Here is a 144,179-nt window from a genome sequence, read left to right on the forward strand (position 1 = left end):
AGGACCTTACTAACTCAGAAAAAGTGCCTTTACTTCAGTTTAAATGCTTCTATGTCAAAGTCTAAAGTGAATTAAGAGTGCAAACTATGCCTCTATATATAAACACGTTTGTTTGTGCATTGGGAATGAAATCAGTCTAGTCCCCTTAATAGTCTCTAATCAGGGACTAAGGAATGCATTCATTATGGAACAGAAAGACTTTGGAATTAACTGAGTCTCTGCTGTGCTTACGAGTCCTAATGAAATAAGTCTTCCAGCGAACCTCTTATAACTAACAGAGATTACGGAATTACACTGTGTTGGAATGAGATTTTGTTTTGTGCAGCTCATTCTAAAATGAAACATGGAAGAGAGCTCTAATGGTGAACCACATGCCCCTGAGTTTTTCTTCCATTTCTTGGTTATCTGAAATGCAACTACCACCAAAACAGAACTGCACGGTTTTTTAGAGCATTTGTTCTCATACGCTGAATCTTTGCTGAAATGTCTTAACAGCAACTTCCTTTTTAAATTACATAATATTTCTAATATAGCAAAAAGACACCTAACTCAGTAGTAACCAAGAAAACAATTCCACTCTGACAAGGTGCAATCAAGAGGAAATTTTATATAACACTGCAAGTAATAAATAAATTATGCATAGCAAGACTAAATTCAGAATTAGTATACTGTGAAACAAAATACATAAGAATAATTGAAGAAAGAATTAATTACAGAGTTAGGATATAAACAGTAATGCATCTCAGGCAGAAGCAAACAACAAAACTGAAGGAAAGATAACTGTGGGCTGAGTTTGTTCAAGAGAGACAACATTTACAGGTGGGAAAATGCATCTGATCTCAGAGGATGACAATTTAATTACTTGCAGAGAACCAGCACAAGCTTTATGCACATTAAATCCCACCAAAAAGTAGGGCATTAGAGATACTGTTAATATGTATGGCTTGAGGTCTGGACAGAAGTGCATTTTACTGAGTGAACAAGCTCCCTCTGTATCTTCCTTATACCCTAATGGCAATTCCACAGCCACTCAAGCAACGGATGCTTTCACAAACAGCAAAACTAGGATAATTTCCTGAAATCTTCAAGTGGCAGAAATTTGTAAGTGCATAAGCCTGTAGCTATGTGGAAATTTCCTAAGTAAGGCTATTAACAAAACTACGCTAGGGAGGCATTACCCAGTCTTGGAGTAAGTAAACAGCACATCTGGTAAAGAAAACCTATGTATTAATACATACTTTATATTAATCTTGGCATCACGACACCTACTTTAATTACTGTTGTGAACATTTCAGCTCTTCAGCACCACACCACATTCCCTTGCACTTCCAATACGTAACCAAACACGACACGTAACCAATTAACTTACCATTCTGACTAAAAACTCAACCATAACTACATTAACATTCTCTATAAACACATTTAGATACAATCTGTTATTCTGCATACAGGACACTATGAAGCAGGAATGATATTTAAATATGTGATTTCAAATAAAAATGAAAAAATGTGGGTGTCTCTTCTGGTTATACTTAAAAGTGCAAAGGAGATGGCTGTGGAACCAGAGAGTGAATACATTTGGGTAATTTGGTATTAAGAAGGTCCTTGAAGCTTTAAGCGTGTGGATGAAGTCATGCTTCATATTAACTGACACTTTAGTTCTGATTTGCAGCTTCATCCAAATAACACATCTCATCAAGAACGAAGTTGTCACACAGGTGGATGAGATTTTGCAAGGCATTACGGTAGATATACGAAGTTATGTTTAGGTGGAAGTCTACATGATTGCTAGTGACACCCTTATGGCTCTTCATATTATTTAATGAAACCTAGATGAGAGAAGACAGTTTGGGATGCATCTAATAACAAGAGATTTAGATGATCTTGTAAGAGTCCACCTAAACATTTTCCAGATCATCCCTACTAGTAGTACTGTCTTCATTTGGGAAGGGATATGTTATCTTCCTCTTCAAGCCTCTTCCTGAAAAAAAACTAGTCAAAATAAATATTTTAACTGGAAGGATTTACTGCATTGAAGTTAATATTGCAAATTTAAAAATTGTCACCCAGAAGTTTACATATGGTCAAAAAATTTCTTCCTTGGGTATTTTTGATGACAAAATATTTCTTTCCCACCAGCACAAACTATTGACTGACGTAATACTTCTGGAGCTAGTTATGAGAATTTCCAGGATAAAGGACTGACCTGAATATAATGTATTTAAATGCAAAGCACCAGGGGCCATTAGGTAGCAGTTTGGAGAGAACAATAGTTAAGAGTAAAAAACCCTCAACTTTAACTGGCTTTTGCCATCTCAAAAAGGGTGAAGAACAGGTCTGAAACATGGCATATTGGCTTAAAATTGCCTGTAATGGCTTGATCCAAACCAGTGACCACCCATAAAGGAAACTATCCCAACCTCCTCCTACCAGCCCTAGCTGTTTCTTTTCTGCTGGCTCAGGTGACACTTATCCAGCTCTGCATTGACTGAGCAAATTCAGCATACTAAATGCAGCACTAATCCTACTCTTCCCATCAGTTCTGTTAGGTAAGAGGCGAGCTGGCCCACTGCCGGGTCAGAGGAGTGCCAGGTTTCAAAACCAGGAGCATGGATGGGACAAGAAAACTTCTTTCGATGGTGCATGCTGTTGATTCTAGAAAGAATATGGATCTTTATCCTTAAGAAGACTGAAGAAGCTATTACGCTGCTATCTTCTTGGCAATCTCAATTTACGTTAAGGGGGATGGGAGGAGGGACAGTTAGGAAGTACTTCAAAGCAACCATTAAAGAATTCAGCTGTCAAGATTATCAGAAGTTTTGCAGTTTCACGGTCTACTGGTATACTTTCAAAATAAAACCTCATGACTTTGTGGACAAGATGCTCTCTCCCGCGCATCTTATGCAATTTACTGTGATTCTGTGATAACTGGGGAAGATACAAAAGTGCACCCCTGGGACAATATGGCTGAGTGTCTCTGAAATTGCCCCTCTGCTTCTCCCCTCCCTTTACCCAAGACACAGCAACTAACTTCCCAAAGCCATCAAAGATACTAGTCTATGTTGAAGAACACTGTTGCTAACTGAAGTTTATAGCATAAACTATACTTGTATTCTGCAGCCAAATCCTGCTTGAAACAATATTCCAATTTTACCAGGAAATCCTGGCAAAGCTTACCATTTTTAAGCTGTCATCTCTGACAGACTTTTGAGAACTACCTTTAAGGGGAAAACATTCTGACAGAGAACTGCACGTGAAAAATAGAAATACATTAGTCCCCCTTCAAAGTTTGCAATACTTAGTCAGAAGAGCTTTCACAGAAAATGAGCAATAACTTTAACTGGCACACTGCAAGAAACTAAAATGAATGTACATTTTAAAAACTGAACTAAGTAGAATTTGTGGGGAGGTCACGCTTCTGCATTTTGCGTCAAGAGGACAAAGCCTGTAAGTCAGTCTCAGATGAGCTTTATATTTTCAGTCTAAACTGATTTTTAAGTACAAGTTTGGTTGTTCTGGATATGGTAAGTTAATTCAAGGATAAGCAAAGTTGTGAGTGCAAGTCACAGAAGTTCCACAAAAATCTGTATTAAGAAAGGCAGTGCATCCCAGAAGACCAGTAAAATAAGTCTTGGTTTCCTCAGCTCCTTGATTTTCTTTGTTTTGCCTTGACATAAAAAAATGTCCTCTTACCTGCTGTGGCAGCTTCATAAAAATAAAACCAAGGAAGAAGAGCAAATCTTTAGCAGCATAAATCAAATCTGACTATCATGAATCTAGATATCAATTAGCAAAACCCAAGACCAAATATACTTATTACAGCCTTTTTTTTTTTTTTAGTTTTGTATTTCTGGGATCTGTTTTTATAGTTAAGTTATATTTATATATAACTTTGTATCCCCATCACTAACATAAACCAAACATCATGGATGTCCTTAAATATTCTAAAAGGCTCTTAGTGGATACTAAGTATTTTAGATACAGAATCAGAGAAATCTAGATCTGGAAGAATTTCAAAAGATCACCTAAGTCCATCTCTGCACCCAGGCAATACGAAATATACTACAGTCCATCCCTATGAGATGTTTCATAAACCTCTTCTTAAAACTTCTATAATGGAAATTTAACAACTCCCATGGGAAGCATATTTTAGCGTATTACTACCTTTATAGTTGGAAAGTTTCTCTCATCTGTCTTTCCTACAAATATAGGTTAGTTATGATGATATTAAGAGAAACTGCCCAATTATAATGATCATGAAGTACCTCCAAGACTATGTAGAGAAGCCACTACAATTTTCAAAGACATTCTGGTGTTTGATATGCATACAATTATTTATTGTTTCACCTCATCCGATTCCCTTGGTTATAAAAACTGAAATCAGGATTTATTTAATTGAGATTGACTTTCTTTTAAATTCTTAAACTGACAGGACACAGATGTAAAGCCGGTGTTAAACAACCATCCTGGATTATGTGGTGTATCTTCATGTTAGTAGTTAAAAGCCCAGCACAAAAAAAGCACATCATCATTTATAAGAAAAGTGGTCTTGCATTTTAAACTTAAAGGCAATGTTCTGTGTTCTACTCCACTAGAAGTCCTGACTTTGAACACATGACATAATATCTGTCTCTAATCTTTAAAAGGACACTAATATTCATATTAAAAGTTTTGTGAATATACTATATGTAAAATATTTCAAATGTTAACATGAGAAGTGCTCCTTGTTAACAGATTCACCAGATGGTATAGAAACATGGCATGTCTCTAAGCAAATCTGACAGGAAGCGAAAAAACAAAAGAGCAAATAAAACACCATTTCTGCCAAACAGGTATTTGTGATATTGGCTTTTAACTTTATCTAAATTGACTTCTGCATGCTGATAGTATCTCAATTCTGTTCATAAACAGTGCATGTCTTATGATGAATTCAAGGTTAAAATGGATTAATTTCAATATCAGATGAAGTACAAAAGCCACAGATGTGATACAGTCTGCAACTGTGTTAAAGCTACCATAAAGGTAAATTGCTCTGCTTCAGGGCCTCCTGAAATCAGGGCACTTTGAACTCTGAATATCAATTATTTAGAATGCTAACTTTAGAATAGTCCAGTTGAGATACAACAAACTAACATACTGTTTCATGGTTTGGTCAATCATGCACAGAATGCTTTATGGTCTGTTCCCTCATGTTTCTACTTTAAACCAACCCTCATCTAATTTCAGACTGTATTTATATTTTTAAAGCACAAATCTTTTTTCAGCATTGTTTTAGCACAAACCACATTCACACCAAAAACGCTTGAGGCAGCAAATGTCCTGGTTTGTGTATAAAATTGTTTTTCTACTATGGTAACAAATTTCTTGCTGCCATGGGATTCTTGTGATATTTTCCTCTTCATAAGTTTTAAAAAATAAACTTAGAAAATGCTTGAAGATTTCAAATAGAATTAAAATGTCATCTTATAGTCACTATTTCACATTCTACGTTATTTCTCCCAATTAAAAAAATCTTTTGTTTTACAAATATTATTTTTATACATACAGTATTGTTTCAGGCTTGCAGTCATGAAAACAATTATACTGCTTGGCTACTGGAAATACCCTGCCTTTAGCCTTGTTATGCACCTGAGATGTGTGAAACTGCCTCAATTACAAATATATTACAGAAGACCTAGGGCCTGATCCTGCAATGGTCTAAGCACCCTACAACAGCCATTTGTCAGTGATAAGGAAGAACAAATATTGGAGGTGCAAGATTCTGCTGGATCAGGCCTTAAGTGTAAGTGCTTTATACAACACATTATATGGTGACACCTCAAAATAAAATACTGTATTTTTATGTAATGCAGAAGTAACACACACAATTTACATATAGTAATAATTTATTCTGAAATGTTCATTTTAGTCTCTGTTGAGACATCACCCATGTCTCGTTAAGAAAAGAGCAGCCATCTCACCTCAAATACCAGAATATACAACAAGTTACAGCATAGCAAAAAAATTCTACCTACTTTAAGATAAAATCTAATTCAGGTAGAATAATTTTGTTCAAGGTTTTACAGTTACACAGTTTTCCTTTTTTTTTTTTTTTTTTGCAGAGCACAAAGAAAGTGTAAATTGTTACACCATAACTATCTATGCACATTGTGACCACAGAAATGTTAATCATTACTTCAGAAAATGAACCATCAGTTCCATTCATGCAGAAAAGCAGGCTGGGAAGGCTTGTTCAGCAGAAACCATATTACTGTGAATTTCACAGCCACATGATTAATTATTGGGTTAGATGGACTCACAAATACTAAAACTGAGTATACTTTTTTGCATAAATAATACCAATTCTTCCCTGATGTAGTTTAGTCAGTCTGTAATCTAGAAATGATTGGTAAAGCAATATGATTGTATCACCTCTATCCGCAATGTTCCATGATTTCAACGACAAGCAATATTTAAAGGATTATGGGATGGGATGCTAATTAAATACATGTTAAACATACTGTACAAATATACTTGCGCTAGCAATTTTATTCCAAACTGTCAATCAGGTATTCCTCCAAAATATTACCAGTGAAGACAAAGTATACTATCAAATATGGCTTCCAGAACAAGGACCCTCTAACAAGAATCAAACCTATTTACAGTAAGTAAAGACAACAAAAAAAATCAATCCCCAATCGTTTTAGTTTCATTTGAAACAAAATTTCTGAATAGCTGCTGTATATAATACATCAGTTTCATTTATATTTTTGTTGCACTTAAACAGAAGTTACCAGGTAAGAGCCAGAGTGACGTTTAGGACTTTGAGTTCCACCGGAGTCTGGATTTTCAGACTTGGAGTCACGTTTCTTCGTGCTGTTATTTACTGGTGTTGGTATTTGTGATGGCCGAGCAGAACTATTGTCCACGCTACTCTTCCTGCGGCTTGGATTGTAGTTGAAAGGAGTAACTCTTGCTGCAACAGCACCAATGGGGGAGCTATGTTTGCTTGAGCTACTGGAACTGAATGGTGTACGCTCACTTACAGTACTTTCATTATTTTCTGGTGCAGGAACAGGATTATTCTGCAGAGGCTTTGTTTCAGTGCCTTTCTTGTCTGGACTGTCTATCTGAAAGAAAGAGTTCAGACGGTTTTCTAAACCAACGGTACGAATGGGAACACCTCCGTTCCCCGGGATTTGTTTTTCCTGGATCTCTTTAGAATCTTTACCATTCACACCCCCTTTCTCTGAAACACTATCAATAACAGGGGGAGTATTTCCAGTTGGAGACCTTCCAGACCGAGGATTGTTAATTGGGCAGTCCTCTATCCTCACCCACACATCCTCTGTCTTAGAGACGGCTGGTGCCATCTGATAGATGAGGGTTTTGGAATCAGAGCCATTTGTGGCACCTGAGGAAGAATGCTGAGGATCATTCATTATCTGAGGAATTTCATTTTCTTTTATTTTTCTCCAAGTACCTTTTGTTGGTGCTTGGGTTTCTTTACTTTGCTTGTGTCCAGAAAGAGAACTTCCATGTTGCTTTTCATCTTCGCTTTTTGCCTTTTCACTGGATTCTGAAGAAGCTGACAGAATTGATGAGGAACTTCCAGTTCTTCGCCAAGTACTTACACGAGGGAGTGATGAGGAATGCTTACTATGCTCACGCTTCCATGTTCCTGATCTATTGATTGGCAATCTAGATGGACTCTCAGAATGAGAACGAGCTATATCATGGCGTTTTGCTGGTCTCCCATCATAGTCAACAGAAGGATTAAGATTAGGGGGTAATTTTCGCCAACCACTAGCCTGGGCAGTTGAATGAGTGGATAAAGACATATCAGGAAGAGATGGACTTAAAACTGGGGTCTGTAGTTGGGACCTTGTGGGAGAATCTGGCCTGGAAGGAGACAGAGATTCAAATGAAGCTGACTCTTCTAATTTCCGTCTTAGAGTTGGGCTCGGAGCTTCTTTAATAAAAGTTGACTGACGCACGAGAACAGGTCTCTCAGATCTGTCAGATTCACTTCCACTAGATTTTGTGGATGACATTCTGGATAATTCAGTCTTTTTGTTTGATCCACCACTGCTGAGAGCCTGGTTTAACCCTTTTGAAGCAGACTCACTTCGTGGAATGCTACTGGTACTCTTCGGTAAGGCAGTTTGCTTTGTAAGGTTTTGCTGGCTCATCTGCCTGCCTGGTGATGTATACGACATTCTACCTGAACTTGAAGATTTAGTTGAAGCTGTGCTAGGAGATGATGTCCTTGGCAACTGAGACAGTTTGTTGGGAGGACTTATACCATTTCTTCCTGGGGAAATTGAGTTTCGGCCGGGAGATTGCAGAGGCCTACTTAATGGCTGCTGTTGAGGTCTAGAAGGAGTCGAGTCTCTAGATCCTGATCTAGAAGGTCCTTTACTTGATCCACTTTGGTTCAACCCTGATGGTTGCCTAGTTACAGGAGCTGGCTCAGGTTTCACTGATGACTTGAATCCTCTTGGAGAACTAGTCAAACTTTGGCCTTCATTGGGGCTCTTGGAGTTTGTGCTTTTGAGTGGGAGCCCTTTTTTGGAAACAGGACTAGTACTTGAAGAGCTATTTCGAACTCCTGGGATATGGATCATTGTCCTACCACGTGAAATTGAAGGCACACTTGTCTGTTGTGGTTGCTTCAACTGGCTTGAAACTTCTGAATTGGAGCGAGCTTTCCCTGTAATTATACTTTTATACACTTTCTTCCCTCCTTTGATTCCTCTACTTTCAGATTCTACTTTTTTAGACTCCAGTGTACTCTTCTCTCCTGGCTTAAGAATTCTTGGACCTTTATTACTAGTGAAAGGTTTTTCTTCTTGGTCTGGGGTAAGATGAAATGGTGACCCTAGAGAAATACCAGATTTTAATGAAAGGATAGAGTCAGAGTCTGATGAAGCTTGCCTAGACAGCGATGCAGCAGCTGCAGCTTGATGCAAGCTACTAACTATAGAATTTGCACCTTCTTGTATAGCTTTCCAATCAAAGTTTTCTGAATCAGGTGAGAAACCATGTTCTGAATCTGGCTTCTGTATCTCTCTCAAATCCAGTGTTAAATCTTCTGTCAGTATACCACCTGTATTTCTGGAATTATTTTTTTCACTTTCACTTTTCATTCTTGAGGGTTTTTTCTTTTTAGGCATAGCAGAACTAATGCATTCCTGCAAAAGATCGTCTTCTGAGTCAATACTAAGAGAACTCAGAGAGCTGTTTCTAGAGAAACATACAGGAGTGTCTTCAACATGAAATGATTTAGGTGCATAACCAGAAGTCTGTGGTCTGTTTGATTCCATCTGTGAATCAGGAGCCTCAGTATGTTTTGCAGGCTCCCCTTCTTTATTGTTATTGTTTTCTTGATCAATATCACTGAGAGAACTAAGCGATGAATTGCGAGAAAAACATACAGGTGTGTTCTCAATAGCAAAATTCTGCATTTTCTCATCTGTAGCTGCTCCTCTGTCTGGCATATCTTTAGTTGACTGAGGGAAAGTTTTGGGCTGGCTTCTGTCTGTTAGGTGTTTTTGACAGACTTGTGTCCTGTTACTTGGTTGCTGATTTGAAGACTGTTCTGGATTATTAGTGCAGTCTTTAGTTTCTGTTTCCTTTGCTTCTTTTCCTTTTCTTAATTCTGCCTTCTCCCTTGAAAGGTCAACATCATCATCATCAAAATCTAAAGAACTTAGGGAATCATTCCGTGAAAAACAATAAGGAGTTCCCTCAATAGGTGTGTAATGATGAGGGGAATCAAAAGCAAAGCTTCCTCTTACACGGTCTTCATTATTTGGCAATTTGTCATTAAAATCTCTTGAATTATTTTTAAGATTCTGTTTCTTTGCGTCTCTGTTCTCTGGATAGCTTCTTTCATTAATATTGCTTTTAGGATCTGTGGTTTTTCTTATACGTGCTCTGTATTCATTATTTTGGGGAACAGGCTTTACTGGTGATGTTGGCTTCTTTTTCTCACCTTCTGGTTGGTTTTTATTACTTAGAGATGAAGATGCTTGTTGAATTTGATCCATTATCTTTTTCACTCGGAAAGGTTTGTGACTTTTTCCTTTTGGCATAGCTGAGTTAATGCACTCAGCCAGAATATCACCCTCTTCTGTTTTGTCATCATCCAGGCCTGGGGGAGTCACAGTTGAGCTTTTTGCTCTCTGAGAGTCATCGGTACTTCTACCTTCAGTAGGAATGGTGTCTCGCTTTTCAAATTCCCCTAATTCTGCTCCCGTACCCACGCTGTCTACATTGGCTAACTCACTTGGAGGCGATTCTATTGTGAGATCACTCAGAGATGTGGCTGTTGAAAAATTTATTGGTGTACCCTCAACACAATATACCCGTGGCATATCATCTCCTGGTGTAAAACTCACGTGCTTTTGGGATTGCAATCTGCTTTGTGAAGGCAAAAGTTTGTAAACTGGTAACTGGCTGGGCTTTCTGGCTACAGGAGGAGGTATTTTTGGAGCAGATGTTTGAGAAGGTTTTTTGGCTTTACGTGAAGACTTTGTTGGCATTGCAGAAATAATACATGCTTCCAGTATTTCGATATCATCATCATCATCAGAATCATCCAGAATGTCTTTTTCTGCTTCAGTAGGCTTCTCTGCTTTCTTCTCTTGGTTTTCCTTTGGATCATCTGACTGTTCAGGTTCTGCTTCATTTCCATGTTCATTTTCATGAACCGGAGGCATTATTCTTAACTCTACATCTTTCTGTATAAACGGCTCATCAAGACTCAGAGCACTCAGGCTAGAAGAGCAAGAAAACCCATCTGGTGTGCTTTCTGTGGCAAAATGTAATAGTGTATCAGCATCTGGCAGTACCTGAACTCTTTGAACAGCTGCATTTACAGCTGCCTGTCTAGGACCAGGCTCTCTCTTTTCTGCACTAGGTACTTTACCTTTAGCTACATCTCTTTTTACTTGAACTCCTTGAGCAGGGGGTGGTGTTTTACTTCTGCTTGGAGGCATTGTTTGTCCTGGGCTGTCTGGAAGGTCACTGGGACTTATAATACCACTTACCATTCCACTGCAAGGCTCACTTTGAACTGAACTAGCAATTGAACGGCTTTCAAAACTATCCAGGGAACTCACAGAAGTACATCTGCTGAACATGAGTGGCGTTTCCTGCACATAATGTTCTGGTGGGCTTTTAGGAGTCTGTGCACCACTCTTTGAGGGAGATTTGGCACCTGAAGAAAATTCAACAGCTTTATGTCTAGAGGAATCAGAAGGAGACAAACTAGAAGTCTGAAGTCTACTGGATTTTGTTCTGATGTGTTGAGATGTTGAGGTGATTTCACTTACTGCACCCTCTGTAGATAGAGCCCCACTGTTTTCCTTTAGTTCTGCTATCTGTAGTGTGTTATTAGCAACTGTCGCACGTGTGGACTGATCACGTCCTATTTCATCTTCAGCTGATGACAAAGATGACAAAGAGCTACACCTTGAAAAACATATTGGGGTATCTTCCACACAGTAAGTTTGTATAGTTTCCTGATTAATAGAGGGAGTTTTACAGGAGGCAGTCTTTTGCGCATGACCAGCTCTACTCTGTGCAGAATTTGGGTGAAGCTGATTCTGTCTCTTTGAACCAGCTGAGGGGGCTGATGTGTTCCCACTGCTTGAGGAAATATGGTCAGTTTTAGTGCTTTGCACTGAAGAAGTCTTTGAAAAAGTAAAAGATGGCTTCTGAGAAGGAGGAACCTCTGTTGAGTATTTTAAACTATAATCAATAGGCTGATCAACATGATGTTCCTCTTCATTGTACTTTATGCTATAATTAGTTGGTCTGTCTTCCTCTTGTTGTTCCTCCTCAGAATAACGTTCGCTATAGTTGGTTGGCTTATCATCATCATAATCATCAACCTGGCACAATGACTGGTTTACTTTCTGATTCATTCCAAGAGTTGAGCCTACTCTGTTCTGATCTGAACCATTGGATCCTCTTGATCTAAAGGAAGAAACGCACTCTTGCTGTCCAAAAGGTGACTGATATTTCATGTGTTTATCATCTCCGCTTTCAGTGTACACGGGGTAGGTTGCACTTTGGCTCCTTGACTGCCTTTGTTCACTTTGTTTCATTTCATCATCTATTATATGCTTAGGCCTTGCCCATCTTTCATTCTGAGAGGGACTCTGCCTTCCAGAATTTAACTGTTCATCTGAGTATTTAAGACTGTAATTAATAGGAGTGTCTAGCTCTCCATCATTGTCATCCATATGATTTGCACTATGAATCTTATGAGCCAAGTCAGCTGGATATTGACCATAACTACAAAATTTACTTTCATCATCTTCAGAGTAAGATTCAATGGAAGGTTTCATTTGACCTCTTTTACCATAGCCATCACTGCTGCTCACGCTATTCAAACTGTCATTTGAAGCTCTCTTGTACTCCATTTTTGTATAAGGCACCGGACATGCCCTGTTTGAATTCTCAGATTTAGGAAAGTATGTATTTGAGTGAGTATGGGTAGTAGCTGATCTTCTCGGGGCATTTCTGTCTTCTGTCAAACAGTGCATTTCAGAAGTGGAACTAGAACTTCTGTCTTCTTGTGGAATATGCATGCTTGTTACTTCTTCCATAACTTTGGCGATCTGAGCTGCAGCAGTAGAAATCTGCATTCCTATTCTCTTAGAGGAGTTCCCAGTATTCTCTGCAGCTGGATGATAGGTATTTAAACCTACTGATCGATCCCTATCAAGACTCCTGTCTTTCTCAGATCGAGAATTGTCTGTATTTCCTCTACTGGAAGAGGAGGAGCCAGGCAATACTGTAGTATTTAAATATGGTGAAAGTACGGTCATATTACCAGCATTAAAACTCTCTGATCTGCATATACCATCATCATGCCGACTGGAGTCCAGGACATACTCACTGTATATATTTTGCTTATGTCTCTGCTTATTACGGTGAGATGCTTTTGGGCTTAAATTATCAATGTTGTCAAATGTCTCTGATAAATGCTGAGCATCTAATTCTGCTTCCAGTGCCTTTTGTTTTCTGACATGAAGAGATGGCAAGCTTGATCCTGGAGACATAATGTTGGCATCCTTATATTTTGCTGGCCTGTTTGCCATGAGGTTTCTTAGAGCTGCAGCACTACCCATGGCTATCATTTTGTGTTTTGAGTGAATGAGATTTTTCAGCATGCTGACCGCTCCCATGTCCCACAGCGCTTCCTGATCCTTCGCATTTCGTGCAGAAAGATTCCACAGGGTCCCACATGCATTGCTGACTATTGTCAAGCTGTGTGACTTCAAGTGTTGTAACAAGGTTTGTAAGCAGCTGTTCTCTCGCAAGATTTGCCTGGTGTTGAGTAATTGAAAACAAACATCAGTAAGTGGCATTTGAAAAGGATAAGAGACAAAGCAAAACAAAAACCTATTATGCTAGAGGCAAGTTTTGCCCTTAGAAAGGATAATCATGAATTCTCCAGAGCAAATTTATCTCCTATTTCCTCTAGCTTTCATCTGAATGCACATCAAATCCTATTACAAATATGAATAGTTAGCTTTTAATACAGTGCATCATTAACAAGCAGCAGGTATTAATCTGTTTGCGTCTTCCTGTTATGTAAATGAAGTACTTGCCTTATTAAATGTGTTAAAAATTAACTTTACTTGATTACTATACTTAATACATGCATTCATATTAAGACTCAGTCATAGAAACTGTCTACTGCTGAAGATTTTCAGAAAAAGTATACCCACCTATGGTCCTCATTAGTAGCAATTAAGCTGGAAACATTTCTTAATATTCCTCCTCCACTTTCTATGATGGCTAAAGTGTTTGTTTGGCTCCGGTATGTCAGTGTGCCGACTAGAAATGCAAGAGCACCATCAACAGCACATATATCTGCTTTATTCTCAGTACAGTGTGCTGACAAATTCCATAAGGCACTCAGAACACTTTTTAGGGTAGATTCCTAGGAAAATAACAAAATAACAAAATTAGAGAGGTTTTTGATCACAAGCTCTCAGAAATACAAAAGTTAGCTTCAGGGAGTTATGTGTGTTCCAATTTCTGCTTTCTGGGCTGAAAAGCTAGATGTAGGCAGCGGTGCACACAAATACTTTTGTTCACTTCTTCCTTCAGCTATGGATTTGGCATTGCTTGCCCCAGAGTTTTCAGAAATATGTGCCACAGTACTTGGCAACTGCCGTAATGGTAAAAATCGCTTGAAGACCAACTGGCAGGGGAATCTGCGATGGAATATAACCTTGTCTGGATACAAAAAATAGATCTAGAAAGTTACAGAAGTGGTAGCTATCAATTAACTCAAAAGAGTTTTTATTAAATTGCAAAATTATCAGAAAGGCTATTGCAACAGCACAGCTCATTAAACTGAAGAGCAAAAGCTGTGAATGCTCATAAATAAAATTGCAGAAATACTAGTAGTTTTGAGATGTCATTGATACATTGTGGGCTGCTGCCATGTTAACTAAAAGCAATTCTCTTTCTCAAAGTAAGTTACCAAAACCACCCAAATATTTGACCAACTGCTTTTATTAAAAAGGACAGTATTTCTGCTTTGTGTAAAATAAATGCTATCTCTCAAAAATGTATGTCAATCATTTATACAGCATACCTTCTTAACTTCTAAAGCACATTCCATCAATGCTTTCACACTTCCAACTTCTCTTAGAGTCTTTTTACTGTTTACATCTGCTCGCCAGGATAAGTTCCTCAACACACTTGCAATGACCTGCAAAATGTAAAAGAAAAATAATGTATCTCAATATAGCTACTTCTTTAGCAGGTTATCAGACTTTTCTCCTGGATTTCTGGAATGCTACAGGTTAATTAACAGTGGCCATGTTCAGCTACTGCACTAGCCCTTTGCTAAAATCTGCTTTTTGTTGTGTTGCCTTTCTAGAGCCTTCTAACATTTCAGTATGAAGTCTGATCAAAGGTACTGGCTTTTGTGTGTGGGTACTGAAAACAAAGATTTGAAAAAAGGTTCCCTGCTTTCCACACTGGTTGAAAAACTGGCCCCAAAATTCAGATTTGTGCTCTACTCTGATGTCAGCACTAGACTTAAATAATCTCAGCAGAGCTTTGTATCATCTTTTTCTCAGCTCTTCTGCTTGTAAAATAGAACAATAACGCTTGCTGTTTCTCAGATGATATGACTACTTTGATTAATGTTTATAGAGCTCTTTAAAGTCTATTAAAAATACACTGTGTCTTTTACCATCAGAATAGTATAGAAGAGGATTAAGCCATTCAGGCTATGTTGTTACCAGCAGCTAGACTCAGACAGACTGGCACTATATGGTACAGTCATTACATATTAAACTCCATCCATTTACAGGCTGCAGTAAGCATGTATATCCCTCATGAAAGGTATTTGATAGAAAACTTTTATCTATGGATGCTCTCATTGTCACAAAAGTGCATAAGCTTGTTAGAGTACATGACGAATGCTCCCCTGCTCCGCATGAGGGAGCTCAGGGAAGCAGTGGCAGATGGAAGAGCCAGTAATGCCCTGCCCTGGCTGCTCCCAGGCCCACCCCAGGAGCCATCAGCCCCTCACAGGCCCATCTCAATGTGCCCAGAGAAGCACAGGAGCCCAAAGGCAGGGAGGAACCCAAACGAAGGGCTCAGAGGAGGGGGCACCCTGTCTGGGCTCTTCCAGAGCTCTCCCAGGAGACCCTCAGCCCCAGGTGTGGCACCCATTCAGGGAAGCCAATGGGAGCTGCTCTCTGCACCATTTGGGCTGACGCAGGTCAGCTCAGCCCAGGAGCCCTGGCCTAGGGAAGCGGGACACTTTATGGGATCCAGGGGAAGAACATTCTGGGACCACAGAAGACTTCTTATGGGATGGGAAGACCCAAAGGTTCCAAAGGCAGGAAAAAGGATGGATCTAGGTGAATCAGGTAGGTACAAGCATGGGAAAACACACGGATAAGGGGACAGAAAGGCACAGCTGCATCTAAACAGTCAGCTGGCTGATATGCTTGTCTGGTCATGCCCTTTGCCTGATAAGCACAGTCTGTCCCATATTCTTACTAAATCCGATTTGTAACTTCTCCTGTGTGTGGAACTTTCTGCTCTGTGCATATGTGCAGTCTATGTGCCAGTGCCTGGAGACACATCATGCGTCAGAGGGCCCATGTGTCCATGACTTGCTTTTCAAGTATACTATACACTTACTATTGCCCTAATACCAAATCAGAGCATTTACTCAATAACCTCTGTTATAATTCTAATTACTTTCTCAATCATAACTAGCTAGCTTCTCCTTTAGTTGAGAAAATATTTTGGGAACAGTGTTTTAAGAGATAAAGTCAATTTTACCTAAAATTGTTCCAGATTATTTTGATTTGATGATTCACTTGAATGCAAGAAAAACAGTGTTTTCCCTTCCAAAAGCTGTTCCAGTGTGTTTAAAGTATATTTCATTAAAATGGATTATAATTTAATATTTAATAATTTTAAACAAGTTCCATACCAATAGAAAAACTGTTCTGTGCCCTCAACTCTCAGGATCACCCTAAGCACTTCCTAAAGACTTTATTTTCTAGCTGTTTTCTTTATACAGCAGAAGCCACTGGAAGAGGTACACTCAGGTGTCACACTGAACACTGCTCATATTTAGAAAGCTTCTTTGGGAGGTTCTTGTGTCAAGAGTAGCTATGTATGACTTGTCAAGTCAAATGCAGATTCTCTTGAAATACAGCTTCCTCTGCTATTATTCCCCTATTTACTTCCTGCAGCTGTAGGAGGAGCCACAATATTGTATTAACACTCTGGGTAATCCCAGTCGATTAGCATTATCACTAGTAAACTAAATTAAAGAATCTAAGATCACTCAAACTTATCTTTAAAACTGCACTTCCACTAACAGATCAGGGTCATAAAAGTGAGTTTTATACGCCCATGTGTTATATGTGCTTTGGTAAAAAAAGCAGACTATGACCCACAGCTAGTATTTTTACAAGAAGAAAGTTGTATGTCATGATTTGTGGAATGAGTACAGGTACAAACTTTGCATCAAAGTTCAGGCAGACTTAGAACAACAATTACCAAAAAAAAAAAAAAAAAAAAAAATCGGGCTGGGATGAATGAAGCGTATTTCAAAGAGAGTGCCTGATTTTAAAAAAGAAAAGGCTGGCTATGGACAGCACACTATACACTTTATGAAGATGACAGAATTCAAGTATAAAAATAACAGGTGGTGAGGAAGAATGAGTATAAGAAAGGTAAATATTAGGAAAGGAGAGCAGAAATACAGTATTTTAATGTAATGCGTTAAAATTCATGGGATGCAAAGTGATGGAAATGTCCAAACTAGAGAAATATTTCTTCTCAAAAGGACGTTACCTGCTGCAAGTCTTCACTTTCAGATTTCAGTTGGGCTACAAGAGCTCTCATGCAGCCCTTCATAGAACACAACGTAGCCTGTTAGGAATCAGAATTAAAAAAGAAAGTGAAGAGTATTAAATGACAGGTTAGGTGGCTTGCTTCTGAACAACATTTTGATATTTTAAGCTAATCTTATCTGAAGTTCAATAAAAGCTTAGTAAAATACGTTGCCAACACTAAATATTTGGTTTACAACTACTAAAAAGTTAAGCATAACTATCAGTTTCTATTTTGGACAATATGTAAGTGGTAAAATTGTGCTAAATGTCATATTTTTTACAACAGATCTAGGACTTGATCTGGAACTGTACTACCTCAGAAGCCTTCGTTACTATGTGCCAGATAAAAGTCACCTGTGAGCTGGCAACGTGTTGTTACCTACTGTCTATTGAGTCCCATGATCGTATTTTTTTCCCTTCAAATAAGCATAGTATGAAAAATAATCTGAATATTTAAAACTGACACAAATATAACCATATTTCTGACATTTGAAGAAAAACTTTTCAAGAATCAATAGCATTCGAAAAACTGTAAGGCTTACATTGGAAATTGTGACAAAGCATAATTAACAATTATTAAGAAACAAGGTATTTTTTAGAACTGTACTACTCATCACCTGGACAGCATGCACATTTACATCTCTGAGTAGTTTAGTGTATGCTATAAACCCAGTAACTGCAACCCTGCAGAAGTTACTGAGCGGATGGTGTAAAGAGCCAATATTTTGGGAAGCAAGTAATTTGCAGCAAAGATTTATGCTTTACTCTTGTCTAAAACTTGAAACAAAGAGTCAGTTATATGAAGCCTGTTATTTCCATTCACTCCTGAAATGTCTTCTCCAAGAGTAGAAAAATAAAAGTCTTCTCAGTATGAAGTTATTTTAAGATCCATAGCTTGGCAAACGCTGGGGCAAAAAATTATTGAACCTTGCCATCTTTTGAAAGCAAGGCCAGAAATTAGGGAAGCTATTTTCTTTTACAATTATTTGATGTAGTGACCATTACGAGCCAGATACGCTCCAAATATTTAAAAGCAAGTTCCAGCCTGAGGAGGCTTGCAAAATTTCATCAGGCAGTAATAGTACTGTAGATAACTGACAGCTTTACAAAATTTGACTCAATTAGCAGCTTTAGTTCAACATCCTCAGAAAAATCTGTCACTATCCGTAATTATTGGCCCATAATCATTATGTGCTATACTAATATAATGCTCAAAAAAAAATTAAGCCAGTAGATAAAATCCTTGCTTTCAGTGACCAACTAACAGTGATTAATTTCATATGATACTATACTTGCATGATGTAACATTCAGTTTGTGGTGCGCTCTGTCAGAAACAAGACGGAATGACAGAGGTATTTTGAACTTCTGTCTTGAGGTCAAACTCAATAGCCTATCCTGGAGATTTTCATCACCTGTCTTGAGAACTACAATTCAAACATAGCTGTAAACTGAAATTACTGTATGTTTAAAACTCTACTCTTACCTTGTTTGCCACATCTCCGAAAGTCAAGTTTGTCAGAGCCATTCCAGCGTACCTCCTTAAAGTAACACTATAGTGATCATTCGTAAGTCCATACATTTCACAATCCACTTGCAACAGTTCAGCAATGGCCTGCAAACCTCCTTTAAAAACATATAAGAAAATATATAATATCTGTACTCTAATATCACAAGTATGGTACATATATACCAAGGAGTGAATTGCATTTATATGTACAGAAAAAATCTCAAACACCTGAAAACCAGAAGGCTTAGGAAGGTAATTAAGTTTTTAAATACTGACTCTGGATCTTGAATCCTGTGCTTAGTAGCAGCTGAAAGGTATGATAGCATGACATGAGATTTCAGGAGAAAATGGGAACAGGAGGAATTATGAGCAAGTAAGAAGCACACTCATCTTTTAATTCCACCCAGCCAAAATCATGTTCGACCGATGAACCCACACCAGTTACATAAAAGGTTATTTAGCAAATAGTCTCCCACCCTGGAAAGTAGTCTCCATTCTAACTCCAATACTTCCAAAATTGCAAGTATTTCCAAAATAATCATACTGTTCCAAAATTCACAATTCATGCCAGAAAAAAAGTGTAACGGACCTAATTATTTATCCACTGGGAAATGGTCTGGTTAATTTAAATTGCATTCACCACTAAGAGGGCAACAACTGGCACAGAGGGATAATCCGTTTAAACCAGTAGTAAAAAAACCCCATATATCCAGTGAGGTACACAAAGAGTGTCAGCGTTTCCAGCAAGCTTCTCAGAAGAAGTCAGTGAAATACATTTGGTCTTACCAAGCTCATTCATTGCATGCCTGTGTTCTTCATCAAATGAAAGTTTCATCAGAACACACACTGCGGGACAGATTTGATGATCCACTGGAGCAGGCACTGATTCATAAACAGGTAACAATTAGTATTCCCTAGATGATCTTTGTCTAGATTATAAATTTTCCAAAGTAAATCTAACCTTAAAATAAATCAACTGCGGTTTTGTTAGGGTTTGTATCTTCCCAGTAATCCATGATCAATTAGTTAAGAATGTTACTAACAGATGTGTGTACTAGAAATATATTTGATGCTGAAAAATAAATCGGAGAGAATCCTGAACATATGTATTAAGAAAGAAATATGACTCCCAGTACAAAAAAATTATCTTGTTGTTTTTGAAAATTATTAATCTTAGTCAACCAAATCAATAAGATTAAATATTCTGGTGGCATTAAATAATACACCACCTAATGTGAAGCTGTTTCTTTGGTTCTTATGTCTTTATGAATGGCTAATTAAACCCTTTGTTTCATAAACAAGAAGTTTTTAAGTTCATAAGTTTGTGAGCTAGATTCTGGCTAATGCACACATGATACTGGTACATCTTGTTCAGAGCTCCATTCCTGCTAAATGGTTCTTGTGGCAAACTCCAACACCCATGACGGAGCCCAGCGACATCAGTAGTGCTTCTGTCATAGACGCCTACAGCCTGTACTTACAAAATACCCTCAACTCAGAAAAGCAGCTAAGCAATCCAGAAGGTTAAATCATGTTTCTATCTGTTCCCTGAGAAAACTGTTATTCACTTACATTGTCCATTCTCTTGTATTTTCATACTGAAATATTTCTTACATACAACATTATAATCGTAGAATCATAGAATCGTTAAGGTTGGAAAATACCTTTAAGATTGAGTCCAACCGCTAACCTATCACTGCCAAGTCCACCACTAAACCATATCCTCAAGCACCACATCTACCTTTCTTTTAAATACCTCCAGGGACGGAGACTCAACCACCTCCCTGGGCAGCCTGTTCCAGTGTTTGACAACCCTTTCGGTGAAGAACTTTTTTCTAATGTCCAACCTAAACTTCCCCTGGCACACGTGAGGCCATTTCCTCTTTTCCTCTCATCCTCTTGCTTGTTACTAGGGAGAAGAGTGCAACCCCCGCCTCGCTACAACCTCCTTTCAGAGCGATAAGGTCTCCCCTCAGCCTCCTCTTCTCCAGGCTAAGCAACCCCAGCTCCCTCAGCCACTCCTCATAAGACCTGCTCTCCAGACCCTTCACCAACTTTGTTGCCCTTCCCTGGACACACGCTCCAGCACCTCGATGTCCTTCTTGTACTGAGGGGCCCAAAACTGAACACAGGACTTGAGGTGCGGCCTCACCAGTGCTGAGTTCACATGATATTGAATAGAATGAGATTATTTAATTTGTTCTTTCTGACCATCTCCTAAGCAAAATGTGCAATCTCCTGAATACATCTGCATTAAAGCAATTTGGGATTATTTATGTAAATATGTGTCACTATCCATTAAAATGTAAAATATGAGTACATATTCAATATTAATTTACAGATGACAAATACAAAACACTAGAATTCTTACCTGGAAAGCACACCAAGTCTGTGATTTAAATAACAAGTTTATAAATAGGTCATCATATCTGTAACAGATACTATTTCCTAACACTACCTCAAGGTAAAAAAAAAAAGACACACATACACATACGACAATTCACATACATTCAATAAATCATCAGATTAAAGTTGTACTTTCTGTAAATTCACTGTTTGCAATATATCCTTGAAATGTTTTTATATGGCTTGCAGAACCTACTTGGGTTTTTGTCTTGATCCATGCCTTGTTCATGTGCTTCCTGCCATTCCCAGCACGTTTCACAGTAAGCACGGATCTGCTCCAAAAGATGGAGCACGCGGATTTCCCGTCTGCCTCGCTTATCATCAGGCTGGGAGTGAATGATGTTATGCAGCGCTGCGCTGGCTCTGGCACGGGCCTCTTTACTACCACGAGAGTTTCCTAACAAGACAGAGTCTTTATCGTTGCCATGTAAAAGCTGGATGAGGAGAGGAAGACATCCAGACTGACGCATGGCTATGCAGCTGTCTTGGGAGCTAGACATTGCTAGCAATGTTCTTGACATGTCATCTTTATCATGAGTACCAAGCATTGATAATAATGAATACACCATTTCCACCTGCAGGTCAAATGATTTTAAAAATACAGTTACATTTTAAAAATACATGTTAAATTAAATTAAAATGAAATTTAAATGGTACGCATGAGCAAAAAAATTACCTAATCATGCAAAACATCATGCTATTTATAAATAACTACGTACTATTAATAATTCAGCATTCATAATCCTAAAAAATTTCACTTACTGGTTAAATGGCTAGAATTGGGTGGTAGCTGTATATAACTGTATTAATCTACAAGACTAATGGCAGAGACTTCTAAATTTCCATTGTACAAAAAGATTAAATAAACATACTACTGAAAGTGTTTGATAAGTCTAAAATGTATTTAAAATTCTGCCTCAAAAAATATGCTCTGTATGAATCACACTTTCATGTAAAGATGCTCCTCAATGAAAAACTATTTGCTATGTGGCATTAAATACAATTATTCTAGACAAAGGATAAGAATGATTACATGAAATTTTAATTTACATTGTGGTAAAAAAACCCTTCCATCCATCTATTTTAAAGTTTTTCTTTAAAACTATTTCAAATTAACTGATTATTTTTTGCTATGATGACTGACTTGCATATGCACCAAAGTATTTACAGCAAATGCAAAACTGAAGAGAGAAATTAACACTTTTTCAGGTTTACAGGGACAAAACCAGTAAAGCAAACAAAATCTCTTTTAATATGTATAAAATACTGAGCGTTTGTCAAATTGAATCAAGCCATGAAAACCCAGCATTACACATTTAACTTGGAGTAACCAAATTTCTCATTTTAAAAATAGCAATTTTTGAGTAATTCCCTTGGCTGTCGTGTAATACAGTGGTCAATGCACTATTTGGTTTGTCTTTCCCATTCTATTTTCTTCAATAATAGCTTTAGATAAAGAAATGCATTGGGTTCTTCTAGTGAACTTTTAGTAGAATAACAGGATGTAGAGGATGATTTTAGATACTATCTAGAAACTCCCATACTCCTGAAGCCAAGATAAACAGGAACATTCAAAATCAAAGCACAACGTAAAGAAACTATCAAAGGGAATTGTGAAGTAGCAGCGTGTGTGTTTCTTTAGAACTTATCAATTAAGGAAGAAATTAGACTTCAGACTGTTAGACAAAGTTTTCTACTAATAACTAGATTTTTGCACAAGTTACCAGACCAATTAATGATTTTATTTGGTTTCTTCAGACACAACTCTAATGTGCCTGAAGATGAGTACAAATACTGAGTTATAAAAAAATCGGTTAGCAGTGGGTAGACTAAGCAGCAAGTCTGATAACGTGTAGTTTTCTAAATACTATAGGATTGCTAAAGCAATAGAAATCTTAGAATCTGTGAAACTGTATGATCACATGCAAAATCCACTGAAATAGTCCTGCAGCCAATTTTATGACAGCCTAGCATCCTGGTTTGGAGTTCCTGTCTTCTTGGTCTGGGAAAAATCAAATATAGTATTAAAACAAACTATGTGTATCCTTACAGGAGAGTGAATTTAATCTGCTTTTTTGCATGACTCCTGCCAAATATTTCAAGTGGGAGCTCTAATCCAGTGTTATTTAGATTTGGAAGGTGAAGTTTTTGTCAGCAAATAAAGCTGAAGAAGCCACCAGAATCCAGTCTCCACGCTATGGCAAATAGAGTATAGGAAAAACAACAAAAAAAATTTGTCTCTCTGTATACACACACTGCCCACAGATATATCCGTTTCTGCATCTGTAAGTGCATTCCTCTATTTAGAATCTCTACCACTTTCCCTTCTCATGCGTTAATGCTAAGCTTTTCCTACCCCACAGCACACCTAGTTCAACCTGCTTCTTCGTCTGTACCTGTCCACGCTCAGTCTCTTTCCCTGCCTTCAAGGGCTCTCCTGTGGTCTGCTGCTTTTGGGAATTGTACAGTTTGCAATGGAAACTCGCAGAGACAGACTAGCTGATGTCACCCCCATCTGAATCATGCATACAGTGTAGGACCAAAGTTACAACATTATACCGTTGTTTTAAGGCCCAAAGTTATTCATACTATGTCAAGCTTCCCAGAAGACTGCGCTCAGCACAACACCAATAGTATCTATACTGTCTATACCGCTGGTGATTCCAGAGTCAGTATAAACTCCAGTGGTTCATTAAATCAATTCTGTGTTACAGATTTGCACTTTTCTTCCCCTCTCCTCTCATGCTGAACATAGACTTTGAGCACAGTCTTCTGTGAACAGACATTTACCATTGTGAAGGGCTTACATTCCACACTCCCCCCCTAATTTCTATCAACTGTTTTGTGGATTTGGACTGCAAAAGTATTCAAGGAACTGTTCTTAAAAGGGCTAGTTTTTGTCGTAGACTATAAATCAACATCACAAGCTTTTTAGATATCTAGTAATTTCTAGCAATAATTTTTTCCTTATTGTAACAACTCTCACTTAACCAACGAGTTTTAAAAAAAAAGATTTCTGTGCATGTATTTTAAAAGATGAAAAAATATTCTGAAATTTCAACTCCATAAAATTACTATGAGTGGATAGATAGTTCAGCTAATATTAGTACTATTGGCAGAAACAATGAGTTTATTGTATTAGTAAAAATGTAGCATTAGCGACCTGTGGTTTGTAATCTTCGGTTACCTTGGTACCCAGATGACTTGTCAGTCTGCGAGGAACAGAATAGTTATTACTAGAGCTCATAACACTGGCTGTCTCGTGGTCCATTCGAGCAGCAGAACCCTACAAATTTAAAAAACAATTCAGTATAAAACGAAGTCTGAGTGAAAAAACAACCACTGTCTAATTCGGTTTCAGAACTGGATCATGAAATCGTATTGATAGTAGTGAACTGTCAACTTACTTCTGTTGTTAGGTTCTCTCTGCCCTGACACAACTTAGACATCACAGTTAAACTGGGTTTTATTAACCGCTTTTCCTGAAATTAAGTCTCAATAGAGCTGTATTTTCAATGGAATTATTTTATAATTATTATTTTCAAAAACAAGGAGGATAAGGGGACTTTGCAACGAATCAAATTATAATTTTTACAGAGAGAAAAAAAAAAAGCCTCAACTTTTATGTCTGATTTGTAGTGCACAGGAATAAGTGTCTACATCTTCAGAAGACAACCAGGTATGCAAGAACTGACAAGTGGAAGAGATTCATCCGGACAAGGAGTAACCCTACTTGAATTTGTCCATATCAAAAGCAAATAATGAGTAGATGAATCTATTTCAGTTTTTAATGAAAAGCTCTAAAACTGTCACTATTTCCTGTACTTTTCCTAGAAACTGTTGTAAATGGCATGCTCCTACCTGGACTAGCAAGATCCAGTTATTAGCATCTTTTAACCGATTCTATAGATTATATTTTAATCTATAATAATAAGAGTATAATCTAGTCTATAATATATTAATCCATTTTGTATATTTTCATTTTTTACCATCTTTTATCCATTCACTCTGCCTTTGGCTTTTTTTTTTTTACTTCTGTTGTTTCTCGCTTTCTTTTTCTCTGCTTCCTACCTGTGAAGTTTCCCTTATTAGGCCCCTCCCTTCCCATTCACTTTGAGGAACTTAAAAATACATTTGCAATGTGAACAGTTTTAGAAGCAGAACACTATTGTACTGAGGTAGTTGCCAGTATTTTGCTAATCCGCTACAAAACCTAAAAACATGCAATTATTAGCTTAATTTGCAAAACAACTTTTTCAAGCTATCTGGATCAATGAGTATTAATTTTCTTCAACAAAAATGTAACACACTGAAGAAAACTGTATGAAGGACACTGAAATAATGTCTATGTTTTTTTCTAGGTGCACCATATAGAAAGATGAAAAATATTCTTCAAGTATTTGCTGTTCATACTGTTCAAATCTTAAATTTAAAGCTGAAAGAGACTACTAGTAAAAGGTAGGAATAAGTTAGTCTAGACAGAAAAGAATTCTAGTTATACTAGAATATTTAAACAGACATTACTATACACATTTCACTCTCCCATTTGAATCCAGAACATTTAATGCATTTTCCAGAATAAGTATTATTCTAAAAGAGTATAACTAGAATGATTTAAATCACAAATTTATTCTAATATGTATTTCCTATCTAAACAAGCCCTTATTTTCTCTGTTGAGTATAGGAAAAAAATAAAAATCTTAAAGCTTGAATGAAAGAATGAAAATTATATTGGATCTTCTCAATTATTCACTCAAATTATCTCTGTGGTGCTAGGAATATGGGAATGAATTCCCAGATTTTTACATTGAGCAATTCCTTCATATCATGTTTACCTCAAAGTACCTTCAGAGGATTGCGTGTTCAGCATAATGTACGTGCCAGAATTCTCCGTTATTAGGTTCAGTACAATCATTTTACGCAAGGAGGTAAAAGAGAGGTAAGTTTGGAGCACTGTCTATTAAAAGTGGCCATGATGCAGAGAGAAATAGCAAAATTTGCCTATCATTTCCCCCAACTGTATCACCTTTGATTCAGACAACTATCTCCTCAGCCATCATGTGGCCTTGCTGCTTTGAGGATGCCGGGATGCCCAAATAAAGTGTAACTACATTTTCTTACTGTCTCCTAAAGATGTGAAAGAACTAGTGCAAGGTGTGTAGCCATTCATCTGAGAAAATAGGAAATCAGGAGACTTTACGTGCACCCTTCTGGTGTAGAACCTTCTCTTTCAAAACCTACCTGCCTACTTCATCTCATTTTCTCCTTTATACTTTACTGTCTTTCACTCATTGTTTTACTACACTTGCTATTGACTCCATCAGTTAGGGAATTTTCCCTATATTGTGGCACATTTTCTAACAAAATAGACAATCTCACTGAATACCTTTAAAAAACTTGCAAAACAAAGGTATGAAAAAAAATTTTACTTCAGCAGCAGGATAGTGAGCGTAATGGAAAAGAGAAGACAGCTGAAAGATGGTGTAGAAAAGCACATAAATGAGTCCTAAAAAACCGGGATTCAGTTGGCAGTGTTTCAGTTAACATTGATTATATGACTACAAAACCAATTAGAACCAAATGATTTAGTTAAAACTCCCTTTGCGCTCACTTGAATAGTGACTGCTCAAAGTATATTGAGCTGGTTTATCAGAAATGTTATGCCCCATCCATTAAACGTTCTCTGTCTGGACTTGCACTGAAAGTAAATAATCCCCAGATGTCTGTCTCAACACAGATTCCGCTCCCTAGAGATCTATCCTCCTTCAGGAGGAAGGAATATGCATGCTTTATACATTTTTTTATATGGCAAAGTCCAAAATTGTAGAAATCCTCAACGTAAGATCTCGAACGAAGTATGAAGGAATCTCTCACTTGCATAAGTCTGCCAAGATACAACAATCCCTTCTTCCTTCCTTCCCTGAAGAATATCTGTTGTCCAGAATAACTCCTGATTCATACACTGAAGATGGATGATACAGCCACAATGCATCAATTATTTAAATACATTACGCTTTCAGCCCCAAAGCAGCACTGAACTATTTTCTTCCCAAACAATAAAGCTGTCATAATGATTTGAGTCAGAGCCTCGAGCAATTGCTCAGATATGGCTGACAGAACTTAATTCCAAATGGTGATCAAACATATTTCAAAAGCAAAGTTATGGGTTCTACTTAATGTTTAATCAAGTGAAATATTCTAGTCAAACCACAATTCTTTCTCATATATCTTCTTGTACAAGACACTTGCAAAAGGATTTCAATAACTCTCCTTCCCTGGAGTAGCAAAAATATTTTGCATATGAATCCAACTATTAGATTTGTAGTGTGAAGTTTTAAGAACCCAAATTACTAGTGGGAATGTCTCAGCTACAGTTGGAAATCATGAAGGGAATGATCATTAGCACATGGTAAATAAATCAAAGTATTTTTAGCCAAAGAGAGAAGTAATAAATTTTGATAAATATTTAAGACAAGTAAAGAATTTATTCTACCCCTCAAAATTTTCCACTAACATATTTCATTAGTAAAAGGAACAGCAATGAAAGTTTATTTAGAAGCATTTAAATAACTCTTCAGCCCACTTCCAGGAGATAACATCATTGATAATACTGTTTCAAAGCTTTATCTATACAGTATTAAAGAAATATTAATGATAAAACTGCCATTTGGTCCTCCTCTTTTTTAAAAGTCACTGATATTCAGTGGTAATTTCCAAAGTGAAAATTTGACATTTTCCATAATTAAATCATACTACTAATATTACAGTTCACCAACAATAAAATATGTTTTCTGTAGTCATTCTTACTATCTCTTCGATAGCATTAGGCTCATTAATCATTTAAACAAAAGAAAAATGTTCCCCGCATCAATGAATATATATACTTCATCTTATTAAAACATTTCCTTCCTATAAATACAAGCAATTTCTCACATATAGATGGAAAGAAGAAAGACGTATCTTTTTACAATGAGCAGGCATACAAACACTATAAGGTACATACCAATATATAAGCATTGTACATTTTGAGTATTTAATTATACTAACAAATAAAATAATTTACCTGACCAGTACTGCTAGTTGCCATGCTGATTTCTGCTGCTCCTTGACTTTCATTCTGCCTCTCTGTATCATGGGAACCTGCATCATGCTTACTTTGAGGTGCTCTCTGTTAATGTAAGATTTTATGAAATTACATACAGAAATGAAGTACACTAGCATTCAAAGCTATCTAGCCTGTGAATGCATCCATGCTGCATCCTTACAAAGCCACTGAACATTACTTTGTATTTCATAACCCTTAGCCTCAATAATTAACAGCTGAGACTGTCTTTGAAAAACTGCAAGATGAAAGTGAAGCATGTCCTCTGAGGATTATAGCCCTGCAAGACAAAGGATTTGCTGTGAGACACAGAAACACCATTTTCCACCAGCTGTGCTCGCATCGGTATCAGAAATGTCAGAGAACTGGGGCAAGCAACTGTCTTTTCTGCACTGTCCCGTCATCCGTGCATTTACTGGAGACTATGACTAGCACAGTTCAGTTAAGCTTCGCATTAAAAGATGAATAATCTCTGCATGAACAGAAGGATATCTGTACTGTAAGAATCCTTCTAAATTTTAAGGACAAACAGTACAGGAATAACCACTTTGATGTAAATAAAATTTACATAACCTGATACCGATCCACTTAATCATGTTTTATCAAAATAAATTCAACTGATCTGGCAAGCTGGTACAGGTATGTTTCAGTTCCTTCAGGAGATCAAATTTTCTATACAACTACATGAAAATCAAACTGGTGTCCCTGCCACTCAAAGGGATCAATGAGATCAACATTAAAAACATGCCTTTAAATATAGTTTCTTAAAAAAGTAAATAGAAGAACTGAGCAGTTATGAAGTGTGTGAAGTATCCAACATTATCTACTGAAGTGTTTAAAATGTTTCAGGTTTTCAGAAAGACATAAATAATCCTGTCCTTGGAAATGGCTTGAAGTCTGGTGTTGAAAAGGTATCACCTTACTTCCGAAGCACAATTGTTCTCATAGTATCAGTTTTGATGCCAAATCTCAATTTTCATACTCAAAGGCTACTACCTTAACAGACAACACTCTTGCAACCCTCTCAATTAATTTGTTTAACTACACTTAGTATAGTAAACTCAGTTACTATGCAGCTCTGCAATGTTCTTGAGCAGTATAGCCTATGCTAGCATAGTCTGCCTCATCTTGCTTTATGGAAATTTCTCTTTAACTTTCAGCAGAAACATACTTCTCTTCAATGGACGTACACTGACACTTCTTTAGTTACCTGGTGATCAAACTCTTACAGTATCACTGGCATACTAGCTCTACTTTGTTCATATAAAGACATTAGTCTCAAACCCAGAAAACATCTAACATTGAACAGAATTTAAAAAATCAGTAACTATTTAAATACATGCAAAGTTATAATTTAGGGATAAACTTAAAATATTAACTCTACACAGTCTAACTAAAGGAGTAAGATACATCAAAGAACACAGTAGTACTTAGATGAAGTAATAACATGAGAAAATTGAAAACAATGAAAGGTAACATTTTTCTTAACTTTATATATTTAGTTACAGAAAATGAGTAACTCACAAAGGAAAACTCACAAAATATTGCAGGAGAGACAGTGTTACTATTCTTTTAAATCTGATCTGTAATTTTAAAAGTCACCATCTCTGTGTATGAAATGACATTGTTACTGATGCTCATACAATGACTAAAGAAATTTTGGTTCCCAGAACAAGACTGGGGACCCAGTCAAGATCAGCCCTTGCTGTAGTACATGCTAACTACAGTATACTGTATTATATGCTGAATCCCAGTCTTACAGTACTTCCAATCTTGAATAAAGTGTAATAATGAGTTGGACAAAATCTAGATCTAAACCTCCGGTGTAACTCAGGACAGAGCTTTCCAGTCATTATGTGAAAGTAATTTTCAATCCCATGAAGAAAATAGTATTGTATTCAGTGTACCTAGAGGTGAAAAGCTGCACTGTTCACTAGCCAGGCTCTGACCCACTGGGTCACTGAGTGGGAATAATGCTACTCTTCCAAGAACGCTTCCGGGTCTGGGGCTATCTTTTTGGGGTGGTGATGATGGTGTATCTACTAAGTAGTTTTGATGCATCTAGAGCACAAACATGGAGATATTTCATTCTCTGACAAGAAAAGTTTCAGCTCTCTTCAACACTCTCTATCCTCCTCCCATTATCATATATATTGTTTGCTACATGCTATTTATGAAAGATGTGGCTTCCTGTTCCCCTCAAACACTCTCAAAAATATGCCACTAGCAAAAGTAGTCAACATAACACCCAAATTAATTTATAAGGCAAATTTTAACAGTTACTAGCAGGGCTTTTCTAACTTTAAATGCAGTATGCACTCACAACATGCACAAAGAGCTGCACACATTACTGTCACATAAGTCATCAGCTGGGCTTGAGTATCAAATCTGCAAGTTCACAGTGAAGAGTTTTCACCACTTCAGCTACTGAAGTAATTTGAAATGAGAACCTGTTCTCTTCAATGCAGACTGGCTCACAGGAGTTAACAATAACACAGGCAGCAGACAGCAGGTATTTACTGAAAACTGATTCTTTATGTAAACATAAATAGGTATTTATTATAAATATATTAATACATATAATATAAATACTGATGCATTTTCCTCATAAATATATTATATAAAATATAAAACCAGTATGTAGCCACACACATGGATTATTAAAAGCTATTTTTGTATGGAGATAGCATTACAAATAAATTAATATTCATCTGTCAGACTCTGGATTAGTGGTTATAAAGCCAGTATAACCACTGCAAGTATGCCCACTCTCTGCACTACCTTTAACACTGAACTTAGGACCTGTGGATGAAAAAATCTATGAACTGCCAACCACATCAGCAAAGAACCAGAGCACATAAACAGCAGCAGACTCTGTAACCTCTACGTGAGTTCCAGCAGCTAGAGAAGGGCACACAAGTCCCCTGGGTTAAACAGCACTACCTATTTTGAAGTATGATTTTTGAAGAGGCATAAGCTGGGTTTATAGCCCTCTGCCATTTCTGAATTCTGGCATCACACTACAAAAGTCACTTTAACAGAGTATGCTTATTTACTCTTGCAGCATAATGGTGGAAGACAGCACGTGCCTATTACAGGAAGGTAGAGCCACTCCCTCCATCTTGTTTGCACTGTTTTGTAAGTGCTTCTGAAGTCAACAATAACTACCACTTATCAATTACTAATTTCCTGGTATTTACTAGTAGAAGAATGATAAATCTCTAGCTATTTTATGACATTTGCAAGCATAGTAGGCCTTGTTAATTTTTGCTAAGACAACCAATTACAAATAATTTTACCTAATACTTTGTCAACACGAGCTGCCAAAGCAGCCCCTTCTGTATTTATTAGGACAGAAGACTTTTCTATGCATAAACTACTGGTTTTTCCTCAATATTCAACTACCCTATATTTTCTGTGTATGGAAAACTACAGATACACAATTTTCTAGACACCATTACTTCATATGAAACACAATACACACACAAATATAAGAAAGAAGGTAAGACAAAGAACAATGCAACAAACAAAAACAAGAAACCGTAAGATTGAAACAATTTTGCTATAGTTGAGTCAAAGAGAAAACAGTGTAGTGAGTCAAATCCATGGGACAACTCCTGTCCGTCACAGTTTAAAAAGGTTAGAGTGCTTGCTGAGCATAATTTCTGTATGGAATAAATCCTTTACATTTTATCTACAGCAACATTGCCCAATGGAAATACTTCACATATTTCAAATGGCAGATATTAAGAAAGAGAGGCCTGTACCACTATAACAATTTGAAAACCCCATATTAAACACTTGCCAAGAATTTACTTTTTCTTTTAAATAATTTCAGGTTTCTACCTGAGAGCCAAAAATTCTCTTTGGAGGAGTCTAACTCTACAGTGGATTCAAGCCTTATTATGAAAATCTTGCAAAACACCTAACAGAAGTTTTAAAAAATTTGACGGTACCATCACTTCAACTGTGCCATCACAAGTTGAAGTAAATTACTTCAACTTTTTATAGTAACACTTATAAGACTTAGTAATTTGCTGAACCTTAAAAATGTCCTAAAATGTGAGCCAAAATTTTCTCTGCTCGTTGATTTACAAAAGCTATTTTTATTGTGCGGTATTATATTTGGTCTTATTCTACAAGATATATTGAACTTGGATTCCACATTGATTAGTATCACCACAGGGGCCACTACATCAATAGATAAGCTCTGGTATTTATTATTGTTGCTACAAAATCTTTATAAACATAAGGAGCACATTCAACTTCAGTATCGTTGTAGCAGGCACAGAATAAAAATATAATAAATGCCTCATGTTTACATTTTTCAGTTACAAAGACTCTGCAGTTTTACTCTGCTACCTTCCTCCTTGCAACCAGGCAAATTCAGAACTAGATCCAGCTGTTTTCCAGAGGAGATAGCCATCCTTTGGAAATTATTAAAACACACTCTAAAGTATTAACAAGCATGCAGTGACCGCCTCCCTTACCACCCTGGTAACTCTGTCCTAAAATGTGTAGCTATACAACCAGCCACCCAGACACTTTACGGATAAAAGACACAACAAAATTTTGATGTATTAGAATTTCTGTGTATCCAGAAGCCAAATAATTTGGTGAAAGGAGTGAAGAACTAAGACAAAAACTTCTGTAATTCTGTAGTTGCGTCTCAGTGCTGTTTGAGTCCTTGAGCTTAAATCAGTCCAAAATACAGTGGTTTTTTTTAAACGAAGTAAGATATAAACACTCTGGGGACAGGATCTATCTGACTAAATGGGACAACAGTATCTGTTGAGAGGCTGGCCAACCAGGTAGGGAGAGCTTTAAACTAGAAATGACGGGGGACAGAGTGATTCCTCAACAAACATCTAAGGAAGTTAGGGACAGGACAGGCAAGGCAAGAGCCCTGGCTAATGGGAACACAAGGGAAATCCACACAAATGAGATGAAGACAAGCTGACAATGTATGGGTTAGATAAGTGGACAGTGATGTGGACTGAAAACTGGTGGAACAGCTGGGCACCAGAGGGTTGTGATCAGTAGCACAAAGTACCGTTGGAGGCAAGTCACTAGTGATGTACCCCAGGGGTTAGTACTGGGACCAGGACCGTTCAACATCTTCATTAATGACCTGGATGCTGGGACAGAGTGCATGCTCAGCAAATTTGCAGATGACAGAAAACTGGGAGGAGAAGCTCGTACACCAGATGGTTCAGCTGCCTTTCAGAAGGACCTGGACAGGCTGGAAAAATGGGCTGATGGGAACCTCATACAGTTCAACAAGGGGAAGTGCAAAGTACAACCTCAAGCACCACTACAGGCTGGGGGGAACCCAGCTGGAAAGCAGCTTAGCAGAACAGGACCTGGTGGTCCTGGTGGAGAAGTTGAACATGCTAGCAATGGATCCTCATGGCAAAAAGTTCATCAGTATCCTGGGCTGCATTAAGAAGTGTGTTGTCAGCAGGTCAGGGGAGGTGATCCCTCCTCTCAGCTGGTGAGGCTGCATCTGAAGTACCACGTCCCGTCTGGCCTTCTCAGTACAATAAAGATATAGACTTACTGGAGCAAGTCCTGTGCAGGAGCACAATGGTGCTTAAGGGATTAAAGCATCTCTCATATGCAGACAGGCTGAGAGAGTGGGGACTGTTCAGCCAGGAGAAGAGAAGGCTCAGGGGGATTTCATCAATGTATATGAACACCTGGATTGGCTAGTATGTCAAAAGACCAGGCAACTTTAATTATATACACTACTGTCTGTTTCACTTATAAAGCCAGATTTCCCCCAAAATCCTGGAATTATGAAACCATTATTTTTCAAAATGGAAAACCACACATGCCTTAGTAATACAAATGCTGCTCTGAGCTGTCACAGTAGTTATTTTGGGTAAAGACGAACCATAAAATATTCAGGTCCAACATAAAATTTGTATTTAATATACCACTACAAGAAAGGGAGTTGACCTTGTAAGTGAATTTCCACTATGACAGCAGTTTTTGCTATGGCAATAACTACCATGGACAGGAAACATTATCTTGTGTTTCTTTATATAGAACCCAATGCTTAAACACTGAAAATATGCCAAGCTTCTATAATGAAGTCTGACAGAAGCTGTATTCACCCTTTTTTCATCTTATCTCTCTCAAAAGATAAGCAAACCATAAAGATGCTTATCAGAGGGTCATATTTAGAAGGCATGTACAACTGATTGTTATAATCATCAGCTAAAATCAAGACTCAGCCTTTATAATACATTGTACTTCGGCATTTTTACTGAAATTTCAGGTTAAACTTTCAACTGATAGATCATTAGTGATCAAAGTTCAATAATAGCATGAAGACTAATCCAAGTAGTTCACCCTCAGTTCACTGGTAAAAGAGCAAGTAATAGCCGGTGTTTATTGACTAGTTGATTAACTGTGACATCACTAGCAGACGGAAATAATCCTGCCTACCACTTCATTCAAATAATTTGGGGTTGGGTTTGTCTTTTTTTTTTTGTTTTGTTTTTAGAAAAAGATACATACTATAATCAAAAGAAGGCAAGTAATTGTTCACTAACCTCTGCTTCAGCTGCTTGTGTTTGCAGGAGCTGTCGTATACGAAGAATGTCCTTCTCTATTTGTTGAATTCTCGCCACCCTTGCCTGAAATGAATGTATTTTCATGGTTTATTTTGTTCACAGTCTCCTTTTACTAACTGTATAGAATGACAATAAGATGAGTTCTTTGCAAATACAGCTGACTACAAAACAGAACTACTTCATTCATGTGGTAATTCAAGTGTTCTTAATACAGGCATAATTGCAAACATTCAAAACATAGTGAGTTGTTGGCTTTTCAATAAAACTGATACTCATTTGGGTATAACAGGTCCTCACACAGTACACATTCAGGTATAGAAAAATGCTCCAGCTAACTTGCACAGTTTTCACGTTTCTGAAACTGACATTTTATGCAGATCTTTAGCAAATTATTTTACTTCCATCTCAAATGTTAGAATTCTACTTGCCTTACAGAGATTTCAAAGAAATTTATATTTGAAGAGTGTCTTGAAGGTATGAAATCCTGAATGATTTCTATTACATTCAGTTACTGTAATTATTTGGAAGTTTTGCTTATGCAAAGCCTCTGAATATTTGCTGCTCTTGCAAATCTCAAAAAATTTAACAGGCTAAGTATGAAGAAAACTACACACTGCTTCGTTGGTTTGTCTGGAATTTTATAGCCGTGTTGCTACTCATTTCCCACTGCAACCGTTCTGCGGTCAATCAAGGGAATGTTAAAAAACCCAAATGTTACATGATATGTATACTCCATACAAGTTGTGCTGCAAAGCACAGGATGCATTATAATTCTGTGAAACAGTAAGTGTATAAAAATATATCCCTGTACAAGTTTGATAATTCAATAAATTGGCATTATTTGACTATAGAAGTGGACAACAAATAATTAGCCCAATGGTGTCAGCATATGAACAGAACATCAAAATTATTAAATAATAATTTTTTGTGTGATGGATAGATTAATAAAGTGGATACATAGTTGAAAGAAAAATCTTGATTCTTTCAACCCAATTAGCATTTCCAGGGTTATACTAAAAAAGGAAAGGCTTTGTGCACCTAGTGGATGCTGGAAGGGTCAGCATTATAACCAATCTTATTTAACACCTTCATAATCTGAATATGGAAATAAAATGAACTTTTAAAAAGTGCTAATGACAAAAGATACATATGGAATAGAAACACAATGCTATCTAGAAATTTTAGAAATACAGAAGAATATGAATTCCTGAAACATGCATTACAAGCTGCTGTGGGAAAAGCATAAACATCAACATTTAGTAGAGAGGCAAAGATACAAACACTAACCTATAATTTTGATTTCAAGTTGTAAAGCAACATATCAGAAAAAAATGGCAATAAAAATTTTAAAGCTACACACACAGAAGCTTCAGCACAACATGAGGCAAACAAATAACTCACCTCCCCTTTGCTCCCAGATCAAAAAATTCTTCAGTATTAGAAGGATAAGAAAAATATATTCCTGGAAATAACTGTGCATTGGTGAAGTGATGCATGACTGAAAGAATATGTGTCTCATTGTCTTTAAGAATGACTTGAATTTCTTCTAAACTGAGTTACTTTCTGTAAAACCAGCAATTCATTCCATAAGGGCATCAAAAGAATCTGAACACAGATACACATATATGGGAAATATTTTTCTGCAGATGAAAAAAAATTATATGTTGCATGATTTGCCCAACATAACTGACGAGTCCAGGATGAGACCACTGACCTGTCTCGCCTCAAAAGGGACACGATTTCAATCTACCCTTCCCAATTTTAGTCCAGAGATTTAAACATCAGACCATTCTTCTTTCTGCTAATTCATTATTTGTATTACAGGGAAAATGAGGAGTTCCATTAACAAGGGGCATATTTTGTACCAAACCCTGTACAAGCAGAAAAAGAATGTATTTCTTGCCACAAAGGTGTACAGTCTAATGGCAAACATGCAAAAACAGAGATACATCATCAAACAAGCAACAGAAAGGGTTTAGAATTTAGAACCTACACAAGAAACATCACCTTCTATTCCTATTTATTCATAGTATATTCCCATTTGTTTTTTATTTACTCATCGCCTTTATTAACACAGAATTGTTGGATAAAGTAACTTAACACTTAAAATTACAAATTATATGGATTTCACTGCTCCAATAAGACTCCTAACAAAAAAAATCCTCCATATTCACAGTGATAGAAAAATAGTTACTTTCTAGAAAGTAAAAATAAGGAATATTATTTTGTTTTTAAAAGGTTGGGTGGTTTAATATAATATATACATAATAGAAAAAATTTTTAAGGGGTTGGTCTACATTTACAATCAAGACCACTGTATGAATCTAACGGTGCTGAAATCTTCACCTGTGCAAGACTCTAGGATCCAAATTTTCTCACACCTTTAGTGGTCTGCTGTTTTAGCAAACTTTTAAGGATCTTGGGATAAATTCTTATGAGAATGAGCACTTCTTGTGAGATTTTAAGTAACACTAAATGTAAAAATAAATAAAAAAGGGAGATCCTTCTTGTTCTGGCATGAAGGAAAAATAAATTCTATGTGAACATTGTTTCAATTATTTCAGTCTTGGAATTTTTGTGATTTACAGAAATTAAAGATTCCTTCTACTTATTACTAAGTATATAGGCTGCAACATTTGAATAGCCAAAAAAAAACCGCATGGATAAGTATGCTTTTTTGTTTTTTCAAGTAAGAGCTACCATGTGAAGTTATAAACTCTGGAGTAAAGTGCAAGTTAGTGTAAAAAATTAAACAAGCTAAAAAAATTGCTAGGAGTCTTTCAATGCATCTTTCTGAATAACTGTTGGGCATGTGCTGTATACGATCTTCATAAAAGGTAACATAAACTGTGAGTTGCTGTGAGCTAACTTGCTTCGGAAAGAGGAGGTTAAAGGAAACAAAGCCCAGTCATGACGATGAAAGACGGAAGAGGACATTATTTTAAGGTCCAGGAGAAAGGGTGGCTACTGCATCAGTTACTTGGGCAACAGCAGGTATTCATCTCTCAGAATAAATCTTTGGGACAGAGACGTCTGCAATGTCAGCCTTTATATAGCTGAACCATTCTCTCCCTTCAGTCTACATTTTGCATTGTATTGCGCGTCACAATCGGTGAAGGAAAATACAGAGCAAAAAGAAAAGGTGAAAAACTAGCAAATTCACTAAACTTGCTAAATATGAATGGTTCAGTTTGCATATTTAAACATCACAGTGAAAGAATCCAGAATTTGCTTCTATGTATTTGTACACCGATGAACTTCTACACAGTTTTGGCACCTGTCCTTGACAAAATGAAACCAAGGGGAATTACCAGACAGAGTCACAAGAAGCACAAGCAGAAGTAGTTACTTCCTATTTTATAATCTTTATATAATTACAATAGACACTGTAATTTCTGTAAGTACGTGTTATACATATATATTGATAATATAACAGTTGTGATAAACCCATGAGCAAACATTAATTCAGAAAAGCATAAAATATTTCAACATCTTCTTGGTAGCATATTTTCTCCCACGAAACTAAAAAAGAACAAGCAGGGAAGAAGCTACTTTAGGGACAACTTTATTACTTTCATAGTAATATAACTACAGTGAAATTGTTTCTCTGAAAAAATTTATTCTCTGCCTGACTGCACTTAGAATTTCACCAACAGTCTACCCAACCTATTTAGCTAACTTCACCTTACTCTAACTTACACTTGTTAGCAGCAAAAGAACTTTCCCAGAAGTTCTAGCATCAATGCTTTAACACTTCCTTCTGCAACAGGGCAAACCAGACATCTGCAAACAATTCTGATTCTGCTCTGCCTTCACTCAGGACTGGCTGACACAAGTTGCACAGCAGAACTTCTGCAGGACATCACCACTGTTGATAAAGCTTGATAAAACAGCCATACAGCTTCCAGATCAGAGCCAGTTATTATCCAGACAGATTAAACTTCGGTCTGTCTGAGTAAGTCTATACAGACAAATCCCTACAGAGCGTTTACATACATACCTGACAGCTGCAGGATACCTGTTTTGCTACATACTTATAACTATATGAATTTTCTGAAAAGTCCTACTAAATTCCTCACTTTAAAACCTACAGGAGCTTTCCTAATAACAAACAAAATTAATTAGAACCGTTTCTTACATAGCAAAATTCTGTGTTGAGTAAACCTGGTGAGAAAACTAGAGCCTAAAGAGACTACTCTTATAGAAAGGACTTATTTTTGTAACATTCACCGTAAAATACCCAGACTATCTTATCAAGCTGGTTATTTAACATCTCTGGAAATAAATAATAAATAATTCAAATTGTCGCTCTACTACTGTGAGGGATTAGTTTTTATAACCACAAGCAACTAATTATTCCATTTACAGGTTCTACACAATTACATTTTGAGTTATACTTCAAAATATGTGTAACATGATTTGCATACGGAATTGTACATCATAGGACCATTGAATCATTACGGCTGGAAAAGACCTCTAATATCATCAAGTTGAACCGTCAACGCAGCACCACCATGCCTCCTAAACCATGTCCCAAAGTGCCACGTCTACACATTTTTTGAACACCTCCAGGGATGGTGACTCCACCACCTCTCTGGGCAGCCTGGTCCAATGCCTGACTGACCACTCTTTCAGTAAAGGCATTTTTCCTAATATCCAATCTAAACCTCCCCTGATGCAGCTTGAAGCTGTTTCCTCTCATCCTATCACTAGTAACTTTGGAGAAGAGATCAACACCCGCCTCACTACTACCTCCTTTCAGGCAGTTGTAGAGAGCAATAAGGTCTCCCCTCAGCCTCTTCTTCTCCAGGCTAAACAACCCCAGTTCCCTCAACCTCTCCTCATAAGACCTGCTCTCCAGACCCTTTACCAGATTCGTTGCCCTTCTCTGGACACACTCCAGCACCTCAATGTCCTTCTTGTAATGAGGGGCCCAAAACTGACCACAATATTCAAGGTATGGCCTCACAAGTTTCGAGTACAGGGGCATGATCACTGCCCTGCTCCTGCTGGCCACACTATTCGTGATACAAGCCAGGATGCCATTGGCCTTCTTGGCCACCTGGGCACACTGCTGGCTCATGTTCAGACAGCTGTCAACCAGCACCCCTAGGTCCTTCTCCACTGGGCAGCTTTCCAGCCACTCTTCCCCAAGCCTGTAGTGTTGCATGGGTTTGTTGTGACCCAAGTGTGGGACCTGGCACTGAGCCTTGTTAAACCTCACACAGCTGACCTCAGCCCATTGATCCAGCTTGTTCGGATCCCTCTGCAGAGGCCTCCTACCCTCAAGCAGATCAACACTCCTGCCCAATTTGGTGTCACCTGCAAACTTACTGAGGGTGCACTCAGTCCCCTCATCCAGATCATAAAGATATTAAACAAGACTGGCCCCAACACTGAGCCCTGGTGAACACCACTCACGACCAGCTACCAACTGGATTTAGCTCCATTCACGAGACCTCTCTGGGCTTGGCCATCCAGTCAGGTTTTTTTACCAAGCTAAGAGTACACCTGTCTAAGCCATGAGCTGCCAACGCCCTCATCATTACTGCAAAAGAACTGGTGAGAGCAGAGAACTTCCAGATATGCATGTGAATTACGTTTCTCCTTAAGGAAACTTAACATCAGTGGCTGGATTTTATTTTAAATTTAAAAGCATGAAAAACCCAGCACGGCAGATGCAAAATAAAGCAGTTGCAAATATCTTTGTTAGAAGCTAAAATGGTAATAAAATGGTAATAAACTGTAAGCAAATTACAATAAAAAAGTATTTCCTTTTCAAGAAATTGTCTACATCTGCCTACTAAGAAGTCTCTTTTTAAGCAGGCAGAGGAGGGTGCTTTTTTCTGAGTAGTTATTTCCTATGTTCTGATTCCTATTTTTGTATTTGGAAGACTAACTAAATGCTCTAAGATATCACTGTGTTTACACACAGTTTAAAGATACAACTACCAATAGTTTAATAAAAATGCAGGAAAGCTTTTCCCATTCCTTCTAATAATGAAAGACAAACTATACCTGTGCTCGCTTCTCCATGTCCTGACAAGTACCTAGTTGTTCTTCCATTGCAGCTCTGATCTGCCTTGCCTCATACTCCAGCTGCCTTCTGGTCATATCTGTTTGCAAGGAGAACTGAAATTGAAGTACAGAAAAGGCATTTTAGTAAATAACATTTATGTAAACTATGTATTTCTCTGAACAAAAGCAGAACAGTTAATTTTCCACCGCAAACTTCATAAACAAACAAAACATAATAACAGACCCGTAAAATATGACTGCATTATTAAAAACAAGAGCACATAATATTGTTCAACCAACAGACTACCTGCAAGTTTTGTCAAATGGCTAAATGAAATATATAAACATGGAATCAGTATCATTCATTACAAACCTGGAATATCTGGCTACTAATGTATGTCAGCATACCAACAAAATAGTTACGCGTGTCATCTGAACCAGTGTTTTTAAAAATATTCAGAAGTATCAAACTACTGCACGGTGGTGATGGTATTCATACTACTGCTATCTACCCTATTTTTAACCATCCTGTGAAAAAAAGCACAAGTGTTCAATTAATGGACAACCCCACAGCTTAACGGAAGACATTCCTACCAATAGATTTTTCAAGGCAGGAGCAAAGCACTTCACTGGTTTTGGACAATTACTTAGTTTGCAAATAAATGAGTCTCCAAGAGCAGTCCAGTCCTCCCAGAAGACTTCACCAAGGTCAATTCAGAGAGTGAAAAAGAGACAATCATCTACAAATATGTAAATAGTATGTCATTCTGTTGTGGCAGGAGTGCATAGTAATCGATATTAATTACCATAAAAGAGATTTAGGTCAGATGTTAAGTAAGACATTCTAATCATAAGAAGTGCTAAGTTAACTGATTACCTATGAAACTGGGGAGACAATCTTAAAAGCTATGATAGAGTGACACAGATACAGCTGACAGTGCCTTTGGGAATGTGTTGCACTTCTTCAAGATCCTTTTCAGACCTTCTCCCCTTGCTTCTGGTGTTCTGATATGCTCAGCCATGCCTCAGTGTTACATTTGCTTAAGTCCAGCTGCTTCACCCCAGCCATGGAAGAGCTTCCGTTGTCTACTTCCATTTCCAGGAGGCTGACCAACTCCTGATCAGGCATCACTTTGTAAAGACGGGCAACTAGGTCTTCCCAACACTATGCATGTCAAGGAATGCACTGCAAATATATCCAAGCTGCTGTGATCTGACAACAGGGAAACCTGTATTATCTGGGACATTAGACATCTTCATTGTCCCAGATAATGGTGACTTGGCTATAAATAGTTTGGAGATGCCAAGGCAAAAGCTTACAGCAACAATACCTGCATAAGCTATAGCATCACTTTACTTGCTGTTATGAATTAAGAGCTCCTGTGTAAATTGTCTCTTAGGCTAATATTGCTCTCAAAACTAAAATAATCCGTTAAGTAACAGACTGCATAGAGAAAAGACCTTTGGAGAATAGAGTTAAAGATGTAGCGTACTGACATGTAATTCATTTGTCACAGTGACTTTTCAGAGCTCCCCTCTATCACTGACATTTATATTGGTAAGTGTGAATTTTAATGTGTAAAATTATATTTGAAAAAATGCATTATTTAGGCTAAGTTAGCTTTACAGAGTGAATAAAACATGTTTTAAATTAAAGTGATAGTAGAGAATGTCACCAAATTCATAAAATAAATACAGCATCTGAACAGAGATCATAGTGCCATATACATGACCAAGCATACTGAAGGTACTTACATTTTCAGTAAGAGGGAGACTATCAATTCTTTTAGTCAGGTTCTGAAGCTGGGCGTAATACCAGTCCTTTTCTTTCTCTTCCTTCTCAAGCTCCGCAAGCAAAAGAGATCTATTAAAAACAGAAGTCAGAAATGTCTTGCTATTAAGACCTCATTACCACATATAAGTAAAGAAATAGGCATTGATACTCCTGAAAAAAAGGTTAAATGAGCAACAAGGTTTGAAGCGGACACTAAGAAGATATCTGAGAAAGTGCGTGCAGCTCCCTAGCCCTGGCTGAACAACCTATCCACTCCTCTGTACTAAGCAAGTATTTGCTTCTTGCTTATCAGGTACACATCTATAGAAGAGGAAAATTCCTACATTTCTCCACAAAACCACTTTGAAATCTAAAGCTAAGAGGCATTTTGTGAAAGCAAAAACCAGTTTAGTCATGTGCTAACTTGTATCCTGCTTCTTTTAGACAACATGCTTTGTACAATGCATCAAACTACATATAAGAAAAGGCCTGTATGTTACAGGAGCATTTAAGTCCCTGAATCCATTTAATAAATTAAATTATCTCACGCACCTTTGTAGTGAGTTAGTCCTTACTAACTTTGTTGCCCATACCAACACTATGAGTAAAGCTCACAAAAATCAAGCTATGTCTATTAAAAATACTTTAGAGGAGTATTTTCCATCAAATGCTATAGACAGGATACATTTGCAGCTGTTTAAAACATTTTCAATGGGTATCATAAGCATATTGCATACCTGAGTAGTATGAGAGAAAGATAAGAATATTAATAAATGGAGACTACCAAGAAAAAAATCTATCAAATTTTACATACTATTTTATCAGTCCTTCATGAACTACATTTATATAGTTGCAAATTTTATCAACATAGTTATATAGTGTTCATTGGTACAACACTTTTCAAAATAGGTATTAAAAATTTCTGGCAAAATCTGGCTAGTAGTATACAGAAAAGCTACTGTTGTATTTTTGTGGGGTTTTGGTTGCCTTTTTTTTTTAAATACAAGTTTATTGTTTTCTTATAAATACTTTCTGTGAGCACTCTTCTTCCTTCTGACACTTTAATATTGCTCATTAACATTAATGGAAACACTAAAATCAACACTTAGCCAGAGGACAGAAAGCTGCATACAAGTTTGCTCAGTATTATTTCCCATGGTCTTTCTGAGCAAGAGCGATATGAACCTTTATAAAGCTGGCATTATGGATAATTACTCTAAGTCATTGAGGAACAAAACCACAGTAAACAACAAAAATACAAATTTCCCCTGACTACTTCGATAATGCATTCCAGTCATGATCTGAGATGAAGATAATCGAACTTCCACATGACAGAACTTCATGCAGAAGAAAGAATTTTAAAATGTGTATTTTAAAGGATCTGTTCAACTTTCTTCCTGCTTTAAAATGTTACAAACTAGTTTTGATGACTCAACATTTATAACCAATGCAAGTGACCTGACTTGCACTGTGTTCAAATGGAAAATCAAAAATTGACAGGATCTCTCACTAAAACTGCATGAGATTGAAAAACTACATACAACTAAGTGTTAAATGCTTTTTTTAAAACATGAACAGAATGGGGCAAATTTCCAGATTTGATTCAACAGTTATGTTGAAACAGAACTGTATTAAGAATGTAAAGACTACACATTAAGGCATTTACTGGGCAGCTTTTACATCAGACAGGTTTACAATCAAAAGTGGAAAGAAGCGGAAAGAAGTCAATGAACAACAATTACCATACCATTGCAGGTAACTGTAGCAGGATTACTGGAAGAGTAATTCTTCCGCCACAAGGATGGGGCTGGCAGGAATTGCTTAAGTCCTTTAGACAGGCTGAAGGAAAAGCTAATAGATGGTCTCGAGGAAAGCCTGTGAGGGAAATAGTTTTTTCAGCCTCCCACCTGCCCATCCTCTTAACACACGCCCCAGGCTCCTGACCTCTGCGTACGTAGGCATTCCGCATTTTTATCACCTTGGGTGCCCATGCACCAGCTATGTCCAGTTTGTGAAGTCAAATTTGCACAAGCATAATTAATGCAATTCCTATTAAAAGTATTTTTACCATATAAGCATTTGCAAATGTGGAAGGACTAATTCTGCCTCTGGATGTCAAAGAACTGGTAGTAGAAACCAGAGGGATTACTTTCAGCTAAGTGAACATGTGATTAAGTTCCTCTTGTAAAATGCAGGGTATTCAGTTTGTGAGACACTATGTCATTCAACCTGTTTTGACGTGCACAATGGATGCCAGAAGCAAGAATAGAACTTAGGAACCATCAGTGTTCCATAAACAACATAATGCATGCCCTGAGGGTGGCTCCTTTAATTTAACAGTGTCATTTCTACTTCTGGGTAATACTGTATTTGGGATTACTAGTTTGGTATCACTGCTCCATGAGAGTTCAGGTTTTAACAATGTCTTTGAGGTCTCTCAGCACAAAGCTTGAAGGGCTGGTACAACTATAGCAAGTTCCACTTCAATATCCTTGACAAAAAAGCTGCAAGTGTCTATAAATATGTCTGATAAGCTGCTCCCCATGCTTAACTTTAGTATCAGATACTATGCCAACCAGAAGTATAGCTCCTTCTCAGCCTTCTGGAACTTCTTGAGGTTAGGAGAGCACTTAAGGTTGAAGATCTGTTACTGATTTTGGGAGAAAACTGATGGAAAAATCCAGCACAGTTATTCCAACTTTTTATATTCCAAAATTATTTATATCAGGACTTCCACAGTGTCAGAGAAAATTCTTTTGTCTGTCATACAACTATCAAGTTCAGTGAGAACGCAGCAAGGCAAATTAAGCAAGCTTTCGGGACTTTACACTATTTTTATGGGTTAACAAAAAGTTTCCAATTTGAACTGCTTTTCTGAAGAGTGGGTATTTCAAGAGACTTCTCTAACGTGGTTTTTTGAAGCTCCCAACAATAGATGAAGCTAAATGAATGCAGAAAATCGGTCTCTTCTTTTGGAAATCTTTTCTGCATAATTATGGCAGTGTTATTCCCAGTTAAAAGGGAGATGGGAAACAAACTACAGGCTAGTCACGTTATGTAAATTACAATTGTAATTAATACTTTCAGTTCAATTGGTAGGTGATAAAATAAAATCTTGAAAATGAAACACAGCTGATAGATGCTGCGAAGACTTAGGCAAGTTGTACAGTTAGCCAAAGGGAGATAAGAGTAGGGGGAGAAAGAAGTCATGAGTCAGAGAAAATGCTCAAAATCAACATTAGGAAGAGTGGCATAAACCAGAAGGAATAAACAAGGCATACAAATATTTTCATAAAAAATTCATCATAAAATTGTAATTCTTAGTGGTAAATTACAGAATTTACAAAGGTGACATTATTAAATTTACTAAATTGCAAAAGGCAAAGCAACACAAAAAGTAACCTGCAGTGTACTCTGAAGAGTTTTGTTGTGGATACAGTGTGTTACCAGACACACTTGGAAAAAGCCACAGAGAGAGCAGGAGAAATTTAATGAATAGTGTATTCTAAATTGGTAACCTAAAAACACACACCCCACACTTTTTTCTTTTATTGACTTTGAAATTAGAGGAGAGCTAAGCAAATGAGAAACAGCCCGACAATTTCATCTTCATTCTGATAAGTGAATCAATCGATTAATTTTCTTCACCACAGAAGATCATTTTTAGCCAAGCTAAGTCATTCTTTTTTCAGTACAAACCAATTTTTACCAATTTCTTCTTGGTTTGTACTTGTTTGCATTAATAAACACCTAGTGAATTGGTTTATTAATAAACATCTCACAAATCTGCCAAGTTCACATACACTTAATACATGATTTGGTCCTTGCCCAAACACTGTTGCCCTTGAGCAGCATATATTGTGCCAGCATGTTAAGATACTGAGTGGAAATGATGCTCCCCTGCTGCAGGTTTCAAAAAAATGGTATTTTCTTCTAAATAATGTTAATATTTTGAGGCTTTCTGTTTAAGTGCTAAAAATATTTCTATTAGCAAATAACACATGTTCACATATACGTTTACGAAGCACAGAAACTTAGTAAGTATGCCAAACAAGTTCAGGCACAAAGCACAGGAAAATAAGGGGTTAATTTTCTTTCAGAAATTGTAGTGATTTCAGATGTGTGGTCCTACAACCCCATCCCAGGGTCTGATTCATTTGGCTACCCAGGGTCCACATCAATGCCCTACACATCCCCTGAAACAGCATAAAGAACAGGGCAGTTTGGTCTATCCATCGTTTCACTAGTAATGAAGCCAGATGTGATCTGGCCATACCTCTACAGACCATCTTCTCCACAGCAGATATCTTTACCCCATCACCTGTGACAGTAACACTGCCTCAGCTCACCTGAAATGAAAATATCCTTACCCCCTTTTTTTCAGTGTCATTTGGAAAAAGACCAGTTCACTGCCTAAGCTGTCTTTATCACAGAGAAAAATGTCCAAAGATCTATCACCTTAGTAATGTCCTCAGAGTGGAAAAGGATCACACATCATAAATCAGATGAGCTAACCACCTTCAAGAACTCCAGCTGCTATAAATACTTCCTGTTCCAAGTGCCCTGGAGTTAATTTGAATAATAACTGAAAGTCCTAACTACACTTAAAGATTTTAGTATCACATGCAGTAAAAACCAGCACTGGGAGAATACAAACAAGTACACTGTTTTGTCAAAACAGAAAATGGCAGACACATTAGATTCTTGAAGACTGGGATAAGCAAGTGGGAACAGATTCCCAAATCTCTAAATATTCTTATATAGTTCCACAGGAATCTAGGTTTTATGTGACAGAACAAATATCATTAGTGATACTGACTAGGAAAATACAAAAATAGAGTGGCTGCTAGGAGATGCACAGTATGGACCCAAGGGAAGTTACTTTCATTCTACTGACAGGACCAAAAGAAAGGGACCTAGACACCGTACCCTGGAGGAAAAGTGTACTCCTTTCCACTCTTGACTGCAAAAGTTTTACTGAACACCAGAAAGGCCCTTTAGTGGAGGAGTTTCTGGAGGGCTGCCCACAGATCACTTATTACGCACCAAACTTTTCTGACACGATTCCAAAGTGGATTTTTTTTTGCTCATTAACAACTACTAAGCATAAAAATACTGTGTTACTATTTATTTGGTTTTGCACCCACCAGCTTGACATCCTACCCATTAAGTAGCTGTCAGTGACCAAATCTTCAGGAAACCCTGCCTTACAGACAGGCCTCTAAACATCTGGGATTTCAGTCAGGTTCATTTTAAGATATCAAGATGTCTTCAGTGAAAACAGCTGCATGTCTCTTAGTTTGCATTTCCTTTGTAAGTGATTGATAAAGTGCTACAAATCTGTATTATGCCCTGAAAGTATGTTCATCCTATTAAATAGATACCACTATCTTCCAGGAACAGAAATGTCATTATTTTGTCAATACAAAATATCAGATGGAAACAACATCTTGACGATAGTGTATTTTTGTTTAGCTGACATTTTTGCTGAGAGCCGAATCATTAGATAAATGTCTGCTAATAGTAAATAACTGATCAACCAGCTACGGTAGTTATAACCATCTGAAGAAGACAGATTGCCCCATCACATATTTACAGCTTCACCACTTAGTGATAGTGGTGAGGAGATACAGAGGTGTTTGGGACACTCTATTCCCTCTCTCTAAATATATTTCAGATGCTAACAATCTGCTAATAAAAATAACCTTCATCCAATTAACAGTAACAATGACATGCATATATGAAGAAGCAGTAGAAACTGTATGAAGTGTTTTAAGATTTTTAAAATATTTTTGTGTGTGTGCATCTAAATATAATGTATATTCCTTGTTTCCTTACCTGTCAAGATAAATATACCAGCAATCAGAACCATATGCATGATAGTTAAATACTTGGTGTGTCAGTAAACTTTCATGTTAAAATTAGAAGTCAATCCATACTGGATGAATAAACAAAGAAATTTACCTCTCTTTTTCTAGTTCTTCTAAATAACCAGTGCTTTCTCTGCTTCCATTAATAAATCCTCTTCTTGGAAATGATCCCATGGGAACAGGACTGCCCTCTCCTGAACGGCTTGACACAGACCCTTCCCGGCTCCCATACGAACGCACAGACACTTTTGGCCTTAACTTCACTCCAGGGAAGTTGGTACTTTCCAAGTTCAGCTCTGGTAATAAAGAGCAAACAATTGCAGAGTTGAAGTTCAGCAGCATGATTCAAAAGATCATTTCTATCTTGATTTCTTATTTCCTGAACAAATCCAAGATTTTTTGACAGAAACATTTTGCATCGGAATCCACAGAAGAATATAACGTGAACAAAACCAACCTTAATGGTACACTTGGAGAATACTAGTCATCTGAGCAGATGGCCAGACTGCAATCCTGACAATCAGAAGAGTATTCCCACACAAGCATGCCTGCCTCTTTCCCAGAGGACTTAAGAAATGGGCAGAGTTTTGCATGTATGTCATATGAATTGTTCTTGTGGCCCACTTTCTAATAACCTCTTTCTCAGAGATTCTGCAGATGCTTCACTGTCACATAAACGATGACAACTCTGTTCACCACAGGGCCCTTAAACATAGATATCCTCTATGATACTTCTGCTTCAGTGGTAGGGATAATGGATGTATACAGAAGTCACTGGTCTGGGCTTGCTTTGCACACCCCATATAATGGGACAGTGCACATTCCAGCAGATGCTCTGGGGAAAGGGGCATCAATTTGCAGCATGACAGATACAATTCCAGTAATATGACACGGAGAGGGCAGGGCATGTGAACAAGTTTAGAAAACGGGTAAAACTAATACATCATTAATTTAAACCAACGTATTTTTTCTGAAGAACTCAATGACATGCAAGTTGTATCAAAAGTAACTAATATGAAGCCCTAGGGTAACAGCAGCAAAAGCAAAAAAGCAGCATAGGAATGGATTTTCTTTTTTTTTTTTTTTGAGAATATGCCTTAAAATGCTTAGCAAAAATAACAGTGACTGAGACTATGCCTAACCATCAAAGTCAACACTGGAAAGAAGATGCAGCTGAGTTAGAAAATTTTATCCCAAATAAAAAACAACGGAAAAAGAAAGGAATCTACTTAAAACATAATTCTAGATTTACCTTTAAGTCGTTCCAGTAAGTCAATTTGTCCAGAAGATGCCATTGCCTCATCTTCAATACTTCCTTGCAGCTGTTTCAGCACCTCCTGTAAGAAATTAAGCTTAAGAAATTAACAACAATAAACCACAAGGTAAATACATCTTATCCTGCCCTCAAGTGCACATTTACATAACAGCCACTGAGACTGATGTAAACTGTATTTCATGTGAGCAGTGATCAAATGTTACAACTTTAATTGCCGTCAAATATATTATACAGTATTTCCTCAAGCACTGTCACAATGTAAAGTATATACTGAATAACTCATCCTCTCTTAAATAAGACAATATATTGGACTACCAAAGTTCCTCTCAAAGCGAATACCGGTTATCTCAAATTCACAGATGGAGAAATGGAAGCACAGAGAAATTAGTTAAATTTTTCCATCTGTGTATCTAAAGTTAGTCTTGTAAAAATAAAATTTGGATAAGTAACCAGAACTTACAAAAGTATCTCAAATATCACATTTTTTTCAACCTCAAAGATATCAGAGCTCAAGTAATCCCCAGGAATTATTTTCTGCAGATCCTCAGCACCACTGTAAATCAGCAAGAACAGCCATGTTCTTCTTACTACTACTAGTGCTACCACCACCACACCTATGAAGAAAAGACTTCAGATGCCTTCATGGTGTCATATTATTTGGCTTATTACTACCACTACTGCCACCACCACCATGCCTACATGAAAGAGATTTGGGTCTCCTTCATGCAGCTGAAGCTTCAAAGCCAAGAATATTGCCATGTGCTATTGAAACTATGTATGACAAAATTATACAGCTGACAGAAAATAATTCTAATGCAAAAAAAGATTCACAGTAAACAATGACTACCACACTAAAAGGGGCCTGTAAGCCCCTGGGCCCCTAATGCTCAGTGGCCTAGAATCAGGTAGAAAATTAAATGCAAGTTAGTGAATGCCTTTTCTATACCATAAGGGTGGATACATCAATAGCAAAACTAAATTGAAAAGACTGGCCACAAGGCAAAATGCTCTTACTGGAATTTAAAATATAATTTTTCATACTGTGGCATAGGAAATATTTTTAGAAGCTGCAATAATCAGGAAATGAAAACAATTCTGAATAATGAAAGGTACTCCATAGTTTTCATACATAGACTCAACACTCAGACTTGTACTTCCGCTCAGGTCTGAAACATAATGAATTTCAGATAATTTTTAAAAATCTCCACATCACTGTTTTGCTCTTTTGAGAGCCTAGGAAACATTACTGTCAACATTAATGGTTCTTGCGACTGGTACAGAAGGTACCTGTTAAATGCATCTTGCACTTTCCAAAGGAAACAAAACAGCATCTACAAGAAATCAAGATATTCTTTAAACAGACAAACTACTGAGATTTTCTGCATTCAGAGTGTTGTTCCTTGTACAAAAAAAAAAAAAAAAAAAGAAAAAAGTAACAGGATTTTGAAAAAGGATTTTGAGTAAAGAATTACACAGGGTTCTGGGGGAATAATCTGCAAGCACTAGACTCAGAGCAAAGGATAGCAGCACAGTCACTGCAGCCACCCACCCTATAATTAGATGCTGGTACTCAAGGAAGAGGAATTCTGGAGTACAGACACACTAATCATGTTTACGCTGTTTTGTGGAAATAATTCTGCAGGTGGAGTTGAGGCCAAATCTCCCAACTGACATGCTGCTCAAGTAATGGAGTCAAGACATGTGTCTGTGTGTCTGCATTTGCATTTTAGTTTGGATCAGTCCGACACCAGACTCCCGTCTACCCCACCAGATCTACTTCAGTTCACACTGCAGGGCGATCTCGGAGTGTGAACCAAATTCCCTTCTGATCAAACCAAGCCAGCAGTTACACTCAAGACTGCTAATGGGCATTCACTCCACGGGACCAGGCTGGTGCTAATCCAAAACCAGAATCCCCTGAAATCTATATGCGCACTGGATCCTCAATTAATCTACATATCTGCTCTTACTGCACTACCTGTTAACGCCAGCACAGCCTTTAGGATCAAGTCTGGTGTGATAAAATCACTACTCTTGGAAAGACGTCTCCAACTGTGCTTGTGCTTTTACATTCAAGGGCATCCTCATTAGCCATATGGCCCAGCCATCTCTATACATAACATCTGCCTTGTCAGCAAAGTCAAACAAGTAATCTAGTGTTTTTCAAAGAAGGACTCCTACATTATCTGGCAGACAATATTTGCAGACAGCGGTCTTAGCTTAAAAGCTTAAAAGGGCAATGTGGATATGTGGAGTGGTCTTGGGGGTTTTGCAGGCTTCTGAAAGACCTGTCAACTCAGATAAATTTAGAAACAACTAATGAATCCCTTTCCTCTAAGAACAGTCTTGGTGCAGGAGAAAAAAATGAACCCAAACTTCCAACCCCTCCTCCCTTTCCCTTCTTAGAAGCTTCTTTCTCACCTCTCTGCATGGCTGCTCTGCTATTCCAGAAATCGTACGTTCAAGCTACCTCCCTACATAACGAGTCCTCCTGCTTCAAGAGCCAATACGAACAGCTAAGTGGAAATACTTTTACCCTTTCCTGTGCTACCAAATTACACAACTGAGGTGTTCAGGCAGCTAGGGACTGCTCCTTCTGAATACTAGCAACAGTTAAACATTAGCATACTGGATCACCTTTCTCAGTTTTCTCTGCTACAATTCATTATTTTGGTTGCAACTTTCAGATTTTAAATTATCCCAATTTCTTCAAAAGCACATGCATTTTTTCAAGTTAGTAAGTAAAGAGTTCCTTTCCATGTTTTTCTAAATTTCTTTCCCTTAGCAATTCTTCCCATTGTTAAGATAACAATGCCATTGTGGGGCTGTGACATCGATTTCAAACTCGGTCACTGCACATTTTCAAATCTAAGCTGACAAAGCAGACAAAAAATAGGGAGGCACAGCCCCTTGGCCAGGTACTGGTGGAAAATGAGGCAGCGTGCTAAAATGATGAATTGGGGATTTACATCTTTACTTGGAAGAAGGAACCGAGATGTTTTCTGCAATAACCCATTTGGAGGAAACATGGCAAGCTATCTATTACTGTGATAATGTGAATTTTTATTTACTCATGTATTGCAAGTCCAGGACTCAACATTAATGCTGTTTCATACAGTTCTCCCATTTTTTTCCCCAAGATTAATACAGAGCTTTGAAATACTGTTTTTCCACAATATCTTTGTATTACTTTTGAAGTCATGTTTGTCATGGTTTAGCCCCAGCCAGCAACCAAGCACCACACAGCCGCTCACTCACTGCCCCCCCTCCTGTGGATGTGGGAGAGAATCGGAAGAGCAAAAGCAAGAAAACTCGTGGGTTGAGATAAGAACAGATTAATAATTGAATAGTAATAGTAATAATGGTAATGATAATAATTAATAATAACAATGATGATGATGATATAATAAAAAGGAAAATAACAAGAGAGAGAAATGAAGCCTGGAAAAAAGAGAAAAAACACCCACAAGTGATGCAACCGCTCACCACCCACCAACGAACAGTGCTGGTCCCCGAGCCACGATGATTGCATCCCTTGGCCAGCTCCCGCCAGTTAATATACTGGGCATGACATCACATGATATAGAATATCCCTTTGGTCAGTTTGGATCAGCTCTCTTGGCTGTGCCCCCTCCCGTCCCGGCTTCTTGTGCACCCGGCAGAGCATGGGAAGCTGGAAAAGCCCTTGACTAGTACAAGCACTACCCAGCAACAACTAAAACATTGGTGTGTTATCTACATTATTTTCATACTAAGTCCAAAGCACAGCACTATGCCAGCTGCAGTGAAGAAAAATTAACTCTATCCCAGCTAAAACCATGACAATAGTGTGAAATCTTCTCCACAAATAAACCTGAATCAATTTAACTAAAGTTAAATTAATATTCTGTTTAGTCATGCAAGTTTGAATAAATATTAGTAGTGGTTTATAGCATTGTTCTAAGCAAATTCTTTACTGACTTAGTAGTGTCTTACTGGTAAAATACACAAACGTAAGTTTATCAATAAGGAAGGTTGCAAAAGTTTTTTCTGGTTCTTTTAAAAAATGTAAGTGAAATTATTTTAATTGTCACTTAAATATAACCTAGTTTGTCTTGTCTTACTGGATAAGTACAAAAGAGTGCTTTTGGAAATGGAGCTGTCCCTATGACTCATCATCATTTAAAAAGGTTTCTTGTCTTCACAGTCTCTGGACTGTGAAGTACAGAAACAAAGTCAATTTTTTTTTGTTTGGACTCTATGAATACAGTCCTGACCTTACAACTACTTTATGGATAATTAAATAAAAAAGATCAGACCTGTCAGCAAGTAACTGGAAAACTACTGAAACGAAAAGCATCTTAACTAACAGTACATGCACCCAGCTAAGTGGTAAAGGTTGTAAATAGAATTGCTTAAGGGCTGTGAATTTACTCAAGCTGCTAACAAAAAATGGAACCACAGAGGAACAACACTAACAATGCCAGATTTCAAATCCCAATGAGTTAAAAGTATATTCAGTTTTTGAAGACTGTAAGTATAAATATTAATAGTCATATTTAGAAATGTTTCAAAAGATGGTATCTGTAAAAAGACATTCTGGTTTAGACATATAACTCTCCTTTGGCAGGAAAAGGAGCAGTGATAGCACTTCAGACATACTTCATCTCCTGTAAACACTTAATTGCTTGCTCCCGTCCCCCTTAAACAGAAAGAGCTTTATTACTTGTCTTTGCTTTTCTAAGTCTTTTGTGTTTTCAGTGAATGCCACAATGAATGAAAATCATAATGAAAATTAAATATATGAAATTGCTGGCATCAGTATGCCAGATATACTCACAGGCCAGTATCAGCTGGAACAGTGAGCCAATAAGATGCTTTGAAATTTGCTGGATCTTTTAAAGGTAAGCATGAGTCCACATTTAAAAAGACTTCCAACAAAAGCTATTAACCAATATTTAGTAAGACACTCTTCATACCTGTTCCTCCATTTTAGCTAGTAACTATACTTGGGCCTGTGCAAAGAGACATTCCTACCATCTACATATATATATATGTACACACATAGACATAACTGTGCTTCTTTCAATGTTTGTAAACAAACCCCAGATTGAGTTATCCTTCAGTTTAGGTTTTTTAGATTATGCTTACCTTGGTTACCACTATATTTACAACCTTTGAGTATAAAAACAGGTTTAAACACACAAATATAGAAAGTGTTTACAATTTCAGACAGTAATTGAACACCTATCTTAGCACCATATAGGATGGGACTAATCCACACTGAATGACTCAAAACTATTACTTTTAAACAACCAGCAGTATTTTCAAATGAGAATACTCCTGACAGCATTTGTACTGATGTTTTTAACCCAGTATGCTGAAAACGTAATGTACAATTACGCTCTAAACTGAATGTTATTTTTAAAGTTCAACACAGTGTTGCACATTGTTTCAATATATTATGCATTTATAGACAGCATAAAGTTAAGTTCAAGGTCTTGCACAACCCCTCGTATGAACTTGACAGTGCCTTAAAACAACCACACATAGTTCAACACACAGAGGCTAAGTATGATCTATGGAAGAGGCATTTTACTCCTATGCATTTTGGCAAGTTACACCACTACTTAATCAAGGGTGGGAGCCCTTCTAATTGCCTGAAGGGCCAAGCAATCCCCCTGCTTGCTCAACCCTACAGCAAGGTCCAAATGGTAACAGCAATCATGACAGCACTGCTGACTGAACTAAAATACCGGAGCAACTCAACTTTTAAACCTGTAGAAAGAGGAAAGCATTTCTAATGTGAAATGATGTTGTTCATTTTAATTTCAAACAATGTCTTTTTCTAGAAGAAAAATATTCACTTGGTGCCACCATGCTCAAGAGCTGTCGCTTGCTGTAACCACATACTGAAGGCTAAGTTTTTAGTGCAAGTCCACTGTCAGATCAACTAACATCTGATTTTACGCTCAGAAAGAATGCTGTTGAAGTAATGTCAGTAATTATATATATATAACCAGCCCAATTTCACCTAAATTCTTTTAAAAATTATAATTTCCAACCAACATGGGTTATGGTAGAATCTTTAAAATTGCAAAGATAATACTACAAATAATACTTATTGTGAAATAATACCAACAAACTTAAAAAGACACAAATCAAACACATTATAATGCCACTGATCCTTCTTTACTGCTTAAATAAATTCACTGATATTTTAAATGTCTGTGTTTTGTAAGATGCTAAAAGATTTTTGTATCTGCATTTTAGTTAACATGAACTTAAAGTTATTGGCAGATATCTAAATGTATTAGTTGTACAGTCACTAAAGAGAAATATTTCCCAGAATTCATCATTTGGTTCAATTTGTAAAAATCAGTTCAGTTTATGGAAATTTCTTCCGCTTACACATTAGAATTTATCAAATGATCAATACACATTAGTATTTTCAGAATTATTTTTAGCACTATTTTTAGAGGGTCTATCCATTGCTCTATCCCTTGCATATCTACTGTACTACCAGTATTCTTCTGCCCCATGTCACAATCCTGATGTGACAGTCTTTATTTGTCTTAAGACTCACAGACATCACCTCTTCTCTCCTGAAAAGCATGGGTGCATGGGGTACCACAAAAACATTCTGCATGTGCAAAATCCAACTGAGGGTAAGAGAACTAATCTGAGAAGCTGAAAGCTCGTATTAGAAAAAAACATGTTTTCTGTGCTAACCATAATTACAATTCTCCCTTGAAAGACTTAAAAAGTTCAAGCACTTACGTGTTCGAAAAGTATTGAAATTAAATGGAAACCAAGCATATACTGGAAAGAAAATACTGGATGAATTCACACAGCACAAGTTATAGAAGCTCAGAATTTAGCACCTATTACACAAATATTTATACAGGAAAGGAATGTTACTGCTTAATCAATGGCTTTTCTCCCTACTTGTTCATCAAACAATGCATTTGTTAAAAAACATTGAAAAACAGCATTTTCATGAGTCAAAAGTAAAATCTTTAGAAATGTAGCCTCAAAAGAAGCATTGTCAATGTCAATGGAAGACTACTGGGCAGCAAAAAGATAGTAGCTAGTACTCTGCCAAATTGCCCTTAAGAATTCTCCAGATGAACAGCCTTTGTGTATAAGACTATACACAGCTCATTTCACTCTCAAACTAGACTAGCTAGCTATTACCATGCATTAGGAGGTTGTTCATACAGGCAGTTAAATAAAGCAAATACGAGGAAAAAAGCAGAAATCTGGTATGGCTACTCAAAGAACAAAACAAGGTGTCACCACGTTCCATCCATTTTTAACACACCTGTTGTACAGAATGGGATGAATTAAAAAGCTAAAATAGGCTTTCACCAAGAGCAGGGGGTATATGTTTATCTGCTCTACAAATGCTTATATGGCCAATCATTTGGAAGAGGACCTGACTTTCAAAGTGTCAGATCCTGTGTTACTATTATATTTTCAAAGTTCTCCCTTATAAAATAGGTACAACCCGAAATTTCTACAGCTAGCTGATTCATTACTGAGCACAACAGTTAGCTTGTAGTGAATTTTTAAAATCTGTATTATTTCAGAATACAAAACATAATTCAGTTGCACTAAAAGCAAAATATAAATTAATATTGAATCAAAATGTTTTGGTAGGTTGTACTGAACGTAACTGGGTTTTGAGCACACTCTGTCCAGGATGCCATAGTGATATGAGAGATCTGTATCTCACAGTTCTTACTGAATTCTCTCTTACTAGCTCAGCTGTCTACAGACGGTGATTCTGACAGTGACTACAATCATGCAATTTCCATGACGTATGCAACCCACTCATAGTGAGACCACAACTCATTCAAAGAGACATGGTTTGGCTAAGAAGTTCAGCTGAAAGAAGATAACAGAGTTTTAGTACTGTAAAAAAAAAGTATTTTTAGTAAAATGTATTTTCTGGAAAAAAAAGGTTCAATTTTTTCCTTGCATTTCTGTCAGGAAGTAACTTTCAAGAGAAATACCTGACTCTCTACAGATGATTATATGCATGAAAATCTGTGTTTAAATAATTCATTTGCAGAGGTAAATTAGAAAATAATACTATTTATAGAAGGGTATATTTTCATCCTTACTGTGAGCATTGAGCATGCTAACTTTGGAAGGTTTTTTGTACCATAGGTAAAGTTGTATCATAGGGTGTACAAACCAGCTGACAAAACCAGGGTGGCATCGCCTACCTTAGAGCTGGAATTTCCTTAATGTTTGAACGTGCAAACCCAAATAAAATGCATTTTAACCTTTTTTTTTTTTTTTGGTAGTATTTTTTTCATCTAAAGAAGCAAAAAGTGAAAATGTACTCTACTGTGTAAATTACTACTTTTTTGTAGTTTGGTTCAATCACAACGTTTGTTAGTGCTACAAGCAAAGAACAGATACACTGAACAGATTCACTGCAACATCCTCACCATTGAAAACTGATACAAAGAAGAATTTCACAGAAATTTCTTTAATTTACACTTTCAAGTCATTGATTCCCTCCCACGGCTTCCTTCTCAAAAGCAGGAAACTTATTACACAAACTCCTCATTTGCTACTGCACCTTGAGCTGGTCTTCAAAACAATCCTAGTTCCTTCTGCAATTCCCTTTATTGTCTGCTGTAATTTATGTTCCTGCTTAAGGCTCCCCTAAAGCTGGGCCACAACAAAATTCAGTGAAGTATCAAAGAAATCCAAACAAAGCCTCTACTATGTACCAGACAGAGTATGTATCAAAACAAGCTTTAAAAAAAATGGAAGTCTAGAGAATAAAAACGAGCTCTGTTAAGTCCACAGAGTGCACAATACCATACAAATAACTCCTAAAAGCCAGGAGTACAAAGTGTAAAAAAAAAAAATCCTTAACTTCGGCCACATCAGCCAGAATGCTGAAAAATCAGTCAGACAAAGTGAAGTTGACTCATTAGAGCTGGCTAGAAGATGCATGGAAACAATGCCAGGACAAGGGCAGATTCAACACAGGCACTACTTTCTGAGGTACGCTACTTGCATGGCAATGAGCAGATGAAGAGCATGCTGGAAGGTTCTCATCAGTTGGTGACACACAGGCTAATTATGGAGGGAAAATTTATCTTCAGCTGCTGCTAGTAGCAAGCAAAAAAAAAAAAGTTTCTTTCACCTCCATCTGTATCCAGGTAAACAGGATTCTTCTCCAAAAAGCTGTAAACCAGGTGAGCCAGAACTAGGATGATGTGGAAAAAACAAATGCCAGAACCAAAGGATACAGTAAAAAATGGTAGTGTGTCCACAACCTCATACCAGCATAGTATTGACATCACAGGATGACCATGATGCTTTGTAGCTGCCTAATAAATGGTAAGGAAACTACACGATCATATTGGCAACTTAAATTACTCGAATTCTCTGGACGTTCATACAATAATCTCACAATTCTGGTTTCCTAAAAATCAAATCAAAACAAAAAACCAAAACCACCAAAAGCAAAACCCACCACTCAAAACCTACCACTTTTTAATGTGAAGAAGTTATGCTAGTGCCACCTCATATAGAATTTTTGATGGTAAATTACCGAACATTTTAGTCCCAAATGATGTAAGTACAAATTTACACCAAAAATGCTTTCCTGAAATTATTTACCCAAGCGTTCTTCAGAAACATAAAACCTAAAGCACTGGCGACAATGCTGTTTTTCAGGTGGCCAGAGCTTTGTGGTGGATCTCCTTAGACCTTCTCATTAACACTTCTGTTGAGCTCCCAAAGAGACTGAGAAGTTTTTAAACAGAAAAAAAAAAAGTTAAACTATAAACCAGGGTAATTAGCTCACCTTTTAATTAAAAATATTAACCATTTGAATGAAAAAAAGAAAGTTACTTGAAGAGATGCTTCAGTTGCTATTCTTGAGTCTTAGTACACCCCCCGCACTGCCTGCTCTACCCTTGCAGGGCAGATGTGAACTGCAGAGCGCCACCTGGTCCATCACTGGCCTGGCAGAGGTCTCCATCTCCTACTCTACCACAGGCTCTCCAGATTTCTTCTTCAGCCATAGGATCCCAGGATGCTGCTGCCGCCACCTCCCCTCCTTCACCCCCCTCCAAATCAACCCCCCTCACCCCTGACCTTACAATGCTTTGAAGCTCTAGAAGGGAGAGAAATTCCTCCTCATCCTCCTCCCTGCTTCTTAAGGGAGCTAAACCCAGCTGCAAAAAAAAAAACCAAAAACCACCAACAAAACAGAAAGAAAAGCAAATGCTGCCCTTCACACTGAGACAGACCACCAACATCCCACCTCCAACAGCAGGAATCTACTGAGAATACATGAACAAAACAAAACCTACTGTTCATTTTTCTTGTACGTGTCCCCCCCCAGTTCCAGCTGGCCTTGACTTGCAGACTTCCTGAAACCATGCCTCTAGTGGTACTACCTCCTGATCAGTTCTTCCAGCATACAAATGCTCCCACAGCAGAGACTTACGATGAGAAACAAACCTTGCTGTGTTTGTTTTCTGCTTGTTATCTGATAATGTCATTTGATGTCCCTTAGATCTAGTACTGAGGGAAACTAATAATTCCCTGTTAACTTTCTGCACGCTATTTATGATCTTCTAGAGCTCAGCCACCTTCTCCCTATCTTCTCCCCCTCAAAGGTCCCATTCCATTCAATCATGTCACTTAAGGAAGCTTTTCATAATTCTTCTAATTACCTATACTAATTCTACTAGATCCCTCCTGAGGAGTTTCATCAGAGCAGGACATACTACTCAACTTCTGGATGCACGATGTGTCCATCCTGGCATAATTACAACTTTCTTGTTTTGCTATCTACACCCAGTAATTCCCAATATCAGACCAATTTTTTTTATCCAAACTAAGCACTAACAAGACAACTTATGAAAAAACCCTGACATTGTGAGATATTTACAGTATCTCTAAGACCTCTTTCTATGTTGTTGCCATAGTAATTCAGTACCCCTAATTACGTATATAAAGTTAAGGCTGTTTTCCATCATGACTGTTCTATGATTTGGAGTGCTGAATTTTATTTGCTGTGTATTCAGTTCAGTCACACAATACCGCAAGATTCTTCTGCAGCTCTTCACATTCCATATTCAGTTTTACCACACTGAAAATCATCAGTGAAGCATTTTAATCTCTTTTTTTCCCAGATAACTTATGAATATGATGAAAAAATGCAGGTCACAGCAGAAACCTCACTAGGACACTACTGGTAAAACAAAACGATGCGAACCCTGACTGTTTATTCTGCTTTTCATTTTCTACCTTTAAGTTGGCTAGTAGTCAAAGAACCTTCCTAAATCAACCTAGGTTCTCCAGAAGTCTTTGATGAGGCACATTACTAAACTCATTTTAGAAATCCAAGCAGACCCATCAGTGCCAATATTGCTTACCTCCTACTCAATGATTCCTTCAGAGAACTCGTATTTGTGAGCGGCACTTCTCCCTAAGAAAGAAATGTTAACACTTCATGCACTAGTAGTCTGTTCTCTACTGTGATTTCTTACATGTCCATTACAAACTCAAGCTTGAAGGTCTGTAGATCAACAGTTTTTCCTGAACTTTTCTTATTTCTTAAAAAGTGGCACCACACCTGCCACCTTCCATAACTTGCACGCTGAGGCCATTTTAAACACAGAATACAGACCTTGATCTTTGAAAATTCCAAATGGTTGTTATAACCAGAAGGATTTAAATATGTAAAGGATCTTGCATGAAAACTACATACATACACACAAATTTGGTAAGCAATGCAGATGTCTGTCTGGAGGAAGAAAAAAATTACTGAACTTTCTTCCGTTTGAATTCTACAGTTTTACAAGGTATCACTACATTTAACAGACAACAAAGGAAGATACATAAGGAAGCAAGTGGAAGCATGCTGGCTAAGAATCTCAGGGGGCTACAGGGTACCTAACTTCACAGAATCACGGGTTGGAAGGGACCTCAGGGACCATCTAGTCCAACCTTTCTGGGAAGAGCACAGCCTAGACAAGATGGCCCAGCACCCTGTCCAGATGACTCTTAAAGGTGTCCAACGTGGACAAGTCAACCACTTCCCTGGGAAGATTATTCCAATGGTTGACTGTCCTCACTGTGAAAAATTTCCCTCTGGTGTCCAATTGGAATCTCCCCAAGAGCAACTTGTGTCCATTCCCCCTTGTCCTCTCCACGGGACTCTGTGTAAAAAGGGAGTCTCCACCTTCTTTGTAGCTACCCCTTAAGTACTGGTACACAGTGATGAGATCCCCTCTGAGCCTCCTTTTCTCAAGGCGGAACAAACCCAGCTCTCCCAGCCTATCCTCATATGGCAGCCTTCCCAGTCCTTTGATCATCTTGGTGGCCGTTCTCTGGACCCCTTCCAGCCTGTCCACATCTTTTTTGTATAGAGGGGACCAGAACTGTGCACAGGACTCCAGGTGTGGCCTGACAAACGCTGAGTAGAGCGGGATGATGACTTCTTTCTCTCTGCTGGTGATGCCCTTTTTGATGCAACCCAGCACCCTGTTGGCCTTCTTGGCCGCAGCAGCACACTGTTAGCTCATGTTGAGCTTTCTGTCCACCAGGACCCCCAGGTCCCTTTCCACAGAGCTGCTCTCCAGCCAGGTGGATCCCAGTCTGTGCTGCACTCCTGGATTGTGTTTTCCCAGGTGCATGACCTTACACTTGTCCTTGTTGAACTTCATAAGGTTCTTGGTGGCCCACTCCTCCAGCTTATCCAGATCTCTCTGCAGAGCAGCTCTCCCTTCTGGAGGGTCTACTTCCCCACTCAACTTGGTGTCATCAACTTACAGAAGATCTCTCTTCAGCAGTAAGGCTGAATAAATTTGAGATAGGGCCACTGAGATGTTCTCTGCCTAGCAGGGGTATTTCCCTACACTCCATATGGGCAATTACTGTGGAGATATCACATTAGTTATGGTTCATGAAGCAACTACAATCCATTGTGTTGTATCTGACTTGACCTCTTAGCAGAAATAACAATATACCACACACCTCAGATTACCTGGAAATCAGATTTCCAGTGACAGTTCTGGAAATGATGCTAATACTGTTACGTGTAACATGATCCGCAAAGAAATGCCTATGGTACTAAATTCAAGATTCAAATACAAACATCCCAAGTTATACCACAGCTTGCTTCCTATGTGTAGCCTATTCACTAATAGCAATTCCAGATCAAATATATCTGTTTTAACATAAGCATTTCTCTTCTGTGTACTGAATGCTTAGCTTTCATAGCTTAACATAATGTCTCAATTTTTTTTTAATTTCTGTATGCCTTGGTGAAACATTTTACTATTTGTGATGCCAACCAAAAAATGGAGAAATGGAAGAGGCAAGATGAAGCTAAAAATACTCTCCCGTTGGAAAGAGATGGAAGAGTCCTGTTATCTGATACAGTAAGCATCCCCAACGAAATGTGTAATTTCTGGACTTTAGAAGAAAAACCATTGTTAGATTTCTGAAGATGGGACTGCAAACATGGCTATCCATTAGACGTATTTATCTACTATCTGCTTGAGGAACCTCATATACAGACACGTACGCACTACACGTGTATACAGCACATGGCAAAATTGTTAAGCTGTATGTATCAGAGGTCTATGTGAACACGTCTGGCTTCAAATTCTAATTTACAAGCCCATGGCTTAACATGATACATTGAACTAAAAATTATTGTGCCCACTCCAAAACTATCTCCTAGCACCTTCTGTGCTTTACAATGAAGATCATTAAACACTGAAGATCAGAGAGAGCTGATCAGAATAAAGTAGGTTCTCAAGGTTAAAGATCAAGAAATAGTGGCTAATCAGATTGTATGGCCATAAAATGGGGTTTGGTGAGTTAAAAGGAAATGTGATCACCTGTTTACCTAATCAAAGAGACACCTGGTAAAAGTAGTCACACTTTTCAAAAAAAGAATCCCTCACCAGCCATTTTAAAGGAAACTTTAAAATTTGGGCAAGGGGGACCGAGTATACCAAGAGTATCTGAAATCTTATGTCACTACAAGTGTAAACTTCTGAAAAAAAGGATGTGATTCAGCCACTGGTACACCTGATGTAAAGGACCAGCACTCTTTTTTTTTTTTAAACTCTTACAGCTTATGGATCACAAAATGCTACTTCCATATAAAGCTGACAAAAAGTTCACGTCCAAAAAGTGTAAGAGTGTCAAAATATTGCAAGCCAGTAGTTCCTGGAACATTCCGAACATCTATCTTCTGTTTTTATAAAAAAATGTACGCTAACAAACTCCAGGCTGGAAGTAGTACATTTTTCAGATTCCCTCTTTTTAATGAAACAAACAAGCTACTGTAACTGTTAAGTTGCTAACTTGCTGGTCAGTCTGCTATTCCTGCTAAGGATTTGTATATTCATCCCATTAAATAGTCATAAAAATTTATATTTGCAGATAAAATAAAATACAACTTAATCATATTTAATTATAGAAGCACAGTCCTAATAAGATATAAGCTTTCTCATTCTCACAAATCCATCATGACAGAAACAAGATGAAAAACAGGCACCATGGCATCTCCTTTAGCACACTTTTTACCTTTAATTCTGCTAACTTGAGTATTCATTAATCAGCCTCACAAAGTATGCACAACACTGGAATAAATGTGGAATATTATATTCTATAAGCTTAAAATTCCTTTTGCAACCACATTAACATTGACATTGTACAAACACATTCAAAATCAAAATCCTCAAATTTTCTTAGCACTTGCTTTTTATTTAGTCAAAATCCATTCCAGTCCAACATAATTCTGTGATAATAGCATCACAAGGTTTATTGCCGTGCTAATTAGCAGAAGAAACTCACAAACGCCATCCATGTCAAAAAATAAACCACTCTTTGGACCTGTTCTGGACACCACATTAACTATATCTTTAGGAATTAGACTTTTAAACCTGAATTTCTTCAAACAAACAAACCAACCACCCCAAAAAACACAGAAAATTAGTAAAGCTAAAACCTTTAGATAAGGACAATGATCTGCCAAAAAAACACCCCCCACAAAAGTGTAAAAAAACCCATGAACAAGCCACGTATGATTTTCTGACAAGAGTTTTACCATTGCTTTATTTTTTTTACAGTGTATATTTAGCAAGTTAGAAGGTTTCTCAAAAAAATTCAAGAAATCTGAATTAGTTCTACTGACAGTCTTCCTATTTGATTATTGATATGTGTGGACACAATACAGAGGACATTAAATAAGCTGGAAAATCATATGTAGAATATAATTTTAAGTGTACTATATAAAGATGAAAGAGAGAATGTTTTGCCCACAGAGCACCACATATAATAATAATAGCTTCCTTACACAAGATAACATGCATTACTCATTTACTGTAAAATCCAAGCACTCTGAGAGAATGGGAATCAAGACGACATTATTCTTTTGCTACTTCTTGAGCACTTGAAGTTAAGTTACATACACCTATTCTCCCCCAGATTTCGTATAGGAAAAAACACTGATATGAATTAGCCATGCCATTTAAAAAAAAAAAAAAGCAAGCTATCCTTAACAGAAAAAATACTTGTCTTTTGTAAGAACCAGGCAGGAGAGCCTTCTTTTGCAATGTATGTCTCAAAAATTGAGGTCTTTTACTGGCGAAAAGTCTCCTACATTTACATTTACAAAGTATTGTAGCCGACATTGGACAGCATTTTGTCTCTTCATGAATTTCCAGGTTTCAAAATCAAATAAAACTATGTTCATATTTTTCTAAATTTGTCCACACTATGTGTTTTCTGCAGTTACAGTTTCTATCTACATCTAGACACTGAAACCATTCTTCACTTATGGGTCAACAGCATTATTTAATTGACCATCAAACAGCATATTTATTGATTTAGAGAGAACATTTTATCATACCGAACTGCTGTATTTCATCTGACAGTAAGCCAATAGTAACAACTGAACTTCCCAAGTTAGTCATAATACTCTGAGGGATTTCTTTTGTTTGAACAGTTGATCTCTAGGACAACACAAATTAAAAAAATAAAGCAGACACTGTTTTACTAATAATTTTGGCGCCCCTGTTATGACATTTATCTTTGTTTCCCCATCATGTTGTTTTCTGGTCAGCAAATGCAGTTTTTACTTTTAAATATGAAATTTAGCTTTAAACATGAAGCATTCGGACATTTTTCTAATATAGGTCAGTAGTCTTTTATAATAAATACATGTGCAAGATGAGCTCACGTTAAGCTTTTAATTCCAGTACGATTACATTTCTGAAATTGAGTGATTATAAAGATGAGCTACACTTACACAGCATTTTAACACTACCACTTCCAAAATCAATTTCTTTAAAGAGACGATAGTCTTTAAAATGCCCTTCCTCATTATTGCCTTTCACAACCAATTAAATAAGTCAAAAGAGAAGACCCAAGCAAACTCATTAGCAGTCCAAAGAATCACTATGAGATGTTTCTGCCCTAGCCCACAGATCAAAACTCATGGTGCAAGAACAGTGAGGTTTGCCATAAAACCACAGCTTGCTTTCCCCACTGCTGCTCCCCTTCTCCCACTAATACTTGGCCATTAATTACTTGGTGGGAGGGGCCGCTAGGGCTCTGTGACATTTATATGCTCCCAAAGGATCTTTTTCTTCTAAAATATTTGGAGTTTTAACTGCTTATATAGTAGCCAAAGGGCTTTCAATCTCCAATGCTCTGGTTCTTCTAATTACTTTTCTTGTAATTATCCCTAATTATGGTACTGAAACCATACAAACCATGCAGTTTCTTTCAGTGGAACAAAGCCACCGCATACTTTCTCCAAAAGCCTGCAAAACTTAAATTATCTCATGACTAAAGACAATCCTGCAATGACCCCCATCAAACTTCACCCACAGACTCCAATCAGATTCCAAGATCATTCCTACACCATCCTTCAAGTTAAGGTGAAGGTACGTTTTGAAACTTTCCAAATATATCTGGAACAAACAGAGGAAAGAAACAGCTTCCTGGTTCAGGTGCAGGAGCAAGCACTCCTGAGGAACACAGTTGATGAGGATTTCTTCACAGAATGTGGATTAAAAGTATCTTAAAAAATCTCCTCCCCACCCATCCCCCAACATGAAGAGAGACATACTGAGTTTGATATTTGAGTTGGAGTTTTTAAGGATAAATTCCTTAGCTCTAGAATGGTATTTCAGGAGCGAAAAAACGCAACATCTACTCTGAATATGTTCATCAGCAGTGCTCTGTGGAGTCACTTTCCGTTTGATGGTCTGCCAGGTTTGAAGTAAGGACAGAAAGCTGTTCCACATCCCAAATTAATGCCCTAGAGACCAGCTTATAATACAGCTGGTCTGTCTCTACGTTAGTGGAAATTTAATTATCTGCACAAGAGCAAAAAAAAAAAAAAAGGTAAGAAAAAATAACTATGGGGACAAACAAAGGAAAAAAACATATTTCCCCTCTTCCTTTTCCGAACTATGAGGAAGATCGTCTCTCCTGTTCTTCCCTCCCTTATTTTAGACTGCAATGACAGGGCATGTAGGGGAGTTACTGACAAATTTGTTATATTATCTTAAGAAAACCAGTAACTAGCTTTCATATACATAACTGAGCAAACAAGCAATTTTTTTCCACAGCTGCTAATGCCAACCACTGTTTCAAGCAGCTGGTGTGAAGGGCTGTTTACTTTCATTCTAACTTAGGCAGCAGAACCATTTTCATTTTATACTGCAAACCAAAGATTAAATGTATCTGAAATATTTGTGCTTCTTTCAAGTGTCCTAACTAGTGACAGTGCTTCAGAACACAAGAAAATTTTTCTTCTTACAGTGAATATATAGGCCACAACCTACATGCTGCAGGAAAATAAAGTTCAGTTCCAAGTATTTTTAATTGCTACATTCAACACATTACCATATTTTTAAAAAGAAAGATTAGTTATAAAGCAACAGTAAGTCTGTGATAGGAAGATTAGAAAGCAAAGAGAGGGACACACAAGCGTTGTTTAATATTTAGAATATGCCTACCCTATATGGGAGCTTATACAGAGATACCAACAATTTCTGAGCCATGTTAACTGAGGTACCAAAAGCAGTCTGTTTTTGCTGGCTGTTAGCAAAAAGCATCATGATTTGTCAGCTTAGGGAGAGTGCTACGTTAATGCAGCTATAATGCTTGTGAAATTCTGCCTTGTTCAGTGTCATGGATCACATGGATGCAGCTGTGTATGTATCTCCCTACTGATCAAGATCTATCTTAAATTCCAGCTGAGCCTAGTGTTTCCAGTTGGATAGGTAGCTCTGAAGGCCTACACTTAACCAATAAATACCAGATAGTAATTTCATTCAGATCTGTCTAAGTTTTCATTTAGGCTTTGGGAGAGGCTGGAAAACTTGTCTCATTTTAAAACAAACTTTTCCTTTTGGGATGTTAAATATTGTAATTGTAGTAAGCCCCAAAATTTTTAACCTTACCTTAAAACACTGAAAACCTGCAGTCTCTCCCATGTTTTCAGGAGCTGAACAATACTTGCTTTGTCAAACTATGTCAGCTGACTGGCCTTCCTGCTGGCAAGTACAGCAGTGCCAGAATGGTAGTGCTTATCATGACACACCAGAAAAGAAGCTATGAAAACTGGAAGCTGCTTCTAAAAACCTGTTTTGTAATATTTGAATTTTCAAATTAAAAAATCTCCACTAAGTAGACTTGATAGTTTTCCCCTACACAGCCTGGAAAAGGACTTCTGTAGGAATCTGAAAGCACACAAAACTTGTGCAGTAACTACCAGTCCATGACACAAAAGGTAGTAACAGAAATGCTGATGCACAGGCACAGAGCTTGCAATACCTTCATGTTAGATGCCTCGGTTTCCAGTTTTGTTAGGTGATTTGAGTTATCCTCTAGCTCTTGCCGAAGGTTGGAGTTCTCCATCTTTAATGCCTCAACTTGCTTTAACAACTGATCATATGAAGCTGCGGCCATCCTGGGCTACCCTCAGCCCTAAAACAAGTAAGAGAAAATATTAAATTTAAACATTTTAGAAAAAAAAAAACCACAACCCAACAAACAAACTTATCTAACCATAAAATTATATCTCTCTCTTTCCCACTTACCACTCAACTTTCTAAACATTTAATTTAAATCCATTAAACCAAATTATTAATGCCTAGAACTAATGCCAATTCAAAGACTTTTTTTCAGTGGGCTTCCATTTGAGACACATGATTAAGAAAATGAAAGACGTTCATTAACAATTGCATTAGGTAGTAACGGAAGCCAGAATACGTGAAAGAAAATCATAGCATTACAGAAAAGCATCCTTAGTATTCACATTTCAATTCTAACACTGAGAGACTATGCAGGAAATAGACCACATTTAATCATTTCTGGATAGACAACAAGCACCATCACCATATCTAAAAGATGCTGACTTTCTGCTTATTTTATTAAATGAAAGATAGTCACAGTGTGTGAATAGCACACACTAAATATGTATGAAAAGCAAACAGTAAATACTGAGGAATTTTAACAGGAAAAAAGTATCAAATGTATTAGTGATCAAATATTTTGTAAAAATACCCTCCAAGGCATAAAGATTAAAACCAATATACTTTCAAAATTCCAACACAAGAAGTGGTGATATTGCACAGAAGTATAAAAAGATAAAATATCCCATATTATTTTGGTAATATTGTAACACATCCCTAGAACACCACCACAATTATTTAGACATTACAAAGGAGAAAGAACCAAATACTCTAAATTATAAAATTCAAACTGTTTCCCACTTTCCCAACCAAAATCCAAAGCGTCCATCTAACAACATAAGTTAACTAAAACATGGCTAACCACGTTTGACGCTCTTACAGTTGAAGCTAGCGATTTCTTATTCATCAGCCCTTCACAAGAATAGAAGGATGCCTAGTACTTCCTACATGTACAAGTAACCCTTCCAGTGTCATTGCAGGAACTTCCTAAGTACGCGGCCTGTAACTCAAAGGAGGAAAATATAAAAAGCTTAGGGGACAATGAAGCAAATGGAGAAAACTCAGGGGAGGAGCTACAGTAGAAAGACAGCAACTGCACAGCTCTGATATTTTAAATGCAAAATAAGCTTAAATGTACTTATGTTAAATGAGTAAGGATCCAGTTTCTGAAGAGTAGGTTTGGTTTGCCTTCTCCTCCTCCTGATCTACGTTCCTAAGCTTCCTTTTGTGTATTTTATTTTTGTAACATGCAAGTGGGACATCACCACTAAGAGACAGCATTCTCCCTCAGACCAGGAGTCACTTCCTGGTTTATTCAAATGTCAAACTTCACTCTGTGGGTTCTCAGATTAAAAAAAAAAAAAAAAAGTCAGCTGATTGCAACAAGCTGGGTAATCTAAAACATCATCACTTTTTTGTTAAATAGAGGCCCAAATGGGCAATAAGCAACACTGCCACAGGCAGAAACTCGCCCCTGCCAGGCTAGCGTCCAGCAGGAGCCATGCTGCCTGACAGCAGCTCTGCTGGCTGCCCAGGCGCCTGTTGGAAAGGCGACTGCACCAGCAGGAATCGCAGCAATGCCTGGCACTAGGGCATTCCTATCGGCACCTCAGGATACGCACAAATTTTAGATTCTTTCCACCCTGAGGGTGGAGGGTGGGTATCTACATCATACTTTTGGGGAGCATGGCAAGGTTTGGGCAAAGTGTGTTTGCAGTCAGTACGTCTACACAGAAAACTGGACTGAAGGCAGCCAGTCTCAGGTTAGCAATACACTGCGAGCCACCTAGGCATCTGCCTCCAGCGATGTCTGCTGCCCCACTGGCTGAGGCAGCTGGACTTCGTGGAGGCACACAGATGTACACTTACCTCCCTGGATATCCCTCCAGGATAATTCTCCTTCTTCCTTCTTGTAAAGGAAAGGCTGCCATGTATTTGAGGAGAACAGTAAACGTCTTTTCAGAAATAATGGATCTCACCTACCCCAACTGCACCAAGGCATTTGATACAGTGCCACATGTAAAACCAGCCACAGTTATAATACACATGAGCAGAAAACTGTACATGGGTAGGAGTAGCTCAAAGACAAGATAACACTGGGCAGTGCTGAAAGCCAAATTGTTGGGCTGGAGGCAGGTTGTTTGCAGAGTTCCCCCAAAACTAGCCCAAGACAGGTATTTTTAAATATTTCATTATTGACCTTGGCCCAAGAAGTGGCATCAAAACTTGATCCCATAAATTCAAGAGGTTACACGAGGTCAGAGGAATGCACATAATACACAAGGAATCTGATGAACTGAAAAATGGAGCCCAACAATGTAAGCTCACTCATGTAGGAATCTTGTCACCCGGAAGCAGTGAGTGGGGAGAAACAACCTAAGCCTCTCAAGCAGCCAGCCTGCAGGGCACCCACACACTGCCGAAACGAGACTGCCACAAGGAAAGCAAACACAACCCCCAGTGTTCTCAAGTCATTCTACACAGACATGGGTAAGAAAAGAGAATTTAAGTGGGTGCAAAAAAGACGCTAAGTGATCAGGGGACTAGAGGGTCTCTCATATAAGAAGAGACTAGACAAGCAAGCCTTTGCTGCCTCAGCACAACAAAGGCTGGAATGAAACAGGTACACTTTGTTATTAGGGAGGGGAAAACACTCAAGAGGGAGAAAAATATTTATGTTAAAACACAATACTGACACAGAACAAATGGGTATAAATTGGTCATTTATCATTGTACACTGGAAACATCCATTAGAAGTTGCAAATTCAGCAAAATCCTTGCCTAGCTCACTGCACAGGAAGGAACTGAACTTAATGGTTCAGAAATCCCATATTATATTCCCAAACATCAGTACAGAAGAACATGGTAATTATTTTCATCTTTCCAAGCTAATTGTATCTTTTTCTCCTGAAATAATGAAATGCCAAAGCTATTTCACAAAAGGCACCGCTGTTTAATTGTAAAGTAGGAGGAACGGACCCAGGTAATGTGTGACCACAAAGGAGCTTAGGCTTTTCTGATGCTGAACACTGACACTTAGTTTCTGGATTTAAATCACAAGGCTCCAAGACACACAAGCTGTTCCATGTACACTGAGCTAACACTCTCAAAATTAAAATCTGCCTCGCTTCTGGAAATAGGTTTGAACCCATAGCCTCAAACTAGACACATCAGATCAGTGTTCAGGTCCCAAAACTAATCCCTGGATTTATGCTCCAAATTATGAGTACAAAAATACCAACTTTATTTTTAAAAACAGAATTGGTGGCATTAATAGAAATTGGCTGTATTGCTGCATCCCCTTCTGTAATTTCTTAGTGTTCAAAACACTTGCCTTAGGGAAGGAGTCAAACTCTGACCAAGTCAAACTCTCAGACACACAGGGTTCACAGCCATGTATCACCTCATTCACAGTAGAAGTAACCACTAAACAGTTCAAACAAAAGAAAGGAATAGTTTACATGGGGCCCAGTAGCCTGAAGCTGTACCACTGCACATACACACACCAACATATTCAAGATTACTGGGACCAGAATCAGCTGAATCAAGAATAAATTAATCCTGCCCCTTATACAAAACCACTACAGTGGGGAATGGAGGGTAAGGGAAGAGGATGAGCTCTGGACTCCAATACCCATTTTACATTTCACCCAGCCCACAGGAAAATGCATGACGCATGCAGCACAACCCACCTTTGCAAAGTTCAGTACTATGCTTCAGTCAAGCTCCATTTTGCACTCTGTGTTCCATCTTTGCAGAGAGGTTACCATTCAAAGGCAGGAATGGAGATATCCCTTTCTCTAGATTTACTCCAAGAAATAACCCTCTTGGAATACAGAAACTTTGAAATTGAATTCTCTCATTGTAAGAAGCACCTAAAATCTAGGTCCCCTACTTCCCTGACCCATATTTCTCATCATTAAGAGGATTCCTCTCCATCTTCTATCAAAGGAAGGTGAAATTACGACAAAGAATTTCATGCCTTACTGAATCAGCAGTTTGCATGAATATACATATCAAAGAAGAATTTCAAGCTGGATATAACTCTTATACGTTAAAATCAAAATTAACGAGAAGGCTAAATTTATGCTAATGTACTGTTTAGATTTATATATGCATTCTTCTACATGGAAAAAAAAAAACCAAAACTATACCAGTAACAACTGCCCGGAAATCAGGAACGTCAATGTACTCTTTTTAGTCTCAAACCCCAAGAGACAGGCAATCTCCACAATATTCTCCGAAAACCTACAATTTTTTACTGACCAGAGACTTTTGCTTTGACATCAGTAAGCATATACACTCAACATGCCCTAAAGTGGTTCTACTTAAGAACCCAAACAATTTGTGATATATGAATTAAATCTTCTTATGAAAATATTTCAGACCACCATTACTGTTTTTTCATCTATAGAAGCTATCGTTACCAGAGCATCCTATTTTTATAAAGCAACTTTTATAGAACAAATTAGTCTTTTCAGAACAGAGGCTAAGAATAATATAAGATAGAAAACCCTACCATGTGTTTTTTTCAACAATAGAGACAGAGACCTAGCACTATCTATACATAAAGCTAGATAACATTTTAGATCGCTACAACTTATTTCAATTATGGAATAATTATTCTGTCACCCACCATAACTGCCTGGGGAGTTTTTTTATTTGCTAACAAAAAAAAAAAAACCAAACAAGTTGTACGGCTGCTTCAGACATCAAAATCAGTGAAAAAAGGGAGAACTACTTTCTTCAGTAAGGGCCAATCCGAAAAACACTGAAGTCAGCCAAGGTTCCTGTTCATGTAATGGATTTTGGATTATGAACTTCGTTGAGAGCAGTACATTGGATATTCAGCTCTCTAATAAGCAAACAGAATTTGGCATTCTACTACTACCAGCAGTAAGCAGATGTGCTCCTGAGCTGTCTGAAATTTTTTCACAATGTACTTTATCTTCTTAATATAACAACTTGTAATCATTGAGTCTAAAGTTCACTGATATCTAGATTATCACTCAGTAACGTTAGAAAGGACGACCAACTGATTTCTTTCTACATCCACAAATTTTACCCAACGCTTCAGTACTGAGCCCAATATCTTGCCCGTATTATTCTTTACCATTCTGTCATTTTTTTGTCATTCATTCTCATGCAGTTAACAGGGAATGGTTTCTTAAAGGGCATATCACACTGAATACAGGGGAAAAATTAGTCATGCTGTCGTAAGATTTTTCCAATAGTTTATCTTAAATATATTTAAAACCAGATTTTTTTTTAAGCACTAGGTCTAGGGGTTCTGACTTGGAAGCAGTTAGAGCTAATGCTGGGACAGCTGCACCAGTGGCTACCCCCAGCTGTCTGCCCTACCCATCTCCACAAGGTTCCCACCCAGGGAAGAGAGCAGGGCTCAGCTGCTCAAGTGGCAGCTGCCTAAACCACTGCAGATTACTGCCTGACTACCAAGGTAATCTGAAATAGGTGTTGGTTTAATTTACTGTGCTGGGCCATCAAACACAATGGTTCAGCAGCTGTTACATGGGTATTTCCAAAAGAGGAACAAGGCTGAGAGACAGGGCAAAAATCCAGCACAGCTGTTCTAAGGTAAGCCAGCCCCACTTACTAACTTTGGCCTTAAATGGACCCTTTTTATATAGTTACCCTTATCAATACACTCAAGAGAATAAAGGGAGGGTTTTTCTGGCCATTCTTATTTGAACATATCAAACCAGTCCAATCTACATTAATTCAATTTCTCCTTTGACTAAACCCTGCATCAGACTTTCCACTATTTTGTTTGAAGTTTGTCTTCAGGTTAAATGGTTATATGTAAATATCCTTCTGTTTGTCCTTTTCCAACCCTAGGAAAATATCAGCACTCTATGTGCTGTGTTTTAAAAACTTATAAAAAAATGAGTATCAGTGGGCCAGGGATTGTCTTATCCATTTTAGTTTGGGGCAAGCTTTCCAGGCTTGCTGATTTAAAAATGTTCATTGTTCACAGGCATCGTTTAATGCTCTCCTTTCCTACTCACTGAAAACATTGGCCTCAGATCATAAAAGCCCACTACCCTGATTCTTTCCAAATAGAACAGAAAAAGTGTATTTCTGCCTTCTCCAGCACTACACTGAACAACTAGGGAATAAGCCTATGCTTTATTAAAATGGCTTTTGTTGCCAGCATATTTAATCTTCCTACCGCTACCTGTGTTGAAGAACAAACCCAAACCTTCTTTCTAGTCAGTAGCAGCTAGACAAGAGGTTGTTTTGTTTAGTTGTTCCTCATCTGGGCTATGTGGGCACACAAATATAACGAGGAGTCTGAAAGGAGTCTGTAAGGCTTTGGGTATGATTAGAGAATTAAAAAAATACTTGGTACAGAATGAGAGTTGCCCATGCATGGAACAGCAGATCTGGCATCTTCAGTTCATTATCTTATTCATTCTACATGAGCAAACTCAGGTCATCAGAGAGATGCAGGAAGGAGCAGAAAACAGCCATCACAGAAAACTGCTCATCATCAGCTGATGTTAGCAACAAGGGCTTTGACATCAAAAAGTGAAATTTAAGTTATGTAACACTACTTTATAGATTTTAAAAAAGACATTAAAAAACCCAACAGCAAGTTATATCAAATTATAATCTCTAGATTAGGTACCCCCTGAATTCCTGGGTTTTTCAGCCCTGTAGAAAAAGCAAGGGACAGATGAAAAGCCATTACTATTACCAGTTATCCTAATACAATGTGAGAGGGTTAGTCCCTTTAAAAGGGGGCCACACAATTTTCTCTAAATGTCTGCTGCAGGGAGAGGATTTTCTGCTCAGTTTTTCTACCCACTTCTGCACAAAGGTCATCCTTGTGGACAGCAGACTAAACCACTGAATTGTTATCCATACCTGACCTTCCTAAATCCTTTTGACTGGGGGCATAGGGTAGAGAGCTTTTTTGGTTTTGTTCTTCCATAAATTGGCAAGAGCTTTCAAACCATTGTTACATTTTGGGATACTTCTTTATGTTCAACAGTGGCCCTGTGCTCACCAACCATTGTAAGCAGAAGCATCATCTGTTCTTCTTAACCAAAACCTAACTTGCTGATGAAGGTTCAAAACAATAAGCCATGTTCTCCGCATTCCTTAAAAGACCAGAAGCAGAAGGAAAGAGAAGATGGTGTGAATTCTTGGCTTGCCTTCCCCATTGCAGGACAAGTATGATGGGGGTCAAGTCTGTGTCTGTGTGTGCATACGCGCACGCGTGTGAGAGAAACAGAAGTCACCCCATGTTTGGGATTTTACTAAAGAATGCGAACAATCCAAAAAAACATTCCTATTAATAAAGAAAAGAGTGAAATCCAGAGGTCATATATTTCAGGCTAGAACAGTCAAGTTCAGCTTTTATTACACTGCCAAGAAAAAATTCCCACTTCTTCCTTTATAATTCTGGGTTGAGAAGTTCCTTAGCTGGTTAGTCATGCTGCATTCAGAATACAACTGTGAAAATACGAAACATGATTTGCATTTAAATACTATATTGAACACAAAGTAGCCCAGACATCATTTGAATCATAACTTATATTACACCAGGGATGATTCACAAGCCTGAACACTCATTCTTCATGATGATGATCCTTGCTATTTGTGGCTAATTGTATATGCCCTCACTGCATATGACTTGCTCCTGTTTACTTTTATATTTCTCATCATCTTTTAAGGATTCAGTTCTAGAAAGTTTAAGATATTAAAAAGTCTGAGACAGGTCTTTATTTTCCCATTTTAAATGAAAACACAAATTAAAAGCAAAACCATTAACATGAAATAAATCAGCTTTAATTAAAAAAAAATTATTATTTTATAATAAAGAAATATCGGGTGACCTATCAGGATCATCTTCAGGGTTCCTTTCAGCACTTGTAGGGAACAGAAGACCATTTGTCTTGCAGGAAATATATCAACATCTGTTCACACAGATTTTGCACAAATTTTGGAAAACCACCAGTGGAGACTTGGTCTTCACTGAGAGTAACTTACTGCCACAGCATATCATTAGTAGTATAGCCTATTTTAAACAGGATTTCGTTACACTGATTAAAAAAAAAAATCACGTTTCATCAACATAAACATTATACCAACCGAATTAAGACGCATACTGATTTCTACTTTATGCTGTATTATTCCATCCTGGTGATATACTAATAGTGTACTATGACAACCTGTTATCAGAACATTCATCATAACTGAATATTTCATACAAATATTTTGGCAGGTATCGTGATAGCATTTGAGGGATGACGTTTAGGAAAGTCTGCATTCATAAATACTTTAGAGTATGATACTTTAAAATGATCTTTTATTCAAGCTGCCATTTTTAAGAGTGTGACTACTGTTTCTTCCAGGAACTACTCTGATTGTTACACAAAATTATACTAAGGCCATTTCTTTTTAAGACTTAAAAAGGTCCAAGAAGAAGCACCACCATAATAATCACCATAATCGCTACTGTGCTTTTGTCACCCCCTTTCCTTTCAGAAAGAAGTGGTGAAAGCACCTCCACACCTATTTTATCTTCTAATGTTTAAACAAGTGTAATGGACATTCAAAACCTTACAGGAGAAGCATCCAGTATCACCAATTTACCATTTGAACCCAATTACTCCAAATGGTAAGTCCTCAACTGATGTTTTAAAATTCAACACCATCCAAAACCTCTCCTACTGATGGACAGGAAATCTATGATTATAAACAATAATGGCATATATACAGAGAATGTTTTGAGGGGATGTTCACCATAAAGCAGAAATTTAAACTCAGCAAGGTAGACTTGCCTTCATCAAAGCTTTTTTGTGCACCATTGTACTTAACAGAATGGAGAAGGAGGAAAAAATATTTTAGCACTTACATCGAGTCTCCTTAAAAATGTAGAATAGTCTGGCTCCAGGAAACTACTTTCAGTACATATGCTTATAGGTATTTTCAAAGAACTGTAATTGTGACACAATGTTCATGTATCTATAAACTGCATTAGAAGTAACAAAAAAATTTACTAAATAGTAAAACCAAGTAGAAAGAACATTAAGGAGTGCTGTCAACAGACCAAACAGCAGAGGGGGGAAGTATTTAAAAAACTGAAATTTATCTATATTCTATTATTCATGAATGCACAGTAATTTACTGAAAATACTTTTAAGCAAAATAAGAAGCTGTCTGTTTCTTGCTATGCTTTTAAAAGGCATCTTTCAGCATATGACCATCCAAACCAAGTCAAAACCAGGCTCTGTCAATCCCCTTAAGAAAATTACCATATGAAAAATGCTCCTTACAGCTCGTAGCCGGGGCCCTCCATGTAAACCAACAGGAAGGATTTTCAATCTTAACCCAAACAGCGAATAGGATGAAATAATCCGGCTGCATACGTGTCTTCTGAAAATCGCAGCAGAATTTTTGCAAAAGCAAGGAGCGTTCTGCTGGCAGTGACCTAATTACTAGAATAAAAGCTGCGTATCTGACAAAGGCAGAGAAAGGACCCACTGCTTCATACATAATTTATCAAGGTTTCCCACAGCATTCAGGTTGAGCCGCGGGCCCGGGCGCCTCTTTGTGATGTTAAATGAACGTGTAAGAAGTCAGGGGATGCCGGGGCGCCCCGGCCGCCCAGCGCTCCCCCCGCCAGGCCCGCCGCCGCCCTCCCGTACCCCCGCTCGCCCTTCCCGGCGGCGGGGACGCGGTGCTGCGGCAGCGGAGGCACGGCCGCCCGTCGCCGCTAACAAAGCCAGGCCGGTGCCACCCGCGGGCAGCGCCCCGGAAACCTCCCTCCCTCACTCCCCCTGGACCCACAGCCCGCCCGGGGGCCCGCGCAGGCTGGCCGGGAAGCGGCTCGGTCCCGGTCTCGGTCCGGTCCCGCCCCGCGGCCAGTCTTCCTCCTCCTCTTCCTCCTCCCCCCTGCGCCGGCAGCCCTTTTCCCGCAGCCCGGGGCTGGTTTTTTGTATTATTATTTTTTCTTTAAGCCGCTTTCTTCTCCCTCCCCAGCGCCGCCGCCCTGACAGAGGTAGGGAGCCGCCCCGCCCGGGCCCCACGGCACTCACTCACCCCATGTCGGCGGCCGCCGCGCCTCCATCCCGCCGCCGCCAGCTCCCGGCCCGGCCCGGCCGGCCCCGCCCGCCCGCGCCCACCGGCTGCGCCAGCGCCGCGGCCAATACTGCCCCGCCGGTCACGTGCCGCCCGGCGCGCCGGCCCAGCCAATGGGGCAGCGCGCCCCGGAGGATGCGCCCGCCCCCTCGGCGGGGCGGGGCCGCACCCTGCCCCGCCCCGGAGACGCGCCGGGAACCGGGAACAGCCACGGCCCTCGGTACCGGGAGCGGCCCGGGGGAGCCTGCCAGCGGGCTGCCCCGCCACCACCCCACGCCGCGGAAGGCCTGTGCCCGCCAAACCCGTCACCGCCTACTGCCCACCCATGACGTGACACATCGAGCACGACCTCAGCTAGCGCACGCAGGCTGACGCGGCGGCTCTCGGGCAGGCTCCAAACCGCCGAGGCGGCGGGCAGCCCCGGTTCCACGTTCGAGCATGGGTACTCACTCTGCAGCCCCGGGCAAGGGACGGAACGCGCTCCCTGCAGGAGTTCCCTCACCGGCACCTGCACCACCTCAGTCGTGATGTCATTCGTTTGCCCTTCAATAAAAGGACACAAGGACTAAACACCATATAAGGCTACAATCTCTCACCTTTACATATTGGAAAATACTTCGCTTTTATATAAGAATGAAACGAGGTTCTGCGTGTACCAGAATTAAAGCTAAGGCACCTAACACAGCTTAACTTTTAAAGAAACACAGAGACACTGCTTATTAAAAAAGCAACTGCAAACATATCCTTCAAGGATATCTCAGATTTATTTGCAGTTCAGTAAAATACTGTTTGTGATGTTAGTGATACAACATTGTTACCACTGCTTGGTAGCTGAGGAACAGACCAAGAATGTATACATTTAAGCTATACCAAACTGGAACAGTAAGTACCAGTTTAGAGATGGGTTGGAAAAAAAAATGCAAAAGGCAGATGAATAAACAAATCAGTTCATGAAACTGTTTTAGAAAGTCCTTCCGGAACTGATCCCTCTCCAAGGATAAGGATGTAACACAGTATTCAGGAAGAAGATGTAAAATGCCACAGAAACACACTGCTGAATACAATAGACAAGAGAAATTCAGCTGTAGTTCAGCTGTTTGAGTTTGTATTTTCACTTTAAAAAAAAAAAAGGTTGTAGAGGTAACAGGTACTATGGGGATGATGTTTAAAACCCCCAGCTCTAATATAAAAGGCAGCTTTGTAGAAACAGCACAATATTAGGTCTTTTTAATCCTCTAGAAGAAGCATTCAAGAATACATCTATGGGCAGTGCAGTCCATCTCAACAGCACGAGTGCCTGAGAGAAGACACCTGAAGAAGTGCAAAGGTTTCTCATCTACAGCAAATTAATGTCCTTCCCTGTAGCACTTCACATAAATTATGGAGTTATATACTTACACACATGGACATAAGGACAGACAGCTCATTAAGAACAGATATCTTTATATGCCTGAGGGAATTTCATTCTTCCTATAGCAATTCATTTGATTTGTATGAAACAAGCAAGCTTGTAATAACCTCATGGCTGGGACCAGACAAAATTTGACACTACAGGCCCATGTACACATGCGAGCAATTGCACCACAGATACTTAAATACTATTACTTTAATTTCAGCTGTTTTCTCATGGCTCCTTTTTCCAGAGTCACAGAAGGCAATACTACACTCCCAAGAAAGACACTCTTTACCAGACAACCTTTCATCAAATGTCTTAGTGATTAAGGAGATGCATAACATTATGTCACCTGCTACCTTCAGCGTGGTACCACCCAAAATCCTCTTTGACTTCACCAGTAGAGGTAACTGTAGAGGTCCTGTCACTTTAGCAGTTACGGTAAACCATTTTAAACAAAAAATTTAAGTGGGCCAGTATTCAACAGTGTTTCAGGCTATATGATTTTTCACTACAAAGCTCCTATTAATTACAGCAATAGCTGACATCCTTCTGGTTTTCGAGCCACTCAGTTTCATTTTAGACTTGACAGATTACAGAGACTGAGTTCACACTCCCTCAGTTGTAACAAATTGCCACATTACTCTGAACAGGTTTAAGGTTCAGAACCTAGCTAGGCATTAGATCTAAAGCTGTCTTACTTTATATATAAACTGATATACGCCACCTTTCCTCCCCTCAGAAAAGCAAACCAAAATACTCCCTGTTGTTATTGTGCCTCTCTCCCCATGCTAAAATTATTTACATTACCCTAAGTGTATACTCAAATAAGTATACACATAGCTCAACACTTAGGTTATCAGTTGGCAAGCTGTTGCAATACAAGTTGTGGCTTATATACCAATCAGGTTGGTCCAGTAATGGTTTTAAATCATCTTCAGAAGCTGCAAGCGCAACACAGTCTCGAATAACTACTTTAAGTGTACAAAGACAACAGCAGAGAACTGATGCCAAAGAAAGTGCCAGAGAAACTGAAATCCTATATACGTTAAAGCTAAACTGCATACTTCTAAGAGGAAAACTAAGCCTGAGAAGTAAGCTTAATTTTCTAGAATCCAAAATGGGAATACAAAGGATGGAAGGCTACATAATGTATTCCATTTGTTTACAGACATTTTACAGCATGTTCTGCAACTCTGAAAAATAACTATAGTTTTTGCTCTGTGAAAAGATTCTTGTTAGTCCTGGCAGTGGTTAGTCCTTTCTGAGCCTGGTAGTCACAAGCTGCATAAGTTTGAGTAAATTTCGTGCTGATGAGTGATGTTAGATTCACTGCTCTATAGCCTGAAGCTGTATTTATTCGCAGAACAAGCAGAGCATAAGCAGCAGCAAAAATTCTCCCATCCTGCCAAGACGACAACTGAGTGCAAGGCAGAAAGCTTTCCCCTTCTTGCTCATAGTAATGACCATTCTATTATGATTTCATAAAAATGGCACCTTATGTTTTGTGACTGTCACATGCACTTGCCTCTGAAGTAAAATCCAGTATTAAGTGAAATTCTGTTTAATAAACAGCATGTTATTAGTAATAATATGACCTTTCTCATACTGTACATTCCAGTGGTGTTGAAACATTGATATACAGCCAAACAGGTGAACAATATTGACACATATGCTTATTTTCTTTCAAAATTGCTTTCTACATGCAGTACTGGATTCTGCTAATAGAACTGGTATCAATGAAACAATATTTGAATACAAAACGTCAGGCTCTCAGGAAAAAAAATCAAACACTGAAAGGAAATGCACAGAGATGCCAAACAGGTATGTCTTGTTTGGGTTTAGTTTATTTTTGGTTAGTTATTTTCTATCTGGCAGAAAGAACAAGACAGCTTTTTCATTCTTTGAAAGACACCAAGTCAGATCTAGCAATACCTGCTCCATATTACATTAAAAAAAACAACCTTAAACTCTATTAAAAGAATGAAGTCTCTGCATGTAAGTATCAAATCCCAGGAATACAAAATTTTAGTATTGAAAAATATTCGCTCAGTTTCAGTATTCAAAATACAATTACTTCCATTATTTTGGAAAAGATCACTGCAGTCTACCCAGCACATCATTCTCAAACAGCCAAATGGGAATTTGGCTCCAGAAAAGGAATTGGCAATCTTTTCATAGAATGTTTGATATAATCCATGCACCAAGTATTTCCCAACTTCTTACTACATTTATAGAAATACAGTCTGAGACCAAATAAAATTGTCATAACCCTGTTTCTCCCCCACTACCTAGGTAGCACTAAATAGAAGCTGTCAGCAGATTAAGATCCAGTTTTAAAAACATAAAGGACATTCCCCAAAATATTTATTTGCTTCATAAAATCAAGACTATTACAACAGAAAATGCAAGAGGTTTTCTGTGTTTAGATAACTAGCTTGTAAATGGGACAGCTCTCGGTGCCTTCAAAACCTCACCGTCTGCAGCCGTACCCTTCTCCCTGTAAGCTTTTCACTATTTAATATATTTAAAGTGATTAATATTTCATTATTAGTCATTGTAAATGAACAGTACTTCCTACCTCAGAGACTCCGGGCACAGTGAGTGGGTTAGATAATGAGTTAAATTCTCCCTCTCTGTTGCCAGGCTCTGTGGCGGATATTACTCACAAATGTGAAATGTAGTGTTTCCAACTTAAGAGATCTTGCCTTCAGAACTTCACTTACTAATATAAGTTTTACACAGTGACTTATATCAGGCTGCATCTTTTAGAACTGCGGTATAAACAGATTTTATTAACAAAATAAACTTAAAACATTTCACACCTGTTTTACATAGATACACATTTCATCTCAACACAGGACTTGGTAAAATATTTTAGCAGCTGCTAAAACCTAATATCACCTCCTGCCTTTCAACTTTACTCTAAAAATTGATGAAGCTGACTATGCTCTCTGCTCCTCATTTCCTTGGAAATTGTGAAGTTGCTTTCACCTCTCTCACTACCACACACAGGGTATTGTTCCCTCTGAGCCTTGTCCTTACCATGTGACTAGGATCAGTGATAGTTTGTATATACGCACATTGGCAATACTCATAACCTGTTCCCATCAGCATTAATACCAGTATTTTGACCATGAAAAGCTGTATTCCTACTCTGTCCATGATGATTCTCTCAGAAATCTCTGCCCCCTGCTCTGGGTGTGCCTGCTCAAGCAGGGGGGTTGGACAAGATGATCTCCAGAGGTCCCTTCCAACCCCTACCATTTTGTGATTCTGTGAAATGTTGTGTATTACTTCCCCGTGCAGACGGCCTGCAACTAGGACCATTAGAACGATCATCAGAGAAAGAGGTTTTCTGAGCAGCAAGAAACTATAGGACCATCTTTCTCATGCAGATGCAGAAAGAATAAATAACTGCCGCTGTTCCTAATGCACCATCCAGAACATGTGCACTCAACTCTTCTGACACAAATCCTACAAAAATAAATAGGAAATTTCTGTAGTGAGAATAGAGAATCAGAAATCAAGCTGTTCTTTTAAGATTTTCTATTATGCTAACATACTAAAATCCTACTTCCTCCCCCCAGAAGGTTATGCTACAAGTTCCTAAACTTGAAAAGATTTTCCCACAAGCAATGAAAAGCTCTGTCTTTCACAGGAGTCAATTAACTACAGGAAAGTTATGTAACATAAGCTGAATGGGAAAAGCAGAAAAATGCACGCTGTTTAATTATTTTTTAAGACAGATGTACCAAAAGCTATCACCTGCTCTCTGAATCCTTTATTATATAATGCTATCTATTGTTTGCCACTTCCTTAGTTTTGTCCAGAAGGACTGTGCTCTCTGGGGAATCTCCCACTCATGCTTTCTTCCCTCTCACTAAGTTTTCCCATCTGTGTGCAGGTTTCTTGCTGCAACTTAAAGAAAGATTCAAGGAGAAGGACTGCTTCCCTCCTTACATCTATTAGATCCAGTACAGTGCCGTGGACCAATCTGTAGTATTAGTCACATATGTTCTAAAAACAGTACGATAATGAAAAGAGTATAGCAAACCATTCACCTAGTGAACTCACCATCCATTTACCCATTCTTATATCTCAGCTACACAATAAACCCCACCTGACCCAACTTTGTGTCACATTAACTATTATTTTCTCACCCTCTAATTAAGAGCACCACAGTATCCTGCTACTGTATCACTTTCCTCTGCTTCAGCTCTTTCAGGCTTGTTAGGTAGTTTACTGTATCTCTTAACTGTAATTACCACTCCTTACTTCAGCCGTATCTTGTTTTTTCTTTCCCTCCTAAGCAGCTGCATAGTATATTTTCAGCCTTCCTTTTAGCTACCTTTCGTTTCCACCTCCTCTTAGTACTATGGCAAAGCATGACAGTTGTTAGTCCTAACTTCTAATGGACTTTAATTTACAGGACAAGTCTGTATCAGAAATATTTCTGTTCAAATACCAACAACCTAGGTTGCTACTTAATCTGGGCCTCACCTGTAGGACACGAGGAGGCAGCAGGTCAGAGCAATGTTGTACAGTACCTCAGATGAAAGGCAACAGAGAAGTTCAATACATGCCTACATCAGCTCTTGCATTCCCCACTAACTGCAGGTATCTTAATTTTACCCAATATTAACATTGTGCATCAATTTTCAGATTACTGTTTTTTAAATGGAAAAACAATTCTATCCAAAAATCTCTGTTACAACAACATAAAAGGAAGATTAAAAAAGCTAAACCGGCAGAAAATAGAAACGGGTGGTGCTCATCCAAGCCACTAAAGGGGTGGACTTCTACAGAAATTTGGAAAGCTTATTTTGAAGACTGAGGTAGAAAACTTGTAATTTGTCAGTAGTGTTCAGAAAGTGAGTTCAAATTGACCAGATAAAGAGTTGACTTGCAAGTGTAGTTTTATTTACTCCACTGATTCATGCACGTGCCTACCCACTCATTCCAAACCTCCAGCAAACTAAAGGCTTATTTGGCACTTCAGAAACCTGTAATCACACCTTCCAATGCATCTTTAATTCAACTTCAGTAATCTCTTAACAGTATTGGAGACTGAACACCTGTAAAAGCCCTTGTCTAGCACACTCAGGGATTCTCTGGGGGATTTTTTTCAGAGGAACAGCTCTTCCCAGAGGACTTTGTTTATTAATACAGATTTCTCCTCTTCGCCCCATTTGGGCTATAGAGTAGAAAATTATTAAATTTTTAGAGAAAGATCAAGAATTTGATGTTTTCCAATATTTCTTGGAGGGTGCCAGGCTCTGGATCTGCCTGGTCTCCACTACAGCTATCTTTTGCAATCAAAGCACTTTGTCCTTAGCTGTCACACAGCTCTTGGCTCTAATGTACCTTTTTACCCAGGGCTGCACATCCATCAACTGCTCAGAGACTGATTAAGGGTCAGACCCGGCAGAAGAAATTGAGCACATACCTAGAATACTTACAATGGCCTGAGCTACAAGACAAAGCCCTATTTTGCTTATTCTTAATATTTAGCATCAGCCATAAGAAGTTGCAGTATTCACATCTGTACATGACAAATGGATGACTATTGCACATACAAATGGATGATCAGATTCAGTTTCCTGTTACATTGTGGTTGACAGAAGTCACTGCTAAAAAAAAATGGATGCCACATGGTTATATAAGCTTTATTATGAACCCAGGAGCATCCCAGAACTCCACACCACTCTAACAAATGGAACCTCTATCACTTCAGTGGAATATTTACCTTTTTCTTCACAATCATCTTTTCAAACTTCCCTGTGTTTGGTTTGAACCAGATGTTCTTAATGCAAGAGCTGATTTCTTGTAAGCATTCTGACATTTCAGTAGTAATAAATCAGTTTTAAAAAATCTATTTAGCTAAAGTTCTTCAACATGCTTTTTTGCCCAGGATACTGAAAAGGAGGGAAGGTCAATTTTGGTGGAATCCTGTAAGCAAAGACCTTTTACAAAAAGGTAGGTTAACCATCAACATTCTCCAAGTCTGCTATGGAAAAAAAAAAAGTTCCAGCTATAGGCAAATTTCTTAAAGCCTACCTCATTAAGAATGGCTGTGACAAGGTCTAGAAACACAAAGATCTTGCTAAGTCATAGCTGTGAGTTCTTTCACCATAACTACAATCTTTTAAACACTTAAATTAAGGCCTGAGCCTCAGAGGCTTTTAGCTAGAACACAACTACTGTATCAAATCAATCTAGGAATCCTGTCCTTTATAAGATAAAGTGTTGACAAGGAATCTGACAATACATATATCTTCCTTAAAGATCTCAAAAAAATTCCACATTTCAGTACCTAACAATAATTACTAAGGAGTTCAAAGAAGGACCACAAAACCTTGCTCAGTTTGTTAAGGAAGATTTATGCTGTATGGTTTAAAGAATACAACTCAGCTGATTTAGCAAAAAGCAGGCTGGTTTTTATTACTTATATTAAAAATACTTAGAAGTTTATCATAAGTTTAAAGAGATCCATCAGCTGAAAATTATACAAACTGGAATTAAATTTCATAACACTGATGTAGTTAATGGAATCACAAAAGCTCAGTAGGAACTGAGCCCACAAGGTGAGAAAAGATATTTCTTTACAAAATACTGACTTCTAGTGTTCTGCAGCTTCTAATATAATGGTCATACTTAACAGTGCTGGGATCCATTCTGGGCTTGAAAGTTAACAATTCATTTAATCCTGCAAGAATTTAATTCCTCGCAATGTGCGTACACTCATAATGTGTTGCCACAATTACTATCAAGTCTCACACTACTGAGATTTAGCTGATTGCTTGTTAAGGTTAGGAAAGAAAGCCCTCCAGCTCTTTCCTCAGGACCAATGCAGAATTTCACCATTAACTGACCTATGTATGCAGAGATGAACTGCTGCAAGAGACAGAACTCCTGCAGAATGGACTTGTGCTCCCAAGTAGCGCAATCCCCAGACACCCAGCCAGCACACAGTTCTCCTGCTCACAGGCATATTAATCATCAACTAATGAGTCGTATCAGATTTTTGGGTTAGCTTTTGTTTTGGAAATGTTCTTGCTTTCTTCAGCTTATTTATTCACCATAAAAATGCTTCCTTGGATGACTTGGGTCTCACTCTTTTATGGAATTTGCTGTCACACAAGCCTCTAGGCATTGGTGGCATACAAGTTTTTTTTTCTTCTTCGGCACACATTTTAGCATGTCTACTGAAAGTTAAAAATCCACAGCCTCACTTCAAAATATTGGGGGTTTATGGTATTGGTGGGGTGGGTGGTAGGAGTTATGTTTTTCCTTCGGGGTTTTGAATGAACAGCATCTTCAAATCTTAATTTCTGTAACACTAGTGAGGTTTTAAAAGACCTTTTGCTTCCATGGGCCAGGGTGTGTCTGTGTGTTTAAAAAAAGTCTGACAAGTCTATAATGTCTTCGGATATTTTCTCCTAGTAACAAAGGTTCATTAAACTGAATAGCTAGTAAGGAACAAAAATTCAAGTGTAAGCTGGGGTGGGTGACTCAGTCTGCCCTGTCCAGTATTCAAGCAGCATGAATACTTTTTGAAATTGATCTACTTGCTCAGTAGAAAAACAACGCAAAATTGAAATATTGATTGCGTCGCCAGGCAAGCTGCTTCTGGTACCAAGCTTTATACATATAGCAACAGTGCTCAATGATCCATGCTTTCAGGACTCACACAAAGCTGGCCTTTCATTGGGCCACTCTTCATCTTGGGAATGAACATGCAACTTCAAAGTAACAAAATCAGCATCTGGGACAGCTACTACTAAAAATTTACCGCTACCAAAGTTACTTGAGGAAAGCACTAAGAAAAAGCAATTGAAGAAGGGTTGATAGCCATGCCCAGAACAAATAAAGCATAAATGGAGTAACAGAGCAGAAAAACGCACTTAAGTTTGTCAAAACTGAGAAACTAGAGTGTTTTTAAATTCCTTGATCTAGACAGAGTGCATATTTGAGTGCCAGCTTCCCTTCCCCAGCTTGGATCCAGGGCCACCAGCTAGTCAATTTAGACAATAAAAATACCTATGTTGCAAGCATTATATCTTCAACTTTATGATACAATTGCATGATTCAAGTGTACAACATTGCAACTCTCTTTAAACACTCAAGCTAGAGGTAGAATTTAAAATACTGTCACTGAGAGGAAAAACATCTTACTAATTACAGATACATTTTGCATCTCAGACTCTAATCCCTGTGGACATGGAAGAGAAAATTTTAAATAATCACAACCATATTTAGAAATGCTCTCCATCTCTAAGTGTAATAGAAGAACACTTTCCTTTTTTTCCCTCCTAACACATAACCCCAATACTTCAATCTTAAATGAAAATAAGCATTTTCAAAAACCCCCAAGGCAAGTCAGCTGGAACACCAGCCCCAACTAGCTGAGATTTAGGGAAAACCATATCTGACACAGATCTTCCTCCTCAGCACAGATTTGCATTTTATTGATTCTGCCGGGTCCCAGGCTTTGGGAACGAAATTACCAATTGATCCCAGCACTGACCCACCATCAGTGAAGGAAGAGTTAGTATATGAACTATTACAGGAGCTTGACCCCTACAAATCAACGGGCCCTGACGACATCCACCCAAGGGTGTTGAGAGAGCTGGCTGACATCATTGCGAGGCCACTCTCCATAATCTTCGAGAAATTATGGAGGACGGGGGATGTCCCAGGGGACTGGAGGAAGGCATTTGGTACCCCTATCTACAAGAAGGGCTCGAGGGAGGATCCGGGTAACTATAGGCCCATCGGCCTTACTTCAATCCCTGGGAAAGTTATGGAACGAATCTTCCTGGGGCCATCGCAAGTCAATTGAAGCACGTGATTGGGAAAAGCCAACATGGCTTCACTAAAGGCAGATCGAGCTTGACAAACCTGGTGGCCTTCTATGACACAGTGACTTGCCTGGTTGACTTGGGGCGGGCGGTGGACATTTTCTACCTGGACTTCTCCAAGGCCTTCGATACAGTCCCCCACAGCCTCCTCCTGGAGAAGTTAATGCGTTAGGGTCTAGACAAGTGGTCTGTGCAGTGGGTGGGGAACTGGCTGACAGGCCACACCCAAAGGGTGGTGATAAATGGCTCCTTTTCCAAGTGGCAACCGGTCACTAGTGGAGTCCCCCAGGGATCAATATTGGGCCCAATGTTATTCAATATCTTTATAAGTGATCTGGATAACGGCATCAAGTGTAGCCTGATGAAGTTTGTGGATGACACCAAACTGAGTGGGGAAGTAGACCCTCCAGAAGGGAGAGCTGCTCTGCAGAGAGATCTGGATAGGCTGGAAGAGTGGGCCAGCAAGAACCTTATGAAGTTCAACAGGGAGAAGTGTAAGGTCATGCACCTGGAAAAACACAATCCAGGAGTGCAGCACAGACTGGGATCCACCTGGCTGGAGAGCAGCTCTGTGGAAAGGGACCTGGGGGTCCTGGTGGACAGGAAGCTCAACATGAGCGAACAGTGTGCTGCTGCAGCCAAGAAGGCCAACAGGGTGCTGGGTTGCATCAAAAAGGGCATCACCAGCAGAGAGAAAGAAGTCATCATCCCGCTCTACTCAGCGTTTGTCAGGCCACACCTGGAGTACTGGGTACAGTTCTGGTCCCCTCTATACAAAAATGAAGTGGACAGGCTGGAAGGGGTCCAGAGAAGGGCCTCCAAGATGATCAAAGGATTGGGAAGGCTGCCATATGAGGATAGGCTGGGAGAGCTGGGTTTGTTCTGCCTTGAGAAAAGGAGGCTCAGAGGGGATCTCATTACTGTGTACCAGTACTTAGGGGGTTGCTACAAAGAAGGTGGAGACTCCCTTTTTACACAGAGTCCCGTGGAGAGGACAAGGGGGAATGGACACAAATTGCTCTTGCGGAGATTCCGACTGGACACCGGAGGGAAATTTTTCACAGTGAGGACAGTCAACCATTGGAATAATCTTCCCAGGGAAGTGGTTGACTCGGCCACGTTGGACACCTTTAAGAGTCATCTGGACAGGGTGCTGGGCCATCTTGTCTAGGCTGTGCTCTTCCCAGAAAGGTTGGACTAGATGATCCCTGAGGTCCCTTCCAACCCGTGATTCTGTGTGATTACTTTTTTAACTGTTTATATTTTTAATCAAGTACTGAATCCCTTACTAGAAATAATTTGTGTTGTTTTAATGTTAAAACTCAAACCATTCAAGTTTAACATTTGCCTGGCACTGAGCGATCCTGAGTAAACTCTGGCAGACATAAGACATTGTTTCCACACAAACAAAAATTCCAAATAAAGTAGTCTTGCAGGCAAACTTAGTGCCTACAAATCAAGATAAGCTGAAAAGCCAAGAATTTTAAGCATTTCTTAGAGCATTGATGGGGTTAAGCTTTCAAGCTAGTTACCCCAGGTGGCAAGAGAAAAGCAGAAATCTTCACAGTAGGTATTTACTTGTTCTGACAAGGAAGAAACAATGGAAGAGATACCATGTCACTGGCAAAATCCCTTCTGTCACACGAACAGAAAACCACAGTCCTTCCCCAGAAACACAATTGGCAGTAATTGAAGTTTTCTTATTTAAGATTATGGATTAATTGCTCCCTAGTCTCACTTATTTTTTCTGCTCTCCCTGAATTTTTTTCCCTGTCTTGTGACCAGACCTGTCTTATCACTTGGGAATTTCATGCGACATTCGCATCACAGCACTCATTCATCTTGTGATCAAACACGTACGAGACTGAAGTCACCTGGATGAGGGACTTGACTGGAACTGTTCTGGTGTGCCCAGGTGTGCACCCACCACACAGAAAGGTACACCTAGGCTTCAGTCCTGTGATAGAGCATGGCCTCTCCATCACGTCCATGCATTTACGTGAGAGGCTGTACAGCATGACTTCACTGAAAGACAAGTGAGCTACAAGAGCAGGAGCTTTCTAGTCTACACCTGGCTGATGCTTTCCTGATGTTCTTTTATTTACTGTTTATTACCTTTACTTTCCCAAAGAGTAAATGCTGGCAAGTGCTAGCAGTGAGCCTCATGAAAACCTTATTCCTCAGTTCAAATGCCTGGTAATGTTCTACGCTGCAGGCTATGAGCAGTGTAATTGCTTCAGTACAGAAATCATGTCTTCTTATGGATTTGAGGTTTGCCCAACACAAAGCAATTCTGATGCTTACAAGGCTTCTAGAAACTCCTGCAATATAATTACATAACAACTTGGGAAATGCAGAACAGAGGCAAGAATGATGAAAACCACTATCCATCTATGTTTACAAACAGGGCAATAAATTTAAATGATAAATTTAATAAATAGACAATCCTCCTTCAAACGGCGAACTAGATGGCAAACTGCCCACAGGAACAATTACTTAGCTTTGTACTCCAGCACTTGTAAGTCACAAGTTAGAAAATTTTCAGGCGATAAACACTGACTGAGCAAGTAACAAATTCATACATTCCTACGCTACCTATATTCAGGGCAGTTGACTTTAAAGGCAAGAATGAATATATTGGCAGAGAGTAAATGTAACATCTTAGCCATGGTAACCCCAGTATATTAGGTAGACATTTTCCCATTATTCTCTGAACAAGTTAAAACATTCTAAAACACCTGAGACTTCTAAAATATGAACCAGTGAATTACAACCAGGCTTTACCATTACAATTAGCTTCAAGTCTTCCTTGCTGCACGCATACTAGACTGTCACACAGACTCTTCAGTACCTTTACAACATTCAAGGCACTATTCACTTGTTAAAAAAAAAGATCTGGACATCTTGCTCACAAGCAAAATTGAGAGCACGTTTTGGAACAGTATAAAGACAGTCATGTACAGACAACTACTTTTTCATGCAAATAAAGCAATACACAAATCCACTGGTTTTAGAGGAAGACAAGCTCTCTTTCTCCATTCAATTCATTCTTTTCAGCTTCCAGCACTTGAAACATTTTTTGGAAAAAGCTTTATGAATCAAGTCTAGTTCTCAAGGTCTTAACAATGACATTTAGACATTTAATTAGCAAGCCATCACTTGGACTGGCATCTAAACCTTTTGTCAGAGACCTAATTCCATGCCAATTCAAATATCCCATTAGTTTTATATTAACTAACAAGAAGTCCCATAAAATTCTGGCTACTTGATTGCACTGGCACACATTAACAAAACAGCGGAGTGAGTCTAACTGAACACAAGGACAGAGATTTACAGTGTACACACATTAAACTAGCAAGGATATTTTAAAACAAAAATATAATAATGACATTCTAGTATGAACTGGTACTCAGGCATACTCTGTGCTTCCTGGTAGCCTGGATGCAATTTTAATGACATCCAAGTAGGGGGAAAAAAAGATCTGATCAAATTAAAACAGTTTCACTGATTCCAAGCTGAGTCCTGATCTGAAACCTTTCTGGAACTCGTATTTCTGGAGCCATATTTAGAGACTTACACATGTGAATTAAGTACCATTATTCTATGTTGGCATTTCTACCTTGAGACTATACAGAATTTGTAAAGAGTCATGAACATATAACACAATACTTTTAAATAAGCAAGCTAAATTTGGAACCAAAGATGAAAAATAACAGTAGCTAATGCCCTTTTTCAGCTTGTATTTTTAATTTAGATCTGCAGTGTCCCCTGAAACAGCAAGAAAATTCAAAATGTAGAAAAATGCTAGAGCAAATGGCAGGAACTCTGTGGGGTTTTTTGCCTGCTCTTGTGGAAATAGGAATTTTACAGAAGTTTGAGTCACCACTCCACTAGACTGGGCTAAAATTAGAGTCCCATACAATGACAAGCTTGTAGTTGAACAATTTGAATACCAGGGAACAAAATCCCAGTAGAGTCATTTTGCTGAAATAGAGTGGAGGAAGAAGACTGGTACCAAGAAAGATTAAAGAAATAGATATCTAAGGGAATTGGGAAGTATCCGGAGTTGTGCTTAATCCTGGTATTGATAAAGTCTGTAAATGAAATTTTTGTTAATTTTGTGTTAGAAAAAATTCATTTAGCTGTCTGTTAAAAAGCAAGAATATGGAAGGAATACAGTCATATAATAGATTCTGCTGACCTCAGAATTTCATGTATCTCAGCACTGCCTGCTGATGCTGTCTTCTGAGCAGCGACAGGTGCCAGTTATAGTGTCAAGGTTACTGGCACTGAAGCTGTTACTCCAAAACTGCTGACAAGGAGGCTTTTGATGCCAAAAGTATGTAAATTCTAACATAATCAGCATTTTTCTTTGGTTGGTCTAGATTGTGGTGTATAGCACCTACTGACAGCCTACAATTTTACCCAAACTTCATTCCACATCCAAGCCTTTAGTGACTAACACAGAGTATTCAAGGAGACTTTACATGAGCCCTTGGATCACAAGTTCTGCAGGAAACAGCTTAGAGTAGAGATCTTGAATGCAGATCTTTCTGAGCAGAAAATACAGAAGTGCAAACAATCTGATTGAGACAAGGCAGGCATTTAACTCCAGAAATCCCATTATTCAAGGCATTAACAGCGTTTCCTTTGTGGAATGTCTAATTCAAATACCTAAATCTTCCCCCTGCCCCCCCCCACCAAAAAACATAGTTAAATTAAAAAAAAAATCAATCCATTAAAAACCAGAACAAAACCCACCAAAAACCTAAACCCAAACAAAAAAAGAAGTTCTGGGTTCAAAAGAGCTTTGGTCTTGTATCCCTTCTACTATAATAAAAGAACCACAGCTACTTAGCCCTTTATGACCATATGCTTTACAACATCATTAATGGGAATCTTTTACTCAAAGAACCCCTAAACATGAAGAAAAGAGACAATCCTTCCTTGGGGCAAGCATTACGGGCACTGGAAGGACACTAGAACAGGACTGGCAAAATACAAGCTTCTGTTTCAGAATGGAAGCTGACTTCTCTTTGTCACAAAAATGAAGCGTCTACCTGTCTATTTGAAGCTTTTGCTGAAAAGCAAAATGATAAAATGGCCAGCATTTTCACTGAAATAAGCACATTGCAACATGACACTAAAATTTCAAACAAGGCACTAGATCAGCTACAGAAAATGTATTTTTTACTAAACAGGCAAGAGTAGTGTGAAGGTCACCCACTTCCTTAGGCCCCTACAAGGCATTAAGCAGACTTCTCACAATGTTTCAAAGCTTTGGGAACCAGAAGTCAGCATTTAATTGCACAAAAAATGTTCACAAATGTAGGCAGGCTAAATTGCTGGTCTTAAGAACAAGATTCTAGAATTCCAGAGTTTACCTAAACTGCATTTAATTTTTACTGAATAGTAAACACCAACATGACCAACCATAAAGATGAATGTGAGTACCAAAAGACTTCAAAGCAAGAAAAAATATTTTCAATTATATTTCCAAAGTGCATCCAATATTAGGATGGTGTTTCGAAAACAAGTAACCACAGACGAAAGATATTTAATCTCAGTAGCACAGACCAAAAGAAATAGGCAGTAGCAGTATTACGCTAAGATGTCAGCAACCTGAGGCAGAGTGAAAGCTCTTTGCAAGACTGACAGCTGAATTTAAATCTATAAAAACAGCACTACTACGACCTGCCCCCAGGGGGAACAACTGAGGAGGCTCAGTATTTTTATTCTGATACTAAGTTGTATTTTGTCTGTACAGTAAGATTATGAATGTCTTTGATCAAGCTATTTTGCTCCATTTTCAAAAGAAATGTCTTGTTTCACAGTTTGATTAATCTTAGCCTATTCCAAAGGATGTTATACATATACAAAGAAATTGAGGTAACTGTTGCCAACCAAAGGGACAATTAACATCGCTACAGTTAAAAACTGTTTCATTAACATCCTCTTTTCAGATGGTTGAAGCCAACAAGGAATGGATTCCATTACTCAAATAAATCAAAGATAAATTACACATTTTTAACTCCAGGTATAAAATATAAAAACATTTTAAATGTTTAAGTTATCAATGATAATTGAATGTTTTGATGTTTCCATTACCATTCAAATAAAACTAAAAGCTGTTGTTATACCACACTAAGAGAAGAAGCCTTGACCATTAAAGCATCTATCAGGATAACAAGTAGCATGACTGCTTCTTGTACAATGTGAACATATCTGCTCAAATTCTTATAATACAGCCACAGGAAAAGCTTAATTCTTAGAGTTACTACATTCCAGGATAGTACCATTACCATGTCTGAAATAGCACTTCTAAAAAATAAGGAACTGAAGGAGTTTAACCTCCAAACTGCTAATTTCCAATGCCAATAAATAGGTAGCAACATGGTAAATTTATTGCCCCAGGCATCTTTTGTATGCTCTCAAACACACCCAAATAAAGGTACATTAATATTAACTACTCAGCAGGACTTCTTAGAAAGTATTTTTATCATATAAGTAGCTGGTACATAAAAAACAGTACATACAATCTATGAAAAAAGACTAGCCTATTCCTTAACACAGAATTTGCACACATGTGAAAACAGCCATTTCAATACGCAGTCCTTCTGTAACAGCATATACTACTGCTTCTTAATGGACTGTGTAAGTTTGATCTTCAGGTCTATGTTACTAGGAATAACTGAGTCCTCCCCTGATCCTTCCCCAGCTCCTTTCCTAAACAAAAGCACTGAAATATAGGTACAGCTATTTCCTCACCTCAATTTTAACCTCCTCTGGTATCTCTTAATTACAACATATAACTAGTCTTCTACCATCAACACCTTTTCTTATATTCTCCCCCAAATCCAAGCACAACTGGCATGAAAAGCAACATTACTTACAAACTCCACAAACTTGGCAAATCAATCACTTCTGGGAACAGAGACCAGCTGCAAGGTAAGAGAGCAACTGGGATTGTATCGAGCTCTGCCTAGGGGTGGAGGAAGAATGAGTAAAGAGCTTATGGGTAAAGTTACGGGGCAGGCAAACACGACTGACACTGTTGTAGGCATTTGCTACAGGCCACCTGACCAAGAAGAGAAAGTTAGTGAGGCCTTCTACAGACAGCTGGAAGTAGCCTCACAATCGCAGGCCCTGGTTCTCATGCGGGACTTCAACCACCCTAGTAGCTGCTGGAAAAGCCCTGGCGAGGCACGCACGATCCAGGAGGTTCCTGCAGAACATCAAGGGCAACTTTTTGACACAGGTGGTGGAGAAGCCAACAAGGCAAGATGTGTTGCAGGACCTTATACTAACAAAGAACGTCTGGTTGATGATGTGAGGGTTGGGGGTAGCCTTGGCTGCAGTGACCATGAGATGGTGGAGTTCAAGATCCTGCATGGTAGAAGCAGGGCAGCAAGTAAGATTACAACCCTGGACTTCAGGAGAGCTAACTTTGGCCTCTTCAAAAACATACTTGGAGGAATCCCATGGGTTAGGGCTCTGGAAGGGAGGGGGGCCCAAGAAAGCTGGACAGTATTCAAGTACCACTTCAGGTCAGTGCATCTCTATGAGGAAGAGAAGTCAAGTAAAGGAGCCAGGACACCCACACAGATGAGCAAAGAGCTTCTAGAGAAACTCCAGTGGAAGAAGCACGTTCACAGTATGTGGAGAAAGGGACTGGCCACTTGGAAGGAGCATAGGGACGTTGTCGGTCTATGCAGAGATGGGACAACAATGGTCAAGGCCCACTTGGAACTAAATCTGGCAACGGATGTCAAAGATAAGAAGGGCTTCTTCAAATACATCAGTAGTAAAAAAAATGGGGATACAGTAGGCCCGCTGCTGAACAAGGTAGGGGCCAGGTGACGCAGGATGCAGAGAAGGCAGAGTTACCAAATGCCTTCCTTGCTTCAGTCTTTACTGCTAAGGCTGGCCATCAGGCACCTCAGCCCCCAGAGGAGAGAGAGAAAGTCTGGAGAAAGGAGGACTTCCCTTGGTTGAGGAGGATTGGGTCAGAGATCCCTAGCCCAAACTGGATCCTCACGAATCCACAGGCCCCAGTGGGATGCACCCAAAAGTGCTGAGGGAGCTGGTGGATGCTGTCGCCAAGGCACTCTCCATTATATTTGAAAGGCCAGGGACGGAAGAGGTGCCCAGGAACTGGAGGGAGGCAAATGTCACTCCAGTCTTCAAAAAGGACAAGAGGGAAGACCCAGGAAACTATAGGTCAGTCAGCCTCACTTCCAACCCCAGAAAGGTGATGGAGCCGTTCATCCTGGAGGTCATCTCCAGGCATGTACAGGACAAGAAGGTTATCAGAAATAGTAAGCATGGATTCACCAGGGGGAGATCATGCTTGACCAACCTGATACCAGGCATGACTGGCTGGGTCGACCAAGGGTGAGCAGTGGATGTTGTCTATCTTAACTTCAGTAGGGCATTCAACACTGTCTCCCATAACATCCTCATGGACAAGCTAAGGAAATGTGGGTAGGCATGAGGACAGTGAGGTGGATTGAGAGCTGGGTGAACAGCAGAGCTCAGAGGGTTGTGATCAACAGGGCAGAGTCTGGCTGGAGGCCTATAACTAGCAGTTGTTCTCCAGGGGTCTGGGCTGGGTCCAGTCCTGTTCAATATATTCATCAATGACCTAGATGAAGGAATAGAGAGTACCCTCAGCAAGTTCGCTGACGCTACCAAGCTGAGAGGAGTGGCTGATACACCAGAAGTCTGTGCTGCCATCCAACGAGACCTGGACAGGCTGGAGAGCTGGGCCCAGGGGAACCTGATGAAATTCAACAAGAGCAAGTGCAAGGTCTTGCACCTGGAGAGGCACAACCCCATGCACCAGTACAGGTTGGGGGCTGACCTGCTGGAAAGCAGCTCTGCTGAGAAGGAGCTGGGAATGCTGGCGGACCGCAGGCTGACCACGAACCAGCAACGTGCTCTTGTGGCCAAGGCCAACAGTATCCTGGGGTGCATTAAAAGGCGTGTGGCCAGCAGATCAAGAGAGGTTACCCCCCTCTACTCTGCCATAGTGAGGCCACAGCTGGAGTGCTGTGTCCAGTTTTGGGCCTCCCAGTCGAGGAAGGACAAGGAACTACTGGAGAGTGTCCAGCGGAGAGCTAGGAAGGTAATCAGGTGAGGAGCATCTCCCTTATGAGGAAAGGCTGAAAGACTTAGGTTTGTTCAGCCTGGAGAAGAGCAGACTATGGGGGGATCTTACCAATGCTTATAAATGTCTGAAGGGTGGACTCTTTTCAGCAGTGCCCAAAGACAGGACAAGGGGCAATGGGCACAAATTGGAACACAGGGAGTTCCACCCAAATATGAGAAGAAACTTCTTTCCTGTGTGGGTGGCAGAGCAGTGGAACAGGCTGCCCAGAGCAGTTGTGGAGTCTCCTTCTCTGGAAATACTCAAAACCCACCTGGACACAGTCCTGTGCTCCCTGCTCTAGGTGCACCTGCTCAAGCAGGGGGGTTGGACAAGGTGATCTCCAGAGGTCCCTTCCAACCCCTACCATTTTGTGATAAGACATTGTAAGAAAGAACTTGACACCCACAGTGCAATAACAGGTACCTACAGCAAACAGGAGAACCATCATTATAATTGTTGAATTGTGGAGAAGACAGAACTCTATCAACTCTATCCTAGCAGAGAAGGCCACCAACTTATTAAAAAGACTAGTTATGAGAAACTATACATTATAAAAACCCAAACCAAGAAACACTCTTCACAATGAGAAATCTCTGCACACTACATGCCATATTTCTTTGTTTCTATTTACACCCCTCAGTTTCTCTCATTGATCTCATCGATCAATTGAATTTCAATTTATAGTATGTAAAAAAGTGGAAATCTTACTCCAAGAAATAGCAACAAAGCCCCACCAAGTCATAAAACTCAATATATGGCTCAACTAGCTTAAAGTGAAAGAGCAGTGAGACGAAGTAGGCATGTTTGAGTAAAATAACTAAATTTCTGAATAAAATTTGTGTATCAAATTGGAATTTTTAACACTATCATATAAGAAAAATTATTGCTTAGTTCTAAAGAGATTCTTAGCTGAAGTCCTTTAAATGGAAGAACAGCAGCAATGTGGGATCTCCATAGCAGGGGTTTCAGAGGGGAGAAAAAGCTCATGTGATCCTGAGAACCTTTTTTCATTAATAAAGGGAGAGCCAACTCACACAATTTATGCTTTCATGATTTCTTTGCACTCTTGTCACACAACAATGAGAAGTCCTAGTTTCCTTCCAGTTCCTTCCACATGCCAGTTACTACAAAAAGGCCAGTCTACTAACAGCCAAATTCAGTTTTGTGAAACACAGCACCTTTCAGAATCTATGTAAAGCAACCAACACTCATACAATAACTGCACAAATAACAAAGCATTTATTGATATCTGACTTTGAGAAAAAAAATACACCATTTTCACTCAAAGCATTTAATCTGTGTGCAAAAAGCTAAGCCTTAAGTGATACCATACTGTGTCACTGGAGTTCTATTACAAGTATACAAGGACAAGAATAAAAAGTTTGTATCTTCAAAAAACCCACAGCATTAAGAGAAGTATGATTATACTATTTCACACAAGGCTAAATTCTTTTAGGTTTTGAACTATAAAGCCTACATGAGTAAGGTCTCTTCTACCATTAGAGATTAATGTTCTATCAATTTCTAGTTAAAATGCACCCCTGAAGAAAAACACTACACTTATAAAAGATACCTCAAAATGCTAACAATCCTCAAACTTCAACATCTTAGTTTACTGTTTCCGTAGAGAAATCAAACTACTTGTGCTCTAATATAACTGTACTTAGTAACTCAAAAGATATTATTGCCTACTGAGTTTTTTTTCTCACCTTCTGAAAATCCACGTTGAAGTAATGGCAGAATGATCTCTCTCTGACCTCAAAAAGCATTTGTTTTTAAAATTTCTCATTTCCTCTAGTGGTGACTAACATTAAAGAAATCATCCTCTAATAAAGACACAAATGAGCATACTCATGGAACCCAATCAACCTCCGGCAGTCAATTCAAATTAGCATGTAATAGCCTTGTGACCATGACCAGCAAGCAGTATCAGAGGTACTGCTATAGTCGCACGTGGAGATAACAAACCCAAACAAGTACTAGTCATTTTAACTTTTTTGCCCACTACACACCTCTCCCATAACTTTCACTAAAACATACCATCCCTGCTGAGTAGGCCTCTGATACTTTGAGCAAATCCTTACTGCCTAGTAGCTTAATCATGCAGCTTCAACTAATGCAACAAGATGCAAACTGTCAACTAAAACTGAATGGCAATCACCCAACAACCCAAGTTCTACAACAGTACCTCATGACTTGCCCTTGAAACCACTATCACAGGTTATTTAATAAACTCATATTTGAAATCCTAATTCAAATTAATTAGGATCAAAATCCCAACAGTGTGGGGTATTAAATGACAAAACATTAGAAGTTGGGTATGTGAGCCCAGAGGACTCAAAGCTAAGACTACACAGTAAAAGTGGTTTTGCTTTGCTAATAGTGGTAATAAGTGGATGATGAAAATAATATGAACTTGAACAGCAAACAACCAGAAGATCCATTTAAAGACCAGTTGCAACTACTGGATTCCACTTCCCAGTTGGGTCCACATACATTCTCTTAGTACAGCCATACTGCAATTTTAAACTTAAAATGGAGACTTTATTGAAAGATAAGCTCATAAAATAACCCTAATACACTTTTTTCTTACCAATATTATTCATAATATTGATACATGTATTAAAACATGAAAAGTTACCAGTGTATGTTTTATTCACCAAGCTGGTTACCTACATAATATCCGTCCCTTAAACCATTCCTTATTCCGTCATTATCCTAAGAATTACCATGTTTTCACACTACGATTTTTAGTAACTTGATACAAAGAAAAGAAAAAGACACTGCTTTCTACTGTCCAAATTAAATTAAGACAACTCAAAAGAGAATATATGAGGCACAACAACAACAAAAAAGGTTTCTTACACGGAGTTTCAGACAGTGTAAGAGAAGATAACAGACTTAACATATTTCTACTGTATAATGCTATGAAACAACTTCTACAGCTCAGTTCAGAAATGGAAACAAGATGCACACTATCCTAAATCAGTGCTATGCTTTCACTTGCCACTCGTATTATTTCAGAACAACTTGCGACCATAAAATAGTTCCAAAAGCATATATATAAAGTTAGCCAAATCAAAAGTCTTTCTTGATCATTACAGGATTAAGGAAGTTTTATTGTTAACTATGCTATTTAAATACAACCACAGAGGGATGTAACTCCCTTACTCTAGAGAACTATCTAGGTATAAGAAGATTCTAGAAATCATCTAGAAGTCTTTATTGAAAGTAAGTATATATGTACACAAAAATACGTATCTATTTTTGAAAGCCAACACAAGGTACTGTAAATACAAAATACAGGTGTTCATTGGGGCCAACAGCTATTAATTTAGCACTAATACAGACCAAAACAGAGTATCAGAAACTTTACGCACAGTATAGTGTTGACGGTATTCGTTGGACATTATAAAGAAACTACAGTTGTGATGTTAGTTACTTGATGAACATTTTGTGCAATAGATGCCTAGGTATCAAAAGCTGACATACTTGAGCATGTATTTCATTGCATGGAAATAAGACACGTGGTAAGACAGGTTCTTATGCTCAACAGTGTTTCCTATTGCACTATTTAGAAATTAAAAAAATTGTCATCAACTATATCATCACTTGGATTTCCACAGTTCGGGGTTTTTTGCCTTTATACCGCTAAGTATAAATATCTTTTACCAAATGTTTTGTTTGGGGTATTTTGGGAGGGTGGGGGTTGGAGGTTTTTGGGTTGTTTTTTTTTTTAAGCCTAAAGCACCCAAGGAGACCGAGTACTTGCAAGGTCTTCTTCACTGGCAGAACTAGTCTAGAAATAGCCTTCACCATAACTAAAGGAAAAGAATTTAACAAGAAAGCTGAAGCATAACAATGATCTCATGACATTCACTGTAAGACATATTTCTTGAGTGTTTAAGATTGGATGAACCCATGTGGCATACATTTTTTCCAAACGCCGTTTAAAAATATAAGATTACAGCAAATGAACAGGAAAATGGTTCAGTTTCTCTGCATTTCAGTTAGCAACCTAATCTTACTTAACTCTCACTATACCCTTAACTTAGCAAAATGTTAGCAGTACTCCTGAAACAAAGCTTTCAAACCTGTGCTTCCCTGCTGGTACATGCAAAAATCTCCTCTTGTTCAATCAGTTGGCAGAAGCAAGTACATGAAAACAGTTTCTGCAAAACCTGATTTTATTTTTCAGAAAGTTAGAAGTTTCTGTAAGAGCTTTACCCACAGGCTTGTCTTCCCAGTTTTACAGGCCACTACCATCATATTGTTTATCGTTACTGGAGGGAGTGGGGCAACAACAAACAAGTCAGTTATATAGTTTAGCGCACTTGCACCTTCGTTTCTCCATTACTCTGTGGTTACACAAGGAAGCTGACATTTACAGGAGTCTGAACTATTTTACTTTACCTTCAATCACTTCTGAAGCTAAAAATGGCCACTGAGGCTAGAGCAACTTCAGAAACAGGCTATTGTCACAGGCACCTGTACGGATCCACCCCTCGTTACAAGAGGTCAGAGAGAGCATATAACAGAAAAAATAAGCCCTGCTAATGCTAAGTTTTGAAGTTACAGACTCATCTAACAGTTTCGGTTTTGCACGTCAAGGACTTTAAAGGTCTTTTCATAGAAGAAAGCAGCTGAGCTCTTCCTGAGACCCAGTCACTGGGCCTTGACTCTGTTGCCTTCACACTCCAGTGGTATTTTGCCTATCGAGTATCTGAATACTTCCTGGCAGATTCTGAAGAACAAAACCACTACATCAAGCCAAATCGCTTTATCCTACCACACACACACACACCAGAAAAAAAAACCCCCACACCGCTGGCTTTCAGTCACACCCGCCAGACCAGGCTCCTCCCGCCCGAGGTGCAGCACCTCAGCCCCATCCCGGGAGCAGGGCCGGGGCGGGGCGGGGACCGGCGCCCTCAGGGAGCGCCGCAGACAAGCCTTGGCTCGACCCCCGCCCCGCCCGGGACTGCCGCCGGCGCGTGCTGCCTGGGAGGGCGGGGGCGGTGGGCCCGGTGGGGCGGGCCGGGGTACCGGGGCCAACGGGCACTCACCTGTCCGCCTCGCTCTCCCCACCCGGCAGCGCCGCCGCGACTCCTCCGCCGCCTCCCGCCGTTGCTGCCACTGGCGCGGAGCCGAGCGCTGCGCCTCCTGGCAGGGGCGGCGTGCCGGGGCAGCGGGCGGGCGCGCATAAGGGTCAGCCGCTCCCCCTCCTTACCGGCCGGGGCCGGTCCCTGCCCCGACTCCCCGGCTCCTCATCCCCGCGGCAGGCGCCGGGGCAGCCCCGGCCTCCTCCCCAGCTCCCGCGCCGGCCCGGTCCCCGCCTCCCTCGGACGCACCTCAGCCGCGCCGCCGGGGCCCCTCTCCCCGCCAGCCCCGGCTCCCCTGCCGCCCCCTTCACTCGCTTCCCTGCACCGATCCCCCCGCCGCCATCTTGCCCGAGGGGGAGAGGACAGCGCGCAGGCGCGGCCGAGGAAATCGCGGCGGCAGCGCGCATGCACGAAGGCGAGAGCTTCCTCCGCCCCGCCCTGCGGCGCACACCTGCCGTGGGGGGCGGCCGCTCGCCGCCGGTCACCCGGGCCGCCCGCCCGGGGCCGCCCGCCGCCTGCCTCCGAGGCCTCGTGCTGCCAGGTGTGGGAGAGACGGGCTGGAAGCGCTACCCAACCTGGCAGAGAGCTCTACGTGCCCACCTGCAGCCATCTGCGGAAGCTGAAGGAAAACGCGGGTTGCATCCCCCTTCTCTCCGTGTTCGCTGGGACCTTCACCCAGCAGTCTGTGAGGCAGTTTCCCTTCGCAGAAGAGACATTATTCCTTTGTCAGCCCGTGTTTGTCCGTGCGATCAGTGAGCTTTTTTTCCATGAACACTCCAACTTTGCAGTGAGAGACGTCAGTCTCTCAGGTCTCTCCCTCTTAAGGTGGGCTCTGGCATGCCCTGAGCCAGTGGAGACGCTTTGGTGGCTGGCTCCCACCCTAAGGATGGGTTGTACACCACGACCAGTAGTTATGCAGTTTGATAGCCAAGGCCCTCCATCACTTCTGGCTGAATGTCCCCTGGTTCAGGTGACTTTTTCTACCTCCAGATGACAAAGCTTATGCACCTTGTATTTCACTTTCCTGTTTGGGCTCGTATTTCCTGTAAAGTTACTTCAGGTTGATACAGTTCCTCTGGCCTCCCCAGAGTGAAGCAGTCATGGGGTTATGAATCCCCAACTGCAGCCTAGGGCAGACAACCCTGACCTTTGCTGTGCTAGCTTTGCCATCCATCACACCGCTGCTCCCCCTTTTGGACTTTTGTCGTTAAGTGATCTCACCAGTTTCCTAACTGCCTTTTTTTCTTTTGATGTATATAAAGACCTTTTTACTACCAGTCTAAGCATCCTTTGCAAAGTGCTCTTCAAATTCTTTTTTAGACCTCTTCATTTCCGGCTTAGATTTGACCTGCAGTGTTTTACAGCTTTCTGTTCTCCTCATTTGGGCCTAGACAAGTCCTGCCCCTCATTAGCATCAAAGGAATTGCTTGCCAACCCCTCTCTCACTCCTCTTGGACAGAGATCATACTAGAGCCTGTCGCAAGCTGCTGTCAAACTGCAAGTGGTTGTGAGTGTTAAGTATTTAGGACAGCCAGTGCATACTGTTAAATAGCTGAGTCTGTGCAATTTATGTTTTGGTATTGTTTGTGCTGCTTATTTTAATAACAAAATTTTCCTGGCATTTGAATAAAATTTTTAGTTGTGATTTCTGTCATTGCTGTGTCCTCATTATCCCCTTTTCCATTTCAAGGGCCATAAAATTATATCCTACAAACGATGATCATGAATAGCTAAATACAAACTGATACAAGTTTGAAAAATATAGTGAAAATGGGTGTGGTGAACTAATATTAGCTGTTCCAAGTGGCGTATTTTATGCAATCATATGACATATCACACTGATTATGACTTTTTGAAAGAGAGTAGTTCTTGGTTATATTTTTGTAGATTCAGTCACCTTTAGTTTTCTTGGCATATTGCCTAAAAGCTAAAGGATGATAATTATAATAATTTAATACTCTAAGGAGTTTGGACTAAATCGAAGAATGTCCAGCTGTGTGACAGTCTAAATAAATCCAAAAATTTTAAATGTCTCTGTGGCAACCTTCCTCTTTGTAAAAAGATAGAAACCATCAAAATTTTGTTAATCCAATTTATGAGAGTCTTTCTTCAAATAAATTTCAACCTGACTAACGTGGTGGTCTTCTACAATGGAGTAATTGCATCAGTAGACAAGGGAACAGGTATGGATGTCATCTACCTGCACTCCTGTAAGGCCTTTGGTGCAGTCCCCCACAACATTCTTACCTCTAAATTGGAGAGATTTGGATTTGATGAATGGACCGTTGAACAGAGAAGGAGTTGGCCTGATAGCCTCATCCAGAGTTTCAGTCACTGGCTCAGTATCCAAGTGGAAAGCAGTAAGCAGTGGTGTCCCTCAAGGGTCTGCACTGGGACTGATGCTATTTAATATCTTTATCAATGACACTGACAATAGGATTGAGTGCTCCCTTAGCAAGTTTGCAAATGACACCAAGCTGAGCAGTGCAGGTCATTTGCTAGAGAGGAGGGGTTCCATCCAGAGGGACCTTGACAGGCTTGAGGGGTGGGCCCATGTGACCCTGATGAGGTTCATGAAAGCTAAGAGCAAGTCCTGCACCTGGGTGGGGACAATTCCCAGTATCAGTACAGGCTGGGGGATGAAGGGATTGGGAGCACCCTGTGGAGAAGGATGTAACTGCTCTAAATTGTGGCATAAGGAGGCACATGCTATTAGAAATCAGTAGGAATTTTTCCCAGCTATGACTTCTCCTTTCCCTCCCACTGCTCCTCGTGCTGCTGCAACTATCAGTTCCAGAAGTAAACACGGGATTTACCTTGGCACCTGCTGGGGAGTTCGCTGAATAAGGGTGAATGGTATACTGTGGTAGCATAAAAGTAGCAGACTAGAATATGTTTCTTAACATAACCTTTGAAATATTCTGCTTTCTTGTCTTTTCAGCCTGATGGCCAGTCACTTATCTGAAGATTATTACTATTTATAGTTTAGTTTCTCAGAGCACATTCAAATGATGATCAGACTAGTATTCCATTGCACTGTTTGACACATGTACACAAGTCAGTTTCTTCCCTGAATCAGTAAACATAAAACCATATGCCAGAAAGATCAAAAAACCTACTGGGCAACATAAGATTGCAGCAGCACTAATTCAGTAGTTTGACAAATGAACAAGGTGATGATACTGAAGATATGCTCTGAAAAGTTATAGCCTTTTCCAAGGGAGATTTACCCACCAAGAAAAGTTCCTAGCTATTGGTCCATATCTTCAGATGTTTGTTGTAAGATGGACCATCTTCAGAAGTGCTTTCACAGTGGCATTTCTACAGCTCACTGTGACAAGCTTTTCTTTTGACCTGAGTTTTAAGTAAATGCATGAAAAATAAATTATTTGTTAATTATGTTAACCCTATTATCGAGTAGGATCATATTCTCCACGCTCTGAAAAGCAAGGCATTTATCACAATGGGCAGTTTGCAGTATTATGGATTTAAAACGCATTTTGCAGGAGCCATTTTGGCGATGCTTACCTTTCAGGACAAAGGCCAGTCCTGAGGACCTTCTGTAAGTAAAATTGTAGAGAAAACCATTTAGATAGTAGTTTTACAGATGTCTGCTACTGAGGGACTAGCCTTCTCTATTTAAAGATTGCCAGTCACGAAGGGAAATGACCCTTAACAAGAATGGCTTCCCTTTTTTATGTTTGGTTTGAGCAATTAATAGTTTAGTATTAAAATGTCACACTTTAAAGTACTTAGTCTTGTCCTAGGCAACAGTAGATAGGAGAAGCTGCAGTCAACAGAAATAAAAGGGAAAGCAAGAACCCACAACACTTTATGCTTAGGGTTCCAAAGTATAACGAGAGAAAAAAAAGAGATGCTTTTCAGAACAAATAACCTATGTCCTAAACTTGGATATTTTGTAACCCCAGAATCCTGAACGTGTAGTTAGAACTCTGAAGCTTGATACTTTTATTATTTTTTTTGTGCAGTTGAGTACCAATCCATCAATTCATTAGATGAGAGAACGTGGAGCAATGAAGCATGTTACAAAAAATTAGTGGGTTGTCTGGTTCACATTAAGGTTCACACTTCTAAAGGAAAGCAGAGAAAAAAACCACTAGACACTAGTGCCAGAAAAGAAATCCCATCCTGGGGTTACAGGATTAAAAATAGAGATGGCTCTTAAAGCCACATAATTTTTAGTTAATTTTAACCTGTCAGTCTAAAGGAAAGTGATCGTTGCATGGAATACGTCCAAGTTTCCTGTGCTGGAACTGAAGTGGGAAAGAAATTGAGATATGAGGGTCTTGAATATTCATGAAAAATGGCTTTGAGTTTAGTCCAGAGAATGAGTCATTTTGAATTATGCTCAAGTCCAGACATCAGAAGAGGTCTGGACTTGCACCCTAAATCTTCAGGTCTCTAAAAGAAGGGTAGGTTTTTTTGTGAAAGTCAGTTGTCTGCACCTTTAAATAACAGTTACCTCCCTTGAGAGAAAGGGCAGAGACATCCTACAGACCCAATTTGCTTCATGTGCTATACATACAGAAGTCTACTAAGCCTAGAAAATATTGAAATAGTTCTTGCTTACAATAAAAGGAGTCAATAGGCAAGAAGGCAGATGTAGAAATTTCCTCTTGGATTACTCAAAAAACCTGAAAAGAGTAGAGAAGCTGCTAACTAACAGATGGGCAAAGGAAGCTCTTGAGAAGGGTTTTAGTTAAGTCTGCCATAGCTACCCAAGGTCAGGGCACAAGTGATAGAAACTCTTTGGGAAAAATTAAAATCTGATTGTTACATCTAAAACATTGCCCGTAATCAACAGAAGAATTGCATGTGGTACCCCAAGCTACTATAAGCATATTAACAAATATCATATTATGAGTAAAGACAGGCAGCCATCTGCATGCTAATGCTTCAGCACAGGACAAATAGTAATGGTAAACAGTTTACACAGTTAAGACACTAAAACTGAACTTATAAAATAAAGGTGTATAAATTTGCTGATGTGGTCATTTGCAAAACTGGAAAAAATATGGCCATGTTAAAGTCTGTCTCTATTCTTCTGTCTGTAGGAGTAACTTACTGTGCAAACAGCAAGAATAATATAGATTTCAAATGAGCCCTAAATTCAATAGAAGTAGCACTGTTACTGAACAAATTTTTATGGATTCTTTCAAATTAAGTAAATCTCTGTTCTCGTCCTCAAATTTTTCTCATTATCAGATACAACTTCTGACAGAGTTCCTCATCAGGGAAGCAACTGTGCAAAAGTGTGGGCTCGTCATACTTTTCTTCTCAATTGGTTGTTATGTAGAATAAATGAACTAACACTGCTGATACCTGCACTTGCAGTTTTCTTGGAGGAAAAAAGTTAGAAACTGTAGGAGGGAAATGGGGCAGTACATTTCGGTGTTCTCTAGAATACGATATTTTACATTAAAGCCTTCAAACTTTGTTTCAGCATGCCTATGCCCTTGTATGAACTGTAATAATTATTTCCATAGTAAGCCTTAATTTCTGTGAAATCTGAGTAAATACGGCAGATAATACAGTGTGTTGTTTGGATAGGTCATGGATTTGGTCACCCATGTAAGATTCATCTCAGGCCTCTGAAGTTACATTGAAGACACCACACAGGGCAATTAATCTAACTTATTTTAAACAAGATAAATTACCTGTTAGATTCACCTGTTTCTGTCTGCTGATTTTAAAGGGTGTCTAGAGGGACCAATTTTGACTTAATATCTAGCATTTATGCAAACATATATGAAAACATGGGTCTTTTCTCATATATGAGTACATAATAAGATATAACACAATAATCCAAGAAATTAATGCAGAAAATGCACTTTTAGCAAGCTATGTAAAAATCAACACTGACAATTTTGTATGAAAGATGTAAATTTTGAAATTTGAAAGTTTGACATTTCTGATTGTTACTATCATTGGTCTAGTCTTAGGTCATGTGATCCTCAACTGAGATACTGGTATTGTTTCACTGAAATAAACCCTCTGGGGCCTGAATTTTCAGACCTAGGTGTGCTGGTTTTGGCTAGGATAGAGTTAATTTTCTTCACAGTAGCTGGCATGGGGCTCTGTTTTGGATTTGCGCTGAAAACAGTGTTGAAAATACAGGGATGTTTTAGTTACTGCTGAGCAGTGCTTACACAGAGTCAGGGCCTTTTCTGCTCCTCATCCCACCAGCGAGCAGTTGGGATGGGGCACAGCAGGGGCAGCTGACCCCAGCTGACCTAAGGGATATTCCATGCCATATGATGTCATGCTCAGCATATAAAGCTGGGGAAGAAGAAGGAAGGGGAGGACTTTGGGAGTGATGGTATTTGTCTTACCAAGTAACCATTACGCGTGATGGAGCCCTGCTTTCCTGGAGATGGCTGAACACCTGCCTGCCCATGGGGAGCAGTGAATGAATTCCCTGTTTTGCTTTGCTTGCACACAGGTCTTGTGCTTTACAGAATAAACTGTTTTTATCTCAACCTACGAGTTTTCTCATTTTTACTCTTCCAATTCTCTCCCCCATCCCAACTAGGGGGAGTGAGTGAGTGGCCACATGGTGCTTAGTTGCCAGCTGGGGTTAAACTAGGTCAGATATAACTCAATTTAAACTAATGCTTCAGTATGAGTGAGATCAAATAGCTGCACTCATGACCATCTCTATGCTAGATATTCTTTCTTTCTGAAAGTCTATAACCATAGTTTGCTGGTAGCAACAGTATTTGCACTGCCAGCCACAGTATTTGCACTGATAACCACAGTCTCTCTGTCCACATAGTATCCTGGAAAAATGAAGGCTGCCTAAATTAAAAGCTCGTGAATATAACTATATCACTGATACAAGCGGCAAATTTTCAGAAAAAAATGGTTAGAGAGTCAAGATGCTTCCTTGAAAGTTTGGTGAAAGCTTTTGTCTAGTATCCAAGGTTCCTTCATTTACATTATTCATTTAGTGAAGTTCATATAATAATCAGTAATTTACAGGCGACATTTGTCATGGAGGAGTGTATTAGGATGCAGAGTCTATCTAATTATCATCTATTTGATTATTGTGTCGCAGCACTGTTTGAAACCCTGAAAGAGAAATGCTGACTTACTACAGTTCACATAGCAGCTGACACACCTAGTGTAGTCAGGGCACCGGGGCGTCAGCCACTCCCTGGGGGCCGAGGGAGACCCCTGGACCAGTGGGGCAGGGGCATCGCCAGCCTGGGCCCATCCCACCACCCACAGGCAGGGAGCAGGGTGGGCCAGGGGGCAGCCAGCAGCGGCCCCCAGCGTGGAGTATCAAGCACATCCATGGGAACACAGATGGATTAGGGCCACGCTGGGACATTAACCTGTGGGTGGGAATAGGATCAAGCACGGTGAGAGGAACGAGCATCAGGCACAGCCCCATGACCGGTGGGCAGGTTCATAGTGAGGAGGCAGTGCCAGGGTCAGTCCAGAAGCCAGCCAGGGATCAGTGTCCAGGACCAGATGGACGGGGCATGTGGCCAGGCACAGGAAGGGCTGTGAGGCAGCAGGAGCTGGGGCTTGGGTGGGGCTGAGCAGCAGAGCCTCAGCCAAGAGCGGCTCCCATGGGACGGGGTTCAGCCCTGCCTGGAAACCTCACCCCAAAGTCACTGGCTGGAAGGGGCAGCAGCCCTCAGCTGCATTATTCTGTTGTTGGTCTGGAGCCCCAGCCAGGAGGGAGTGTGCCATACAGGCATGTGTTAAGAATTGAGAAATGGTAGGAATTTAGGAAAAACTAGGGAACAAATATAGTTTTAGATTAAACTATGCCCAAAAACTTGTGCCATCCCCTACATGATGAACCACACCATAATCACAGTTCTTGTGCAATAGAAGTCAGCTGAGTTTAGCAATTTCCTAAGAAAAAATTAGATACTTTTTGCTAGAGATAGCCTATAGATACCAGTGTTACTGAATCCATCATTATGGGAAAGACCTCACAAAAGGTCTCATGCTTTTTCACACATGACCACTTTCAAAATTTCTGGAATATTACTAGAACTATACACCATTGTCTTATTTTAGAATTAAAAGAGGCATTTTTATACTCCAGAGACAGGATGTGTCAGCTCAACTAAGATTTCTAGTGTCCTGCTCTTATGTGTTTCATGTTTTTATGAGATAAACTGCAGGAGTTTTAGTCATGATTCAGAAATAAATACTTCTAAGTAGCAACTCGGTTACTTGAAAAGCAAAGCTGTTCTGACTTGCCCATTAAGTCTAGACCATGAGGTGGAGACAGTATTTCCACACCCACAGGTGTTACTACCATATAGATTTTTTGAGGAGCTGCTTGGTCACAAATAGTGCTGATCAACTCGTAAATTCCAGGAGCAGGTCACCTGACAAAAGCTTTCGTGAAGAATGAAAGTCACAAATGCAAATCACTTCTGAAGCTGACTAAAACTGCAGTGGGATGCTGCAGTATTGGCGAGAGTTGTATGTTTCTTATACATCAGAATGCTGTCATTTGCAATCATTGCTGGGTCAGCAAGCACCATTTCACGGAGTGGTAGTGCTATTGGGCACAATGTACAGATGACCTTAAAAAGATTTTTTGTAAAGGCAAGTGCTTAAATATTAAGAAATCTGAAGGTTTCCTGTGCAATCTTCATTAATTTCATTTGTATATGGATACTATGAAGCAATGCTTGCTCATAAAATCATGGTATCTTTTCCACACGAATCAAGAATCAGTCAGTGAACCACATCTACTAAAAATGTAAGAATGGGGTGTGGCTTAGTTATGCTCTATAAGAAGAGCACATTCTTCCATTTGTTCTGAATGGGGATACTGCTAGTTTCATATGAACCCCCTTAGTTCATCTGTTGAGAGAGATAGTAAGGAGTTCTTCCCTATTAATCCTGTGTTATATAAAATGCCCCCTCAGTCATCTTTTTTCCCAGGATGAACTGTCCTAGCTGAGCTTGTCAGTCCTGATATGGAAGGTGTACCAAGTCTTTTGCACCCATCTGCATACCTTTTCAGCTTTTACTCTATACATTTTGAGGCAGAGTCACTACAACTGTGCCTAACCTTCCAAATACAGGGGTACATGGTGGCATTGTTCAGAAATAGGAATAGAGTACATCAGCAGGGCCTTTCTAATGCACACAATCGCTGATTCCTTCAAAGAATGCCATTGGATTCATGTTAAAAGAGAAGTCATACAATACCCATACTGATTCTTGCCAGTTGAAAGCATTTACACACACTCCTATTAATTTTATTCTTTTTGATGGCTTCCACTAACTTGCCCAAGTCAGAAGTCAGGTTTACTGCTCTGTAGTTCCTCTTCAGCATTTTCTTTAGAAGCCTTTTAAAAGTCAGTATCATACTGACCATTTTGCAGTCCTCTGGTGCTTGGGCCTTTGAAAAGAGATTGTACAATCTCAGCAATATCCTTCAGTTTCTTTAGAACCCTTGGAAGAATGTTATTGTGTCCTGGTGATCCGATAGTATTCCATTTGCTTTCCTCCTTGATGTGGTCTACTAACACTTGGATTTAAGACAGGTTCTTGGACACAGTACCTGTATGGAAAGGTTTGCATTCCTCTACTCCTTCTCCTCTTTTGTAATACAAAAAGCTTGATTCTCACAGACAAGTTCAGAATATGTTGAAATTTCTAGCAAGTTAGGTACAAATGAATCATGTAATGTGTTGAGAGATATCCTTGTAATGAAGCAAAGATATGGTTAAGCTGATGAAAACACCAATAATTTTAAAAAGGATTGGTTACCTCTCTGCAAGTTTTCACTGCTTTTCATATATTGACTGTATTATGTTAATAATAAATAATGTTATAGGGATTCTTCCATCTGTAAATATAACAATAATTTTTTTTTAATTTGCTAGAATATTGTCATTAGAAGAAGAGAAAAATATGCTAAATGTTTGTGAAATCTAAGGAAGTAATGGAGCCAAACCTTGCAGGACTTGATAAACCAATATAACTGCATGTTAGTAAGTCCCTGTTAAGGAATATTGTAAAGGTTACACTTCTGCATACTTATTTGGTAGTGCAAGAAGACACAGTTAATAAGTAAATACTTCAAATCCGTTTGAAAATCTTGAATACAGTTTTATGAAACTGCTGAATTTGAATATTTGTAACTTTTAGAGTGCTAAACAAACTTGGCTTAAACATGGCTTAATATTTACAGCACAGTCTAATTTTCTAAATAATACTAATCTAAGATTTCTACTCCTGGTCAATTTTAGTTATTTAAACACAAAATCTGAATAATCATAGTTTTTAATATTTTTCTGAAGTTTTCTGTAAAGTTAAGTAAAAACACCTCCTGACTAGTATGAAGCCTGTGTATTTTCAGATGCAGAAGATAATATACAAATCTTTAAGCAAGTACAAAAACAAAAGAATTGAATGAAATGGGATCTAACTATAAAATTAGAATTGTTATGTACAAGTGAAGCAGAAAGTGTATTTATTGTGAAAGTGTTTTGGTAAAAACAGGTTTTACAGCTTTCTGTGATTATAGCTTAAAATTCCAATGAGAATTAGCTCAAAAATATTGACACCTATACCTATACCTCTGTGTGTTCAGGTTGTCTGCAAACTATAAACTACAGGGCAAGCCCAGTGGCCCCTATTGTAAAGGAAGATTTTGAATACGTAAAAAAAACCAAATAGAAACCAGAGGTAACATGAGCAAGAGAATTGGCTTCTCCCCCTCCCTGAGTGACTAATTGTTGACATCCTTGGTTTGTAACACCATTATAAAACCAGTAAAGAAGCTGAAGCCCAAGTTGTCAGAAGCTTAACTGTATATTAAAACCTTGGCAGAAGCAAAACACAGGTTGGTTGACTGAATCTTTGTTATTGATATGAATATGTAATAGGAAGATTCCAGTCTAAGTAGCAATTATTAGAACAAATTTGCATAATTAGCAGCTGGAAGAAAAATCAAATATGGTATGCATCACCACGCTTTTTTTTTTTATTTTTAGAACCTCAGTTTAATTACCTAGGGCGCTGTCACAGCCGCAACATGATTCTTAAATACTTTCACTGAACGGTTTGCATCTTAATAGAGAGATTGCCTCCTGAACACATTCTGTCCTGGATGCAATTTCATGAAATGATCTAACTGGCTGAACTATAAATACCCTATGAAAAAAACCCTGTGGTTCACTTCTTACACAGTTCATTAGGTGGAGAAAATAAGGAAGGACAGAATAGTAGAGAAGATAAATTTTACCCACCTTCTTACCTGTACCTGTGTAGTTGTTGTAGGACACTTAAACAAATAACCAGAAAGTATGGATTATGTATTACCTAGTTGAAGAGTGGGCAGGTAACTATGCCTGCAACTCTGACATATTTGAAACCTAATTTGGTAACTTCATTTAACAGTTACGAAAAAATCTGCGTCTAGTAATCTGGAAATTCACATCTAATGTTTATACTTTCAGAACTCTGAAAATTTATATAATTTCTGGAAACACTATTCAGTCAAGCTTAATATGATTATGTCAGGAATTCTGCTAGTTCCTGACATGAATTCATTGTCATATATTATTCAAAATGTCCCATAATGTACAACTTCATTAAAAACCAGCCTGAATTCCTGTGTGTTCTCAAGACAGAATATTAAAGCAATGAATACAAAATTAGGAACATCAACAAATAATGATAAATAATTATGAGTAGTTCTGAGAGAAGACCTTATTTTAAGACCTTGAGAATCTTTAGCTTCAGTCAGGTTGATTCATAAATAACTGTTCAATATCCACACCTTTATGCTTTCATCATATAAAAGAAAAATATTTACACCATTTTCTTTCTTTAAAAGAAGTGTGGGCTTAAAGTAGTTCATGACAGGCCAGTCAGCCTGACCTTGGTACCAGCGAAGATTATAGAGTGGTTCATCTTGAGTGAACTCACCAGTCATGTGCAGGACAACCAGCGGATCAGGCCCAGTCAGCATGGCTTCATGAACGGCAGGTCCTGCCTAACCGATCTGATCTCCTTCTATGACCAGGTGACCCACCTGGTGGATGAAGGAAAGGCTGTGGATGTTGTCTACGTGGACTTTTGTAAAGCCTTTGATACTCTGTTGCACAGCATTCTCCTAGAGAAGCTGGTGGCTCATGGCTTAGACGGGTGTACTCTTTGCTGGGTAAAAAACTGGTTGAATGGCAGAGCCTAGAGAGTTGTGGTGAATGGAGCTAAACCCAGTTGGCAGCACAGTCACAAGTGGTGTTCACCAGGGCTTGATTTTGAGGCCATCTTGTTTAATATCTTTATCAATGATCTAGATGAGGGGATTGAGTGCGCTCTTGGTAAGTTTGCAGGTGACACCAAACTGGGCAGGAGTGTTGATCTGCTCAGGGGTAAGAAGGCTCTGCAGAGGGATCTGGACAGGCTGGATCAATGGGCCGTGGCCAACCTTATGAGGTTTAACAAGGCTCAGTGCCGGGTCCAGCACTTGGGTCACAACAACCCCATGCAACACTACAGGCTTGGGGAAGAGTGGCTGGAGAGCTGCCCAGTGGAGAAGGACCTGGGGGTATTGGTTGACAGCTGCCTGAACATGAGCCACCAGTGTGCCCAGGTGGCCAAGAAGGCCAATGGCATCCTGGCTTGTATCAGGAATAGTGTGGCAAGCAGGAGCAGGGCAGTGATTTTGCCCCTGTACTCGAAACTTGTGAGGCCACACCTTGAATATTGTGTTCAGTTTTGGGCCCCTCAGTATAAGAAGGACATCAAGATGCTGGAGCGTGTCCAGAGAAGGGCAACAAAGCTGGTGGAGGGTCTGGAAAGCAAGTCTTGTGAGGAGTGGCTGAGGGAACTGGGGTTGTTTAGCCTGGAGAAGAAGAGCCTGAGGGGAGACCTTATCGCTCTCTACAACTACCTGGAAGGAGGTTGTAGTGAGGTGGGTGTTGGTCTCTTCTCCAAAGTTACTAGTGATAGGATGAGACGAAATGGCCTGAAGTTGCTCCAGGGGAGGTTTAGGTTGGATATTAGAAAAAATTTATTTTCTCAAAGAGTGGTCAGGCATTGAAACTGGCTGCCCAGAGAGGTGGTGGAGTCACCATCCCTGGAGGTATTCAAAAAATGTGTAGACGTGGCACTTTGGGACATGGTTTAGGAGGCATGGTGGAGTTGGTTGATGGTTGGACTTGATCTAAGAGGTCTTTTCCAACCTTAATGATTCTATGATTCTGTGCATCTAAAGACATTTGTATCACTACTGTCTCTACCATCTCCTTCTCTCCTCTCAGTTATTCCTTAATGTCTTTCTGATTTTCTCTGCTTCCTTACAATTTTACAGAAGTCTGCTTTGCTCAGCTGGTACAATAGGTAAGGCAACAGAGACACAAGAGATTTTAACATATTTGCCTTAATTCAACCATCGAGTATACGGTACTGCAAGAAATACAGGCCTTGGTCATGGGAACATTTGTATTTTATGCAACCTATCTATTCCTCCTTCTTTTCCTTACACAATATATTAGCCTCTCATTAGAAGGAAGCATACTTTTACAGACTTAAAAACATACGCTTACCTCTCAGGGTAAACATGATTGAAATGCTTAGCGTGAAGGGGTATTTGCTTACACAGAACCCTCAGAGAAAATACGACTGTTCCTCTTAGGTAGTGTTTTGATGCTGACCAGGACAGCGTTCCATGTTTAGGAGCTAGTCATCCACATAACAGTTAATCTGCATAGGCACAGGAGTGTGCTGCACTGTGCTACACCTTACGTACAGGGTGGTTTTCAGGGCTGTGTTATTCCGCACAAATTCCTTGGCTGCAGGATGATCTCAGCCAGCTTACTGGAACAGAGGAGCTTGCAGGCAGCTGCTGCTGGGCACCAGCAATCACACCACCTGCGTGGCCTAGCCTTTATCTAAAAGGGCAGCAAGAAGTTCTCATTACAGCATCCTTTAGGAATACAGTTGTTTTCTTGTAAGGAAAATACATAATAGCTCACAGGACCAAAAGGGAGAGCTTCTCTTCAAGGACAGGACCTGCTCTGCACAGTGTGCCATGGAAAAATCCATCCAGGCTCCATCTGATGCTGCACAAACGCAGGGTGCCCAGCAACTGAGGGGACGTAAGATTTACTCACTACCTATATTACTCTTCTTATTCTGTCTATTTAAAGCCATTATCTTATTAAGCCATTTCTTCTCAAGACTTTCTTACTGATCAAGAAAAATCCCTGCCACATTTTCAAATGAAATCTTACTGTCTAACACATTGTAAAGTAATTTTAGATCAATAAATGAACCACCTAGTAAATAAAAAAAATTTCAGAGGGTATAGTACAGGTGCTTTTGTGTATGTAGTCTAACAAGGATGTTTTCTGTTTCAGGAATGAACCTGTTTGGAAGAAAGTAATGCTTCTCCTGTCTGGTAAGAGGTACAGTAAACACACCCTTCTTTAGCTCCTCATGGTTTGAATAACAGTATATTTCACTGCATCCTATCACAAGACCTTGTGCGTTATACTATTGTCTAGCCTAGTATTGTATTTTCTTGCAGATTGAAGAAAAAAAAGAAGGAAAACAGAACGTATCTTCATGTTTTTTCCTTGGAAAAATGAATGGGATATCAGCAATGAGACATCAGTTGCTCCTGTTGACTTTGGCTCAGGTGCTTGTGAAATTTCTAACTCCAAGCTTGCATATATTATTACATTTCTTTTTCATTTGTTTTGTGTTAATTTTTCTATTCAAGATTAACATTTTTCTTTCTCTATGTGATATCAGCTTGCTCCACTTTTTACAGATTAGCAACACACATCTGTATATTGATGATATGTTTACATCAGCGGCTAGATTAACACACAGACTTCTATCTCAAGTACAGTCTTACTGTCATGTCAGCATGTTTTCTGGTGAAGCTAATCATTAATGACCACAGTACAATAGGTATCTCTGTTTCCAAGCATAAAAACCTACACTTTGGAAATCACTCCTTCAGCTGCATTTCTCCACTGCTCACACACTGGCATTGCACCTTAATTTCTGGAGAATAGTTTTAATTTAGTAAATGTTTTAAAAATAAACAGGTAAGAATATGTTTTGTTTGAATTTTTTAACTATAAACACCAAATTCTAAAAATATATCTGGGCAGGAAGGAAATGGTAATGTCAGTTAAATTAATAAAAAAGATCAGACTTAAATATAAAAACATAAGGCTGCTTTCCACATACAAGTAGTTTCAATTTTGGCCTGTCTGTCTGGAATGTAGATATTATTTGGAATTAATTATTTAGTTGTTGTCTTAAAATAATTGGTAATACGTACTGGATAATAAATATAATATTTTTCCTTCTTCCCTGTGGTTTTTTTTGTTTGGTTTGGTTTTTGTTTTGTGCAAAATGGCTGCAACAACTCTGTTTCTAGGTATTCTTTATTTCTCATCAATAAATAGCCATCTCCAGGTGCTTTTGTGCAGTAATGAATGCTGCTAAAGAATGTGAAACAGAGTAAAAATTACAGTTGTCACATTGTCACTGGTCTAACCAGTAAATATTACATTCAATTTACCACATCAGGATGAGCACTGGTCTCCCTTAAACAGGAAGTTCAAGCTGGAGGTCATAAGAAAGGGTGGAGTTTACACACAGATGGGGGTGTTGACAGTGCTAAGCTAAACCAAGAGAACCATGAAGGCAGCACAACAAAAAGAATTGTGTTTCTGCCATATTCCAGTTACAGAATCACTACTGTTTGGTTCCTGAATACCAGTGGGTTTTAGGCAACACAGTATGCAAACAATGAAGGGGGAGCCAGGTGTATGGGATTTCTTCTGAAAAGCAGGTTGCTTTTTTCTAACAAAGGGAACTGGTGTTTTGATTTCCAATGATCATCAAGTAGGTTGCATCAGTCTTCTTTTCCAGTATGTTGCATTGCCTTACGGGACTCTGTTGGTTTTGAGAGAATCACCAGCAGTGTAGCAGTACTTTCTGGGATGTTGCTGATTGCTCTGCCCATACAGCATGGACACGTGCATTTTGCCTGACAGCTTTTCCTCAAGTACATGCCTCCTGCTTATTCTGTGTTCCCATTCAGTTCTTCCATAATGGCTTCCCATCTGTATATATTTTACAAAGAAAATATCCCCTTATGCATCGCCCCTTACAGTTCCCAGTTTCCAAACACCTCCTAATGTGCTGAATTATTCTAATAAACATGAATATGCAAGTCAGCATTATTTTCAAATATTAGCATTAAGAGAAGTATTCAAACTAACATCACTATACAACTGCAGTGAGGGTGATTGTATAGAAATGTTCTCTGGTCACACCTTGCATTAATAAGCAGAGGATTGTACATGGAATTACTGGCCACAAAAATCTTTATTTCGGATACTTTGTGAATATCAATTTGCGGTGCTACTGCAGTCAAGGAATTTATTTAGCCTTTTGTGGTGTCAAGCAAGTACAATGTAGCAACCTTTGTGTTTAAAGGAAATAGGAATGAAAAAGAAGTGAAAGTGGACTGAAGCCTTCGGATTTAGTAAGTCCCGTCCATTCTGGTTTAATCTACAGCCTCCCTCTTCCAAAGAAGGAGCACTGGAAAATGTTTGTAAGGAATGTATTCAGACCCACTTGTTTTACATACCTACTTTGCAACATGAAGTGCTCAGAGTCACCCTCTTGACTTTGACTAAAGGAGCCTGGAGAGATAAGGAGCCAAGATAGGTAACATCAGTGTCTCCGTCCTGGTGCTTCCTTGTTGTCCGAGGGTCTTTCAGTCTGCTTCTTTCTCTGCAACCAGCCCTCTCTGTGGACTGGTTTGAAGGACTGTTGAAGGAAAAAGGCCACAGCTCTGCCAAATGAATGCTTACTTCTGTACCTAAGTGTTCACAAGTAGAGCAGAAGGACAGGGGCTGAACCACCCTCAGAGCCACATTTGTGATACAAGCAGCCTCGATGCACTCTGTAGGAGGCAGATGCACTTTTTCCCACTGTTTGCTCATGTTAGTGTATTAGTGAAAATCCATCCCTTGTGACCAGTCATTTCCCAAAGGAAGTGTAGGGATTTTTTGGTATATCCTTTTACTGGAGTTGATAAGGAAAACCAGAAGTCTGCATCTTATTTTCAGTGGAAAAACAATGAGGGAGGTAAATGAAAAGGAGGAAGGATGGACTGAGGAAAGGGAAAACACAACACAAGGAAAGGGAGAAAGAAAGAAAAGTAAAGAAACCTGCATCTTAAAAGCAAAGTAACAAAGGGAGCATTTCATTATTGTGTATTTTTCTATCAGTCCTTGCATATTGGCACAGTCACTGTATTTTGCTTCTGTGTTACTGGTATTCTGCAGCTTCCACAAGTATAAAAACTTAGCTATTTTACAGGAGAAAAGGAAAGTAAAATAGGAGGCAAACAGAGCTGCACTATGAGGTAAATTATTTTATTCAGTGAGTGAATAAAGGGAAAGAGTAACAAGACCTTCACTGCTTTAATTTATACCTTTTGAGCTATATCTATCTGGGAGCTTTCCCTTCAATAGAGGCAGCTTCAAGGTGGTGAAAAGGGGAATGTTACTGCCCTCCATAGCCTGGAAATCATAGATCCATTTCCTTTGATGGGGTGTTGAGATCCATTTTTAGAATGGTAGAAATATTATCTTTTATACATACTTCAGAATTACAAAATTTATATAGAGACTGTTGTGATAATACTTTCTGTTCACTTGTTTAATTCAACCTCAGATATTCCTGCAGTTTCTAATTAGAGCTGAATAGTTAAGGAAAATTTGGGAAACACCATTCTCATTTTATATACTTTTTGAGTCACTGGAGCAAAAAAAGATTTGTGTTTATTTTCAAGGTTAAAAAATTTAATACATAACTTGCTTACAGCATTGTTTTACCCACAGTTTTTAGGGGGTTGATCTGTCAGGGATGTGACTGTCAAATGGAAAAATAATAAGGTCAGGAATGAAGCTGTCTTATTTGTAGCATGAGGGCATTTGAAATGTTTTTGCTAAAACACAATTCTAACCAGAAATGGCATTTATTAATGGCCAAAAGGATATTGGCCAGTATGTAGTCATATTTCATAGACATCTGGAGTGATCATAGCAAAGGAAGAGCCCCAGCTGAGGTACCCTGAGGTTGTTTACTTGCAACATCGGCAGACCAATGGTCAGAGATTTAATTCATTGTAAGAGCACCCTTATTAGAGAAATGTTCAATGTTCTACTGCAGATGTATAAGCTAATAGCTTGAGTAGCCAGAGGGAATCATGAACCTCTTGTGGGGATTATTTCTGTTTTATGCTGAGTGACTGTTCATCATAAAACACATAAACAGTCTTGGGAGGATAAGGTAAAAGTACTAACCACTAGGCTATGGAGAATACTTCTGCATGATACTTAGCACAAATACAAGCTCTTCTGCCTGTTTGACCGAGCAGTCACATAATTGTGATAAGTGCAGTTTTGAGGTTAGGCTGGCAGTCCTGTAATGCTAGAGGACACAAAAGATACTTCTAGGTGACTGAAGTGGGTTGATTGGAAATTGTATGATGACTGTAGAATTAAACAGTACCTTAGCTCCCATGAGGGAATCCAGGGTTCCAGAGAACATCCTGACACTGAGTGCTGCAAAGTTGCATTCTTTTAGCCAATACACTGATGTGTGATTAACTTCAAAAAAAAGCCACCAAAACCTATTCTTTAAAAACAAGTATTTTAAATTTTACCTGCTTGTCTTGTCTTGTTTTTCACATTTCTGTCTCAAGGGCTCTTATTTCTGGGGTCCTGTCTATTAATCACTCATTCTAACCCATGTTGTATTTTTTGCTTTGGAAAAAAAAGATTTTTCCCCACAGGCTAAGGTTGAATGACAGGTCTCTCATCTTTAAATATTTCAAGTGCTATAGCCACTTTTGCTTTGTAGAGTCACATGCTGTGCTGTAAATATGTCATATACATAACATTAATATATGTAATTGCTTTACTGGGTAATTCTTTGCTCTACCTGTTTTAAACAAAATTAATGATATTATGTATGAAATCTATATTAATTTTTTAGCAGTGCAGTTTTGAGTTTACTGCATCTGTGGAGATATCTGTCTTTAAAAAAATGAAAATTCTACTTCTGTATTAAAACACTCAGTGTTTGAAGACTGGCTCAAAAGGCATGAATTGTGTAGCATATCTGACTGCTGCTTGCCTGTGCCAGATTAGGAAAGAATGTTTTTTAATTTATTTGAGCATTTACAGTCAGAGAACTAAATGAATGCAAAATTTGATGCTTAATTTTGTTTTGAAAAAAATGCAACCACTGATTTCCAAGACTGAAGGCAGTACATAAGGATACTTCTCCTGGTGTACTGTTCCAAACCTGAACAGTTGTGACCTACAGGATTTCCTGAGCCTTGTAACTACATGTCAGAGTTTTTCTTCCATGAATTTGTCCAACTGATCTTTAAGCATTTATGGTGTTGATTTCCATAATATTCTGTATTAACAAATTCTACAGTTTAAGATTTGTAGTATGATTCTATTACTTCGTAATGTTTTTCTTAAATGCTTTGAGTGGTAATACAGTTTGATACTCCCTCAAATTGCAACATTAAAAATGATTTTGTAGGAAAAAACTCTCACAGAAATGTTACAGGACAAATAAGGTGGCATGTATTTTACTTAGCTACTACTGCGGGAGAACTGTCAAGGAGATAGAGTTTGTCAAAACACTGTCTGAACATCTTAATATCATGAGCTGCTTGGATAATAGACTTAAGAGTGCTTTGAGCATAGTGCAGCAAGGGTTTTTTCTGCACATATGACATGTCTCATAATCATTCCTCAATCTTTGCTTTTTGTCCTCTTGAGAAAATTAAATCAAAAGCTTCGTTTTAGATGAGTTATCTTTGTCTTGCGAGAGAAAATGTGGTCAGATATAGGAGCTGAAAATTCACCAGAGAACCATTGCTTTAGGGTGATTTTTGTTAAGCCCTGTTGATTGCAATTACTTACACTTTTAAAACAATTTAAAATATACATCTAAATATCCCTTAGCCTGTTAATTTCCTCTTCTGAAAGATATGTTGCTACTACCTTGTTATTAAAGTTTATATGTATGTAAAATAGGGCCAGAATACTTTTTATTTTAAATGAAATGGTGAAAAGAACCATTGAATACTTCTAATGTCTCATCTGTCTTTACGTACTTCAGCTATTATCTTGTGCTGTCCCCTAGCAATGTGTCATTGCTTTGTTTTTTGTCTTCTTTTTTGTTGGTTTCAGAGCATTAACAAGATTCTGATATAAGTGTTTTAGTCTTATAGTATACTTCCTGTTTTTGTTGCTTGTTGGAATAATTCACTACTGTTTTTAATGTTATTTCTTTTAACTGCTAGTTTGTTGGACTCTTTTTATCCCTTTGATTTTATTCCTTTAAGAACAAGTTCTTTGAATTTGTTGAGGACCTTTTTGAATGTGGTCTGAAAGGTAAAAAGGAAATTTCTGGGTTTTTAAATAATGTATGTTAAAACCAGTGTTACATTTTTATGGGACTGGCTTTTGGGCTTTGGATTCTCAGAATTGGCAGTACCATTGTATACTAATATCTTACAAAACAAAACTCTCCAATATGAGATACTGTTATAGTGAGTTGGCTTTCTTCAGCAGATTTGTTCTACTTGCGTACATTCATTCTGCTCTGAGTTTGTTGCAGTTTGAAACAAACAGTTTACTAAGCAAATTGTCTGCCATAGATCTCTGAACGGAGTTGCTGATACAGTAATGGCAATTACTTGTTTTATTCTTTTATAATTAGATCATCATATAATTGACTAAAATTGTAGCAGTTATTTTGCCAAGACAGAAATCGAGAAAAGATGTTAAATGACTTGCCAAAGATTACAGAGAGAATATTGGTCACATGGGTCACAACAACTGCTTGCTTCCATGTCCCCACTTGCGCCTGAATGTAGATCTGGAGGGAAAGCATATTGCCTACTCTGAAAACACCAATGCAAAAATCAAAGGGAGAATAGACAGAGACCAATGTTTCTCAACTTATCCATAATTAGTATGACCCATGGAGGTCACACCATCAGCAACAAAATTTGCTGGTAGGTTCACCTTTTGGAACAGCTGTGCATGAAACACTGGATGTTATATGCCAGCTGTGGCTCTGTGTCTCTGAAAATTGCAGCCCATAGATACTCCTTTAACTAAGGAAACAACAGAATTCTCATACTATATTAGTAGTTTTACAGAAGAAAATGGGGGATGCCTTCAGCTTATAAATCCATATGTGTTTCACCACCCATTTCCTGAGGCTTTCTTAATATTCCTACAGAATCATTTACTCCTAAGTCTAGTTAATGGCTACTAACAGGCACTCCTTAGTTACAAAGCACATACAAATGCTCATGAAAAATCTTCCAGAGAAGTTGCTTATACATGAGATATAGTGTGCAATCTTCTTCTAGAAAACACCATAGTCAATAAAATATCCATATCGTTATCATTCTGAATAAGTAGATTAATAAATTCCTAGTTAATGTACAGATCAAATTCATAATTGATCATTTTGTACCTATGAGAGGCTGTGCTGTGCTGCACAAATTCCCTGGCTGTGGGAGGAATTCAGCCAGCTCACAGGAATGGAGAAACCCACAGGCAGCATCTAACAGCTCGGCAAGAAGTTTCCTGTGAACATGCTTCCTGTTTGGCATTGGTAACGACGAATTAAGTTGGAGTTCTGAAAGAAAAGTCCTGTAATAGCTGAAATAACCAAAATGGGGTAACCCTGCCTACAGATGGGGTCTGCACAGTGTATTATTGCATGTGGATGGATCAGAGGCTCCTTCAGTGCTGCACAGCTTGAGATTCCCAGCATTCACAGGGACATACGATTGTCTATACTATTCTCTGTTTCTTTAAAGTGTTAGCTCTAATAAAGAGCATTTTAAATGGTATTTTACAAAGTCTGAGTGTCTTTCTTACTGAGGCCATAAATGGATCAGCACCTTCTGGTGCAAAACATTTGGTGCAGTCAGCAGGTCTGAACAGAAATGCTTTTCTGGAGAAAAGATTGTGAGGAGGAGATAAACTGGTGCCTGACTGGCCCTGAACATAGCCGTGGGGGGCAGTTGCAAAGCATTTGGCTCAGGTGATTTTCCCAATGAATTGGGAAAGCGAGGAAGAATTTTCTGCTTGTCCTACTCCAGCCTACCCCAAGTATTAACTTACCTCAGGAAATGTAAAATTGTGAAAGGAGAATCTTTGCTATGTTTGGTTGTTACTAATGTGCTTGAAATGGATATGGGGATATGGGGATATGTAGAGCTGAAGTGAGCCACCCACATGAGCTGCAGGCGCAGCAGTGCATGGCAGCCTTTGGGCAGCAAACACTAGGTCAGTTGTTTGTATAATATAGACAGGGTGAAATGTAGCAGTACCATGAGCAAACTGTTTACAGTAAACTGTAAAAACCAGATAAGTTGGAAGCAGTAAGTACTGGTTCTGCAAGCACTGAATGATTTAGAGATAAATTTTCAGTCTCAAAATAGATGAGGGAAATACAGTTACAATTTTGCAATGTGATCCTGTCTGGAAATCCCATACTAATAATGTACTTTAGATTTATTGAGTTATGTGTGGATGACAACCGTGTGGTGAAACTGTTCTAAGATTACATGCATGTGATTATTCCAAATGAGGCTGAAATGAGACTATATTCAATACAAACAAGTAACAGTCTTATGAAGTGAATGGCTGTTCGACAGTTAATGTAATGCACCGTAATACAGTTTCAGTAAGGCTACCCACATTTTAAGCATAATTCTATATGCTAATATTCTAAAGAGGACAAAAATTTTTCTTGATCTTCACATGACACTGTCATTAGCCTTTGACTTCCAAGCAGTTCTGAAGACATGAAGGAAGAACAAAGTAAGTAGCTTAATGTTTTAAATCTCATTTACCTTATGATGATTATGACATTTATTTCCAAAATTAAGATACTTACATACAGAGGCAAAGGCGATTACAGTTCTGCTGTAGCATAAGCACTCAGCATAAATCCCAAACTGTGATAACTAACTGCATTTATATTTCTAGTTGATATCTATACAAATAATAATCAGAATAAGACATAGGCACAATTTAAATAGTGAACCCTCTGGGCTAAGGACCCAGATTTAAAGTTGGGATACACATCCTTGAAAAAATAAAACTCCAGGTAAGGACAGTAAATGCCTAAACACCAGTCAGTCAGTCACCGAGAATACATCAACCAAGGAAGGTTTAGATTTGTATGCAGAGGAGCTTGGTACTATTTTTTATCTTAGCACATACTGTTATTATGAAGAGGCAGTTACAAGATATCATTCCCCTCCGATTAAACTTGGTGTGACAGAATGTTAGCTTTTCAGAACTTTCCAGTTCCCTCAAGGGAAAATATTTTTTTCTTTACTGTAAATATAAATTAATCCTTAATGCTTTTGTAGAACTTGTGTGATCCAAAAATATTACATGTATAAAAAGTCAAGCTTAAAAGGGAACTGTTTAACTATAGAAAGAATTGGCATCTCTGAAATAGCTCTCTGTACTTATGATCAGAAAACCTATAGTGTTCAGATAAAGTAGGCTCCATCTTAAAAGGACTGCTCCATGTGCACAGTCTGAGTTTTGACAAGTTCAAAGCCTGCCCGGCTAGCTTTCTGAATTATAGGGAGATGAAAAGTTTCATCACAGGCTGCTGATTCTGCTTCTCTGCTTCCTCAGAGTTCAGCAAATCAGCAGAGCTGCACATGAGCTCCAGTCCTGCAGAGCTCCTGATCACTCAGTCTGCGGTGTTCAGCTGCTCAGCAAGACTGTTCTTGCTGCAGTATTGCTGAATTCCCAGATTTTGCAGGGCTGGACTGCTATAGGATTAGATCCTTTCAGTGTGATGAGCTCTTTCATCAGTCTCAGAGATGACACATGACTTTTTGCCTAAAAATTTCTAGGTACAGGAAGCATGGATATTCTTGTTTCCATTGGATTGTAGCAAAAATGTAGACTCTTTTTATTTCCTGCACAATGGCCCCAATTCTAGATTTAAAATAAGATTTGTACATGTAAGCAATTAATTATCTACATAACAATGGTGGATCAATACCATCGGTAAATGAAGTTTACTAGGTGTTTTGAGATTCAGAAATGAGAAACTGTATTGGCACAGCTAGCACCTATAATTTTTATTTACATGTATTGACTTTTGTTTCTTTTATTGGCAAAAGAAAGTTTGAGGAAAACTTATGAAAGGGAAATTGCTTGGTTTTAATTAAATAAAAAGTCAAAAATATAGAGGGACTAAATGGTTCCAAGTACTCTTGAAATCTTTATTTTCTAATCATCGGTTTGAATCAAAGACTGCAGGGTCAGACTGACTAGCAATGAAAGTGTAACTTGGGATGGCTGATGAGGTGCTCTGTTCCTCCCTGCTATGCTCAAGTTTCAGGCTCAGTTTCTCAACAGCCAGATCTTGAAACACCATTGTTCACAGCAAAAGATTTTAAAGTAACCATAATCACTCCCATAGTTTAGGAGGTGCAGCTGTCAGATATCTGTGCAACTGGTAAAGAACGGACAGATGACATTACTACCCTTGTAAGCAGTCTTAACCTGAGAGGTCCCTGATTAGAAGTCAGCATCCAAAGCGAGAGATTTATACAATGGTTGTTCAGCAGCATAAATAAATTAACTGAATAGTATAATATCTTTCCTTGTAAATGGGAACTGACACATCTGGTGTGCTAGTAGGAGCCCTAAATCAATGGAAACCTGCAGCAAGGGAAGACAAATTTAGGATAAGGACAACCTAAATGCATGCCACCTTTATTATTGGTACGCCATGTGTGGTCTCTTGGGAAAACTAAAATGCAAGCTACAAATTAATCAAATACATGTACAGTGAATACTTCTTATACTATATGATTTATAAAGTTTTTGGCAGACTTGAAGTTGTTAGTGAATTGTAGGCAGGGCCCTTAAGCTGGAAAGATATGATAATGAAGGAATCCAGGAGGGCAGGGCTGCTCCCTGGAATTGAGATGACTGCTTTTACACTACCTGCCTCAGTGATCAGACTCAAGCACAGGTACCTTTGATTCATTATTGATGTAAGCCAGGAACTTTGGTTCCCAAAGCAAATATTTATCAGAAAAAAGATCAAACAAGAACCACAGGGACAGTAGCAACCACTTACCTGTTCTAAGGAGTATCACCTATTTCCTTCATTTATCATGTGAGTAAAGAGGAAGATTAAGCAGTTGACTTTTTGCAGGTTGAGCTAGATGATGTAAATGATTAAGTCTTGTTTTAGACTAGAAAACACAAGAGTTCAGAAAAATGGTTGCTGTGGAAAGAACAAAAGTATAACATCATAATCTGTGTCTCTTTAATGCTAGTTATATGGTTAATGCTAATTAACCATAGTTAATTAATGCTAATTAACATAGTTAATGCTAGTTAAACTTCTATGGACTCTTAATTTTGCCATTAAGTATAATGGCAACAGTCACTGTGAAAACCTATACCCTTTTCAAAGATGATCTGGTAGCATTGGTCAGGTATATGGCTACAGACAAAAGTGTGAAGACATGTTAATCTCCAAACAGCGCCAGGTAACACAGCAAGAAACATGCTGTGTTGCCAGTATTCCCAGACTAGCCCTGGGTGTCAGATACTCAGTGATTTTGTCTACAGCACCATTTTGTTTGTATTCATTTTGTCTATAAAAGCAAGGATACAAGTTTCTGTTAGCCAAGTAAAGGGTTAAGTTCTCAATGGCAAAGCTAGAAGCTCAGTTACAGGTAAAAATGTGTTTAAAATTATATGAAGAGTGCCTGCAATCAAGATTATATTCTAGCTGCAACCAATTTAACATGAGAAGTGAAATCCAGCAAGCCAGATAAGCAATGTTCTACCATGTAGTGCTCTTTCCTCAGGACAGTCCTGCCAGGCTTAGATGCTAACTCAACATGTCTGCTAGGTGCTTCTCACTAAGGTTTACTCTTTCCTAAAAGGTCAGCTTCCTCTTGCACAAACAGGTGTTAAATCTCATTGAAGTAATTTTGTTCACTGAAATATAATGAGAAACAGAAACGTGACATTAGTTATTTGAGATATTATGTATTTCACTGGATGAAAACACTATTTTTAATGCTTTGGTAAAATGTGTTTTGGAAATTCATCAGCAAGGAATTTGCCAATAGCTTTCTAGCTTATTTTTCAGTTAGCACACTATGTCATAAAATTTAGCACCTATAAAATCACATTTTTAACACTACCACAAAATCAGTTTAGCAATTTGTGAAAGAAATATAACTTGTCTTTCTAACATTTGTCTTACAAAAATTAAAAAACTGCAAACAGGCAATCGAATTATATTTACAAAAATCTGCAGAACATAGTAATATCTTTCTAACAAAAAAATATAGAAATAATGATTTGTGGGATATGCCTAACCAGATGTATGTGCCAAGGGTTACAAATTTAAATATACTCAAGAATCTCAAATTCTTTTGATAGCAGAGGGAAAAAATGGTACACAACCCTCAAAATCAGGTCATACTTCCCTATACTGTACTTGGATAAATTTTTCAGTATATGAGCTGGGCAATTAAATGGAAGCAAAAGTTCATTTTCATTTTACCTTACTTTGTAACAGAGTGGTTGATAAAGTTAATATAACTACTGTCATCTGCAGATGGTATCAACAATCGAACCACTTGATTGCTGTCCCCTTTTCTATTCTCAGTTTTCTTAAAGCATTTTCATTTCTGTCTTGAAAATAACAGGGCAGGCATTGGGGTATTTCTTTTTCAACTGCACAAGTAGCAAATTACTATTGGAATCAGTTTATTGTTTTCATAGCTCAAATCACCAGCGATCATGTGTAAATATCTTTTCTTTCTGGCCAAGTCACTAATTGTTTCAGCTGTTTTGTCAGCTGAAAAAGCAACTAATATATCAATGTCAATACTTAAATGTATATTCAATTCTGCCAAGATATAGGAGATTGGAAAATACTACTTCATTTGTGGTTACAGACAAGTGGTATTCATGATGACTGTAAGACCTTTAATGGCAGTTCCTGCAGAAAGGAAGATGAAAACAAATATTGTGCTTGACTGATGTAGTTTGAGGAATAACTTTTGTCACTGGAATTCACAGATTGTGCTTACACAACTCTATACTGGTGTAAAATTTCACTAGGAGTGTATTTTCCTGTTGGTAATAGGGAGCAGACACACATTGTGTCTAAAAGAGCTGTGTTGGTGAAGAGTATTGCTGCCCATCAGCCTCTCCCAGTTTGCTAGTTCCATCTGTTGGCATTGCTGGATGAACTACTTGTGTGTTTTCTAACCTGGTAAAGATCGCTTAGCCAACCTGCAGGCACAGTGGAGGCAGAGTGGTGGCACATTGCTGGGGGCAAGGTAGTGTATGAGTTCTGGGAAAAACAGTCCAGCTGCAGCCTTAGTGTCACAACTGCTGATGGAGACACAGTTATGCCAGCATGCATAAGCTTCTGCTGCTAAAGCCTGTGCTTCAATGCATAAATGGCATGGACTGAATTCAGCTTAAACAGATTTTTTTTCTGTAAAGATGATGTGCCTGAATTATACTGTTATCAAAGCAGTACAACTAAGTGGCACACGAATTTAAAGGATTAGTATGAGCAAGTAACAGTAAATCAAGAAGACTAAGGCACAAATTGAGTTTCAGTGAGGTGCAGGGCCTGAAAAAATGTGGAAAGCAAAGTAAACTCATGTAGCGGGGCTACAAAGGAAAATATAGGTCAGCACTGTAACAAAGGGGAAAGGAAATAACAGAGGAAGCAGAGAAGGCTGAAGCATTAACCTATGTCTTTTGCTTCTCTCTTCACAGAAAGACAATTAGAGTTTATTTATGATTGCTGCCTGAACAAAATGTAGTTTTAACTAAGGGTTAAAGAACAAGCAAGGAAATGGAGCCTTGAAACGGAAAGAGCCTTGAAAGAATAAATATATGTTATGTGTATTCCAGTCAGCACTCTGTAAACCTCCACAATTATTTTCAATATCTCTTCAAAGAAAAAGGAAGGGTAGGAGAAAGGCAACTATGATACTTATCTTTAAAAGAGGTAAATGGAAGGGACAACATGAAGACTTACAGAACAGTCCCACTTGATACTGATGCTTGGGAAGATGTGGGAACAAATTATATGTGACCATTTCAAAGCACTTTATTATCCAAGCAATAAGACAGAGCCTGCATGGTTTTATCAAGAACAAATAGTGTCAAATCAATTGAATTTCATTCTTGACAGAGTGACAGTTATAGTAGACAAAGTGGGAAACAGCTGTTATATCTATTGCCTTTTATGAAAAGCTTTACTGCTGTTGCCTTTGACATTTTGTAAAACAAACTAGTAAAACATGTTCCAGATTAAATTACTAGTACATTCATATACCACTGTTTGAAAGGCTGGTCTCAGAAATTATCTATCAATGAGCTGCTGTTAGAGAGAGAGAGAATTTCAGGCTGGGTCAACAGGTTACTGTCCCAAATCCTTTACTTAACAGTATTTCCATTCATACTGAATACATACTATATTTGTGCAGTTTCCAGATAACACCGTGATAGGACAGGTTGCAGTCACTCTGAGGGGCAGTATCAGAATTCAGACTTGAAACATTTCTTTGCAGAGAAAAAGTGAATGCCATTTTTGCCTTATTTAGTTTAAACATCAGGCTGAAAAACACCAAAACTCTCTGCAGTAGTAGGGCAGTTGTTCAGAAAGTTGCGGTTTAAATAAATTAACAACTATTATTATCATATGCATGAATCCTTCTTTTATAAGTACAGACAGTAAATTGCTTTCTGACCCTAGGACACAGCTATGCTGATCCTTTCCTTTCGAAGTAGAAAATGGTGGGAACATGGGTCTAGATGAGGTTTTACTATGTTTCAGAGAAGGCCCAAATGATGATGGCATTAAAAGGCTGTCACCTGCACGCAGCTGGTATTTTTTAGTATTTCCCATTGTTGTTATCCCTTACTATGCTGTAAGGGAAAGCAAGAGCAGAAAACTAAACAAAAAGTGTTAGCTTAAAAGCAGACCTAGAGAACATAGTTCATAGCAAGGTCATTCCCTCAGTCTTGATGTTGATCCCTTTGCTTTTGTCTCACCTTTTTGGTTTGGGGTTGTTTTTTGTTTTATTTTTTGTTGTTGGTTTGGTTTGGTTTGGTTTGGTTTAGGTTTTCTTTTTTTTTTCTTTGCCTCAAAATAAAACCAGCAAAATGGATCTAAATCTTCCCATGTTGCATCCAGCATTCATGAACAGAAAAGTATGAAAAAATTGCTTGATATTTTTCCACAATAGTTTCATTTCTGGGATACCAAAAGATCACACAAAGTAAAGCAGGACCCCTTTGATATGACAGTTAACACATCAGGCACTTTTCTCCTTAGTACTTTTCATGCATGCTGAATTTGCTTTAAAAAACAAAAGTAAAACAGAAATAGTAAGATAGACTGAATTTTTTGACAAGGACAAGCTCAGTCAAAAGCACAAAGGTTAGCAGTACCCTTTAAAAATAATTCTTTTTTAATATATAAACCCAATGGTATATAGGGGAAACTGTTGGATAATGATTCAAGTGACTTAAGAAACAAGTGATTTAATTTTTTTGTACCTGAAGGGAATAGATGAAAGAGAATGCAGCATAGAGGGGAGGAAAATTACCATCCTCACAATGTGGCATCATAAGCAACAGCCAGGACCTCATTGTCTTGATTTGTTGCTATTAAAATATCTAGGAATTTTGCAAGGGTTGATTTGCATTTCCCAATGAAAGTTTTATGGTCAGTCACACAATTTTTTCTCTAAGTTACTACTGCTTTTGTAAAGAAATATATTGGAGTTGTAGATAGGCTAGACTTATGATAGAAAAATAAAATATCTGATACTAAGTTCCCTGGCTGTTGTTGATTTTTTTTCCTTTTTAGCTTCTGTTCAGCTTTCTTGGTGGTCCTGTTGGCATATTAATGTACCTTCAAGCTCTTGCCACCTCAGTTTATTGCTTGGTTGGTGTATTTTGTTTTTCCAAACTTCTCCACCTTTTCCTTTCCTTTTTTTTTTTTATTTTTTTTTATTTATTTAAAGATAAATTATCTTATAACTGATTCAGAACTAAAAAGGTGACTGAACCATTCTACCTACCCTAAGCTGAGGGTCATGGGGACACAGGTCCCAAATATTCTGAGAAAGGATATTTTGAATGTGTATTTGCTACTTATAGTCCCAAGACTCAATGAACCACTGCCTCCATGTAAGCAGAGCTGAAAATTTCAGCAGCTGTGGGGAAGGCTGAGTAGGAGGACTGCTCTGCAGTCTACAGAAATCAAACTAAGCCCAGGTCTGCATGAGGATCCGTTTTTTCAGTATGACTATTCCTGGCATGTATTCCAAAGAGAAAGGACTCCTCTCTGGAGCCAGACATCACAGCTCTTCCTCATGTGACCGACATCAAAATAAACTCAGTTTATTTGTGTCTTTTAATGAGGCTTGTTTGGCTGGGTCAAAGAAGAAACTACACAGCTTGAATTAGACCCAAAGGGACAGCGGAGCCATGCACAATCATATATACTGACAAAGCCACAAAACATGGTCCCATGTGGCATCTACATCCATACTGAGCAGAATCACAGTCCTATATTAACACAGAAATCTTTATCAGAGCAGGCCTCTCGAGCTGAACTTCCTTTCCAGCTCTTCCCTTCTTCACTATCTGTCCCAAAAATGCCATTCAAAATAAAAGAAAAGAGCTGTTGCCAGGCAACCTCCTACCATATCTTGAAGTCAATTTTTCATATGGTTGCTAGATGCTGTTGTCTGGATGGATGTATTAGGCACAAGATACTTCTTGAACTGTTCATGAAGAAAGAATAATCACACCTTTCCTAATTATATAGGGATATTATATATCCCTACCATAACTAGTGGGGATCAGGCTTATTAATTATTGACTGCCTTTCCAATCACCTGTTTCATTAATCTTCATAGAATATTGGCTTAAAATATAACAAATGAAATAAACTTTGTATTAATATAAGATCAGACAACCATCCGGCAGAATAATTAGAAATGAAGATCAGCTTTATAACTGAGATTTTTTACTGCAATCTTCAGACTTCCTGTTGGTTGACTACCAACTCATCAGCACTTAAAAAAGCTTACAAATATTTCCCTTGAAATGTATATTTTACACCAAATAGTTATTACAGTGCTATGGCTTTATTTGTTAATATAGATTTTGCATTTTAGCTCAATAATTTGTTGTAACAGAGCTCCCTGCTTCCAGATGGAAATGGGAACTAATCCATGTAATTTCATTTTCATCTTAATAATGAAGAGTGGAGGGAAAAAAGAATAGGGAAGTCTAATTGATCACCCAGGGAGAAGGAGACTCTACTTCATTTCCTTTTTCCTAATTAAGTAATGTAATAATGGATGAGTTAAACACATATGTAGTAGAGATGGTCCTATCATCAGTGCAATGTTAATATAAAATGAATGTTTTCCTTCAGTTTAATTGCAAAATTGTGATGAGCACAGGAAACATTTATTAAAACCCATACTAAATTAATCAGATTTGAAATAGCATATTTATAAGTAGTCTTTTATTTTGCATTTAGATATTGTTTTTGAAGGTGAAAACTGACAATGACCATTATTTAAAAAAAAAGATAATGTAACTAATTTTTCATATTAAAGGTAAAATAGATGGGAAAAGTGTTCCTCTGAGAATGCCACAGCAGTTAGGTGCATATTCTATTAACATTTCTATTTTGGAAGCAGAAATGGGGAAAAAACATCAGAAATATCACTGTATTGCCATAAACCACCTACTTTTGTAATTTGTAATCTATTATGCTTTCGTTACTGGTTAAGATCCTGTGTGAAGAAGTAAGATGGATATTCAACAAGACAGGAAGGAAAAAAGTTTTGTGAGGTGTAAAGAAGAACACTTAAATTTCTCTTTTTCCTCACATAAGCAGCAATGAGGTGGCAAAAGTAAATAACGACCTCTTTTGAACAGCATTAAATTGCAAGCAGATTCTCTTTGTCATTTGCTCATTCTCTTGTGATCTCCTAGGCTTGTATTCCTTGCTGTATAGTGGCACACCCCCAGCGAAGAGAGTGGAAGGTAGCTTTCTCAGGCACCTACGCAGGACAGTCTAGCCTTTAGCCTGGTGATCAAGCCACCAGTTTAAAATACAGCTGCATTAGATGGATTTAGCTAATATTATAGCTTGTTGGCACCAAAAGAAGAACAGATTCTGTTCCTGAGTGCTACTCCTTTAACACTTGCCCCAACACTAATTAGATAAGCTGATTTATTTCGCTGACATGGCAGAAATTACCATAGGAAAAGGAGGGTGGGCATATGTTTCATTGTTTTGGTGTTGCTGTGTCAGTCAATAAAGGCATCTCTGTGAAGGGTCTGGCAAGACCTTTATCTGCCAGATAAAGGCATGGACAGACCATGTGGCAGGTGGAGAGAACAGGGGAGATGGGTATCAGAGGAAATTTCACCTGCAGGTGGCATCAGAACTTTTATAAAACTACAGACAAAAACCAGAGAGAACAGTTTTGATTTCTCTTGCGCTCTGGGGAGCCACAAAGCCAGATGTCCTGCTTTCTGCACAGCTCCTTTAGCAATTAGCCTATTGTACAGAAGGTGACATCCTCTACCTCTTCTCTGGTTCTGTACGCAGATAGTGCTGTGTTCTAGGCATGCCAGTCAGCTCAGGCTCTGCACGGGACCTGGCTGTAGTGTTACCTACCTACGGGGTGAGACCTGGACTCGGTTAGAGAACAGGTGCCTAGATGATCAGGTGAAGCAGTGATACCTGTAGAGCTGTAGCTGAGAATGTTAAATGCATATAGTGGTGGGTTTTTTTTTTTTTGTCAAGAAAAGCAAATTTAGAGAGGATACTGAAGACACTGACCTATCTCCCAATGATTGCAGGAGCATTATGAATGCCTTCTTATCAAATGGATCACTATACATTGAACAAGAAGATTATTAAGTGGTACTGTTTAGTCATAAATAAATTCTAACATTTAAATGACACATTTCAGCTCATTTCTCATCTCAGTAATTCCTGTGGTCAATCACATATGAACAAAAACTTCTGACCACTGTAATGTTTATGCACTATTATGTTTTATATACTGTATTTAATCATTTAGGAAAAAGAATAGTAAACCAAACATGCTGTGTGTTAAAATTGCAATTAAACGTAGATAGACTTGGAGAATTTTTAATACCTTTAAATCCCTCTTACCATGTACTATCAGTACTTGGAGTGACACAGTTACAGTATGGACAGTAATATGATCTTAAAATATGGAACTTCATCTCCAGCAGGTATTAAGCAACTTTAAAATAGCTTAAGCAGCTGCTTGTATTGCACACCCATGTTGCTAGCACCAGTGGAACTGAACCGGAAATACTTGTAATGGTTCCTTTTGTTGCCTCGGTCTCTCTTCACATCTTTTTCTATCTGGTATGGAAGGCCCAACCATCTTTTAAATTCTATATATTTGCAAGCATTTTTATTTACCTTTAATCTTCACCTATATTGTGATCTCATCTTCAGTTCTCCCAGCACCCAATGAACTGGAGCACACATGCACATACTTTGCACACTTTCTAGAGGCACATGGATTTCCCTTATCTGCAGAACATGCAGCCTCCAATTGTCACAGCAGAGAAATTGAAGTGCGATCTAGCTTTAGCTGGCATTAATAATGAATTTCTACTTTTTGCAACTGACACTGCAATCCACTGATCGAAAGGACACATGAGCTTTTAGGTCTTTATGGGTAACATCACTGAAGTATACACCTAGGAAGGATTGAAAAATGTATAGCAAACTGCTTTCATTGTAAAGCTTAGTACCTCTGAAAACCAGGTATAAAGTCACACATTCTGAGATATCTTAATCTGTTTTGTTATAGGCACCCCCAACTGCATCACCCTAAGGCTATGATTAAGGCCATAACAAGGGTGGGGTACATGAATGCCTAACTGAGGTGCAGCTATGTTTGATGAGGATCTGCATCGCATTATTTTATGAAGAGGAGTATATTCATATAACCTTGATCCCACCAAAGCACCAGGGCTTAGTGTTTCTTAGTGGCCAGCTGGCCTACAAGCTGGTCAATAAGAATCAATGAAAAACAATAGACAGAGGAGCATAAGTAAAATTCTAACCCACAATATGATGTTAGTAATGCAAAGATCATGCTTATATAGTATCTTGCTTCAGATATTGTGGAGGTGGATATCTGGATCAAACCAGAAGATCTCAAAAGCATTTGGTGTAGGTATATCAATCTCTCTAACAAAGCCCTCCCCCCTTTTGTTTTTCCAGGTTAACCTCTGGAGTTTAGTAGTTTTCTGTGTGGTTGTTTACAAATCCTCTTGTGTTGTGGTACTCTTGCTTTATTTGATGTAAACTGTATTCTTGGCAGCTCCTCCACAGAAGTTCCACTTTGAAAAAGCAGATGCACAAAACATAAAATGAACACATCTGTATGTGCTTAATAGTTTTCTTTAATCTTCTAAGAACTAGCCCAGAAAGATACAGGGAGGAATTAAAAAATGTTCTATACATCTGCTTGCTTTTTATGTGTGTAAAACTGTCTAAACTTCCTGTTCAAAGGTTTTATTTTAAGCAATGGGAGTTGGAGAAGAAAGGTTAGCAGCCGAAAGGAAAGAACAAAGTCTCTTCAAGTGGACTGGCAATAGAAAACACAATATATTGAAATGCTATAGCAGCCAGGCATAACTTCACAGATGAGATGCACACAAACATCTGCTGCTGGATTTATTGATGCGTCAGTAAAATGTAGCATGTTGCATGGGAGATACAGGATGCTATAAAACAGAAATATGGTAGCCTTACACTGAGCTTAGAAACTCCAGATGTTAGTGACACAAGCAACAAAAACAAAGCAGAAGCAAAGCATTTTCAAGAGTTGCCCTGTCTTTTCAGCGGTATCCCTGCAGTGGTGGTGACAGATGCAGAGCCTCTACAGGAAGTCTACCAGGCTACTACAGCAAGCTTCACAAGGAGAAGGAATCATCCTTCCTCTTCCACTAAAGGGACAGAGATATCCTGTCCTCCACCTCTCCAGCTGGTCCCTTCTTCTCTGGGATCCATACATCTGGACTCCATGGGCTAAGTGTCTCAGCAGTGCTGCATACCCCCACCAAAATAGCATTTCCCAGGATGGAACAGTATTTACTAGGACTGAACAGGCAGTGCTGCAGAGGAAGCACACTCTCTTTTTAGCATTGATATGAACATGATCCTCCGAGAAAGACCTGGAGCTTTCAATGTTTAGTTACACACTATGATAAAATATTAAAAATTAAATACCTCTACTACACTACAAATGAAGAAATGAAGAAATGGAATACCTAAGAGGGTCCTCGCTTGGTCAGCAAGATATATTGTGTATTTCCCCTGTAAGGAATGAAAATGCAGTTTCCATTTTGTGCCTGCCTTTTTCTTGTTCAAAGCGATTTAACTTCTTCCATCTTATCATTCAATTTAATTCACCATCTGCTCACCAAGGACTTAGTAGTTTCAGCTGAGATATCAAAAGGAAGACCACATTAATCAAACATTAGTACTTTTGAAGCAAGTAGGATCTAGAAGAAACAGACATATAAATCATGAAACCTAATTATTTATCACATTTTCCTTTAGTGCTGCCTGTAGGAATGCATGTGCTTCACAGGTTGCTACCTTCTCCTGAGATTTAAGGACTCAAGCTGCAGAGATAGAAGAATTAGATTTTCTTTGTGACATTAAGAGGACTCAGGTGTAACTCCTACTTACAGCTAATAAGCTGAAACCAGAATTAGTGCTGTGTCAGCGTATTTGCAACAAAACAGAGTAAGGTTAATAAGTACACACAGGGAATAGCAAAATAAGGTCAGAAAAGACATCACTAAAAGTCAAGCTGTCAAAGGAAAACTGGCTATTTGTGAAAGTGTTGAGACAATGGAGCCAATTATTGTCAAAAAAGGGGCATTGTAAGATAAAAAAATAGGTTGGAATAGTAAAGAATGAGAAATACTAAACTGCAGTTAAAAGGGAGAGATGATCGCTTCACGAGCAATTGTTTTCCACTCCAATTAACACAGCATAATTTCCCTGACCTCTATTTTTTGCTTGTCACCAAGCGGTTCAGTATACTTTTCTGTAAAACATCTCACCTTAGAATCTTTATCATATAGTTTTTCTTGTAACAGATTTCTGTAACCAGTTCTCTAATGTTTTCATTTAAATTTAATATAATTTTGATTGCCTGCATATTTTCTCTTTGCATAAAATGATCCCCCTCTTTTGGGACACTTCCAACCTTTTGTGCTGAAGGTGTTCTCTCTAATAATGCAGCTAGTTGGGTATTCATACTGCAGAGCAAAAGTCACCTGTCTGAAGGACTTTGTGGAAGAATCACAAAACCCAGCAAATAAAAAGCCCATGCCAACCACCAGAGTTATGTGGTATATTAAATGTTTCTCCTCAGACATTTTAGGAGCTCCATAACACTGACTGTGGTGTGAAAAATGGCTATGCTGTACATAAAAGTTGTTGTGTATCAAGAGGATATATAAAGAAAATATCATCTGCAGTCCAACCTCCCTGTATTTACACTGGAATAGATTTGAAATTTCTGAAAAATTGCAATTTTGCTTACCTGTACATAGCTTTCAACACCTACCACACTTGGCCATGTGGGAAGCTGCTTTTGCTGTTCACCACATCCTGAGTGCCCTTCATGTCCTGAATCTGACTGTTTCTTTTGATTTTTGCTGCTGCCTCCATTAAGCTTTGTAAGAATTTATGTGGCATGCTCAGCTTCCACCAGATCAGGTGCAGAGGTCAGGACAGGAAAAGGTTTTTTTGACTCTAGACAATGGTGCTTCTATATTTTCCCACTAAAAAACTCTGTGAACAGTCCTTGAAAACGGAGGGCTTTCCTGTCCTTTGTCAAAAGCTTGTGGCCTCTAGGATCTCACTCTGATTTCCTGTGTACCACAGCTCAGTTAATTTCAGCGGACTTGCTCCAGATTTATGTTGCTGTAGGAGAGCAATTGGTTTTGAAGTCTGTCATTAGGTCTGATCTTAGGTATACCATCATTGTAAATACAGTTCTAGGAAACAAATTTACTGTCGGGCTTGCTGATAGGTTGTTACTCTCTCCTGGCATTTAGGTAATAGATGCAATTTGAGAGTTAATTTCAAACATATTGTCATTTGTATAACGAACTCTTTGGTTTCTAGGGTCTAACTGGAGTTCATGGCTCACTGGATGTGCTGGCTGCCTAAGTATTTGCCTTTTCTTCACATCCATTATCAGAAAATTATAACTATCTCTCAACTTATACCTGCCAAGCAACAACTTCAAACTGGGTATTTTTTAGAACAAATTGAAAGATGTGCAATGCACACAGGATCATCAAGGATCCCCTATGGCAGCATTCCTTTGGCACTGCATTTAAATTTTGCACTGGTTAATGCAGAAAGAAGTGTGAAAGATATGCAGTAATTTCCTTGTATGGGAACTCAGAACTTCTCAGCCAAAGCTGGTCTACGTAGAAACCTCAGTCACGCAAAGGTCTTTTCTGGGCTGAGGATGTTTACAACATGACACAATGTAATATGACAGATTCGTCTTTATGGGAGATGTTGGTTATGAAGGGAGATGTGTAATAATTTTATGTCTTCAGAGGCCAAGTGTAGGCTATTTGAAATGGCAAAAAAATGGCTCTAATTCTGATGTGGACAGAAAGAGTCTTACTCAGACCAACAAGAAGCTGTGAATCCCACAGACCAGTTATGCATTTGACACTTATCAAGGAGTTAATTTATTAAAAAAAGGTTACTCTCACTAGTTGCTAGGTAACAGTGTAGTTCCCTCAGGCTTGTGATCAGCAAATGAATTTTTCTGATGATACACTGCTGGTAACGGTTTATCTTGCTGCTGGAGCCAGCATAAAGGAGGACTTTTTCTGGAACTCTTTGTAATGGAATTAGTTTTATTTGCCTAGTTTACTCATATAATTTTATTTGACCCTAATGTAATTAGCAGTGTTAATAAAAAGCTATTTTTCATAACTTACCCTGCATGCAAATACAGTTTTCCACTATTATATCTTAGAATAAATACCTGCAGTTTTAAATTATAATTGCTGTGAAAGCTGAAGCATTAAATTTCTTGCCCCTTCTACATGTTAAATTTATATGTAAAATTGGGTCAATGTGTTCTCCAATTATCTTTCTAGCCAAGGGAAGTAAAGAAAATAAGGAAGAAGGTTATGAGGAAAATTGAGGGGCAAAGAGAGAAAGCATAGTTGTAGCCTACGGATTCAATTTTCTTTGCAGTAGACATTGCACTGCAGCAGAGGACTGAAGGCTTCATTCTAGGGCCCTTTTTCTTAACAAGTTGTGCAGAATGGATTTCCACTAATGCAAAGGACCACTAAGGAAGGTGCACAGGCCAATCCTCATGGACTTCATGAAGGGTGCAAGCCTAGCAACAGAGTCTGTAAAAGCAGAAAACAAAATTCTGTATCATACCACATTTCCTAACTGGATGGAATTCAGAATATTTCATCCTGTGCTTATGTACCATGTCCTTCATATCTCCTCATTCTCTTAATACCTATAATTGGCCATTATTTGAGTGAGAAGAAATAGTGTCAAATTTTTGGGCCCAGCCATAAATTTTCACATCCCTGAAGAGATAAAACCACTGGCCTGCTTATATTGAGACAATCTCCTTGCTCTGCAAGCTCATGTTATGTTGTGCAGTGTAATGCAAATTAGTTAGTTCCTACTGGGTCACTGGATAAATTCTTCCTGGGGAAAAAAAAGAAAAAAGAAAAAAAAAAGAAAAACTTGGCATGTAATACCAGTAGTCTGAGGCTCTGGAGTGGTCACAGCTGTCTCTGCTAACAGAAGGTTACTTCTGCCTCATACAGGGTGCGATGGCTCTTTCACTGTGTTCCTGTGCAGTTGGTATCCAATTACGGAATGAATCAAAGTGACATATATGCTATGTGTTGAGGCTGAAAGTAAGATTGTGCTGAGATTAGAGGTTGAATAAGAGGATAGTCTGCAACAAGGTTATCATATGATGTGCATGAGTCTGGGGTATGATTGTAATGGAGTAATTAATCTTTAAGAATTTGCATTGAAGAAAGGCAGAAAATGACTTCAACTAGGAAGAGGGTGTATTCAAATATCTTTTGTCAGTTTGGATAGAGACAAACATTTCACTCAAAGAGAAGACACCTGAATTCATTTTTCCCCCCACAAGTGTGTCCAGGAAGGAAGGAAAAAAACCCTCAAGCTATTGAACAGTAACAGCAGTAATAAAGCTTTTGAATGAAATGTTGTATTAGATGAATCTTGTCGTAACTAGCAACCAGGTCATGTTGAAAGAATTCTTCTACCAGCAAAAGGTTTTCCTGATTTGATGTTAAACTGGCAGGAAAACCCACTAGGTCAGTAGGATACCCTGAGGGTGAATGCTGACTATCCAAAATGTTAATGGTCTACCTGATTTCCTAGAAAAGTAGAGAATAAATATCAAGGGATAGTACTTGAGAAAATCTGAAGACTACAGGTGACCAGAAGAATGACTTCTAAGTATATTTTTAACTAACGGAAAATACCCATTTATTGTTAGGGTTTAATGGCAGGGCACTTAATTCCTCCACCCTTAGACAAACAAGCTGGAAAACTTTTAAATGGAAATAAAGGAGCCTTATTAAAAGCAGATAGTAAACTGTAGTTTTTGTTCTGTGGGAATTCCACAGTTTGAAAATTTAGTTTCATCTCAAGTGATTGAAGCTTTTAATTTTCTATTAAGACCTCATTCTTATAAAAATACTTAAAAAAAAAATCTGAGTATTCTGTTTTGATGTAAGCCCAACATTTCATTCTACATTTGACTTTTTCAGTTACAAGGATGAGCATATTTAGGGATGTTGGTAGACTAGTGTTTTCTGAGGAGAAATATGAATCATTGAGAACACACTGACTTTTGAAGTACTTGGTTGTCTAATAAGCACTATGTTTGCATAACCCCTAAAATATGCTTGGACAAGTTCCTTTTGAGTTTCTATCAGCTGCTGCTCTAGCTGTTTCACTCAAAGTACAAAAGACCGGGTCATGAGGTAAAAGACAAGGAGCTGGCAGAAGTTCAATGTATTCCCTTTTCTTTATAGAATTTCTTGTCATCACTTCCTATCACAACAGATTATGTAAGACACTCAGTTATCCACCTCAAAAAACTCTGCCATTGTCATCAAAAACTGTAATTAAGGACATTCATTTACATAATTTTTCTGTTACTTGTTCATCTTTCCCTAATCATGACCTTTTTTCCTGTTCCTCTACCTGCTCATGTTGCTTACAATATGTTTTAATTTTTTAATGTGAAAAAATGTAATTAAAAAAAAATTAAACACATTGTAAGAGACATAAGCTGAAGTTGACAGGAGACCAGAGTATGACATTCATGATCTGTAGCCTTTTAATATTGCTGATCTCTGTGTGC

General features: G+C 38.7%; 1 protein-coding gene across 4 annotated transcripts; it reads right to left on the reverse strand.

Moving 5' to 3' along the window:
* Nucleotides 1–587: 587 nt before the first annotated feature.
* On the reverse strand, nucleotides 588–103,843 carry APC (APC regulator of Wnt signaling pathway). Of its 4 annotated transcripts, none has more exons than XM_075079741.1 (16): nucleotides 103,763–103,843; nucleotides 68,754–68,906; nucleotides 49,896–49,980; nucleotides 48,738–48,939; nucleotides 42,755–42,863; nucleotides 41,000–41,113; nucleotides 34,961–35,044; nucleotides 28,362–28,466; nucleotides 24,462–24,584; nucleotides 21,495–21,873; nucleotides 19,679–19,774; nucleotides 18,869–19,008; nucleotides 17,344–17,421; nucleotides 14,606–14,722; nucleotides 13,728–13,942; nucleotides 588–13,323 (listed from the first exon to the last, which is right to left on the reverse strand). In XM_075079741.1, exons 2-16 carry the CDS (start codon nucleotides 68,886–68,888, stop codon nucleotides 6,759–6,761), a joined length of 8,547 nt encoding a protein of 2,848 aa, XP_074935842.1. In that variant the 5' UTR covers nucleotides 68,889–68,906; nucleotides 103,763–103,843; the 3' UTR covers nucleotides 588–6,758. The 4 variants fall into 4 exon arrangements, with proteins under 4 accessions (XP_074935842.1, XP_074935843.1, XP_074935839.1 ...); XM_075079742.1 differs by lacking the exon at nucleotides 103,763–103,843 and adding an exon at nucleotides 103,478–103,604 and having other exon boundaries at nucleotides 24,486–24,584; XM_075079738.1 differs by lacking the exon at nucleotides 103,763–103,843 and adding an exon at nucleotides 103,478–103,604.
* Nucleotides 103,844–144,179: the final 40,336 nt, after the last annotated feature.

The sequence above is a fragment of the Phalacrocorax aristotelis genome, chromosome Z, assembly GCF_949628215.1.
Source record: "Phalacrocorax aristotelis chromosome Z, bGulAri2.1, whole genome shotgun sequence".
NCBI lineage: Eukaryota > Metazoa > Chordata > Aves > Suliformes > Phalacrocoracidae > Phalacrocorax > Phalacrocorax aristotelis.

What these genes read in the sequence shown, in the direction of transcription:
- APC (XM_075079741.1), bottom strand. Translation starts at nt 68,888, where the DNA reads ATGGCCGCAGCTTCATATGATCAGTTGTTAAAGCAAGTTGAGGCATTA. An exon ending in CCGAAGATTACAAACCACAG is followed by an intron (nt 21,874 to 24,461) that starts GTCGCTAATGCT and finishes TTTGACCTGCAG; the next exon opens with GTGGAAATGGTGTATTCATT. An exon ending in GCTACTAATGAGGACCATAG is followed by an intron (nt 13,324 to 13,727) that starts GTGGGTATACTT and finishes ACTCAACACCAG; the next exon opens with GCAAATCTTGCGAGAGAACA.